Source organism: Lagenorhynchus albirostris, chromosome X, assembly GCF_949774975.1.
Source record: "Lagenorhynchus albirostris chromosome X, mLagAlb1.1, whole genome shotgun sequence".
NCBI classification, from domain to species: Eukaryota; Metazoa; Chordata; class Mammalia; order Artiodactyla; family Delphinidae; genus Lagenorhynchus; species Lagenorhynchus albirostris.
Window position 1 is genome coordinate 116538801 of NC_083116.1, and position 104187 is coordinate 116642987.

At 46.0% G+C, this 104187-nt stretch overlaps 1 protein-coding gene across 6 annotated transcripts; it reads left to right on the forward strand.

The window, feature by feature from the left end:
• Positions 1 to 1172: 1172 nt before the first annotated feature.
• On the forward strand, positions 1173 to 83101 carry PHKA2 (phosphorylase kinase regulatory subunit alpha 2). 6 transcript variants are annotated; one of them, XM_060137189.1, is made up of 34 exons: positions 1173 to 1834; positions 30516 to 30674; positions 33919 to 33966; positions 34899 to 35067; positions 37491 to 37573; positions 39857 to 39937; positions 41058 to 41156; positions 42947 to 43093; positions 44582 to 44635; positions 45260 to 45382; positions 49240 to 49335; positions 52996 to 53103; positions 55161 to 55239; positions 58133 to 58267; positions 58939 to 59048; positions 60217 to 60361; positions 60619 to 60697; positions 63699 to 63868; positions 64638 to 64811; positions 68690 to 68778; positions 69781 to 69914; positions 70150 to 70173; positions 70323 to 70479; positions 71642 to 71721; positions 71816 to 71993; positions 72094 to 72223; positions 72809 to 72910; positions 75455 to 75573; positions 76326 to 76355; positions 77587 to 77640; positions 79419 to 79589; positions 81109 to 81162; positions 81830 to 82030; positions 82485 to 83101. In XM_060137189.1, exons 1-34 carry the CDS (start codon positions 1757 to 1759, stop codon positions 82653 to 82655), a joined length of 3831 nt encoding a protein of 1276 aa, XP_059993172.1. In that variant the 5' UTR covers positions 1173 to 1756; the 3' UTR covers positions 82656 to 83101. The 6 variants fall into 6 exon arrangements, with proteins under 6 accessions (XP_059993172.1, XP_059993177.1, XP_059993174.1 ...); XM_060137194.1 differs by having other exon boundaries at positions 71915 to 71993; XM_060137191.1 differs by lacking the exon at positions 77587 to 77640.
• The last annotated feature ends 21086 nt before the right edge of the window (positions 83102 to 104187 follow it).

The window sequence follows — 104187 nt, forward strand, 5'->3', positions numbered from 1 at the left end:
AAAACAATATGAGCAGTACATTGTTGTCAAATGATGATGGAACCAGCTGTGATTCATGAAGTACTTTCCTATGAGCCAAGCATGGTGCTGAGTGTTTTATATTCGCCCTCTTGTTCAAAGCTACCCTAGGAGGTAGGTGCTATTATTATCCCCATTTTACAGATGAGAACATTGAATATCAAACAGCTAAAACATCCCAAAGCTCGCACCACTTGTAAATGGCAGAACTGGAATTTGAACTCAATTTGAACTGACTCCAAGACCTAAGTTCTTACTAAAGAAATTGTTATGGGAATTCAGAGAATGGGGAGGGCTAATAGAGAAGAGCCGAGCAGGCCCTTAAAGCAAAGACAAGCTTCAGATAGGCAAGGAGGAGGAGGCCTACTGGGTCAAGCATACAGTAAATGCATGGAGACTAGCAAAGGGTTTGAGTTAAGGATATTAGCTGAGCTGTCCTCTGGAATTAATATGGGACCAGATTTTGGTGGAAAATGAATAGTGGGCAGAAGATTGTAAACACTGTGGGTAATGATAGGCCACGAGAAACTGTAATGTCGAGTTTCAAGTTGCAGGTCTGGAGATGGACTGCAGGCCAGGCTCGGTGAGCTTCTGCCAGGTGACTAGTGGCGAGGCCGCAGGCGCGGGGGGCAGCTGGGGGACCCTGCTCTGCCCCAGTCGCCCCCTCTCCTCTTCCCCCCTGGGCCCCACTACTCTACTTCCGCTCGTGGGCGCAGACGCGCCAGGGGCAGAGCTACTATTATGGTCCGCGGAGGGGCGCCCAGGCAGCCGCAGTGGGCGGACCTATTTCTCCCACCTCTGGCGAGGTTGGCAGCCCATTCCGGGGCCCTCTCCACGGCCGCTTAGGAAGGCAGCCTTATCCCCCGCCCGGAGTCAGTCCTTTATCTCCGCAGCTGCGAGCTTTCTGCTCCGCGACGGCGGATCTAGGGGCGGTGCTAGAGGGCGGGGCCAGGGATGGGGTTGTAAGCTCATCTCAGGGCTGGGCGGGGCCGCCAGCGACAGAGCGTGTTAGGCGTGTTCTGGGCCTCAGGCCCGGCTCCACGGATTCGGCTCCGCGCCGGGGGCGGGCCCGGGGGCGGGCCCGGGGCGTCCAGATGCCCGCGACGGAAGGACGTATTTCAACAGACCCCGCTGAGGTCGACGGCCGGCAGGGAGATAAGGGGCTGAGAGAGGCAAACGTTCCCGCCCGGAGCCAAGTTCCCCGCTGCTCTCGGGGGCCACCTCGTTTTCCTTCCCCCACTGGCCGCGACTCGGAGGGTTCCGTTCCGCGGCGGGGGCGCGGCCGGGGACTGGGCTGTGAGTCTGCTCCGGCAGGCGGGTCGTGTAGAGTTCGCGGCCGGCCCCAAGGCCGTCTCACGACAGCCCGAAGACAAAAAAGGCTCGGCGGGGGCATCGTCGCCCCACGCCCGGAACCCAGTTCCCCACTTCTCCCGCGGGGCCGCGAGAGACTCGCGAGCGTCGGAAGCGCTACGGACCTGGTCAAGGCGGGGCAGCCGTAGCGCCAGCCCCTTTCTCCTCCTCCGCGCCTTTCAGCAGTAAGAAACTCTAGTTGGCTTGCTTTCCAATCATAGTTTGGTTCTATCGTTTAAAAAAGTCCCTACCTCGTAACGCCGGGCTCCATCTCGAGAACTGACCGAGGCTGTGAGTGCTTGGGAACCGGGCCCGCTCGGCGGCCGCAGCCCGGGCGTCCCACCGCCTTGTAGCAGGTCGGACGCCGAGGCCCCGGAGCAACGCGGAGATGAGGAGCAGGAGCAATTCCGGGGTCCGCTTAGACGGATACGCGCGGCTGGTGCAGCAGACAATCCTGTGTTACCAGGTAAGGAGGAACCACCCCGAACTGCCATCTCGAGGCACTTATTCTCCTACCCAGCCCCCTCTCGTGTGCTGAGACTTTGCAGTTAAGAGGAAATTTCCTCTTTAAATCCGGTCCTTGCTGGCCGATGGTTACTCCCCACCCCGTCCACTTTACGAGCCAGGGGACCTAAGGGCTGTGCGGCTACACTGCACAGGATTCTTTGACCGCTGTTTGGGATCGAAGATAGAAGGAGCCCCCTGGGTGCCCTGGGTACAAAACGCGTCTTTCTGCATTGACTCTGCTGCTTTTGGATGGAAGGAGGTGTGTGTATGTTGGACAGAGCACACTGAATGAGGATGGTGAGCTCTGGACTGCGAGGACAGTAGACGGGAGTGAAGAAACTCCTGAGGTGTGCATCCCACTCCGGGGTGTGTGGCGACTGCTGCTATTCTGCCCTTGAATTATCTTGTTGGAGACCCACCTGCGAGGGTCTTAGGGCTTACTCTGGTTGCCATTTTACAGATGAGAAAACTGCAGGCCAGAAAGGTTACTGCAGGTAGCAGGGTTAGACCCAGTGCAGGTCTTCTCCCAAGTTGGAGGGGATCTTCGAAGCTGCCCATGTAGTCTGAGGTATGGAATGTCTCCTGTTTTGTATTACCCGGCTAAAGTTATATCTGGGCCCATCATGTAAGACCACTGGACTATTTTTATTCCTAGTGAAGACAACAGCTATGTTGCTTGCCCTCCATCAACGGCAATTATTTATAGGAGCTCCACGTCAGAGAAGGAAGTGGCCTTCCAGGGTAGAGGCCTGGCCTTCAAGTTGGGAGCCGTGGTCACTCCCAAGCCACTGACCCTTTTCCCTATAGCCAATTTCACAGCCTTGTTTCTTCATTCAGCAGATATTTATTGTGTCCCTATTATGTGCAAGGCACTCTGTCAGGTGCTGGGCCTACAAAGAAGAATAAATACTTGTAGTGCAGTCAGATTTATGCGTAGGGAATAGGTCCAGAGTCCCTTGTCTGAAACTCCTGGGGTCAGATGTGGTTTGCAAGTCAGCAGTGTTTGGATTTTAGGAAGGTAATATACATATATATTCTCTAGTAACTGCAGTGAAGTCTAGGCAGCACCCTTAATCAAACACATTATTATTTTCCACGTTGGAATATGAAGATTCACACTGAGTAGGAGAAGTAAAGACTGAAAGTAGTCTCACATCAGGTCACCTTTTGCTACCAAACGAGCTTGCTGCAAAATTATGAAAACACTTTAAATTTTCAGAGCATATTGGCTTTTGAAATTGCACATGAAGGACTGTGGTTCTTATTTTGGGAGCTTAGCCCAGTTTGGGGAGCAGGGAGGAGTCCTGGAAGAGACGATGTTCAAGCTAAGAACTGAAGAAGAAGTAGGCAGGCAAGTGGGGGTGATTTTTTTTTTTTTTTTTTTGCCTTCCTCTTTGGAATATATTATAATTACTCCTACAAAGTGTTTTAAAAATCCAAGTTGAAAATCCTGGCCCTTCATTACTGTGATGGAAGGGGCTTTAAGGAGAACTGATCAAGCTTGGTTCTTGAGTCACACCTGGGTTTGAATCTCTAGCTCTTCCTTCAACTACAGGTGTAACCGTTTCCCAGCCTCTCTGAGACTATGCCCTTATCTGTAAAATGAGGATATAAACACCTGTGATTACTGCCCAGTATGTTGCCTGCCCCCCGCCCCAGTAGGCAGTTAGCAAATAGTTGAGTGCTGTTGATGGTGTTATGATTTTGATATAGGCCACACATATCCAGGCCACAAGTCCTCGCCTCACCACCCTGGCCCAGGATGCTCTTTTTCCTGAAGGCCTTGATACAGCTACTAATTGCTTTCTGGTCTTTGAACATAATTATGTCTCCTCATGGATTCCGTGAGATCCTTAAGCACAGAGACCTCATCAGTTTCATTCCTTTTGCATCAAGCAGTGGTCCAGGCACATGAAAAGTACCCTTAAGTCCTTGTTGATAAAATATGTTCTGCAGACTCTGAGCCATCCTAATGACCCAGCTATTGATCCAAGCTTACCTTCCCTCAGGAGCAAAAGAACTGTCTTCCCATTAAAGCAAATCTGCAGCATTGGACTTTCCTCTCCAACATTTTAATGATTAAAAAAAAGTTGTCTCAGCCTTTAGTTGTATTTATTTTGGGGGTAGTTCGTGAGAAGCCCTCATGTTTGCCCTGTTTTTCCCTTCCTGACTGCATAGTCAAGCTTTTCTGGTTAACCAGAGCACTCCAAGTACGGTTCTGTTGGAAAATCCCGTGAGTCTGCACATGCAGAATCACTCCTTCCCACTTTCCCCCACCTCGCACCCATCCCGCCGCAACAGCTAGTTTTCACAGTTGTAGAGCCCTAACCCATTTAGGGCCTGGTCATCTTTTCTGAGTGATCTTAGGCAGGTCACCTATCCACTGTGTAAGAATGAATGAGCAATTTTATGTTATGCATATTTTACCACAATAAAAAATGAATGAGCTGGACTCTGAATGAGTGGTTTCTAAAGTTTATACTATATTTCCCATCCCCTGTAGATAGGTGCAGATGTTTATGAGGCAGTTTTCATTGTCAACTGGTACAAGGCTGACCTCTTTCTGATTTGTTCGGTTTTTTTAAAGTATAGTTGATTTACCGTATTAGTTTCAGGTGTATAACTTGGTGATTCAATAGTTTTATAGGTTATATTCCATTGAAAGTTATTATAAAATAAGGGCTATATTTCCCCGTGCTGTACAAAATATCCTTGTAGCTTCTTGATTTTATACATAGTAGTTTGTACCTCTTAGTCCCCTACCCCTATCTTGTCCCTCCCCCCTTCCCTCTCCCCACTGGTAATCACTAATTTGTTCTCCATATCTGTGAGTCTGTTTCTGTTTTGTTATATTTGTTTGTTTGCTTTATTTTTTAGATTCCACATATAAGTGATAAAACACAGTATTTGTCTTTCTCTGTCTGACTTATTTCACTAAGCCTAATACCCTCTAGGTCCATCCATGTTGTTGCAAATTTCATTCTTTTTTATGGTCGAGTAGTATTCCATTGTATATATACACCACATCTTCTTTATCCATTCATCTGTTGATGGACATTTAGGTTGCTTCCATATCTTGGCTATTGTAAGTAATGCTGCTATGAACATTGGGGTGCATGTATCTTTTCAAATTAGTGTTTTTGTTTTCTTTGGATATATACCCAGGAGTGGAATTGCTGGATCATATGGTAGTTCTGATTTTAGGTTTTTGAGGTCCATACTCTTTTCTGTAGTGGCCGCACCAATTTACATTCCAACCAGCAGTGTGCTAGGGTTCCCTTTTCTCCACATCCTCACCAACATGTTATTTGTGGTCTTTTTGGTGATGGCCGTTCTGACAGGTGTGAGGTGGTATCTCATTGTGGTTTTGATTTGCATTTCTCTGATGATTAGTGATGTTGAGCTTTTTAAGTTGACATCAACTTACATTGATTTCACTTGTTAGAAATCAGTGTTAAATATACCAAACTCGTAATTATTCTTTTGTTAGAGGCAATACTTTGTTCAGATCAGCTAGCATATCAACTAATTCCTTTTCCTGTGTCTGTGAAAGAGAATTTTTTCCATTAGTCATTTGCCAAATGTACTTACTGCTAAATAATAAAGATTGACAAAACCAAAAGCCAGTTTTTTAAAAAGAGTAATAAAAAGGCAATCACAATAGATGTAAAATTTTAAATTAACCAGATAATGGAAATTAATTTTTAAAAAATTTTAAAGATATATGTCATTTATAAGAGACAAACCTAAAACAGAGGATACTGAAAGTTTGAAAGTAATTAGTGAGACAAGATATACTAGGCAAATGCTAACCAAAAATAAGTTGGAGTAATTATATTGATACTAACATCAGACAGATAAGCTTTTGAAATTTAAAAGAATTCTATTAGGGATTAAGAAATGTTATTACTAGATGATAAAAGGATAATTCACCAAAAAAAATAGAGCAGTTTTAAACCCACAGAATACTAACAACATAGCTTCAAAATTTATAAAGAAAAACTTGACTTAATTGTTAACAAATCCATAACCATAGTGGGAGTTTTTAAATACCCTTCTCTCAGATACTAATAAAGCAGAGAAATAATTAGGACATAGAAAATTTGAACACTTTCATAAGAAACAAACTTGATCAAGTATACATATGTAGAATTCTGTGCCCAACCAGTAGAAAATACTTATTTGTTTCAACCTTGCAAAGTATATTTTTCAAAAATTGATGACAAATTAGGGTATAAAGGAAACCTCAAAAAATACTGAAGAGTCAACTTTATGCATACCACATTTTTTGACCCAAATGCAAGAAAATTAGCAGAAAACAATGACTGCTAACGCCCCCCCCCCCCGCCAAATATGTTTGGAATCCTACTAAGCCCACTTCTAAATATATTTAAACAGATAATGGATATGTACGTCATGAGTATATACACACATATATATATATATGTACACATACGATGTCATGGATCTAAGAAGAAATTATAATGGAAATTATAAAATATTTAGAACTGAATAAAAACAAAGGCATTCCAAATACCAATTTATGGAATATAGCTAAAGTGGGATGTGAAGAGAAGTTTATATCCTGAAATGTATAAGAAAAGAAGAAAGATTTACAAATTAATGAACTCAAGTTGAGAAAAGGACAACAGAGTATACCCAAGGAAATAGATGAAAGGAAATAATAAAGACAAGACCAACAATTAATGTAATATAAAACAAATAATAAAGATTGACAAAATCAGAAGCTAGTTTTTTAAAAAGGCAAACTTCTGTCAGGGTTGATGGGGGGATGGGAAAAGGGACAAATAGACAATAGGAGAAAATGGAAAAATACTGTGAACAATTTTGGGCAGTAAATTTGAAAACATAAATGACAGTTTTCTAGATAAATGTTACCAGTGTTAAAGCAAGAAAATATTACATCCTAATTAGACTATAACCATTAAAGAAAATTGAATGAGTGAAGAAATTCCTAGTCCAAGATGAGTTTATAGACTAGGACCAAGGAACATTTAGAGGTTTATTTATTCATTCATCTTTGAAGGCTAAGGAATTTGGCTTTTATTCTGAGTGGGAAGGGAAGCCGTGAGAGGGCTTTGAGCAGATGAGTGGCATCATCTGAATGATGTTTGAAAAGAATCACTCCACCGGCTGCATGGAATATAAGGTGTCAAGATGCACAACAGGGCGACCAGTTAGGAAGCTTCTGCAATTGGAGCATGATGGCTCAGACAAGGGTAGTTGTAGTGGAGACAGATAGGAATGGTTGAGTTTGGGGAAAATTTCATAGGTAGAGACAAGTTTTACTGGTGGACTGAGTGTACGATGTATGGAAAAAAGTCAAGAATGACTCCAAGATTTTTGGCTTGAGTAACTGGTAGGATGGAATTGCCTTTTACTGAGATGGGGAAGATTGTGGAGGAGCAAGTTTCTGGGGGAAGATAAGGAGTTTTATTAATTTCGAGGTGACCATTAGACATCCAAGTGGAAATGGTAAATAGGCAGTTGAATATATGAGTCTAGAAGTCAGGGGAGAGGTTAGGGCTGGAGATGAAAATCTTGGAGCTGTTGGTACACATATATGTAATGAAAGATAATGAGACTGGATGAGATCACAGGAGTGAGTTAAACAGAGAAGAGATGACATTTAAAGAGGAGCTTTCCAAAAATGGAGAGCTCCGGAAGATGAGGAGGGAACACCAAGGGAGACTGAGAAGCAGCAGATGAGGAAGGGGGAAAACCGGCCAAGGGTGGTTGTCATCCTAGAAGCCAAGTGAGGAAAGTGATTCAAGGAGGAGTATCAGATGGGGGAAAGACTAATAATGGGTCAAAGACAAGTAGCAACAAGACTGAGAAGTGACCATTAGATTTAGCGGTGTGGAAGTTGTTGGTGATCTTGTCATGCAGTTTATGTGAGTATTAGAGGCAGAAATTGGTTGAGGGGAGCTCGAGAAGGGAAGAACAAGAGCTAAAGATTGCGTTGAAACGATTCTTTTGAAGTCTGCTGTAAAGGAGAGCAGTGGTTGGGTGGAGATGTGAGCTTGAGAGGGGTTTATTTGAGAAATTATATATCTGGTAGAAATGATCCAGTAGATAGGGAAAAACTGATAATGCAAGAGTGAGAGTGGGAATTACTGGAGCAGAGATAGTTTATCCATCAAAACAAGAGGGAAGGCAGGGTACGCGGGCTCAGTGTTCTCTTTTGATTGCTTCTGCTTTCTCAGTGAAACACAAGGCACCGTCATTAGCCGAGAGTGAAGTTGGAGAGGAGTTATCAGAGGTTTGAGGAGAGGGGAGAAGGTTTGAAATTGTCCTTTAGGAGAAGAAGGGAATGGATGGTCCAGGGATTTCTAGCATGATTGTTGGACAGCATTAAGGGTCATTAATTTCAAACAAGTTCAACCAGTATGGCTGTGTTTTTTTTCCAGCTGCGCAGGTGCACCCCCGGCGGTAGGCAAAGAGTCAGATTTAACCAGAGCTCGGGTTTTTGCGTGGTGACTACAATGGAGTGAGAGAGGGGCAAGAGATTAACAGATAACCCCTATCTTAAATAAACTGTTTCAGATAAAAGATAAAGAGGGATAACTACCAACTCCTTTTATGTGGCCAATATCCCAAGATACCATAGTCAAACGACGTAATGAGAAATATTATTTATGGAGGAAATTCACTTATAAATATTGATGCAAAAATATAAAGTAAATTATTAATAAAATGAAGCCAGCAATGTATTAAAAATACAGCATAATCAAGTAAAGTTTATCTCAGTAACACCAGGAAATTTTCTTTAAGAAAATCTATTAATATAACTTACCATATTAATAAAGGAAAAAAAGCCTTCAACTTTATCTGTAACATTTTATTTCTTTTTTAAAAAAGGAAGGAATTTGTACCGTTCCTTCATGGTGGAATGCTTTCATTTGTTGGATCTGAGTGATGGGTATTGGTTATATTGTTCTCTCTGCTTTCCTGTATGTTCGAGATTTTATTAAGTTGTAAAAATTAAGGCCGTATTAATAAACATAGTCTAGGAGTAACCCAGGAGTCAGCTTGGATTTCTTCTTTTCCCTCATGCCCCACCAAAAAGTGAGAGAATGTCCTAATGAATTAGATCACCAAAATCTCTCTGTGCTCCACCCACTTCTGTCCCTGTCCACTGCCCCCACCCGAGTCCAGGCCACCATCATCTCATGCCTGGACTGCCCCTCTAGCCTCCTGATTAGTTCCTTGCTTCCACTCTTGGCCCCTCCTCCCCAGCAGTAATCAACCTTACATCAGGCACCAGACTACACTGCTCTCCTGCCTACAACTTGCCATGGCTTTCGTCACTCCTAGAATAAAATGCAGAGTTCTATCAAACTTTGCAGTCCAGCTGCAGCCTAGCTCACCAGCTTCTCACGCACCATCAGTGGTGTGCTGGTAAATGCTTAACAGCTGGCTCAGCTGACTTGAAAACGTGACTTCTTTGTCAAGAGCCATACCAGGAGGGAGAAAATGAGAGAAAACCACCCCCAATCTCTCATGCCCAACAGCAAACTCTTGATCTTTCCCAACAAATCTGGGTACCACCACCCATTTGGAGCCCCAAGTCAGCAACCCAGGAGTCTTTTTGGTCCCTTCTTTCTTCCTTTCCCACCTGTATCTATTCCATCACCAAGCTCTGCTGATTCTATCTCCTGAACGTCTCTCGAATCCATCTGCTGCTTCTGCTCTGCTCTACCGTCACCGCCCTCCTTGTCTAAGCTGCCAGCCTTGCCAGTCTCTACCCCGGTACTAGCTTCCCAGCCTGTTTTCTCTCTGCAGCTACTCTCAGTCCCCTCCCGGTATTTCTCCTGACTGCAGCCAAAGTGGTCTTTTCCAAAGCAGGTATGCCCTCCTGCTGCACCCTCACTCTGGGTAACATCTTAACCTCTCTTCCACCCTGGCTCCACTGGGGGAGCCCTCCCTCCCCTCCCTCCTTGATGCCCTCACAGCATGACACACATCCCCTTTGCTGCACGTAACCGAGTTGGAATTTTACATCTATTTGTGTGACTTAAAATGAATGAATTCCCACTAGGCTATAAAGTCCGCTGCACAGGACCAAGGATTTCTTTTTAATTACCATTTTGTCCTTAGCACTTAGTGTCTGGCAGTTGTAGAGATTTTAAAAACAGTTGTTGATTGAATGAATAAATGAATGAAATAAAATGCTTAAACCACATAGTCTATGTGCTGTAGTATGTGCAGTTAACAAATGACCACTGCTCTTGTTATTATTATTCATCAGACCTCTACCATACAACCATCATTTGGGGGTTCTTAGAACCTAATTGTATGTCCATAAAAAGAGACTGGGCCAGAGTTGCTGCAACCTATCCGTTGTCCTTAGTTCAGTTTAATCTAGCAGGAATTTATTTAATAGTCAAGATGGGAATGAGAACAGTTGTGGACCAGGGCATACACAAGCATTCCCAGCAGCCCTGAGTCCAAAAAGGGCAGAAATGACATTTTTCGTCCATAGTCAGAAAGGGACTGTCTGACAGATGGTTGTCTGGTCTGTGTGTCGAAGATTCGAGAAAGAGAGCACTTGATAGATAACCTAGTATCAACCCCAGCCCTGCCTTCTGCCATCTCCCACTTCAGTTCTTTTTAGGTGCAGCCCGGAGGGGGGCTTTTGCTGTGCTCTTTTCAGGACAGCCTTTAAATATTTTAGTGCCAGATAAAAACATTAGAGTAATTCAATGAAAAAAGTCCTTGAATCTTCCATTTACAAATAAAGGACCATAATAGACCCGTACGAGGGAAATCTCTCCCAAGTTTCGCAGGGATCCAAAAGGTCGTGTAGATCACCTAATCTCCTTTTACAGTTGAAGAATTCCAGCCAAGGGAGTTGAGGGGACCTTTTTCAAGGTCATCCGTTTGGTGAGCTGACAGCCCCGTGATAAGTGCTCCGTCTTGTTGGAAACAGGCCAAAGAGTAGAGATAAATACTTTAGACATACCAGATTGCTGTGAAATAAAGTTATTCACTAATAGAGTGAAGTAAATATCACATCTGCCTCATAATAGGTAGGGAGAACATAATGTTCATAAAATACATTTAGAGAAGTGTTCCTTAATCAAATGGGTTACAGACCCATTTGAGAATTTGATGATGGGTAAATATCTTATCTTCTCCTGGGAAAAATGCTCACATAAAAGTTCCAGGAGTCTAAGGACCTCCAGCTCCCTGCCCCCACAAAGCCCATCTATGGACTCCCGGAGAGCCCAGAGGCAGAGTGACAGGTGTGATGCCACCATGCTCTGAACCCGAACCTGATGGAATAAAAGTCATTGAAAATATCGAATGGTGACATTTGCAATTTTCCTGTTCAGGTGAAAGGTTACTAGTGTGGCACCCAGTAATCCCTTGATACCTCGGACTTCAGGCGTGGCCAGGAGGATTCTGACAGCCCTACTGAGTTTGAATGTGTTCTGTAAGTTTCCACAACACCAGGCTAAGGACGGATACCTCAAGCTAAGGAATTGGCAAGAGAGTCAAAGAATTAAAATCTCCTAAAAGAGTGGTAAAGTCATTTGCACATTTGATTGTAGCTGAGGGGCCCAGAATGGTTTCTGTGAAGTTTGAAAGTTTTAAGATGAGCACTGGGATCTGGAACGAAGCTAGAACAAAGTTAAATGAAGTGGATGCGTGCAGCGCTTGGCCTCCGACCCAGTTTGTTTCCCTGTAAGCCATCACTCAGTCGTATGAGATGATACAGATGCGTCGGCCCAGGGCAGCTTGCAGCCTGTGCTTTATTTGTGAACCCAGAGGGGGAAATCTAATCGGCAGCAATTTAGAAAAAGACATCATTTGCAAGTGAAAATTGCACACCTGTGATCTCCTTAGGTAAAGCATGAGGCTGCTGCATGTTAGAGCTTAAATTTTCAACAGTATTCTCTGAAAGCTTGAGGTTTACATATCAAATTATGCAAAACCTATCTTTTTTTTTTTTTTTTTTTTGCGGTGCGCGGGCCTCTCACTGTTGTGGCCTCTCCCGTTGCGGAGCACAGGCTCCGGACGCGCAGGCTCAGTGGCCATGGCTCACGGGCCCAGCCGCTCCGCGGCACGTGGGATCTTCCCGGACCGGGGCATGAACCCGTGTCCCCTGCATCGGCAGGCGGACTCTCAACCACTGCGCCACCAGGGAAGCCCAAAAGCTATCTTTTAAACTAATGGAAAAGGGGCTTCCCTGGTGGCGCAGTGGTTAAGAATCCGCCTGCCAGTGCACGGGACACGGGTTCGAGCCCCGGTCCGGGAAGATCCACATGCCACGGAGCAGCTAAGCCCGTGAGCCACAAATACTGAGCCTGCGCTCTAGAGCCCGCAAGCCACAACTACTGAGGCCCGTGCGCCACAACTACTGAGCCTGCGCTCTAGAGCCCGCGATCCGCAACTACTGAAGCCCGTGTGCCTACAGCCTGTGCTCTGCAACAAGAGAAGCCACCGCAGTGAGAAGCCCACACATCGCAACAAAGAGTAGCCCCCGCTCGCCGCAACTAGAGAAAGCCCGCGTGCAGCAATGAAGACCCAATGCAGCTAAAAATAAGTAAATAAAATAAATCTATTAAAAAGTAAATAATAAACAATGGAAAAAAGAAGGGTTACTCACACAACCAGTAGTCTCAATTACAGATGCAGTCATTTTAAAACCAATGCTGCTGTCATTCCCACTTTAAAAAACCTCTCCCAAGTCCAAGGCATTGCCCTTCCCCATCTCCTTTAACATTTCAAACAGTTGCTAGAACAAAATTCCCATACAACAAATGAATTTAACCAGTTTTCGGAGTTTTTGTAATAGAAATTCTCACATTCTATTTTTTGCTTTACCAGCACAGGGGCGGTAGGGAACAGGGGGCTGGGGGAGTAATCATGTATTTTCAACATTTATCTTAGTTTCTTTTGGGCATTGCATTTGAATAATTGAACAGTATATTCCTCCCTTGGAACTGAGCAAGTTGGTGGGATGCACTAAGCGATTCTTAATCCAAAGGAAAGAGGTCTAAGGGTAGGAGTTAGCCGGAGGCCTCTGACCTCTGTCCCTTGGAGCATAGGAAAAGGAGCTTCAGGAAGGCTTCATGGAGGAGGGAGCATGTGAAGGAGAGGCGTTTGCTGGAGAGCATTACAGGCGGGGAGAAGAGTGTGTGCACAGGCCCAGAAGTGCGAGAGCAGAGCATGTGCAGGAAATACTAATTGGGGTTTTCTGGGGAGCTAAGGAGGGAGCGACGGGTGATGAGGCGGGATGTGAGAGGAAGAGCCAGCACATGATGAGCCTTGTATGGCTACCCAAGGGACTTCGGTTCTATCTTGTAGGGTCGGAGAATTCTGAGCAGGGCAGTGAAGGCTTGAGATTCTAGGTCTTTCAGTGACCTCCCTTTGTGGAGGATGGATTGGAAGGAAAGCAGTACTAGAGGTAGAGAGATCAGTAAGGAGCTATTCCGATTTTCTTTTGGGACGGAGGGAGGGGAAGAAGGAATCTATCCTCTCTGTGCCGTTTTCGGTGGGTAGATGACAGCATCCATCTGTGTGCCCTCCAGGTAGAAATTGAACTGCAAAATGTTAAATTAAGTAGTTTGGTGCTACCATCTAGCTTATGTATTTTACCTTAATATTGCCTCAATCTTAGATTTCTTTAATAGCATCAAACGTTTTTACGGTATCTAGTTCACTGTGGCCAGTTAATAGGCATTTGTAGTTGTATCTGTCAGGATTCTTTCAGATGTAACTGACACAAACCCACCTCAAATGGCCTTTAAGCACAAAAGAGAATTTATTGCTCAAATAACTGAAAATCCCAAGCGACTGGGCTAGGTTCAGGCATGGCTGGATTTAGGAGCTCAAATGACCAAGTATATCTCTTTGTATTACTTGGCCCTGTTTGACTCAGAGTGGGCTTTATTCTCTGGCAGGCTCATCTCAGGTGGTGGCAGAAGTGGTCCCTTGGCAGCTCCAGGTTATAGTCTTTCAGATTGGTGCCCTCTGTAGAAAGCAAGCTTTTCCTATAGTGCCCCTAGAGAAAGTCCTGACTGTGAATGGCTCTCAGTTGGTCCAGCTTGGGTCGTGTGCACATCCCTGAACTGTGCCTAGATTGGCCAGGCTGGGTCACACGTCCTTCCCTGCAGCTGGGGTTGTGGCCAGGGGTCAGGCAGTTATGGGATCAACCCTGCCTCCCCTCCCCAGAACCACTACTGAATCAGAGCAGGGGAAATTATAGACCATTACCAGAAAAGGGGGGAACAGTTACTGGATAGGCAGAGGCAACAGTGGTTTCCATTAGAATGGGGATGAAGTAAAGGGCCCGAGGGGTCCTGACCCATGGTCTCCAGTCTGCTTCGAACCCTCCTTTTTATACAAAAGGAAACCAAGGGCCAGAGAAGTTAAGTAATTCGCTCAAGATCACATAGCTAATAAGTGGCAGAGCAAATTTGAACCCAGGTGTATCTTACACAGTGTGGGGGCTGTGGCCTTAAACACTGCATTATGTTCCGTGCCTCCCTTGAGGAACGGCCTTCAGGGACCTTCTGCACAAATAATACCAGAGACTGAGCTCACATTACCTACAACCCTGTCCATTCTATTTGGAAAATTCTAAATATTAGGAAGCTCTTACGTTGAGTTGAAATCTGACTTGAGTTGAATAGCCAAAAAAATCAAATCCCTCTTTCAGAGGACAACCTTTCAGCAATTTGAAGATGCTAACTTGCTCTCCCTTAAACCTTCTCTAAACACCCTATTCTCCCTTCATGAGCTGTGGCTCTCAGCCTCTGCATAGCCCTGACCAACCTCTGGGTATGTTCCAGGTAGGGAACATCCCTTTTCAAACATGGTGTTTGGCAGTGACAGTATGCCAGGTGTGCTCTGCCAGGCTGGCAGTTCAGTGAGACACTCATTTCCCTTGTTCTGAAAACTCTACTTCCATTAACATAGCCCTGATTTTTTGGTATCCACTCACATGCTGTTCGTAGGTCGTTCGTTGTTAAAACTTGCAGGCAGTGTTGTATAGTTGAAATTTCTTGTACCTAAATACTGGGGCAAGATGTGGCTGGGTCAAAGGGTAGCTGCTGGGATGGGGGAGTGGGGGGGTGATTTGGAAAAAAGAGAAGAGGTTCTGTTTAAAGAGTTGTTGGGGCCCTGGGAGTGGGAGTGTATGTGTAAAGGGAGCCGAGTCATCTCAAATGTGTGGGAGTGATTGCTACTAAAATTAGTTAAGCAGACATTTATTGAACACGTAAGCCCAATAAATAAATTCTTGTTGAATTGTATCTAGTTTTGTTTCCACCTGTTTTCTAAGTCCTTAAGTGTTCTGCTGTTCTGGGTCAGCATCCACTTTGCAGCCCTTACCTGCCCCTCCTCTCACATGCACACGCCTTCTTAGGAGCAGTGGATGCCACCTTTTCAACATCGCTGCTCTCTTCTGTTGTTAATCCTCCCCATCCCCTGATTGCTCTCAGTATCATCTTGGTATTGCCACCAACCAAGAAGATTGTATAAGTGTTGTTTCTTGAGCGTATATGACGAAGACTTGAGCTTTTATTATCTTTATTTTTCAGGTTGATAATTTTAACATTGAATATATGTTTTTAAACTACATACCCACCACCCTAGGGAGCCATGTACACTGTCTTCTTCGGTCATCTTGTACCACTGTACCGTTACCCTCAGTGAAATTCACTGCCCTAACTTCTGCCTCCTTAAACTTCACCTCTGTCCTTTGAGTTTACTATTCTCCGTTTCACCCATCTCATCTCTGAATCTAGGGATAAGCCATTTCCTATGCTTGAAGCAGCTCCCCTGTTTTACCCACTTTTCTACTTATAAAGCAAAAATGAGGATTTACCACCTGTTTGAATCATTCCCAAGATTCATGCTTCTTCAGAGTTTCCTAAAGAAAGACTACAGTTCTATGAATTTTAAAACATGTATAGAGTCACGTAACCACCACCATAATCAAAATACAAAGCAGTTCCTTCGACTAAAAAATCTCCCTCCTGCTACCTCTTTATAGTCACACATCCCACCCAACCCTAATCTCTAGAAACCGCTGATTTGTTCTGTGTCACTATAGTTTTGTCTTTTCAAGATTGTCATGTAAGTGGAATCATATGGTATGTAACCTTTGAGAGTGGCTTCTTTCACTTAGTATAATGCCCCCGAGATTCATCCAAGCTGTCGTGTGTATCAGTAGTTTGTTCTTTTTCATTGCCGAGTAGTATTCATTATATGGACATATCACAGTGTGTTTATCCATTCACCCGTTGAAGGAAATTTGAGTTATTTACAGTTTCTGGCAGTTATGGATCGAGCTGCTTTAAACATGCATGTGGAGGTTTGCATTTCTCTAGGGTAAATACTTAGGAGCAGGTTTGCTGGGTCATAGGGTAAGTGTCTGTTTAACTTCATTAGAAATCGCCAAACTCTTTTCTAGAATGGCAGCACTATTTTGCATTCCCACCAACAGTGTATGAGGATTCAAGTGGCTCTGTGCCCCTGTTAACGCTTAGTATTGGCATTAGTTTTTCTATACTTTAAATTTTCATTTATTTACTTATTTATTGAAGTATACTTGATTTACAATGTTGTGTTTCTGGTGTACAGCAAAGTGACTCAGTTATATATATACATATTCTTTTTCATATTCTTTTCCATTATGGTTTATTACAGGATATTGAATATAGTTCCCTGTGCTATACAATAGGACCTTGTTGTTTATCTATTATATATATAGTAGTTTGTATCTGCTCATTCCAAACTCCTAATTTATCCCTCCCCACCTCCTTTTCCCTCTGGTAACCATAAGTTTATTTTCTATGTCTGTGAGTCTGTTTCTCTTTTGTAAATAAGTTCATTTGTATCATATTTTAGATTCCACATGCAAGTGATATATGGTATTTGTCTTTCTCTTCTGACTTACTTAGTATGATAATCTCTAAGTCCATCCATGTTGCTGCATATGGCATTATTTCATTCTTTTTTATGGGAGAGTAGTATTCCATTGTCTGTGTATACACACACACACACACACACACACACACACACAAACACACACACATATATATATATCACCCATCTTCTTTATCCATTCATCTGTTGATGGACATTTAGGTTGCTTCCATGTCTTGGCTATTGTAAGTAGTGCTGCTGTGAACATTGGGGTGAATGTATCTTTTCAAATTACAGTTTTCTCCAGATATCTGCCCAGGAGTGGGATTGCTGGATCACACGGTAGCTGTCTTTCTAGTTTTTTAAGGAACCTCCATACTGTTTTCCATAGTGGCTGTACCAGTTTACATTCCCACCAACAGTGTAGGACGGTTCCCTTTTCTCCATACCCTCTCTGGCATTTGTTATTTGTAGACTTTGATGATGGCCATTCTGACTGGTATGAGGTGATACCTCATTGTAGTTTTGATTTTTTTTTAAATTAATTTATTTTTGGCTGTGTTGGGTCTTCATTGCTGTGCTCAGGCGTTCTCTAGCTGCACTGAGTAGGAGCTACTCTTCGTGACAGTGTGTGAGCTTCTTGTTGCAGTGGGTTCTCTTGTTGCGAGCACAGGCTCTAGGAACGCAGGCTTCAGTAGTTGTGGCTCGTGGGCTGTAGAGCGCAGGCTCAGTTGTTGTGGCACACGGGCTTAGTTGCTCTGCGTCATGTGGGGTCTTCCCAGACCAGGGCTCAAACCTGTGTCCCCTGCATTGGCAGGCGGATTCTTAACCACTGTGCCACCAGGGAAGTCCCTAGTTTTGATTTTAATAATTAGCAATGTTGAGTATCTTTTCATGTGTCTGTTGGCTATCTGTATGTCTTCTTTGGAGAAATGCCTCTTTAGGTCTTCTGCCCATTTTTTGATTGGGTTGTTTGTTTTTTTGTTATTGAGTTGTATGAGCTGTTTGTATATTTTAGAAATTAAGCCCTTGTCAGTTGCATCATTTGCAAATATTTTCTCCCATTCCGTAGGTTGTCTTTTCATTTTGTTTATGGTTTCCTTTGCTGTGCAAAAGCTTGTAAGTTTGATTTGGTTCCATTTGTTATATTTGCTTTTATTTCTCTTGTCTTGGGAGACTGATCTAAGAAAACATTCTTACATTTATGTCAGAGAATGTTTTGCCTGTGTTCTCTTCTAGGATTTTTATGGTGTCATGTTTTATATTTAAGTCTTTAAGCCATTTTGAGTTTATTTTTGTGTATGGTGTGAGGGAGTGTTCTAACTTCATTGATTTATATGTGACTGTCCAGCTTGCCCAGCACCACTCGCTGACGAGATTGTCTTTTCTCCATTGTATATTCTTGCCTCCTTTGCCGAAGATTAATTGATCATAGGTGTGTGGATTTATTTCTGGGCTCTCTATTCTGTTTCATTGATCCATATGTCTGTTTTTGTGCCAGTACCATGTTGTTTTGATTACTGTAGCTTTGTAGTATAGTCTGAAATCAGGGTGGGTTATACCTCCAGCTTTGTTCTTTTTCCTCAGGCTTATTTTGGCAATTCTAGGTCTTTTATAGTTCCACATAAATTTTAGGATTATTTGTTCTAGTTCTGTGAAAAAGGTCATGGATAATTTGATAGTGATCGCATTTAATCTGTAGATTGCTTTGGGGAGTATGGCCATTTTAACAATATTCTTCCAATCCAGGAGCATGGGATACCTTTCCATTTCTTTGAATCATCTGTAATTTCCTTAATCAGTGTTTTATAGTTCTCAGCACATAAGTCTTTCACCTCCTCGGTCAGGTTTATTCCTAGATATTTTTTATTTTTATTATTATTTTGCGGTACGCGGGCCTCTCACTGCTGTGGCCTCTCCCGCTGCGGAGCACAGGCTCCGGATGCGCAGGCTCAGTGGCCATGGCCCACGGGCCCAGCCGCTCCACGGCATGTGGGATCCTCCTGGACCAGGGCACGAACCTGCGTCTTCTGCATCAGCAGGCGGACTCTAAACCACTGCGACACCAGGGAAGCCCCCTAGATATTTTTTTTATGTGATTTTAAAAGGGGTTGTTTTTTACTTTGCCTTTCTGATATTTCATTGTTTGTGTAAAGAAATGCAAAAGATTTCTGTTTGTTAATCTTGTATCCTGCTACCTTGCTGAATTCGTTTATTCTACTAGTTTTTGTGTGGAGTCTTAAGGGTTTTCTGTATATAGTATCATGTTATCTGCATATAATGACAGTTTTACCTCTTCCCTTCCAATTTGGATACCTTTTATTTCTTTTTCTTGTCTGACTGCTGTGGCTAGGACTTCCAATACTATGTTGAAGAGAAGTGAGAGTGGGCATCCTTCTCTTGTTCCAGATTTTAGTGGGAAGGCTTTCAGGTTTTCACCATTGAGTCTTATGTTGGCTGTGGGTTTGTCATTAAATAGCTTTTATTATGTTGAGATATGTTCCCTCTATACCCACTTCGGTAAGAGTTTTTAACATGAATAGATGTTGAATTTTATCAAATGCTTTTTTTGCATCTGTTGAAATGATCATGTGGTTTGGCAGTACTTTTTTATTTTAGCCATTTCAATCGGTAGGTAGTGCTATCTCACAGTGGTTTTAATTTGCATTTCCTTAATAGCTAATGATGTTGGCCTTTTTAAAAAATTTTTATTTATCTATTTTTGGCTGCGTTGGGTCTTCATTGCTGCACACGGGCTTTCTCTGTGGCGAGCAGGGGCTGCTCTTCATTGCAGTGCACGTGCTTCTTGTTGCAGTGGCTTCTCTTGTTGTGGAGCACGGGCTCTAGGCACGCGGGCTTCAGTAGTTGTGGTTCACAGGCCCTAGAGTGCGGGCTCAGTAGTTGTGGCGCACTGGCTTAGTTGCTCCATGGCATGTGGGATCTTCCTGGACTAGGGCTCGAACTCGTGTCCCCTGCATTGGCAGACAGATTCTTAACCAATGTGCCAACAGGGAAGCCCTTTTCAAGTTTTTTTTCAACCAATTTTTAAATAAGTTGTTTTCTTACTGTTGAGTTTTGAGAGTTCTTTCCATATGCTGGATACAATTCCCTTGTTGAACATGTGACTTGCAAATAGTTTCTCCCAGTCTATAGCTTGTCTTTTTATCTCTTAAGTGTCTTTCACAGAGAAAAAGGTTTTAATTTTGATAAAGTCCAGTTTATCGATTTTTCTTCTATGGATGGTGCTTTTGGTGTCATGGCTAATTTTGCCTAATTTTAAGTCATGAAGATTTTTCTATGTTTTCTTTCTTTTTAAAATTATTTTATTTATCTATATTTGGCTGCCTTGGGTCGTCGTTGCTGTGTGCAGGCTTTCTCTAGTTGTGGCGAGCGGGGGCTGCTCATTGTTGTGATGTGCGGGCTTCTCATTGCGGTGGCTTCTCTTTGTTGCAGAGCACAGGCTCTAGGCACGTGGCCTGCAGTAGTTGTGGCACGTGGGCTCAGTAGTTGTGGCTCGCGGGCCCTAGAGCACGGGCTCAGTAGTTGTGCCGCATGGGCTTAGTTGCTCTGTGGCATGTGGGATCTTCCCAGACCAGGGCTCAAACCTGTATCCCCTGCGTTGGCAGGCAGATTCTTAACAACTGCGCCACCAGGGAAGTCCCATCTTCTATGTTTTCTTACAGAAGTTTTATAGGTTTACATTTTACATTTAGATCTCTGATCCATTTTGAGTTAACGTTGTGTAAGATGTGGGATTTAGATTCAGATTCATTTTCTTGCATATGGATGTTCATTTGTTCCAATACCATTTATTAAAAAGACTGTTCTTTCTCCCTTTGTGTTTAGACCTTTGTCAAAGGTCAATTTGTCATATGTGTGTGGATCTACTTCTGGTCTCTATTCTTTTCTAGGCCCTATGTCTGTATCCCTTTTCCTCTTGTTAGGTGCACACACATTTAGGATTATTATATCTTCATAGGAACTGACCCTTTCATTATTATGTAACATCTCTCTGTATCCCTGGTCGTTTTCTTTGCTGTGAAGTCTACTTTGTCTGATGTTAATATCTCAATTCGTTTCCCCTCTTCTCCCTATGCTGAAGAGTAGGATTTCAGTTTATTACTTTAACAATTTTTTTATAAGCCCCAAAGCAAAAGGCAAGTAATTCATCACCATTTTAATCTCTGAGCACTTTAGATTCAGTAATGATTCGGCTGTGGAGGCGGCAGGTGGGGGTGTTTCCCAGCCCATCACAGCTAGCAGGTGACGTCACCATGACAGCATAGTTGTTCACAATTATTCATATAATAATTGTTCACATAGAGGGCAGACAGCAGAAGCAAGAAGAACTACAATTCTGCAGCCTGTGGAAGGAAAACCACATTCACGGAAAGATAGACAAAATGAAAAGGCAGAGGACTTTGTACCAATGAGGGAACAAGATAAACCCCAGAAAAACAACTAAATGAAGTGGTGATAGGCAACCTTCCAGAAAAAGAATTCAGAATAATGATAGTGAAGATGACCCAGGACCTTGGAAAAAGAATGGAGGTAAAGATGGAGAAGATGCAAGAAATGTTTAACAGAGACCTAGAAGAATTAAAGAACAAACAAACAGAGATGAACAGTACAGTAACTGAAATGAAAAATACACTAGAAGGAATCAATACCAGAATAACTGAGGCAGAAGAACGGATAAGTGACCTGGAAGACAAAATGGTGGAGTTCACTGCTGCGGAACAGAATAAAGAAAAAAGAATGAAAAGAAATGAAGACAGCCTAAGAGACCTCTGGGACAACATTAAATGCAACAACATTCGCATTAAAGGGGTCCCAGAAGGAGAAGAGACAGAGGAAGGATCCGAGAAAATATTTGAAGAGATTGTAGTCAAAAACTTCCCTAATATGGGAAAGGAAATAGCCACCCAAGTCCAGGAAGCACAGAGAGTCCCAGGCAGGATAAACCCAAGGGAAACACACCAAGACATATAGTAATCAAATAGACAAAAATTAAAGACAAAGAAAAATCATTGAAATCATAAGGGGAACACGACATAACATATAAGGGAACTCCTATAAGGTTAACAGCTGATTTCTCAGAAGAAACTCTACAAGCCAGAAGGGAGTAGCATTATATATTTAAAGTGATGAAAGGGAAGAACCTACAACCAAGATTACTCTACCCGGCAAGGACCTCATTCAGATTCGACAGAGAAATCAAAAGCTTTACGGACAAGCAAAAGCGAAGAGAATTCAGCACCACCAAACAAGCTCTACAACAAATGCTAAAGGAACTTCACTAAGTGGGAAACACAAGAGAATAATAGGGCCTACAAAAAGAAACCCATAACAATTAAGAAAATGGTTATAGGAACTTACATATCGATAATTACCTTAAACGTGAATGGATTAAATGCTCCAACCAAAAGACACATGCTCGCTGAATGGATACAAAAACAATATATATATGTATGTATATATATACATATATATAGTATATATAATATATATACACATATATATGTATATACAATATATATATGGTATATATATATTGTATATACATATATACATATATATGTGTATATATACCATATATATGTTGTCTACAAGAGACCCACTTCAGACCTAGGGACACACACAGACTGAAAGTGAGGGGATGGAAACAGATATTCCATGCAAATGGAAATCAAAAGAAAGCTGGAGTAGCTATACTCATATCAGACAAAATAGACTTTAAAATAAAGAATGCTACAAGAGACAAGGAAGGACACTACATCATGATCAAGGGATCAATCCAAGAAGAAGATATAACAATTATATATGCACCCAACATAGGAGCACCTCAATACATAAGGTAACTGCTAACACCTGTAAAACAGGAAATCGACAGTAACACAATAATGGTGGGGGACTTTAACACCTCACTTACACCAATGGACAGATCATCCAGACAGAAAATTAATAAGGAAACAGAAGCTTTTAATGACACAAGAGACCAGATAGATTTAATTGATATTTATAGGACATTCCATCCCAAAACAGCACGTTACACTTTCTTCTCAAGTGTGCACAGAACATTCTCCAGGATAGATCACATCTTGGGTCACAAATCAAGCCTCAGTAAATTTAAGAAAATTGAAATCATATCAAGTACCTTTTCTGACCACAATGCTATGAGATTAGAAATCAATTACAAGGAAAAAAGCCTAAATAACACAAACACATGGAGGCTAAACAATACATTACTAAATAAGCAAGAGATCACTGAAGAAATCAGAGGAAATCAAAAAATACCTACAGACAGATTACAACGAAAACACGACGATCCAAAACCTATGGCATGCAGCAAAAGCAGTTCTAAGAGGGAAGTTTATAGCAATACCAGCCTACCTCAAGAAACAAGAAAAGTCTCAAATAAACAATCTAACCTTCCACCTAAAGGAACTAGAGAAAGAAGAAGAAACAAAACCCAAAATTAGTAGAAGGAAAGATATCATAAAGATCAGAGCAGAAATAAATGAAATAGAAACAAAGGAAACGATAGCAAGGATCAATAAAACTAAAACCTGGTTCTTTGAGAAGATAAACAAAATTGATAAAACTTTAGCCAGACTCATCAAGACAAAGAAGGAGAGGACTCAACTCAATAAAATTAGAAAAGAAAAAGGAGAAGTTGCAGCGGACACCACAGAAACACAAAGCATCCTAAGAGACTACTACAAGCAACTCTATGCCAATAAAACGGACAACCTGGAAGAAATGGACAAATTCTTAGAAAGGTATAACCTTCCAAGGCTGAACCAGGAAGAAATAGAAAATATGAACAGACCAATCACAAGTAATGAAATTGAAACTGTGATTAAAAATCTTCCAACAAACAAAAGTCCAGGCCCAGATGGCTTCACAGGTGAATTCTCCCAAATATTTAGAGAAGAGCTAACACCTATCCTTCTCAAACTCTTCCAAAAAATTGCGAAGGAAGGAACACTCCCAGACTCCTTCTATGAGGCCACCGTCACCCTGATACCAAAACCAGACAAAGATACAACAAAAAAAGGAAATTACACACCAATATCACTGATGATTGTAGATGCAAAAATCCTCAACAAAATACTAGCAAACAGAATCCAACAACACATTAAAAGGATCATACACCATGGTCAAGTGGGATTTATCCCAGGGATACACAGATTCTTCAGTATATGCAAATCAATACATGTGATACACCATATTAACAAATTTATGAATAAAAACCATATGATCATCTTAATAGATGCAGAAAAAGCTTTTGAAAAAATTCAACACCCATGTATGATAGAAACTCTCCAGAAAGTGGACATAGAGAGAAACTACCTCAACATAAAAAGGGCATATACAACAAACCCACAGCAAACATCATTCTCAATGGTGAAAAACTGAAAGCATTTCCTCTAAGATCAGGAAGAAGACAAGGATGTCCACTCTCGCCACTCTTATTTAACATAGTTTTGGAAGTCCTAGCCATGGCAATCAGAGAAGAAAAAGAAATAAAAGGAATACAAATTGGAAAAGAAGAAGTAAAACTGTCACTGTTTGCAGATGACATGACACTATACATAGAGAGTCCTAAAACTACCACCAGAAAACTACTAGAGCTAATCAATGAATTTGGTAAAGTTGCAGAATACAAAATTTATTTATTTATTTATTATTATTTTTAAAAATTTATTTTTGGCCGCATTGGGTCTTCATTGCTGCACGTGGGCTTTCTCTAGCTGTGGCAAGAGGGGGCTACTCTTCATTGCGGTGTGTGAGCTTCTCATTATGGTGGCTTCTCTTGTTGTGGAGCATGGGCTCTAGGCACGCGGGCTTCAGTAGTTGTGGCTTGTGGGCTCTAGAGCACAGGCTCAGTAGTTGTAGTGCACGGGCTTAGCTGCTCCGTGGCATGTGGGATCTTACCAGACAAGGGTTCGAATCTGTGTCCCCTGCATTGGCAGGCGGATTCTTAACCACTGCGCCACCAGGGAAGCCCTGCAGGATACAAAGTTAATGCACAGAAATCTCTTGCATTCCTATACACTAACAACGAAAGATCAGAAAGAGAAATTAAGGAAACAGTCCCATTCACCATTGCAACAAAAAGAATAAAATACCTAGGAATACACCTACTTAAGGAGGTAAAAGACCTGTACACAGAAAATTGTAAGACACTGATGAAAGAAATCAAAGATGACACAAACAGATGGAGAACTATACCATGTTCTCGGATTGGAAGAATCAATATTGTGAAAACGACTATACTATCCAAAGCAGTCTACAGATTCAATGCAATCCCTATCAAATTACCAGTGGCATTTTTTACAGAACTAGAACAAAAAAGTTTTAAAATTTGTATGGAGACACAAAAGATCCTGAATAGCCAAAGCAGTCTTGAGGGAAAAAAACGGAGCTGGAGGAATCAGACTCCACGACTTCACACTGTACTACAAAGCTACAGTAACCAAGACAGGATGGGACTGGCACAGAAACAGAAACATAGATCAATGCAACAGGATAGAAAGCCCAGAGATAAACCCACGAACCTATGGTCAACTAATCTATGACAAAGGAGGCAAGGATACACAATGGAGAAAAGACTGTCTCTTCAACAAGTGGTGCTGGGAAAACTGGACAGCTACATGTAAAAGAATGAAATTATACCACTCCCTAACACCATACACAAAAAATAGACTCAAAGTAGATTAGAGACCTAAATGTAAGACCAGACACTTTAAAAGTCTTAGTTGAAAACATAGTAAGAACACTCTGTGACATAAATCATAGCAAGATCTTTTTTGATCCACCTCCTAGAGTAATGGAAATAAAAACAAAAATTAACAAATGGGACCTAATGAAACTTAAAAGCTTTTGAAAAGAAACCTACAAACAAGACAAAAAGACAACCCTCAGAATGGGAGAAAATATTTGCAAACAAGTCAACAGACAAAGGATTAATCTCCAAAATATATAAACAGCTCATGCAGCTCAATATTAAAAAAACAAACAACCCAATCAAGAAATGGGCAGAAGGCCTAAATAGACATTTCTCCAAAGAAGACATACAGATGGCCAAGAACCACGTGAAAAGCTGCTCAACATCACTAATTATTAGAGAAATGCCAATCAAAACTACAATGAGGTATCACCTCACACCAGTCAGAATGGCCATCATCAGAAAATCTACAAACGACAAATGCTGGAGAGGGTGTGGAGAAAGGGAACCCTCTTGCACTGTTGGTGGGAATGTAAATTGATACAGCCACTCTGGAGAACAGTATGGAGGTTCCTTAAAGAACTAAAAATAGAATTACCATATGATCCAACAGTCCCACTACTGGGCATGTACCCAGAGAAAACCATAATTCAAAAAGATACATGCACCGCACTGTTCATTGCAGCACTGTTTACAGTAGCCAGGTCATGGAAGCAACCTAAGTGTCCATGTACAGGTGAATGGGTAAAGAAGATGTGGCACATATGTACAGTGGAATATTACTCAGCCATAAAAAGAAACAAAATTGAGTTATTTGTAGTGAGGTGGATGGACCTAGAGTCTGTCATACAGAGTGAAGTCAGTCAGAAAGAAAAACAAATACCGTATGCTATCACATATATATGAAATCAAAAAAATGGTAATGAAGAACCTAGGGGCAGGACAAGAATAAAGATGCAGACGTAGCAAACGGACTTGAGGACACGGGGAGGGGGAAAGGTAAGCTGGGATGAAGTGAGAGAGTGGCATGGACATATATACACTACCAAATGTAGAATAGATAGCTAGTGGGAAGCAGCCGCATAGCACAGGGAGAGCAGCTCGGTGCTTGGTGACCACCTAGAGGGGTGGGATAGGGAAGGTCGGAGGGAGGGAGACGCAAAGGGGAGGAGATATGGGAATGTATGTATATGTGTAGCTGATTCATTTTGTTATACAGCAGAAACTAACACACCATTGTAAAGCAATTATACTCCAATAAAGATGTTAAAAAAAAGTACATATATACAATGGAATATTACTCAGCCATAAAATGGAATGAAATTAGGTCATTTGTAGAGCAATGGATGGATCTAGAGACTGGCATACAGAGTGAAGTAAGTCAGAAAGAGAAAAACAAATATTGTATATTAACGCATATATGTGGAACCTAGAAAAATGGTACAGATGAACCCGTTTGCAGGGCAGAAATAGAGACACAGATGTAGAGAAAAAATGTATGGACACCAAGGGGGGAAAATGGCAGGGGTGGTGGTGGTGGTGGGATGAATTGGGAGATTGGCATTGGCACGGATACACTAATATGTATAAAATAAACTGTATAAAAAAGTAAATAAAATAAAATTCAGCAATTCAAAAATAAAAAGTATTACTGAAGTGTCTAAGGCAGGTACAGATTTTGTGATGTTGGTCAGCTTTTAATATTCATAACTTGTGATTTCTTTCCTTGGTTTAAATAAATATAATTTTCATACCTAAAAAGTAATAGTAATAATAATTATTCACGTAATGGTTGTTCACAGTTATTTGCTTCTCACTCCTGGGAGAGGCTTCCACATCCTTACCCTGTGGAACTTAGGAATGGCCATGTGACTTGCTTTCAACAATGAGACGTGAGAGGAAGTGATATGTGTCAGTTCTAACCAGCAGCTGTAAGAGGCAGCTCATCGTTCACTGTCTGTCTTCTCCTCTGCCATGAGATGGGCAGTGTTGTGGGCATAAGGCTGTCCCAGTAGCCTGGTTCCTAGATGGAAGGTAACACAGAGCAGAACCACAGCTGAAAAGGGATGGACACAAGACATGGGCGAGAAATATAAGCCACCAAGATTTTAGTGTTGTTATGACAGTATAGGGGCCAAGCCCTGGGCCCAGTCCATTCTAAGCCTTAGGGTCCTACCCTTTTTTCCCATAAACAGGAGCCAGGAAAGGCACTTCCCCTAAATTAGAAATGAACAAATGTTGGAGAGGGGCCGACAAACGACTGGATTTAAAAGAGAAACTGCCCAGCTGTTGGCCCCTTGCCCTTGATGAAGCACGGTTTATGTTAGGCTCATCTGTTTTGGACCTCTTCTTCTACAGTTTAAGGATGTCATTGTCAGTTTCCCTACAGCAGGAGTGCTGAGTCCCAGTGCAGGTCTGTGCTACCTCCTCTAATACTGCATTGGGACACTACCGTTGACTCTTTGTAGCTCTCCTCGTAGCTGCCCCCTCCTCTTCCTATAAGGGCGCTAATCCCCTTCATGAGAGCTCTGCCCACATGACCTGATTATCTCTCAAAGGCCCCACTTTCAAATACTGTCACATTGGGAATTAGATTTCAACATATGAATTTTGGGGAGACACAGGCTTTCAGTTCATAATAGTAGGTATTCCTTTTGCTGAGTGCAGCAGCACTCTAATTTAACATGGCTTGTGTATGCAGTTTTGAATATGGGAATCCCCTGAAACACCCAGACTGCTTCTCTGTAGTGGAATGAGGCTGAGACAGTTTAGCTCTGGGTGGGGATGAACTAATCCACTTATAGTTAAACCCAAACTAAAGAACCAAAGAGGTGACTTTCAGTTAACAGTGACATTTCATAATCCAAACCACACTTGGCGCTGTGTAAGCAGTCACTGCTGTGTCATTGGAAGGCTGTTTGTCTCAGTGGACTCACGGTTGATGGGTACGCCAGGAAGGGGCTGAGTTCTTTCTGTGCACCTCCTGATGGTTTCCTGCCCTGAGTTTATCCAACAGGACCCAGAACAGATAAAGATGCTTATGCTATACCTTGTTGGTGCATAGTGATTTTTTAAAAAAGAACTCCAATAGTCCACTATTGGAATGACTCATACCGTCCCTCAGCCATTCCTAGACTTCACTTCTGGTTGACTTTAATATCATTGATCTGTAGTTGTTGGCTGTAGAACAGTGTCAATACACTGAATGCTGCTGCCCCTGAAGGCCCATCAGTTGCGTTTTAGATGTTTTTGAAGAGGGCATAGATTAAAGAGGAAGTCAAATATTTAATTCCTTAGGTGGGATCATCTGAAACTATGCCAATATTTTTTTTACCCAGTAACCTTGGCAGTATCACTTTGAAAGTACCCAGCAGCGTTTTTTAATGAGCCCTCTTGTAAATAATTTGGTACCCTTTTGAATAATAATTTAAGCTGGCAGGGTTCTGATTGCTATGATGTATTTTATTAGATACATATTTCTTTGCATAATTTCAGGAAAGTCAACAGAGGCTTTATCTTTATGTGACTCTTTTCCTATCTTATCCATTTTATTTCTAGGCACAGAGTTTATTAAGACTAGATTCTTAAAAAAGTAATAGCTTTATTGAGATATAATTTACTCACCATACAATTCATCTAGCATGTACAATTTAATGGGTTTTAGCATATTCATAGAGTTGTACATCATAACCACAGTCAAGTTTAGAACGTTTTCATCACCCCCAGAAAGGAAAAAACCTGTTAGCAGTCACTCACTCACTCACTCACTCACTCCCCATTTCCTCCCATCCCACTCCTACCCACAGCCCTAGACAACTACTAATCTACTTTCTATCTCTATAGATTTCCTATTCTGGACATTCTGTACAATTGGAATCATACAGTATGTAGACTTTTGTGACTGACTTCTTAGTGTAATGTTTTCAAGGTTCATCCATGCTGTAGCATGTATTAGTACTTCATTCCTTTTTATTGCTGAATAATATTTCATTGTTCGTATGGATCACATTTTGTTTATCCATTTATCAGTTGATGGACACTTGGGTTGTTTCCTCTTTTGGGCTACTATGAATAATGCTGTGATGAACATTTGTGTACACTTTTTGTGAAGGTCTGGCTTTTTAGTGACTCAGCTGCCCTTTTAAATACTGGTGATACCATAGCTACATAGGAACCCTGATGGCCACCCCCTTTTAAAAATAATTAATTAATTAATTTTTGGCTGCGTTGGGTCTTTGTTGCTTTGCTTGGGCTTTTCTCTAGTTGCGGCGAGCGGGGGCTACTCTTCGTTGCGGTGTGCAGGCTTCTCATTGCGGTGGCTTCTCTTGTTGTGGAGCACGGGCTCTAGGCGCGCAGCCTCAGTAGTTGTGGCTCGCGGGCTCTAGAGCGCATGCTCAGTATTTGTGGCGCACGGGCTTAGTTGCTCCGCAGCACGTGGGATCCTCCCAGACCAGGGATCGAACCCATGCCCCCTGCACTGGCAGGCGGATTCCCAACCACTGTGCCACCAGGGAAGCCCCTGATGGCCCCTTGCTCGGCACCTCCTTTTTAAGGTAGGTGGCTTCCCCGGTCACACAGAGCTAGAGTGGTAGAGTGGGGCCTCTTGCTCCCATGTTCAGTGCTTTACTAAATGGTGTGGAAACACAAAGGGAGAGGAAGATCTAATTGTGTAATGCACATTTGTAAAAGCCTTGAAGGCTTTTTCTGTTTGCTGTTTCTTCTGTTCGTTACTTACAACAGTATGGTCTGGTCTGAAAGCCAAAGAACAAGTACTCACAAGTTAGAAGATCCCTCAGAGATTTTTTTAGTCTAATATCCTCATTATACAGATGAGAAAACCAAAGTCTAGAAAAAGTGATGTCATTTCTCACCCAAGATCACACTGTTGGTGGCAGGGTCTCTTCACTTCTCATCCCGGCCCTCGTGCCCCGATTAGGGTGAGCGTTCATTGCCCAGGAGCTAGGTGAAAGGCCGTGCTGAATCGTTTTGTCTTCTCTGATAGAATCCCGTCACGGGGCTGCTGTCAGCCAGTCACGAGCAGAAGGACGCCTGGGTGCGGGATAACATCTACAGCATCCTGGCTGTGTGGGGCCTGGGCATGGCCTACCGCAAGAATGCTGACCGCGATGAGGACAAAGCCAAGGCCTACGAGTTGGAGCAGGTAAGGCTGACTGGCAGCCGTGGCTTGGCCGCTCAGCACCTTTTCCTTGAACTGAAAAGCCTACAAGGAGGTAGCTGTGTGTGCAAAACAGTCTGGTACAGGCTTCTCCTCCATTTCTGCTATAGTATATTTTGGGGAGGCACTTTGGTGGTCTCAGCCTCTCATGTGTCTCTCCTTTTGAGATTTTTCCCTCCATAAAAAAACAACAAAAAATCGCACTGAATAGACATCCAAATTTCTAACTAGCTACATTTCTCTCACACGTGCTCTGTCAATTTTATACATCCTTATATACAAGATGTCATTGTAAACTAATATGATAGTTTTTAAAGAGTCAGCACACCAGAACTACACATTCCAAAGTGTATACTCTTTGGAGTAATCATGTTGAAAGGATATTTATCCAAACATTATTGCCACTGCTTAAAACATGTTTGGAATTTCCTTTAAAAATGCCTTTCAGTTTGAGTCATTCTAAAGCAGTCTTTTTAATTTATAGTCACCCTTTAATTTTGAACCACATTGGTGGTGTCCAATTTTTGTGCCTGTGTTACCATACAGCACAATGAGGACCTTTTATTGTTTTCCAAAATTAGAAACCAGCATACCCACCAAAGCGAAGACTTGCCCATCACTAAGTATGTAAGAAAATAATCTGCCCCTGAGCACAGGAAGTATTTTCAGAGTGTTTTGAGTAATAGCATTGAAGTAAGGAGCATTGATGTATAGAAGTATAGATCTCTTGGCATGAGAGCGTTTGGGATTTGTCTTTGATTCATCATTTCTCATTGGCTGGCACAACCAGTGGATTGTCAGGTCCAGGGAGAGTTCTTACGGCCCAATTGGTGATTGTTTATAGCAACCAAAGTGGGCATGAGTGGCGGCAGCCTTGACAGCAGTAGGGAAGCTAAGAGAGGAAGCCTGTCTGTGTGAGCAAGGAAAGGACAGTCTGGATTTGACTAGGCATGCTGAGTATGAGGTAATGAAATCACCCAGTCTTGGAGGTAAGGCAAGAATGGGTAGTATTGAAAATGCACATAGGGACTTCCCTGGTGGCGCAGTGGTTAGGAATCCTCCTGCCAATGCAGGGGACACGGATTTGAGCCCTAGTCTGGGAAGAACCCACATGCCGCAGAGCAACTAAGCCCGTGTGCCACAACTACTGAGCCTGTGCGCTAGGGCCCGTGAGCCACAACTACTGAGCCTGCGTGCCACAACTACTGCAGCCCACGTGCCTAGAGCCTGTGCTCCGCAACAAGAGAAGCCACTGCATTGAGAAGCCTGCACATCACGACAATGAGTAGCCCCCGCTTGCCACAACTAGAGAAAGCCCACACACAGCAACGAAGACCCAATGCAGCCAACAAATAAAATAATTAATTTATTAATTAATTAATTTTAAAAAAGAAAATGCATACAGCAAGCACTGAATGCTCCTCTAAGAACTTGGCTATTACATAAGTGAATCATTCATTTAACAGTGTAATAATTTGACATTCATGTCCTCCAAACTTCCTATCCTCCTCTGACACAAAATCCAAGTAAACCCATGCCTGTCTATTCACACTCACATGCATGCGTGCGCATACACACACACACACACATACACACACACACACACACACACACACACACACACACACACACACACACACACACTACCTCTCCTCTAAGCAATTTCTGATCTGGGTTAGAGTAGACTAGATTTGCCTATCTGTGACTGACCATAGAGAGGCACAAATAGGCCACATTGTTTGATTTGTTGAGTGTGGTTAATAACTAAAGAAGACATCTCCCTTGATTATGGAAAATAACACAGGATCTTCCAATGATCCTCAACAGGGACACTATTGCATTTGGGGCTTAGGCAGTACAGTTGTTATTGTGTGAGACTGTCCCATGAGTTGCAGGACATATAGTGTCCTTAGTCCTTACTCACTAAATGGCTGTAGCTCCCACCCCCATCATGGTGACAATAAAAATGCCTCCACCCCACATTTCCAGATGCTCCCCCATCCCCAGGGATGGTAATGTCACCACCAGTTGGGAACCACTGTGCTTCTTCACAATGGAAAATAACTTTTCTTTATTTGAGGGGAAGTCGATTGGCAAATGTTTACGCTGCACACCATAGGAAATGTTAATTATAACTGTTAATTATATCTTTTAATTATGAGGTAATATTTTCTGCATCAAAAGAGTTTATGACATAAAGTGAGATTATACTCTAGACTCCTAGGATTTTAGAGATGGAAGAATCTGAAGGGTGATCCATTTCAGACTTTGGCAATTAACTTTCGTGGCCCTTCACTATGCCTTCCCCTGCAAACCATGTGCATTCTTTAAGAGAGGAGACGCTGAAGGCCCTGGGTGGGAACTTCTTTCAGCCAGGCTACTCTGACCTAAAAATATCCCATTCTCCAGCCACTTGTGAAGTAGTTATATAGAGTTTTTAATAGGACATATTAAGACCAGTCTTTCAGTGGGCCTGAATTGTGGAGCAAGTGGGAGGCAACACAATGTATTGACTAGGAGCTCAAACTCTGGAGTCAGAGGACCTGGGCCCTGTCCTTGCTCCCCATCCTGCCAGCGGAGAGACTTGAGCAATGTTGCTTCATCAGCCTCAGGTTCCTCATCTATAAAGTGGGGAAATAATAACACCCACCTCATAAGGGTGTTGCAAGAATTAGTGGGAATCCAGGTAAAGTGTTTTGTACAATACCAGGACAGAACGTCTGATTATCATAGTGATATTGATATTATTTATAATAATAATACATATTATTAAGAAACGTTGGCGGCTACTTGCATTTTGTAAGAACTTTACTCAGTGGTCCAGTAATGGTGTCACAAATGGCTATTTTGGCAAAGCATCATTATTTTGGGGCAGGCATGGTGGTGGACTTAATTCATCCTTAGTATAACAAAAATAAATTACTAAGAATTGTGATATAAAGCTCCAGGGTACTAGGCTTATAAAAATTGTCTTGCTAAAAGCAGGAGTCACTGGATTTCAGTGCCAGGAGGTACCATCTGGTCCAGCTCCTTTATCTGAGATAAGTCACTTTGTCAAGAATTTCTTTGTGATGCAGTGGATAGAAATAACCCAAACAATCAGAATGCATGTATATGCCTTCTCGGGGAAGGCTCCAGGCAGCACTGGCTTACCAGCCATGTGGTCAGGAGGTTGTTTTCATGGAGCAGGGAAGCTGGCCTTATTACTGATTCCATTTTATGTCCGTAGAACGTGGTGAAACTGATGCGGGGTCTTCTCCAGTGCATGATGAGACAGGTAAGTGGAAAACGACAGATGTATTTTTGGGTCATCTGAGTGGGCACTTCATATTCATGGTGACAACTAACACTCTTAAAGTGTTCTGAACTTTTCTTCTCAAGATGAAGAGAAATTGAAAATATTTTGCTTACTTTCTCCTTTTAAAATTATCTTCAATAATTTTATTATGCTATAGAACCAGAGTCAAAGAATACTTTCTCAGAATCTCTTTTCAAGAGTTAACTTGTGTAAAAGGAGAATGTGCCCTTTTTTTTTTTTTAACAGGGAAGAAAACGTTGTTTTTAAAAGCCACTCCTAGAAAGCCATGTACTGTTGTTTATTCTGTTGAGTTTATAAAAGGGTTTCTTTTGAGTTGAAATGCTTGAGTTTTTAAAACTTGACATTGATATTATTGATATTTTCAGTGAGGGGTAAATAAAACAATTTGTTGAGCATGTACTGTATACAGAACATCGTACTAGGATCTACACAGATCCCAAGACAAATATGATACAGTCCCGACCCTTAATCGGCACGTGCCTCATTAGTCTTCAAAGACGACATTGCTCTTTCCCTTTCAACATAAGGAAACAAGATTGGAAATTTAAAGAGGAAGAGGAGGTTCCTCTCCCTCCCCTCCTCCCTCCCTCTCATTGAGTTCCTACTGTGTGTCACAGCTCATGCTGGAGATATCAGACAAGGAAACCCTGCGGCTTGACCCCTCAGCCCTGCAGAACTTGTTAAAATGGCACTGGGCTCAGACATTTCTGGTGATGGGCAGGAAGAGTCCCCCGCACAGCCTCTCTGTGTGGTGCTCACTAGTGAACATCCATCCCCTGCCTTCCATCCCACTGGCTCCCAGAGGTAACAGATAAAAGGTCTAGATCCAAGAGATTGACCTTTGCCAGCCATGAACCCCTTAGCTGCGAGCAGCCGACTTGCTTTCTCAGGTGAATAAAGTGGAGAGGTTCAAGCACACTCAGAGTACCAAGGACAGCCTGCACGCCAAGTACGACACCGCCACCTGCAGCACCGTGGTGGGCGACGACCAGTGGGGCCACCTCCAGGTGGATGCCACCTCCCTCTTTCTCCTGTTTCTGGCCCAGATGACTGCCTCCGGTGAGCCAGGGCTGATTGACCTCATTGTACTGGGAGTGACCATCCAGAAGGGGGCGGGGAGGGGCAGGCATTGATCAGTATTCAAAATAAGCTATTTCTGTAAAGAAAAAGCATGCTTCTTTTTGCGTTGCATTATGTGCGCTACTCTGTGGCTCTGTTGACAGTCAGCCTCCTGAACCCTTGCAGAACGAGGGCTGTTGCACCAGCTCTGTCAGCATCTCACTGGTTGATCCCAAAGCTTCCTTGCTGTCTCTGTCGCCTAATTATTGGACCAACCTAGATCAGATCTACGTTCAGCAGTTCAAATATCTGCAGACGGTGTCATGCTCCATTTTAGAGTTTTCTTCTCCCGGAGTAGCAGGCCCTTCAGCTCTTCCTCTCACTACCCTGTCACCCTCTTTAGACACACCCTCGTTTATCCAAATTATAAACAAACAAAATAATTTCTAGAAGTCAGCAGTTTGCCCAGAGTTGTCTTTCAGTCCATAGCACCCATGCTGTGAGTGGGCCAAAAACTCCTGGGTGGTGAGCATCGTTCTCGTTGAAGCCCAAGCTGTTGGCTTTCATGGAGGCCTGGACACCAGGCCTCCCGAGCTCCAAGCTGCTGCCCCGCTCTGTGCACCAAATAGCCTCAAGTTAGGTCACTTAGCTGCTGTGTCTCAGAGTTCTTATCTCCAGTCCCCTAAATTCACGCTCCTGAGTTAGAGGCTTCCCATTTATTTCAGGCTGCAAATGTGAAACTCTAAAAATAGGAGAAGTCAGTAAATAATACTGTTATGGCTTCGTGAATAAACCAGGCACTTTAAAAAATATGTTTTGGTTATGAAAGTTAACGTGAGCTCACTGTAGATATTTTGGAAAATATAATGAAATACATAGAAAAAAAATCTCACTGCCAACTTTCATTCGAATGTGTCTCCTCCAAGTTTTTTTTCCTATGCATTTTAAAAACATATTTAAGGTCATACTATATGCATAAATATACTCTTTTTATTACATAGCATTATAACTTAACCATTTGCCCCTTGATATTACAAGCTGTTTATAAACATAATTTTAATGACTTTATCAGTGGATATTCCATAATTAGTTTGACTATTCCTTTATTCTTTTTTTTTTTGCTATTATAACTATGTTGCAGTACCAACTTTGACCCCCATCTCTATTTGCTTCCTTCCCTTAGTTAGATATCATTCAAAGGCTACTCATACTTATTGCTAAATTGTTTTCAGAGCAGTTTACTAGTTAAACTTCCCCCAGTGATGTTAAGGGTGCATATCTTACCATACCCATACCAGCTTCAAGAATTCATACTTTAAAAATACATGTTGGGGGCTTCCCTGGTGGCGCAGTGGTTAAGGATCCGCCTGCTGATGCAGGGGACACGGGTTCGAGCCCTGGTCCGGGAAGATCCCACATGCCGCAGAGCAACTAAGCCCGTGCGCCACAACTACTGAGCCTGCTCTCTAGGGCCCGCGAGCCACAGCAGCTGAGCCCATGTACCTAGAGCCCATGCTCCGCAGCAAGAGAAGCCACCGCAACGAGAAGCCCGTGCACCGCAACAAAGGGTAGCCCCCGCTCACTGCAACTAGAGAAAGCCCACATGCAGCAACAAAGATCCAGCTCAGCCATAAATAAATAAATTAATTAATTAAAAAAAATAAAAATACATGTTGGAACTCTGCTCAGTATTCTGTAATAACCTAAATGGGAAAAGAATTTGAAAAAGAATAGATAGGTGTATATGTATAACTGAATCACTTTGCTGTATACCTGAAACTAACACAACATTGTTAATCAACTATACTCCAATATAAAATAAAAATTTAAAAAATCCAACAGGAGAACCAAAAAAAAAATAAAACATGTATTTGTCATAACCAGTTATACATTCAAAGACCCAAGCAAAAAACCAGCTCTCCTGGTCACTGCCTGCTTTAACACGTTGATGTAGCCACCTGGGCAGATCCATGAGGTGAAAAGCCATCTCCTGTAGTTGAGGGCTCCACTTTCCCCATCTGCCATTGGGGAAAAGTACCCGCCCTTTGGCTCACTCAAAGATAAGACAGTGGTTGCTCTGGGCTAAAATGCTTGCTTTGTGGAATCTTCTCTGCACAAATGCAACACATACCCGAAAGCCCCACATCTTCTCTTTCGATCCTTTCTACTCCTAGGCACACACACAAAAGTGGAGCCATTCTTTCCTTCCTCCCTTCCCTCCCCCCATCCTTCCTTCCTTCCTTCCGAGATTAGACATTAACTGTTACAGTTTACTTCATACTTAATTTTTGATGCCCTAGTAAGAAAAATGAAAATGAGGGTAAAAGGATTTATTTCCTAGTGTCATATTTGTAATTTGTAATTGGCAGCTCTCTCTTCACAACGTAATTCCGTTAACTCCATTGTTTGTTTTTCTTTACTAGGCTTACGTATTATTTTCACTCTTGACGAGGTGGCCTTCATACAGAATCTTGTTTTTTATATAGAAGCTGCATATAAAGTCGCTGTAAGTGTCAAACCCAGTGTTTTTTTTTTCAGGTGTCCCAGTGTCAAAAATAATAAAAATCATACAGCTCTTTGAGGGCCAGGCTGTTTGGGGCTGACCAGAAGTTAGCAAGATTAGAGCTATAAGATTACGTCACCTCTGCACACAAAGTGCACGTTTCTGTCCAGGAGCTCAGTTGGGGGGCTTCTGTTTTTGGAATGTGCCATATGCTCTCTTTGAATCCATCATGCTTATTTTAAATAAGACTCTAAAATGTCCTGTGGCACGTCCACAGGCCAGCCTGAATCAGGATGAAGGGCAACACCGCAGGAGCTGCGGTGCCGTGGGGATCACCCCAGGCAGCCCACAGGTAGGAGGCTGGAGCCAGATGTGTGCCCTGGGCCAGGTGTGTGCGGGTGTAAATATGTAGAAACTCAGTTCCTCCAGGCTTTTGTCTGCTACAGAGAGTGGAGCCTGACACTTGTAGAGAACAGCTAAACTGCAAAGCTGAGCATAAGAGCAGTAAGGAAAGGGTAGAGTTTTTTTCTAAAAAGCCATTAAAGCAAGGATCAGCAAACTTTTTCTGTAAAGGGCCAGAGAGTAAATTTTTTCAGCTCTGCAGTCTCTGTTGCTGCTACTCAACTCTGCCATTGTACCACAAAAGCAGCCATAGGCAACTCGTGAACTCGTGAACGTGGCTGTGTCCCAAATAGACTTTATTTACAAAAAACAGGTGGCAAACTGTTTTGGTCCAAGGGCCGTAGTTTGCTGACCCCAGGTCTAAAGTGGCGATTCTCAACCACGGGCAGTCTTCCCCTCCCAGGGGACATTTGGCAATGTCTGGAGACGTTTTTGGCTGTCACTCTGGGGAGAGTGCTACTGACATCCAGTGGGTAGAGGCCAGCGATTCTGCTGAACATACTAAGTGCACAGGACAGCTCCACACGGCAGAGAATGATCAAGCTCCAAATGTCAGTGGTGCTGAGGTTGACAAACCCTGGTCTAAAGAAACTTGGGAAGTCTTTGTGGCAAGGGCAGGACTTTAGCTGGACCTTGGTGGATGAGTAGGGTTTGGATTGGCAGAAGGGAGGGAAAAGGGTGTGGGAGTAGCAGGAACAATAACAGGCAGGAACAGGCTGTGAGCATGGGAACAGCTTGGGGAAAGGGGTGCAGAGTGAAGGAGTATTCTTAGGGTGAAAGCTGAGTACTTAAGAATAGTAGAAAGTAAAGTCAGCTTGTGGACGTGCAGGAGGTGGGGCTGGATAATAGAGGTATGGCCATGCAGAGAGAGAGATTTGAACGTGATCCACTAGGGAATAAACAGGTCGTCATTTTAGACTCTTCTGCTGGAGAGTGAGCTGATCAAAGCAGTTTTTAAGGATGAGTCAGTCCCTTGGCTCCAAGGTTGGAGTGAGGACGGGTTGGAGCGGAAAGGCCCAGCTGTGAGGAGTCCTGAAGGGAAGGGGTCCTGGGGCTCAGCAACAAGGCCTGCTTGGCAGGGAAGAGTCTGAAGTCACTCTCGTGTGTCTAAGTCTAAAATTTCTCATTTTGAAAATGTTCATCTTTCTCTGTAATAATAAATGCCAGAATTTTGGCATTGGTCCTGTTCTTCTTGGGTTGCAGCCTTTCAGTAGTGCATATAGCATTATTTCAAAACGGTATCCAGTGCTTGGGTTTCTTCAGTGAAAATATCAACTATAAAAGTTAGGTATGCATGTATCAAGTCCTCTATGTGGACGGGCTGTTCTAAGCCAGTTCCTATTAATTTGTTTCAAAATACCAGGAAAGTCCAGTATTCTGAGCCTCAGTTTTGACTTTGGCTTCTGTTAGTTGCTGAGCATTTTTTTCCCAAGAGGTAATGTTAAAAGCAGGTATTAAATTATTTTAAATGGTTTGGTTGGCTTCACCTAGTTATAACCCATTTGTTAAAGTGTCTTTATTCCATCTTACAATTTAATACAAGTTCAAACGTATTAGATAAGTAAAGGGCAGCCTTTTATTTTAAGATAAAATGTTCTGGTCTCTACAAATCAAGAGTTTCTTACAAATTACTAACTTTAGAAATAAGAAAATTGAGAGTGTCTTTGTATGCATTTTTGTTCCACTTGAGTATTTACTTCCAAAAGTCTACCCAGAGGTCAAATGAACTGAAATCGAGAAAGAACGCAGCTCGAATATGTAAAGCCATGAATTTAGTAGCCTTCGAGAAGAGAGATTCATGTTTCTTCATGCCTGCAGTGACGTGAACGAATCATTTTTCCATAGCACTTTTCATATACCTCTTTTTCCCTTTTTCTCCCGCAGGATTATGGAATGTGGGAACGTGGAGATAAGACCAATCAGGGCATTCCAGAACTGAATGCAAGCTCTGTAGGAATGGCCAAGGTGACAGTCTCGTCCTGTTTGTTCTTCCTTCTGTGCGTCTGTAACTGCTTTGGTTTGGTTCTCATCGTTAGGGGTTTGGATTTGATCTGATAAGCATATTTTTCAAAAGTCAGCAAGTATGGAATTCAAGTGGCACATGTACCCCAGCCAACTGAAATTATAGGTAAAAAAATGTAGGTTTCTTACACCGAAATCTGCGTGTACCTGAAAATAAGTGCATTCCCTCCTTACTATCCATTGTTATCACCCACACATCTAAGCTCTTGCTGTTGTCGAAGAAGCTGGATGTGTGATGTCCAGTCTTCTTTTCTGGGTCATAAGGGGGGCTGAAGAATATGACCACTTTGTAGGACAGGGCTCACAAGTTTAAAAGTCTACAGGGTCAGGTCAGGCGAGTAATATAAACAAGTGAAGCCGGCCAGATAGAAAAATATCAGGGGGTATTGAGGACGCTGCAAACTTTCTCTGTAGGTATTCTAATTCAAAATCATTTAAAAAACTTCCTCAGGCCAAACAAAACATGCCTGTAGGGCAGATTCAGCCCGCTGGCCACCAGTTGACATGTCTTGCCCTAGACATTTAGCATACCTCCTCTCTCCCCTCTTCCTCAAGACTGAAGCATAATTTTAGACAGAATAAAGACTCCAGAACTAGAATTTTTAAAGCAACAATAAATTTGCCCTGTTAAGGTCAACTGACAGAAAACATACTTAATACTAAAAAAAGTTAATATTTTTGAGTGCCAAATATGCTAATGTTAGAAGTCAACCGCTAAAATAGGTGAAAGAAAAGCCGCCCATGAATTTAGCCCTCCACCCCTTACACACACAAAGCTGTGTTGTTAATGTTTCATTATTGGGTAGAATAGTAATTTCATTTTGGGAAATGGTTTTCTGTTTTCTCTTTCTTGTTCCTGCAGTGAGCAGCAAAACACAGGAAAGCTCTTATCCACTGAAAATAAGGATAGAACACGAGTATAAGACACTTTAGTGGATTTTAAAGATTTGTTTTACCACGTTTGGGAAAACGTATATGCTAGATTGCTTAATGAAAAAGGGGTGCCAGATGTGGGAGTGTATGTGTACTAGCAAGAACAAGTAATTCATACCTGTGCTTGTAGGCAGCCCTAGAGGCAATTGACGAACTGGACCTTTTTGGAGCCCATGGAGGTCGCAAGTCCGTGATCCACGTTCTGCCCGATGAGGTCGAACACTGCCAGGTAATGGCTCAAGGCTCTCACGTTCCAGAGAGTAGGGAAGGAGACTCATGAAGTGGAAGACTTGGGCTCCAGTTCAGATCCTCACCTTCCTAGCTTGATGGGACTTGGCTTCTTTGAGTTTCAGTTCCCTCATCCATAAAATGGGCATACTGGGACCTTCTCCTCCTGCTGCACAAGGTGGTCACAAGGATCAGAGTAAATCAACTTAGTTTGTCAGAGTACTTTGTAAACCAGAAAGTACTGTGCAAACATGAGACACAGTGATGATGTTGTATATGGAGTCAATAATCAAGGCAGCCTTGTTTCGTTGGAGGCAAAATCGGTTTTATGTTTTTTGAGCATGTAGGTGGTTTTCTCTCAGGTTTATTTCATGAGGTCCCCAAATTGGATGACTAGCAGGCAGGAGTTCACTTGGGGAGGGAGTGGGAATGGGCAGAATGGATGGTGGAGGAGAGATGATATGGGAGAAATGGCAAATTAGTAAAATCTCCCTGAAATATCCGTCAGAGAAAGGTGTGATTTGATGCAGATTAGGGGACTCCATTTAGCAGACAGTAGGTCACCAGTTGCTGACACATCAGCAAACTCTTATTTAGTGAGGGCTTACTGCATGCCAGGTACTGTGCTAGGGCTGTGGGAGTGAGATACATAAAAACCTGTAAGCAGAGCGCTTCCGGTGGGAGTGTGTGTTTCAGGCAGAGAGCCGAGGGAGAGTGACTAGTTAAAGAACTGGGCTTGGGGGTCATTTGGCTATAGAAAATGAAGCTTTGTTCTGAAGCTGAAGGGCTCCCCCCCATATTTAACTCCTTCTAGCTCTTTCCATTTCCCTCCATTATATAGTCCTTAATGGGGAGTCTGCTATTTCTTTGGGTGTGGTTTAATAAAGTCAAGCTGGTATGCATCTTAATAGATGTGTAGTCCCTAGTAGAGATTGCATGAGCTCTGTAGCCAGCTGGACCTGGGTTAGAATCCTAGCTCTGTCGCAGACTGGCTGCGTGCATTTAGGCATGAGTCTCTGTGTCTCAGAGTCCTCACGTGTGAATTGGACATAGTTCTCGAATTCCTTCTTCATATAGAAGATTTAATAAGCTTATGTTTGCAGGGGTCTAGTCCCATGTCTGTACATGTTAGATCTCAGTGTTAGCTCTCTTCCCTTCCCAAACTGTTCTTTATAATTTCACCTTCCTTTAGTTTACAGTACCGAATCCAACCACCTTATAATTGAGGCCATATTATAGTGCCACTAAGTAACCCATTCTTTCTAGGACTAAACTAATTCTGTTTTGACTAAACCATTTTGCCTGTTCATGTGGTCTTTTGAATTTGACTCCTTTAAGTAGTTCCTGGGTCACCCAGTCCAACTGGTCACATTCCACAGAAGCCAGACATTTCTTTGGCCTGGTCCCATATGTGTGTTCTTCTCTGTCTCTTATCTTCACAGCCAGGACACGCTAGCCTACTGACAAGGTAGTCCTTAGTCCCTTCCCTGCATGTCCTAAAGGCCCAGCGAAGTCAACAGAAGGCACGAAAGGAAGGGGGACAAACAGTTCTCAGCATGGGCTCCAGGCATACTACTGCTCTCCCCAGACCCCTTTTCTCCTGCAAGGAGCAGGAAGCATTGGCTGGGTAGGCGAGGTCGCCCAGCAGGGGCCATGTTGGAAGGAAAAAGCTCTGCTCAAAATTGGCACACTCATTCAAATGTTCCCTTGGGGTAGTGTCGTCGTTTCTAGATACTGTATGTAACTATTAGTGCTTCCGAGGTTAAAGCCACCTGTTTGTTTCTCGTTCAGTCTATTCTGTTCTCCATGCTGCCAAGAGCATCGACATCTAAAGAGATTGATGCTGGGCTTCTTTCCATTATTTCTTTCCCGGCCTTTGCAGTGGAAGATGTGAACCTTGTGAATGTGACCAAAAATGAAATTATTTCCAAGCTCCAGGTAAGCATTGGTCACACTGGTGCCCTTCTGCCCTGTGTTAAGTGCCCCTTTCAGACAGTGACGTGGAGCAGCTCACCCAGGCCTCGGTTCTCCATGAGATCAGTTGCTCAGTATCTAAGTCGACTCATGATCGAGGTTTCCAAAGCTGAGTCTGGATAAGTCTTGGAGTGACCAGTGCCTTGGTTCTCTTTCTAAGTAGCAGAGCTTCAATTCAAGCTGGCACCTTTAAACCCCAATTCGTATCACTCCCGTACTTCTAAGGCAGAGCTTCTTAACCCTTTAGAGATCCCAGACAGACTCTTTTAAGAATCTCTTGAAAGGTAAAGTCCCCGCCAGAAAAAAATGTACATGTCCCAATATCCTGAAACTTTACACACAATTCCTGGGGACTTGGAGATCCCAAAGTTAAATTGAGGTTAAAAAAAATCCCCGCTCCAGGGTGAAATGCAGCAACTATGACACATGACACCAAACTGAGAAGGTTACGCAGTACTCCAGCCAACTGAAGTTACCAGTAAAATGATTGAAGAATGTAAGTTTCCTAAACTGAAATCTGCATTTGATGATCCTACTTAGATTCGGTGAAAAATGCTTTTAGCCTTTGGAAACAAAGGGGTAAAGGGTCTCCAACCATATCCCCCAAAGAAGGCACTGTCTCAGTTAGGGGCCAGTGGAGAAAACAGAACCTCTTTAGTTTGTGGAAGTAGGCAGGGAATTAATGTAGGGAATGAAGCGTTTCAAGGGGAGCAGTTCAAGACCGGGCCTCCCAGGATGCCCCGAACACTACAGGGCTGGCCACTAGGAGCGTGCCTGCCTCCATGGCCAGTGCTAGAGCAGTGCCACTTACTTAAGAAATTGGGCAGTGGACACCCAAAACTGCGGTCCAGGGATTAGGGAGGCAGATTCAGAGAGCACTGCCACTGTCCTTCTTTCCTGACCCCCAAGAAGCTGGAGAGGAACACTGGAGCCTGCAGCAGGAAAACCAGCAGCGATGGCCCTAAGCCACAGGGAGCCCTGCCACCTCCCTCACCTACTTCTTGCCAGGTGCAGGCTTCTTTGCATCCGGAGCCTAACTGCGAGGAGTCTGGAATGTCCTGTGGCTTTCCAGTCTTTCCAGTAGAAGCAGTCCAGTCAATCCACGTATCTGCCTCGGTGGCTTCTCCAAGCAGTAAGGGCCCCTTTGCATCTTTGCACGATACAGCAAATCAGAATGAAAGGATGGTCATTCAGTGAACTATCGGTAATTAATCTCTCAGCCCTGACTGCCACTCTAATGGAAGGTTTTGGCATTCCCTTCCAAGCACTGATCAAACCTGAATTTACTTTGCTTATTACTTAAAAATAAGTTTTTGTACTGATAGCAAAGAGCATTTGGTACCCATTTTGTTACTAAAAGATTCATGGGAAAGGGGGTGAAGGGCTGACTTGAATCAAAGAGGCAAAGAAATTCTGTTTCATCAAATGCATCTTTTTTCTTTATCTTCTTAGGGGCGTTATGGATGCTGTCGCTTCCTTCGAGATGGTTATAAAACCCCAAGAGAGGTTGTATTTAAAGATTGTTTCTTCTGATTCCTTAACTGCTTCATATCTAAGTTGCCACTGTGGTGTTCTCCCTCTGTTGATTATAAAATTTACATGTTGGAATATAAAACTTACATGTTGGAATATTGGAAGCAAGTCTTAATTTTGGAGTCAGCAAGCTGGAGTTAGGCAATAGAATAGTAAGATCATCTGGAGGACAGCAAGCTGGTGGTTTAAAACCAGCTTTTAGACAAGGACAAACAGTTCTGTGGCTCACATGTTTTTTTAAAAGGCTACCTGTGGCCTCCTTGGGTTCCTTTGCCATAGTGACTGATATAATGATATCAATAAAACAGAGAGTCTGCCCAGCACTGTGAGAGGCAAATTGCTATTTATTTGTTATAGAGATATAGTAAGCTTTAAATAAAAAACTACCCAGGAGTGTTGTGTACATTTGATTTACTTTTCTGAAATGTTACCATGGAAAACTGCCAAAAATAGCATCTCCCCATTATAGCAGAATCCTAATTATGCCAGCCTCAAAGCTGCATTGAATCAGAAAGCAGGGGACACCCAGTGAGGTACAATGGTATTATGTATGTAATCTGACATTACCTTTTAGAGGGTTTACCTGTTTGGTTCCAGGACCCAAACCGATTGCATTATGACCCTGCTGAACTCAAGCTCTTTGAAAACATTGAATGTGAATGGCCTGTGTTCTGGACTTATTTCATAATAGATGGGGTCTTCAACGGTGATGCTGTTCAGGTGAGAAAATGCTGGGTGTTGTGTTGGTAATCAGCATTTTCATTCCACTGGTGTGCTGATTATTATTAGAACATAGGGTTATGCAGGAATTCAGGGCACTGTGTCAGTTATCTGTCACTGCTTAACAAACTTTCCTAAAACGTAGTGAATTAAAACAACAACTATTTTGTTTGCTTATAATTCTGCAATTTGGGCAAGGCTCAGCAGGGACAGGTTTTCTCTGCTTCACCTAGTGTCACCTGGGATGGTTCAGTGGGGCTGGAGGATCTATATCCGAGATGGCCTCCCTCACATGGTTGGCAGCTTGTTGGCCCAGACCTTGGTTCTCCACGTAGCTAGCTTGAGCTTCTTACAGTATTGCAGTCTCTGGACAGTTACGCTTTTTACATGGTGGTCATCTTCTCCCAGAATGCGAAAGCAGGAGCCGCCAAGCTTTCTTAAGGTTTAGGCCTGGAACTGGCAAAGTGTCACATCTGTTGCATTCTGTTGTTTAAGGGCTGTTGTTGCCAAACCAGGTTTGTTTTGCCAGAGAGCAGCAAGCAAGCCAAAACGCTGAGATGCCGAGGTTTGCAGCAAAAAGAGGGTTTATTCGCAAGGCAGCCATGCAAGGAGAAAGTCTCAGGGCTACCTGAGCGAAGGCAAGGGGCTTGGTGTATTTATGGGATAAAGAATAAAGCAGCAGGGCGGTCTGAGGCTGCGGAAAGGTGATTGGGAAAAGGTGCAGTAATTGTCATTCTGCCCAAGTGTAACTAGGCTACAGGGCTCTGCATGTTCCAAAATGGAGGTGCTTAGCATGCTCTGAGGGTGGAGTTTTCAGCCCTCTGATGCCAAAAGGTCAGCGGACACTTGGGCATGCCCAATTGGAGGGTCAGTGGTCCTAACCAGTCTTAACCAGCTCAGTTGGAACCAGACACAGCTGACTCCAAGTTCCTAGACAACAACTCGGGCAAACATCTTATTATTCAGGCAAAGTGCTGCTTGGAGGACTTGCAAGTCTTAAAAGGACTTTGATTAGTGAAGGCAGGTTACAGGTAAAATGGATTTGACTAATGATTACGCTTGGTTTCAGTCCCCCCTATCTTTTTTTTTTTTTTTTTTTTTTTTTGCGGTACGCGGGCCTTTCACTGTCGTGGCCTCTCCCGTTGCAGAGCACAGGCTCCGGACGCGCAGGCCCAGCGGCCGTGGCTCACGGGCCCAGCCGCTCCGCGGCGTGTGGGATCTTCCCGGACCGGGGCACGAGCCCGTGTCCCCTGCATCGGCAGGCGGACTCCCAACCACTGCGCCACCGGGGAAGCCCCCCTCATCTTTTGATCATTCCTCCATCTTAAGGGAAGAAGAGAGATTACCACTCTGGATACTTCCTGCCGATAAGGGGCATAGACCCACCTAGGGCTTGTGAAATGAAACTGTTTAGCACTCTTTTGAAAATATTTGCTTGTTCCCAGTTTCAAGTTAACATTTTGATCCCAATAAACAAACACCACCTATGTGCCAGCTGTCAAGGCATGCATAGGCCCAAGGTGGGTAAACCATAGACAGGTGTAGCCTGAGGGGCACATAGAATGCCGCATTGTTAAAACTTAGGCTCTTATTTTTAGGGATTTTATATAGGATAAGGCAGGGATCAAGTGTCTTACCTTTTTCCATATTGGAGTGTCTTGATCATTATCAGTTTGGCTGAAACAATTAGATATTAAATATGGAAGGGACACAGGCTGGGAAAAGTAAGTATGGTTTCTATAATATCCTGGCCATGTAGAACCTTGACAAGGGTAGATGCCAGGGTCATTTTGTTTTTTAATCTGAGGACACAAGGAGAGGACCAAATTTCGGCTTAGGATAAAACAGGTGACAGGAAATTCTCTGTTGATTAGCCTAACCCAATATGTTACATCTGAGGGCCTTTTATCGTAAGTCATTCAAGGGGAGGGCCCTCCATAAAGGCTGGAGGACTAGGAGGCGGGGGCCGTCGGGGGCCACCAAACAGTCTTCCACACACAGGTTTTGTTGTTGCTGCTGTTCTTTTCAGACCAGCAGTGCTTTTGCCATCCTTAAGGGTACTCTTAGATAATGTCTTAATTAATGTGTCAGCCTCCTAACTGGTCTCCCAGCCTCGCTTCCTGCTGTTTCTCCACACCATTGCCAGTGATCTTATTAAGAAAGAGACTATGCTACTGCTTTGCTTAGAAGCTTTGAATGGCTTCCTGACTGCTTTTGGGATGAGGTGCAAGCTCTTCACACGTTTTGTAGGATCCCATAAGATCGGGCCCTCGTTTTCACCAGTGTACCCCCAATTTCTTGTTACTTATTTCCTTTCTTGAGTTCTGTAATCCAAGCACATGGAAACTTTTTCAGTCCTTTGAGCAGGCCATGCTGTCTCTCCCCTTCTCTCAAATGCCCTTTCAACCCCCAACTTCCCCTCCCTCCTTCACGTGATTCGTTTTAAGTGTCTCTTCTTTCAGAAAGCCTAAAAGCTGGGTCAGGTGCCCCTTTTATATGCCCCACGGTTCTTACAACAGCTTGGCACCTGTAACAGTATTTCCCACTTAGTTGTCAAAGGACCCTGGTAGAGGTGGTCTCTCTCCAGTTCACTGGTGTATGCCCCACGCCTAGTACATAGTAAGTACTCAGTGAATATTTGTTAATGCAGCATTCATTTGTTCGAGACAGATTTCTTTAGCATTTGCTGCCGTGCATACTTTGGTGAGCAGAACAGACCTGTCCTCATGAAGTTTACGGGGCTGACAAACTCAAACACTTTGCTGTTTTTTTAATCTGTTCAGATCTCGTGTTCTGGGGTAGGATATGCAATCTAAGATTCGTTTTAGTTTTTGAAAGCTGCCTCTATTGAGGAATGCAGAGGTGTTTCAGAAGCGGCAGTAAATTTCAAATATTAATGTTCCCTCTTTGTTGATTCTCACTCTTATGCTTCAGTGATTATCTCGGTTCTTAACGTTTTCTGTCTTTTTATCCCAAGACTGAAAGATCTCAAAAAGATTGAGTTGGAATTTCAATTACGAACAAGCTTGAAAATTATCAGAAACAACAACAACAACAAAAAAGCTAAGGAGACAGAAAAGCCTGTTTAGTACCTTATTTTGTAGGTCTCACAGAATTTACTTCTCTCAGCCCCCTGTGCTGTCTCTTCCAGTTGCTGCCCAGTCACATTTTAAAGTGATGCACCCTGTCGTGCTTTGCTGTCCATAAATTTCAAACGAACAGAAAATGAGATCTGGAAGGCATTTGACTGGGCTCTCCAAAGATGAAATGTGTCAAATAGCTGGGTGGCTGTTAAGGGTTTTTTTCTCTCCATTTCCCTTTTCATGTATAGGGTTTTATTGCTGCCTTTTTAATTTAATAGAAATGTTTACATTAACAGCTTTTACTGAGTAGCACATCCTAAAAATTGGGGTATGTGGATCATAGTACCTACACTTCCTTTTCTTCACATCTTATTCGTTCAGCAAATATCTCGTGAGCAATAAATGTTTGAACGAGGGCTTCTTCAGTGGAAAACTACCAACAGGTGGAAATGGATGCACTGCCTAAGATCTGGCCTCCACTCCATAAAGCTTATAGTCTAGCTGGTGAGACAAAATTTAAATATGTGAGAAGTTAAGAGTGAAGTATTTAAATCACGAATTAAAGACAACACATAAAAGGCTAGTCGCATTTAGCTCCTCCTAACATTTGCTGTCAGCAAGAGTCCAGGTTCCTCCTGCAGTACTTGCTTGAGCTGAAGGTATTTGTGCATTTCTTAGCCTTGTGTCCTACTTCTGACCTGTTTGTTGCCAAGAGAGCTGTTTTTCTGTGTTGCACTGCTGTTTCCTACCGTGGGGGATGGGGCTATTTTCCAGGTCCAAGAATACCGAGAGGCCCTGGAGGGAATATTAATCAGAGGCAAGAATGGGATCCACCTGATGCCTGAACTCTACGCTGTCCCGCCTAACAAGGTAAGCAGGTGCTGCTTATCTAATACAAAGTGAGATGGTGCTTGGCATTTGGGTATTTTTCATTCCCCCTTCAGACCTAACACTTTTTCTCCAGGAGAAGTGGTTTCTAAACCTTCAGTAGTGTTCCTGTTTATCACAGGAGTTTCGGCTTTGGAGCCATGCTTGACCTGGCTGGTGCCCAAGGGAGGCGTTAGTTGAGGACCTTCAGAGGATACTTGTCCTTCTCCGAGCCCAAGGCCACACAGGCCCTAAAAAGCACAGAACACTATTAGGCACCATGTTCTCACACATTTCCATGGAAGAAGAAAGCAGACAGAATCTCCCTGGGAGAGGGGGAGAGGTGTATAGGCATACCTCGCTTTACTGCAACTTCGCAGATAACTGCGTTTTTTTTTTAAACAAATTGAAGTTTGTGGCAACCCTTAATTGAGTTCTTCCAATAGCATTTGCTCACTTCGTGTCTCTGTCACGTTTTGGTAATTCTTACAACGTTTCAGACTTTTTCATTATTACTATATTTGTTATGCTGACGTGTGATCAGTAATCTTTAATGTTACTACTGCTGAACTTGATGAAGGTTCAGATGATGGTTAGTATTTTTTAGCAACAAAATATGTTTAAATTAAGATACATACATTTCTTTTAGACAAAATGCTATTTCGCACTTAGTAGATTACAGTATAGTGTGAACATAACTTTTATATGCAGTGGGAAACCAAAAAATTTGCGTGACTCCCTTTATATTCATTTTATTGCAGTGGTCTGGACCCGAGGTGTGCCTGTATAGGGTAGCTGAGAAGCTCTTCCTTTGAGTCAAGCAGTTCCTGAGCTAGAGCTTGAGTAATCACTTAGAAACCATTCTATATCATGAAGAGGGAAACTGGCCAGTTCCAAGAAGATGCCCAAAGATCGTTTTTTCTATCCACTTTCCTAGCTTGGGTCATGATGGACCTATGTATCTTAATGGGAAGATTTCCCCATACATATCTCATGGTTAGCAGAAAAGAATTCTCGATTCAAGGCTATTTCTCTTTTGAATGTTCCTGTTGCTTCAGAGCTTCATTATTGCATTTTGGGGAGGAAGAGATGTCAGAGAGCAGTGCCCTTCCCCCGGTTGACAGGGCCTGCACTAGAGCGTAACCCTGCTGTCACACAGCAGCTTGGGCCTACGAGTTTGTGGTTGAATCAGGCCCACGAGCACATGGTCAGGGGACTGGCAAAGGCCAGTTCAGAGAGGCAGAGCTCAGACAGCACTGGGCTCTGCCTGGAACCAGACCCCAGGTTCAGGGCCTCCTCACAACCCTATGCTGCCTCCTAATGGGTGGTGCATTTCCAGGGGATGGACAGTCCCTCACTGTAGAGATCAGGCCATGGAGCCTGCAGGGGCTGTTTTCTTTCTAACTGTTAGAAACCTAGGTTTCCTGCAAACGTATTCATTTTACTATGTGTGATGTGTATGTGGTGGGGGGGGGGGGCTGACAGTGGGGGCTGGGTACTTACTTCCTAGCAACTGCGTGTTCAGGTTGCCCCTTTTCCAGTATTGAGGCACTTGACAAAACAAAGTTGGTAATGGGCCGTAATTTGGAACCTGAAAGCATAGCAAGGGAAAATAAATAGCTTCAGGGGTATTTTGCCTATTTTATGATAGAGAATAACCATCTATCCATGTTCTACTAAAAGGCATATTTCCTGACTGTAGTAACTGCTAGGTGTTATAAGCTCTCCTTTTCTTCCTGGTGAACAGTTCTGGCTACGTGTTGTAAAGGGTTACTCTGCAACTTTTCTCTTCTGATCTCTACACTGACCTTTGGGCTTGTACTTGTCATTTCAGTATCCTCCTTTATCCAGTGTGTTTACACATCAGCTAGGCACCGATTTTGAACATTCTTTTATTTTGAGCAGTTTGTATCTGTGCTGGTTCTGGATGACAGCTGGGAAGTTTCACCCATCACATCACAGTAACATGCAGAGACCACCACAGACAGGGCTGCCCCGACCCATATGGCACCTTTGTGCAAATTAGGAAAAGAGCCTCACCCTTGGAGTGGCCACAGCTCTGGGCCAAGGCGCCATCCAGCCTGACTTTCAGCGTCACTCACTTCCTCAGGTGGACAGGCTTTTGCAGGGCGCCACCACCCACGGGGCCTCCATTGGACAGCTCGAGACTAACGCAAGCGTACCCAGCAGACTTGCTTGGAGCAGCTGCTCTGGGCTGGGCAGCAGGCTAGGTACTGGGGTACAGAGGGGTCATGACGCTGGCTCTGCCTCTGCAAACTTGCAGGCTGGGGGGTTGGAGGAGCGAATCCATGGGATGGAGGGCAGACAGAGGACCGCCGGCGGCAAAGGCTTGGTGCATTGGAAGACCTGCAAGCCGATTGGAAGGACTGAGGTGGAGAGGGGGAGACACATACCTCCACGGGGAGGCAGGAGCCAGCAATGGGTGGGAGGAGGGCAGAGCCAAGCTGTCTTTTGACCCAGATATCTTGTTTACCTTCTGTTCTTTGCATCGACTATTTCCCATTCCAGATCTATGTAATCTTTCTTAACAGTACTTACATTTCAAAAAGTTTTAATGTACAATCTGACTGTAAAAGTAATTCTGCATACTGCAAAACATACAAGATTCTATAGAAAGAAAATATTTCTCCCGAATCTTACTTCCCAAATATAACCACAATGATGTTTTGGAGAATCTCCCTCCACGTATTATCCTATTTGATTACTGGTAACATTTAATTCTGTTCCGTTTATGAGCTTAAGTTTTTCTCCGTTTACTACAGAAAAATTTTTTAAATTTACTGCATGTATTAACAACATCACTGATTAATTCACAAGCAGAGAATGGCTCGTCTCATGATGATTTTCCCCTTTGGAGAAAGATGTGTTTCCTATTTCCTTCAATTGGCTTATGTTTTCTGGAGAAGAAAGTGGTCACTAACATTCCCCCAACCAACGAACGTTGTAATGACCCAAAACCCAAAGGTCAGCATGGAGTTTACAACAGAGAAAATTGCAGCCTTTTACAACACGTAGCCAGCACTGTCCATCAGAAAGAGAACTGTAGCTTATTTTGATGAGTCAAAAGCCCCCAATGGATTCAGCTTTTTGAGTCCCTGATGGAAAATTAGTGATCTAATAATACAGTTGTTTTTCCTCAATAAATAGCGCCACCTTCTGGTAATTTTCTTGCATCTGCACACTGAGTTTATGAACCCCTGAGGAGAGCAAGATAGAAACCTGACTCAGCATCCAGAACTACACTGCCATGGCTGTTGGCTGATGTTTTAGATCATTGTACCCAAAATGCAACCAAATATAAGTATGAGCTGTGACATTTCTTGTTGCCCAGAGCTGTGCTCAAAGACAGCAGGCCCAGTTTCCAGTGCCTATCTCTCTGCCTTTTGCCATCAGTGTGCTTGCGGGAAGAGCACTGGCTGGAACCAGGCCTGGGTTTGAGTTCCACCTCTGCTGCTTTTAGCCACGTGGCCCCCCACGCAAGGGCCTCAGCCTCCATGGCCTCCTTATCCCAGCTCTCGCATAGAATTGGTTTGGAGGATCAAATGAGTGGCATTTTGTAAATCCTCCGTGCGCTCCCCATGTAGTGACGTTGGCCATTTTCTCCTCTGACATTCTGACTTCGGGTTTTCCTCTCTTTGCCAGGTAGATGAAGAGTATAAGAATCCTCACACGGTGGACAGAGTTCCTCTGGGGAAGCTGCCCCATCTGTGGGGTCAGTCCTTGTACATCCTCAGCTCCCTGTTGGCAGAGGTAAGGGACTTGGGGGCTTCACAGACTGGAAGCCATCTGATTGGAAGTTCAGGGGACCCTGGAAGAACACAGGGGCTCTCTGCTCCATGTGGCTATGAATATCTTTGGCATCTTTTTTTTTTTAAGATTACATTTTTTAAATTTTTTTTTAAGATTTTTTTTTAACGTGGACCATTTTTAAAGTCTTTATTGAATTTGTTACAGTATTGCTTCTGTTTTTTTTTTTTTTATGTTTTGGTTTTTTGGCCGCGAGGCATGTGGGATCTTAGCTCCCCGACCGGGGATGGAACCCACACCCCCTGCACTGGAAGGTGAAGTCCCAGCCGCTGGACCGCCAGGGAAGTCACCCGTCTTTGGCATCTTCATGGCTTTCAGGTCAACTGGTTGGGGTTGACTCTGAGGCTTGAGACCTAGGCTTGTGTCCGTATTTATAGTAAACTGTTTTGGGCTTAGCTGCAAGCCAAGCACTCTCTGTCCCTCCCCCAGCGCCCCTTCCCACCAGCATTCCTGGTCTGTGGCTAGAACCTGGTTGAGTTGATGGTCGGTAGGAGGGCCGGAAACTTCTCAGCCAGGATCAGCACATGTATGAAAGATGCAGGGTTTGGGGGACTACTCCACACGGTCTTAGGTGCAGGAAGCAGGAGGACTCTGACGCTCCAGTGCTCTCTCCAGGAAGGGGCAGCGGGCTGGTTCTTCTGGAGTGGATTTTGTGTCGGCCGCTCCCTCAGCCAGTAGCACCGCCACACAGAAGGTCTGCTGCCTCTGACTCATTCCTCCTTGTTAAGCATTTTCTTGCCCCCAGGTTTAAGTTTTTAAAATACAAATGCTTTTGTGCCAGCTAAAAATGAATCCCCTCCCCAGTCCTAAGTGTGAGTGATTTTTATCGGATGGCTCATCTTTCCTGGGGGGATCCTGCCCAGCTGAGTGCTTTGGACCCCTGGGGAGGGGTGGGGGGAGGGGTGGGGTGGGGGGAGGGGTGGGGTGGGGGGGCAGGGGAGCCAGGGGAGCAATGGGTTGGATGTCACTGGAGTTCCTGGTGGGTGAAAGGAAGACCCAAGTGAAGCTATCACAGTGCAAGTGGCCCTTAGGTGCTGAGATGGAGCAGTTGCTTCATGGATATGATCATCTCCGCAGTTTCATGGACATGTTCTTGGGGGTGGAGACTGTGTCTTATACTTTTGTCTTTATGAGTAGGGAAGCACATATATCTCCTTTGGAAAGCCAGCCCTGCCTCTGACTAGCTCTTTAACCTCGGGCAGGTCTCTTAATCTCCCTGGGCCTCGGTTTCCTCATCTTTAGTATTATTATTTTTTAATGTTGTACAGCTTTATTTAAATATAGGGTTTTTTTTTCCACGTTTCCTCATCTTTAAAGTAAAGAGGTTGGGCTTTATCATCTTTGCAATATGGTGCAGCTCTGATTTCTGTATCAGTGACATGGGAAACAAACTTGCTTTTGTTTCCTCCTCTCAATGTAAAGGCCCTCATCTAGGCCCAGCATTAGGTCCAACTTCTCCTCAGAACTCCCAGAACACCTTGATCCCTTCTCTTAAGGTTCCCATCATTTATAGAAAATATGAGGAGATCCACATTCAAAGAGCACTCTGCCAGCAGGCAGGGGAGTTTTGTGTTTCAGGACAGTCAACTCTGGGCCAAGTCCTTACCCTAAGGACATTGCCTCGGTTTCCCCACCTGTAAGATGTGCGAATGGTAGTGCCTCCCTGTTAGGAGGCCTGTGTGACAGTGCAGGGCTCAGCACGGTACCTGGCGCGGGGTAAGGGCTCAGGAAGCATGAGTTACCCTTGTTCTTTTCACTCACACAAGTTTGGCGTCTCTGACTAGCCCTGGAGAGCTGGGTGCCAAAAACGCAATACGTTGATCAGTGCCATCTAAATAGTATACTGTAGTTCAGAGAAAATAAGCATTTGCCTTGAAAAATGATAAAGGAATGAAACACTGAAGATTTTGAGCCCCCAAATATTTTATTTTCAAACTTAGGTTTAAGGTGAAATTTCAGTTAATCAGTGTTTCATAGTGTTAATGCTCCTCTTTTCCTAGGGATTCCTTGCCACTGGTGAAATTGATCCCTTAAATAGAAGATTTTCCACTTCCGTCAAACCTGATGTCGTAGTACAAGGTTTGTGAGCATGTTTACTATTCATATTTAACTTTGTAAAACCAATGTTATTTTTAAAGCGAAGTGTTCTATGTAATTTTTAAAAATCTGCATGTGTATATATTTTAGCATGTATTAGTTCTGTGAAATGTTCTGTAACTCAGCTGCTTCCAATCACAGTTACTTTCTACAAAGCAGTTGTTTCTTGAATCTAACCTTGATTGCAACCGGGGCACAAGTGATTCATTGAGCATCATTTTTCATAACTGCTATTCTTTAAAAAGTGGAACGTGACCTTGTTGAAAACTCAAAACCCAAATGAGGGTTCACTCGTTCCTCCCTTGGAGGTCTGACTTCTTTCCAGAGCTGCAGGCCCATGTTTTCACCTCTCTCCACCCATCTCCCCTCCTCCCCAGCCGGCAACTCTTCCGCAGAAGTGCAAGGCCAGCCTGGGCTACTGCTGCGGCACTGGCTCTGACTAGCCATGTGACTTCACCTCTGTGTGCCTCGGGCTCTCCTGACCGGTGCTCTCTCACAGGGTGGTCTTGAGAGGAATTGAGATCCACAGGGAAAGCCCTCAGTGCAGGGCCAGGCCTAGAATGCTCCTTGCTGGCCGATTCCTCTCCCTACTTCCCCTCCTAGGAAGGACTCCCCAGGAGCTCACAAACCTCATAGAGTGACTTATATACCAGCTAAGTATCATAGCGTGTCGTGACTACGCCTTGTGTCCTCTAGAGGACACTGTACATTTCTTAAGGACAAGGGCCTTATCATTTTTGTAGCTTCTATGTTGATTGATACACACGCATTCAATACATTAAAAACAATTATTGAGCAAATGAAGGGCAACCCTCTCTGTGGCCATGGATGCATTTGGCTGTGCCTGTCCGTGATACAGCAGAGGTCGTGCAGGTCATCACCCAGTCGATACTGTGCCCCAGGCCCACCGAGAGACGCACCCAACCATCACAACATTGACGATCATGATTATCATCCCCCTCTTACACATGAGGCTAAGGGGTTAACTTAACTCAGGGACCCACGGCTGACAGCTGGAGGTGCAAACCCAGCTCTGACCTCCAGGTGGCGTGATCCAGCCTGACCCCAGTCTCTGCCCGTCACCAGAGCACATGCTGCTAAGTGACCCCTTAAGTCCACAAGGCCGCTCTTCCAGTTGCGGGCTGGGGTGCAGCGATGGATCCTGAGCACCACTTTTTTTTAAACGCAATAGAAGAAAACAGAGTAGAAAATATCAGAGGCTGTGGTCTGGAGGAAGGAGAAGTGCAGTTTCAGAAACTTCTCTGCGTGCATCTCTCTCAGATCACCAGGCTCACAGGTCTTGGTCAAGCCACTCGTCTGAAAGAGTCACTTCTACAGAGTGACCGCCTTGTGGCTCTGATACGTGGAGATCTCTGCACGGTGTTGTAATCTTCCAAAGAGACGGGTGTTAAGGGAAGCTGCTCGCCCAGTCCTGCATGGCTGTTGTTCCCGTGCTGCGGCCTGGGGGGTTAGCTTCCAGTTCCTGCTCAGCTACAGCTGGCCAGTCGAGCAGCAAGGCTTCCCCTCAGGGCCTTGCTGTGAAGCTCAGATGAGATCATGAATATTAAAATACTTTGAAACAGCATCATGTGCTATGTAAATATAAGGAGGTGACATTCAGGTCTCAGTGGCATTTATATGTATCATACGTTCAGGTGCCACCAGCCTGAGGGTACAGTGGTTGGGCTCAGGGAGCTACCTTAACAGTAACCGAGTCTTTCCTCTGGCCTGAGCACCGCCCCGAGCCCCTGCAGCTCCTGGCAGGCTCAGCTGCAGGTGGACACAGCACCAGCCGCTCTCTCTGTGGCCAGAACTCCCTTTCTCCAGTTCCCTCCCCAGGACTCCTTCCTTTTGCCAAAGCACTGTCCCTTCTCTCTTTTTTTTTTTTTTTTTTTTTTGCGGTACGCAGGCCTCTCTCACTGTTGTGGCCTCTCCCGTTGCGGAGCACAGACTCCGGACGCGCAGGCTCAGCGGCCATGGCTCACGGGCCCAGCCGCTCTGCGGCCTGTGGGGTCTTCCCGGACCGGGGCACGAACCCGTGTCCTCTGCATCGGCAGGCGGACTCTCAACCACTGTGCCACCAGGGAAGCCCTGTCCCTTCTCTTAAAAGCCAGCAGTACTGGTACAGCAGGTATGGGGGTGTCTGAGCCCACCTCCGGCCCCCACATCCCAGGCATCCCAGAGCCTTGCCTGCTAGAGAGCCAGATGCCCAGTCTCATTCACTGGAGATGGGGCTCAGGTCGGCCCACTGGGTGCGTGGCCCAGCTCTGGGGTGGCTCTTCCCTACTGTGGGGGCCCTGTGCTGTGTTTCCCAGTGGGCCAGGCTGCCCCACTACCACCAGCCCACTGGTAGGCCCACTTTTCCTTCTCTCCAGAGCATAAAATCTCCTCCCCCCTCCTCCTCCCTCCCCCTCGGTCAGAGCATCGCCTGCTGCACACACCACTGTATTGCTCTTCTGTCTTTGAGAGCAGAGGCACGGACTTCTTCTGGTATCCCCTTTGCAAAGCTGTTTCCACTCCTGACCCCATGTGAAAAGAACACAAGACAGGTTTCGAATAAATGCAGACCCACAGGGAAGCAAGACGTCATTTGAGATGGGTAATTCAGCTTGGGACCTGTTGAAGACCACTTCTAGAAGTCCCAGACTGTCTTGCACATTGAGGGCACTCGATAAATATGCACTGTGGGTGTTGAGGGGAGGCAAGGCCAGAGCGAACCAGGAAGAGCGACAGGACAAGCGCTCTCCCTTTCAAAAGCACCCAGCACGTGGAGAGCATGCTGTCACAGGCCAGAGAGGAGAGGAGACAGCAGCACACACCCGTGTGAGGGGACGAGGGCCGCCGTCTCATGCAGGTGCTATGTTCTTGTTCACAGTGACTGTTCTGGCAGAAAACAAGCACATTAAGGAGTTGCTGAGGAAACATGGGGTGAGCTTGCAGAGTATTGCCGACATTCATCCAATCCGAGTCCAGCCAGGCCGGATTCTTAGTCACATATATGCCAAGCTTGGTAGGTTTGGGGAAATAGCAGGGCATTTTTGGCGAGGGGGCATCTCGGTTCTAGGTTTGGGGTCTGGGGGAGACTGTGATATGTGTAAATTCAAAGGAATTGGGCAAAGCACTAAAGTAGGTGGTTTGACAGCTTCCATGTGAAGAGGAATGGCCACCAAGCACATTCCTCTCATGCCTGTTCAGGAGATGTCACCACAGGTAGCAGTGTGATTCATCAGCTCTGTTGTAAAATAAGGAGCCACCTTTGAAATTTCACAATTGGAACAGTCATTTGTGTCTTGGTGATGTTTCTGAATTTTATCTGTGGTCTAAGGAAATGCTCATTTACCCATTAAAATGGGAGATGGGTTCTCTTTTTCTAAAATCTGACTTTGTTTAGGATCATGGTTCAATACTAAATAAATAAAAAGTGAACATTAATAAAGTCCTTTTAATAATTTTATTCCATATAGATGTGGCACCGGGTGCTGTTCTTCTATATGCATGAAAAGAAGGGGGTGGGATTTGTTTTTAATTCATCCTTGTCCCAAAGAAGGATAACAGTATTGGAAAAACCAAACCCCAAAGTGAGTTGTTTAACATATAAATAAGCCCAGTCTTAGCCAGAATCACTTGGATTAGAGGTCACTGTATTTGCTCTAGCTCAAATTTCTCTTATTTTCTAAATAGGACGGAATAAGAATATGAAATTGAGTGGGCGACCGTATCGGCACATCGGAGTCCTTGGAACATCTAAACTATATGTGATTAGGAACCAAATCTTTACTTTCACACCCCAGGTGAGAAGAGCAGGCCAGTAACAAACCAACAAGCATCTGTTTATTAAGCTGTCTTTTCTGTCTGGGGAGGTACTTTGAATGTGGCAGAATGTGCATGCATGTATTCAAACAGAGACATAAGATGACACCCAGTACCTAATACAGTTCTTTACTCGTGGTAGGTGCTCAATAAATGCGGCTTGAATCGAATTGAGCGTGCCCTCACTTCCAGTATGAAATTCATACCACTTTACAAATTCGCTAGTGACATGCCACTTGACTCGCAGCCCTTGTGCCCTAATTGCAATAGTCCTTAACCCTTGCTTAGGCTGTTAGCAGGTCCTCTGTCAGCAGAATCCCACATGGGAAGTCTGATTTTTTAGGTCCCAACCCCCTTGACAGGATCCTGAATATACTGATTACGGAACCTTTCTTCAGAGTTTTTGTTTCCAAAGGAAACTAGTCCTGTGGAATGCAAACGAAGCGTTTTTCATCCATTTGGGCAGCTAGAAAGGCCAACTGAGGGATCACTTTGTCAACATGGGGCATAGCTGCCCAGCTGTCTGGGGACGTAGTTGGACTGTAGGGTCATGGGTCAGTAGCCTCAAGTTGCTCTTTTTCACCCAGCCTGTGCTGCTTGCTTAAATCTTGTGAGTTATTTCCCTTCGTAACAAATTTTAGACCAGAACTGAGCGTGCACTGGTCCAGAGGCCAGGACGACAGTGATTTTCATCAACATCAGGCAACAGTGCCTTTAGTTCACATTAACCAGGCCATGAATCAGGTAAACACAGTCTCCACGTCTCACCTGCTCTCAGTGGCCCCACTAGGAAAACATCACCGAGCCCAGCAGCCCTGGACAGTGTAGGAATTAAGGAGTTATTGATTTACCTTCAGGGACAGCGGTATTGGGGCAGGTCCTTAAATCCCCATCCAAGGAGCTGTAAATAGATCTCGTTGTGCAAGTTTCCCTTCTGCGCTAGCACTAACGTAGCTCTGGCTCCTGGGCAGGCGACAGATCGATTTGTCTGATCGCGAGGAGAGCCCCATTATGGGGGCGGACTACAGCCAGGGTTGAGCCTCTTCTCTGGAAACAAAATGCAAGGATTAGTGCTGCCGTGAATGACAGCTGGGGTTATGTCGAGGGAGATGAAGGACAGCCTTGAACCTGGCCTCTTCTGACTTGCAGTTCACTGACCAGCATCACTTCTACCTGGCCCTGGACAATGAGATGATTGTGGAGATGCTGAGGATCGAGCTAGCCTACCTGTGCACCTGCTGGCGGATGACGGGCAGACCCACGCTCACCTTCCCCATCACCCATACCATGCTCAGTAACTCCATGAACTTGATCTGCTTGACTCATGTCCCACTGGTGGTTTGGACCCTTTTCAAAATGTTTAAAATGCGTCCCATGGACAGAGCTAAGTACTGAAGGGGGTTCTTAGCAGTTAGATTTCTTAGGTCGGGAATCTTCTGCGCCATACATATTTTAATTAGATTTTGTTGATGAAAACGTTTCAGTGCATAACGAAACAAAGTATTCCCAGATTAAGTAAACTAATTGATCTTTTTTTTTTTTTTTTTTAAGCAAACGATGGCTCAGATATTCATTCTGCTGTTCTTTCTACAATTCGAAAACTAGAGGATGGATATTTTGGAGGAGCTAGGTAATTTGTGATTTTTTTAAAAAGCAAAAGTAGCGTTGACCTTTCTTAAAGTCTTTTGCTGCCCTTCTCCCATTTTTCGTATCTTGCCGAACATAGAAGCGTGGAGCTTTAGAGTAAAAAGGGAGTTAAAACATCTAATCCAGTCACCCATGTGAAACTGGAATCATCTCTAAGCATCAGTTGGTGGGTGTTTGTGAAGCTTTTATGGACGCCAGGAGGCCTGGGGCATAGAGAGATGAACATATCAAGTCTCTCCGAAGTGGCACTCTCGGAATGCATGTATGGGATGCTGTGTCTGTTTCTACTCAAAGGCTAGAAAACACCCAGGGCCTAGGATCTGGCCGGTGCTCAATAATCAAATCACTCCTGGAATTGACTTGAGTGTGCTAACGCCGTAAGAATAATTCACAGAACTTTACAAATTCCTTCGTGGCCCTCAGAGCAGAGCACCTGAATGGGCCTCCCTAGACCACTGTCCCCTCATCCTCCGTGGAACGACGCCCATTCCGATTTGCAGGCCCACAGTCCAACCAGTGCTCCCAGCTATTACAGTGAAGCACCTTGAGGGATAGGGGGCTCACCTCCCATGGAAACCCCCTTTTTTTTTTGTACCCCATGACTGTCACGAGGCAGAAGATTTCTCAGTAGCATCTATGCCCTGATCTCTGTGAATCTCCTGGAATATGCCAGAAGGGCCCCAGGATAACCTCACCACGCAGCTGGTCCGAGTAATGTGTGGCCTTTGCCGAGCTTGGGGAGGCTGCCGTTTGGGTCCTGATGGAGTGCCAGTTGCTAAAAGTGTTCGGGAGTTGAAGTCAGCCCTTCTTGTCACATCCTCCCACACCAGGGACCCTGCTGCCACAGTAATTTTTTTAAATTATAAAATACACATAAAAATTGCCATCTTAACCATTTTCAAGTGTACAGTTCGGTTGCGTTAAGTATGTTCACGCAGTTTGCAACCAATCTCTAGAACTCTTTTCATCTTGTAAAACTGAAACTCCCCCCACCCCTGCCCCTGGCAACTACAGTCTGCTTTCTGTCTCCAGGTGTCTCGTCTCAGTGGACTTATCCAGTATTTGTTTTTTTGTGTGACTGGCTTATTTCACTTAGGCTGATGTCCTCAGGGTTGAGTCACTGGATTTCTAAGCACTGGGTTTGGCACCTCTGCTCACCAAGCTCGCTGCGGGTTTTGCTGTAGACTCGAAGTGGCCCTCGCTCCAAGCTTCTCCTGGCCTCTCTCATGAGTGTCAGCGAGGCCATCCCCAGCATTCTGCTATCTAGCTCCCAGGGCTGGCGCCATAACTGCAGTTGGCATCTGCTTTCGTACATTTCATATCCAGCTTGGATAAGTTATCACCTGGCATATGGCGTCATAACCGAGAGACAATACTATACGCCCATAATTAACTGTTTTCCAAAATGAATTCTTTAACTGAAATCTAATCATTGTCAAAAGGATACCGTGTGCAGTTAGTTGAGCACTTGCAGTGTGTTCTTTGTGGCTTTGCACCTGTTGTCTCATGTTGTCTTCACTTTGTCGTGCAGGCTGTATTCCTATTTTATGGGCAAGGATCTGTAGGCTCAGAGAGCCAGGGGCACAAGATGAGTAGGTGCAGAAGCTCTGTGTGAATCCAGAAACGGGGCTGTAACCACCATACTGAGCTGGATGAGGGCTTACAGGAATCAGGAGGGCCTCCTGGTTACAGAGTATGGCAAACAATCCAGAGAACCATGGAAAGAAACAGGAATGCCTAGGCTCCATCAGCTGCCCTTCCTACTTAGTTCTTCATAATTAACGCTGAATGTCATTTTGTCTCTTTTTTAGGTCTGAGGGTATTTAAAAAACTGAACTCGCTCTACATGCCAGACTCCACCCTCTGCACCCACCTGGGGTCGCTTGCCATCAGAGGGTTTAGCCTTTCCGCCTTTGACCTGATTCCTTTCAACTTCATCAGAGAGGAACTGGTCCCTGGCTCCACCTCATCTCCTACTGTTTCCAACCGCAGGGCAAAACAATCCTTAGAACTGACCCCAGGGCTCTAGGGGGAAAGTTTTACTTGATTTAAGGGAAGGCTTTTCTCTCCCTCAGGCAATGTCTCTTGACAGTGTACTTGCCCGCGGAAGCTCAGGCACCTGTGAGTTCATCTGAGCTGCGTGCTTCTGTTTACTCTCCTCAAACTAAGCCATTTAAACACGTCATAATCTGATGCTGGTAGCTCTGAGGCATCCTACACTTTTCTGCCTCCAGATCTAACACTTTAAGAAGTACATAGTGCCCGCTTTCTTTCTGTACAGTGGACATCCCACTTGCCCCCCGAACCTGGGGATGAATCAGGTTCAGGGAGCAAGAACTCGGAGGCTGCTGCCTTTGTAGCAGAATCCCATACTGCCAAACCCAGCTCCCAGTTTTCGGTGGAACTTTTCCCAGCCTGATAATAGGGCCCCTCTGGGCCACTGTCTCTATCCGGGGATGGCCCGGCCATCACATTCTTTCTAGAGAGAACTTTGGCTCTGAGACGTGCCTCTCCCAACATTTCCCCTCCCCCTCCCCCGGGCCTTGTGTGGCTGAGTGATAGGGACTCATAAAAGGTAGCACGAGGGCACCCAAAGAATCGTTGCTTGTGGTTTTGTCCTGGTCCAGTTGTTTTAGGGCGAAAAATACCCGAGGGTTGGTTCTGTTTAAAAGTGGTTCGCTCAATATGTTTTGTAAAACTTTGGTTGGTTCAATAAAATAGATTTCTATTTGTGTTGGGTTTGGGGATAGGAAATCAGCATGATGCATTTTGGCTTTTAATATGCTGTGTGCTTCTACTTCATACTTGCTATTGAATTTTCATTTTCATTTCTTGGCTGACTGCTCGTATGGGGCAGTCTGCAGAGTGACGTGCTTACTGATTCTGGCAGAAGTGCCACCTGGTTATTGAAAAGTGTCTCGATGATTCATAGTGGAAGTTTGTCCACATCCACCTATATCTCTAACATAGTGTTTCCTTGGCAGAGTAAAATTAGGGAGTCTTTCGGAATTTCTCACCACCTCTTTCTACACGTATCTGACCTTCCTGGATCCAGACTGTGATGAGAGGTTGTTTGACGATACCAGTGAAGGGAGCTTCAGTCCTGATAGTGATTCAGATTTGGGAGGATATTTCGAAGACAACTATAATCAAGGTACGGCTTGGAATGCCTTTGCAGGTGTCCCTGAATTTATTTAAACCTTGGCATTGTGATAAAATTGCCCTAAAGCTCAAGCACAGAAAATGATTTGTAATTAACATGACAAAAGAGTCTTTGGAAACTTTCACGTATTAAAATGCCACTTTAATAAACCTAAACTGTGAAAGTGGGGCTTTTTTAAACCTAGAGGGACAAAGAGTTTCGGGAATGTGGACTTTTCACGAAATATAAAGAAAGAAACACACTGCTTGAATTTTCAAAGAAATGGTAGAATGATCTTGGTTTGACTGGATATAAGTGATGAAGTCCTTTGTGTATAACATTTCTCAAACTGAGGAAGGTTTTGGGTTGGAGTGACCTGTTTTTCACTTTTAGATAGTACTTGGGATTGCGGCTGGGGATTCCATAATGCTTAGCTCACTCATGACAAATTAAAACCAAAAGATCAGATGTTGGCTGCTGGCCCTCTCATTGTCTACATATTCAGCTCATCTTGGGATGATGTGATGTAAACACTGTTTGGACCTGTATTTTCTTTTTCTAGGATGAAGTTTTTCCAAACAATAACTTTATGAATACATGCATTATCTATGTAAATCTCTTTACTTTCCAGGGGTAGAGTGGAGGTCAAATATCTGTATCAAAATGTTGTCTTTCACTACATCTACTCAGCACTTCATGCTACACGTAATCACTATTATGCATTTAGGTTATTTCTGCAGCTTGTTTTCACTGGCTCTTTTTCTTACCTGTGTAATTATAGAAAGCCAGGATGAACTTGACCAGTATATCAACCACCTCCTGCAAAGCACATCCTCGAAGTGCTATCTGCCACCTCTTTGTAAGAAGACAGAGGACAGCCATGTTTTCAGTGCCATCTACTCCACTCGGGATATACTTTCCGTGATGGCAAAAGCAAAGGGTTTGGAAATTCCATGTACATTATTAACTCTTTTCTGCCTGTTAAAATAACTTCTTTTATCAAAGTAATGCATGAGCATAATGTAAAAGTCAAAGAATCCTAAACGACAACAAAATGCAGCTGTTTCCTGCCTCACCTCTCCCCTCCTCACTGCCCCCAGTCCTTCTACTTAGAGGCAACCACTTTCAACTCTTAGTTGTTTCTCCTGGTATTTACATATTTCTAAATAATGTGTCTGTAGTGCTGTCTTTGATGCATCGATTTTATTCAGTATCTGTTGACTTTTTCTTGTGCAGGTGAGGAATTCAGCTGTGTTAAATCACCACTCCTCTGCTTCACTTCCCCTAACCTATCCATGCAGTTGTATTAAGGTTTAGTTAAATCAGTATTCACTATTTCTGTCATTGTATGTATGCAAATATTATTCCCAACTCAGTATAATAATATACTACATTATCATTTTTCCTCTTCGTTTTTTCTAAAGTTAACAGTTGCCCTATCTTTTAGTTTGCTTCGCTTCCTTTCTACACCTTCCAATGGCCTCGCAATACAAATTTCCACAAGGTGAATCATGTATGAATCTCACGGTTCCACTGCTTTTCTTAGAGTCCAAAAGTTTCCTCCCATCTGGCTGATTGCACTCTAAGCCTCTTGCATACCTGGCATCCTGGGTCTTTTCTTTACGATAATCCTTGGAATCTCCTTTGCTTGTCTCTGCAGTTGGGTTCCCTGTTTCTTGATTCTGGCATGTTCCCCTTTCTCAATTTATTCCTTTGGTGGAATACATTCTAGAACAGTTGCAGTAGGTTTTAAGAAATGGTGCAATGGAAGAGGGCACAGTAATGACAGCCCTTAACTTGCTTGTTTCTGGAGTTCACTGCCCCTTTTGGCCTGGTCACCCTCCACGTCCAGGATGTAGATCTTATCCTGGGATGTTCCTTCATCATCATCTGGGAGACTTCCTTGTCTCCTTTGTTAGCTCTCCTGTTTTCTGTATCTCAACTTTTCCTCTTTCTTAGCTTACTATCTTATTTTGATGGAGGACATCCAGTAGTTTCCTAGGAAACAGTTCATGGTGGGTAAAATTGTTGAGACCTTTCAAGTCTGAAAATATCTACAAATTCTCCATTTGAGAGTTAGGCTGGGTATAGCATTCTAGATTGAAAATAAATTTTCCTTAAGAATTTTGAAAGCATCTCTTCATTGTCTTCTAGCTATCAGTGTTGCTTCTGAGAAATCGGAACCCATCCTGATTTCTTTTTTTTTTTTTTTGCGGTACACGGGCCTCTCACTGTTGTGGCCTCTCCCGTTGCGGAGCACAGGCTCCGGACGCGCAGGCTCAGCGGCCATGGCTCACAGGCCCAGCCGCTCCGCGGCATGTGGGATCTTCCCGGACCGGGGCACGAACCCGTGTCCCCTGCATCGGCAGGCGGACTCTCAACCACTGTGCCACCAGGGAAGCCCCATTCTGATTTTTGATCCTTGAAATATAAACTGTTATTCTCTTTCCAAGTTTGTAGGATTTTCTCTCAGGTTCTGAAATTTCAATGATGTGCTTTGTTCTGGGTGTATTTTCATCCACTGTGTTGGCTACTCAGTGGGCCTTCTCTATCTTGAAATTTATGTTTTTTAGTCCTGTAAAGTTTTTCTGAAAAATTCCTTGACTCATTTCCTTCCCTACATTTTCTCTGTCCTCTCTTTCTGGTACTTTATGATTCCAATGTTGACCTCCTGAAGAAGTCTTTATCGTTTCTCTCCTGTCTTCCATTTCTCTGTCTTTTGATCTGTTCTGAGGGCAATTGCTTCAACTTTTTGTTCCACCTGCTCAGTTGAGTTTTTCCACTTTTGCTGTCATGTTTTAAATCTTTGTTCTCTGAATTGTATCTGTTCTTGTTTCATGAATGCAATATAATTCTTATTACTCTAAGAATTAATGGCAGGGCTTTTTGTTTTTGTTTTTACATTTTCTTCTCCCTAAATGGTTTCCATTTCCCCCAAGTCAATTGTTCCTGTTTGTATTGGTTTCTATCTTCCAGAGTAGAGTCTTTCCTCCAGTGCTGGGTGTTCCTTGGTTAACTGCTCATGCATATAAGAATCTCCAAGCCTGTACCTGTAAATGGGGCCTGTTGGGTTTATGGGTGAAGGCAGGGCAGATTTCCCAGAGATGTTCTGCGATCTCCTTTGCAATCTCCTTTCTAACCTGTAAGGGTCTGATTGCCTCGAGCTATACAGTCATTTATTCCCCCAAGGAATGTACCCACACCTTCAGACGTGTGAGTCAGCATCCCCTCCAGAGACACACATACCACCCCTTTTTTACCCTCTTCAGAGAGACCTTCTAGCCTTCTATCAGGGTGAGCAAGGCAGTTGCCAAGCTGTGTGGAGTTGCACAAGGCATCTAGGGAGCTCACTGCCTCTCACACACCTTCTTCTCCATCTTCCTTCTTATGGTTACCCTCTCTGGACCCCCAAGTTCTAGAGGTCCATGGAGCAGCAAGCTCCTTAGACTTCTGAGGATTCTCTGTTAGAAATCTGACTGGTTCTTGGTTTTCCCCACTGCAGTCTTGGGTTTGGTTGCCTTGTGTCCACTAAATGTTTTCATCCTTCAGCTTTCCCACTTCCAAAATGTTACTATTGTCTTCTCTCCTGCTTCCCTATTCTTTAGGATTTGCCTTTTTAAAAATTATTATTTTTTGTAGTGTTAGTGGGGGTTTAAGAGAAACTAAAACTTACGTTTAATCCACTAGTGTTACCTGAAGGTCTATAAATGCCTTCTATTTATTTATTTTAAAATTTATTTATTTTTAATTTTTGGCTGTGTTGGGTCTTTGTTGCTGTGTACGTGCTTTCTCTAGTTGCGGCAAGCAGGGGCTACTCTTCATTGCGGTGCGTGGGCTTCTCATTGTGGTGGCTTCTCTTGTTGCAGAGCATGGGCTCTAGGCACGTGGGCTTCAGTAGTTGCAGCACGCAGGCTCAGTAGTTGTGGCTCGTGGGCCGTAGAGCGCAGGCTCAGTAGTTGTGGCGCACGGGCTTAGCTGCTCCGCGGCATGTGGGATCTTCCCGGACCAGGGCTTGAACCCATGTCCCCTGCATTGGCAGGTGGATTCTTAACCACTGTGCCACCAGGGAAGCCCTATAAATGCCTTTTAAATATACCTCATCTTTACCTGGAAAGCTTCCTATTTTCCCAAGGTGATATGACATACCCTGGCAGACAGAGATGGCTTAATGAATAAATACTGATAACATCTAAAGGTGGTTAAAAGGGGAATTCCCTGATGGTCCAGTGGTTAGGACTCGGTGCTTTCACTGCTGGGGCCCAGGTTCAGTCCCTGGTCAGGGAACTAATAAGATCCTGCAAGCTGCACAGCGCAGCCCCCAAAATTAATTAATTAATTAGGTGGTTAAAAAAACAGAAGCGCTAACACCCAGCAGTGGCAAAGTGAAACACACAGTGGACAGGAAGCTGGTACACCTCGATTATGAGAAGGCCAGTGACCTTGGGCAAATGACAAGGTCATTGGACAAACCTTGGACAAACCCTCTCTGGTTCTCAGTTTCCACATCTGAAAGAAAAAGAAGCTGGACTCAATCATTTCTAAGTCTCCTTCCAGTCCTAGATGCTATGTAGTCTTCCCTGAATTCTAAGAGAGAAAAGTGGAATTCAGCTCCTTAAAGCAAGATCTGTGTGTGTCCTGCTCATTTCTTATTTCCAGAGTTAGCACATGATGTGGCCACATGAAAAATTCTTTTTGAAATCAGTGAAACTAAGTAAGTAATCATTTCTTACTTGGTTTGTACTGAATAGGGAGTAGCCACCGTACCTCTTAAAAGAAGTATTTTATCCTTCCTCCTGCTCCGAAGAGCTTTCTCTTTATTCGTTTGTTTTCTAGTTGTTCCCATGGCTTTGCCAACTAAAGTCCTAAGTGCCCACCGTAAATCGCTGAATCTTGTTGATTGTCCTCAGCCACTCCTAAAAAAGGTAAAGTATTTAGAATCACTTTTTCAAAAAGTGTGATGTTCTTTGGTGCTGGTGTAGCCCCAAGAACTCTTTTAAATGGTTGAACTCAAAAGAGCACATTTCTTGGTATCCAGAACTTTCAGGATTAGAAGTTCTGGGTTTTGATGTGCACCCACTCACTTAGTTGTCTGGCTTCTGGTTTGTGTCAGTATGCACACTGAATTTGATGCAAACCTTTATATTTTGCGTGTAGGAGATGGCTACTGACATTCTGCCTACTCATCAGAATCTGTGTCACATTAGAGGAAACGAGCTAGCTCGCTGCCAGCCCCGTCCTAGCTGTGCCAGCCAGCCAAAGCCGGGCTACTTGTGGAGCGGGGCACAAAACCAGAAAAAGACTCCTCTGGAGAATAAAATCCCAGGGTGTTCCCCACTAGTTCCCATAATTTGTTATTTTATCCAAAGTTCCCTTTGATTTTATCAGAAAGATTCAGCGTCTGTTGGAGACTATTTTAACCTAACCACAATTTTAGGTTGTTTAAAACTCACATATTTTTTGTGTGTGTTTTGCCTTCAAAAAACATTTTATTGAAGTTTAACATATATAGAGAAAAGTATATAAAATATAAGTATAGAGCTCAATGAATTATCACTGAGCCAACAGACCCGTGTGCGTAACAAGCGCCCTTTGTGTCCCTCCCGGTCGCTTCCTCCCCCTCCACTCGAAAGGTAACTGCTAGCATGAATTCTAACACCAGGGGTTGGTTTTGCCTGTTTTTGACCTTTACATGAATAAAAGTTACACATATTTTAACCTGTTCAGTTCAGTCTCCTGCAAACATCCACTAACACAATGATTCACCGATCAGAAATATAAACAAAAAGCCCCAAAAGATACAATGAAAACCTGTAGCATAGCACAGCAGCAGAGTTCCAAGAGCGGGTTGGTGTGTCACTTCCTGGTCTTCTGGAAGTTGGCATGCTCAGCCCCCCTCCCCTGCTTTCTGGCTTTTGTATGGACAGGCCCCCGAAGATGACTTCCAGTTTCCCAGAGATGACCACGGCAACATAGACTGTGAGAAGCTGGCTGAGCAGCTGAAAGACTGTTCGAACCTACAGGACCAAGCGGACATTCTGTACATTCTGTATGTAATAAAGTAAGTGGGTGGTCTTCACTAGGTTGAGCTTTCTCTCTTCTCCTTGCTCTTTGTCCTAGGCTTCTTGGCCTTCCAACAAGCCACATCATGGTCATAGTCACCCAAGCTACCCAGACTCACCGTGAACAGACTCCCATCCCCTTCTCTACCTACTAGTGTTGCCCTCCCAAGATGAGAAGGCTGGGTGAGGCCAGGATCTCATCATTTCCTGATGTTAGGCTTCTGTTTCAAATAGACAGAAGACGACGCAGCCCTCTCGGTGAGACTCAAAGGCACTGGGAAGCCCCCAGGCACTTGGCAGAATGCGTGGTGATTCATTCCCCTCCCTGCCAAGTGAGCTCTATTGTAAGAGAATCTGGCCTTGAAACGTTCTGGGCCATACTTCTGGGGTTTTCCATGTCTTGACAGGGGTCCCAGCTGGGACACAAATCTCTCTGGACAGCACGGGGTCACTGTTCACAACCTCCTCAGTGAGCTCTATGGAAAAGCCGGCTTGAACCAGGAGTGGGGTCTGATCCGCTACATCTCTGGCCTACTCAAGAAGAAAGTGGAAGTCCTGGCTGAGGTCAGAACCACCGTGCCCGTGAAGGGTGTCTGTTTGTCTTCTCTAGCCCGGTGCCGTCTTCCTATTAGGAAAGCTGGAGGCAAGCACCTTCATTTGTAAAGGAAACACGTTGTTTAATATACAGACGGAGCTGGGCCTTCTGTCCTGACCTCCCACTGCTCTTGGAAGACAGGCAGAGGAAATGAAATTCGAGTTGATTAGTTTTGTTACTCCTTAGCTGCAGAAAAGGGTTTACCAAGAAATGAAATGAAAATGCTCTGTGGCCCTGCACCCTCTTAAACAGAGCTCTCTTATTTCTGCACATCTGTAATACAATCATCATCAGTATTTTAACCCCAAGGCCCTGCAAAATCCAGAACTGCTTTCTATGACATTCAGGTTCTTTTTTTTCCCCATTCATTCATTCATTTATTTATTTTATGGCTGCATTGGGTCTTCATTGCTGCACATGGGCTCCCTCCAGTTGCGGCGAGCGGGGGCTACTCTTCATTGTGGTGTGCGGGCTTCTCATTGCGGTGGCTTCTCTTGTTGCAGAGCATGGGCTCTAGGCACGCAGGCTTCAGTAGTTATGGCGCGTGGGCTCAGTAGGTGTGGCTCACGAGCTCTAGAGCGCAGGCTCAGTAGTTGTGGCGCATGGGCTTAGTTGCTCCGTGGCATGTGGGATCTTCCCGGCCCAGGGCTCGAACCCGTGTCCCCTGCATTGGCAGGCGGATTCTTAACCACTGTGCCACTAGGGAAGTCCCCAAGTTCACTGTTTTAGTAAGGTGATGGTATTTATTATATGTGAATAATGGGGAAACTGGCAACTTAGGACTATAATATGGTCATTAACTCTTAACATCAGTATTTTAGGACTCATAGCAACTCATCCTCCTTATGGAATATCAGGGAATCCAGTGTGTTTGCTACAGGGGGTGAGCATAAAATACCCACTAATAGGCCCTGCAGAGCCAGGCCTGGGACCACATTTTGGGGACAAAAAGATCACGGGGACCCAACTCTGGCTGGGTTGCTCAGTCTGGGGTCTGTGTATGAATTTTCAAATAAATAGCAGCATGGGTCATAAAGTTTGTAAAGGTAAATTTATGATCTTATTGGCAGTGATCCTTCCCCACCGGCTTTGCTAATCTTCCTCCCCCTCACCCTTTTCCTAAATGTGTAGGCCTGCACGGACCTGCTGTCGCACCAGAAGCAGCTCACGGTGGGCCTGCCGCCAGAACCCCGGGAGAAGACCATCTCTGCGTAAGTTTTCAACCTGGGGCCTCAGGTTTGGGGGCGGTACCTGGGGGGAAAACATCAGTGCTGTCCACCATTCAGGAAGAGAGTCTTTTTATAGACACTGTCACTCGAGCACTTCCAGCAGGAAAATGAGGATATTCCATAGAGGACTAGGAGGCATCTTTCGTGGTGTTTGTGTCCTGACGCTCCTTCCTAGGCCTCTTCCCCCCGAGGAGCTCACAGAACTCATCTACGAAGCCAGCGGGCAGGACATCAGCATCGCCGTGCTCACACAGGTCAGCTGGCCACGGAGGGGCAGGGCTGTCTCGGGGCAGCAGGGGCTTCTCCGCCACCAGCCGGTCTCTGAAGCCCTGTCTCCACGTCTGTCTGTGTCAGGAGATTGTGGTTTACCTGGCGATGTATGTCAGGGCACAGCCCAGCCTCTTCGTGGAGATGCTCAGACTCCGGATTGGACTCATCATTCAGGTGATGGCCACGGAGCTGGCGCGGAGCCTGAACTGTTCAGGTGCGATTCTCACGCGCGGCTCCCACAGCTCCTGCACCCACCCGCCCCTGGGGAGCCCTGCTCAAGTATTCTGGAACCAGGGCTTCTGAGCCTTTGGGTGGGCTCACGGCTTCACCAGATTCTCTCGTTTAGATGTAACTTCCGCCAAACCAACCAGCACGGGGTGTTGAATTTCATAGGTTAGGGAAAATGAGGTACTAGAATCTGCTGCTCTGCTCCTGACATCTGAGTTCCTCACTGTTTCTCCTTGTGGTAAGATGTCACCCCCCATTTCATAAAACCTCTGCTGGGAGAAATCCTACCAATTTAAATATGTAAATCAACTGCAAGGTGCATTCCAACATTGGGGGTTATTACAGTGAGAAAAATTATGCGTCTGAGTTAAGAAAATATACAACTTAAATAGCAGCATTTAGAATCACCAAGGATCGGTACCTTTCAGTCCTGAAGCAGTAGAGAGGTGATCCTGAGCAGGGAGACCTCCCACAGTACCCTTTGTCTCCACCACCACCCCACGCCCACGCCACTCTACCTTCCCCTGCCACCAGGCCTGTGTCGGGACACTTACACGATGTTTGTTTTTAGGAGAAGAAGCTTCTGAAAGTTTGATGAACCTCAGCCCTTTCGATATGAAAAATCTCCTACACCATATTTTAAGTGGAAAGGAGTTTGGTGTTGAAAGAAGCGGTAAGTAAATGCCCATCTTACTGAGGGGAGGGGGTCAGAGAGGGCTGGACTGACGTGTCCAGCGTGGCCTGGAACTGCTTCATTTCTATACAGATCAACACCAGTAATCGCGATTCGGGACATAGTGTTTGGGTAGCAGGTTCCTACTTCACTGAGATGGACAGAGTTCTAGGTTTAAGGTTGTGACTTGTAGGGCTTTGTGACCCCTCGTCGGCTGGCTGGGAGAGCTGCGGTCCCATGTGGGCGTGGTGCACACCCTGGCCTGCGGCCTCCCTCCTTCTGCAGTTGGTCCAGGCACTGTCACTTGTGCACAGGGGTTAGGAGCAGGTGAGGTGACCAAGGTGTCAGCATGCAAGGGCTGTCTTTTCCCAGCACCTGAGGGCCCCACCTTTAGTGTGGGTTGGTTTTCAGTTAGACCCCCATCACCCTTCATGGGCCCAGATAAAAGCCCTCTGCAGCCTCACAGCACCTTCTTGCTGAGTGAGTTTGCCTCGTCCCCTTCTTGCTCTCTCTCACTTTTTATCTGTACCGGAACCCTGTTTGCAGTGCTAGGAAATATAATCGCCCAAGTCCTGGTGGAATTCTGTTCTCAAATGCTCCCTAATTATAATTGAAGCAATTATCATTTACCCTCCTCATAATAAGGTGAAATGATTTGCAGACACATTTGTGAATTTGTTTCATCAAGCCAAAGAAATGCAGTGTGGGCTGTCATTCTTTTTATTTAATAAGGACATTGGGTACTTCGGATCTTTTCTTTAGAGTGGGCACCAGCAGGCAACCAAACCGGCATCGTGCGATCAGGTGTGTTTTGGTGGGTTTTCTCCTTTCCTGAGGAATGGTCAAGATCCTTTTCCAAAAGTAATTTTCAGTTCTTTCAAATGCACAGTCCTTGAAATGTAAATATGTAAGATTAATATTTAATGTGTTCTGCTCATCTGCTCAAAATAATATATGTGGTTTGACACAGATAATTACTAAAAATTGTTATTAAACAGAGTAATGTCACTTGAAACCATAAATATGTCTAATTGCAAGCAAGGCCAGAAGAGGTCCTGTCTTTTTGCGTACAGCATCATTTGTTAATTGTCCTTTGTAATTGTTCAATTTTTATAAATCAGGAAACTCAAATAGTCTTAGAATTTTTATTACATCCTGAGATGTCGGAGATGAGTATTTTCAGCTAATGCCCACTCTATACAGGCCCCACTGTAGCTTCCCAGACCCCTTTGGGTTCCATTTTCCACTCTCCCAGTGTCCCTCCTCCCTCTCTGGCTAATCGTCGTGTCTCCTTTGTGGGTCCTCCCTCTGTGCTGTCCTTTGGCTCCTTATTTGTCTCTACTCCTCTGGGCAGTGCCCTACTCCCATGGCTTCGGGGGTGGGGTGGGTGGGAAGGCAGGGCACGCAGAGGATGCTGCCCGAGGAAATGACCTTAGAGTCGGGCCTTCAGAAGGAGAGGACGCACCTGGCAGAGGGGAGCAGGCAGGCCAGGAGGGAGCCGCCTGTGCAATGCCCAGTGCTGAGTGGCTGGCCTGGAGGGGACAGCTAAGAGCGGCGGGTGGGCTCAAGTCGGTAGGGCTTTGTGTGCCCCTGTGAGGCTTTAACCTGAAGAAGGATTCGAGGTGGACAGTGACATGGTCACACGTGCCTTTAAGAATGATCGTTGTGAGCACACCGTGGAGAACCGGTTAGTGGGGGCAGGGCGGGCAGCAGAGTGGAGCCAGGTGACGGATCCTCCCTGCCCCTTCTGTGTGTCTTCGCCACCTCCAGCCTTTGGTCGGCTTGTTCTCCCAGGACTTCCCTCTCCGGCCCCAAGGCTGGACCTTAATTAGGTGGTCTCAGTTTTCTGCAAGGAAGGGGGTGCATTTGGAGAAGTAAAAAATTATTTTAAAAAACATATCCAAATCATTGAAGGGTTTCCTGGCCACTCAGTGTTGTCTGCATGCTGCTTAAGTGATGTTCACTCTGTCACTCATCCACTCAAACACATATTGAGCCTGTGCTGTGTAGCAGGCGCTGCCCCAGGTGCTGGAAACAGAGCGCTGGCCAGGGCAGACACGGCCACCTCTAATGGAGTGCATGGTCGAGTGGGAGAGAGAGACGCGGATAAAAATAAGCACATGCGGGTTTCCCTGGTGGCGCAGTGGTTAAGAATCCACCTGCCAATGCAGGGGACACGGGTTCGAGCCCTGGCCCAGGAAGATCCCACATGCCGCAGAGAAACTAAGCCCGTGCGCCACAACTACTGAGCCTGCGCTCTAGACCCCGTGAGCCACAGCTTCTGAAGGCTGCGCGCCTAGAGCCCGTGCTCTGCAACAAGAGAAGCCACTGCAATGAGAAGCCTGTGCACCGCAACGAAGAGTAGAGTAGCCCCCGCTCACCACAACCAGAGAAAAGCCCACGCGCAACAACAAAGACCCAACGCAGCCAAAAACAAAATAAATAAAATAAAATAATTAATTAAAAAAATAAGCACATGCATGCATTCCTCTCAGGGTGGACAGAATATCGTTTCTAAGAACGATGTGTGTGTTTCCTCTCCAGTGCGGCCTATCCATTCCTCCACATCCAGCCCTGCCATCTCCATCCATGAGGTGGGACATACTGGAGTCACCAAAACCGAGAGGAGTGGCATCAACAGGCTGAGGAGTGAGATGAAACAGGTAAGAAGAGCTCTCGGCGCCAGGAAAGAAGTGGTTTTCCTATCTGGGCTCAAGTCAGAAAGTGATAGAAACCCAAGGCATGCAGGGTACAGCCTGCTCTGTAAAGGACGTGCCATCCCTTCTGTCCTGGAATCTGAACACACCCTGTGCCCAGACATCCCAGAGCCACTCACGTGCACCCACCACATGCTCATCCTTAACGTTAAGGTGTTATGCGAGCATTCTGGAAAATACCCTTCCCCGTGTTTGCCTGTTGCCCGAGAACTAGTCATTCAAATGGATCACAGCCATTTAAAAAGTAGAGTCGCGCAAAAGGTAACTGAATCATCTCTCCATCAAATGTGTCCTTCAGGTGAAACAGAGACACCTTTATTTTCCACCATCCACAGGTGTCTCTTTTGTGCTCACCTTTATTTAATTCACAGTAAGTTCCTTCTCAACTGATCCCACAGGACTGCAAGTCAACAGCCTTTCAGTCCTAATGTGCCGGTTACTGTGGTAGGACTTGACAGTGATCTACAGTAGGAAATAGTTTCTTTCCTTCTGACTGTGACCTGCAGTGAGAGACACACTCGGATTTTCTTCTCCATTTCAAATGATGACTCAGTAGATTGAGTCTGTGAGGCACTGAGGGTCACACCCTGCAGCTGGGGCAACACTTCCTTGGACAATCTAGAGGGTGATAGAAGTAGTAAGGCGTCCTTGATTTGAAACTGGTTTTTGTTTATCTTCTGATGTATTTTTACTTTCAGATGACTAGGCGATTTAGTGCTGATGAACAGGTGAAACATCTTTGTCTTGTTTCCTCCTTTACTGTGCTTCATGTTCTTTCTGGCTTGAATGGGGAAAGCAAGGCTGTGAGTACAGAGAGTCTGAGTGGGTGGAGAACGGTTCTGCCCGTCCAACATGCTTGGGTGGAGGGGGCTCTGCAGGCTGTGGGAGGCAGCCCTGGGGACAGGCAGAGCACTGGACTTGAAAGCAGGAGAAATGACCTTGCCCTGCGCCTTTAAACAAATCCATGTATCAAACTTGGATTTTACAGGAGGCTATGTGAAAGGGATGGTCCCGGGTTCTGCCTCGGCAGGAGTTTCTGTTCAAAAAAAGGGAAGAAATAGGGACAAATAGATTGTGGTCATTGATTATAGCAGCAGAGAGAATACTGCTACTTCCTGTCCCTAGATTGCCTGGGGGAATTTAACCCTGGAAGGAAAAGAAAATGTAAGGATACTGTTCTTTTATGTCACCCTTGTGACATACTTCCTCCGCCTCCTCCATCCAGAAGATCAGAGCCTCTTTCCTAATGATTTAATGTCTCTGTGAGAGAGCTCAGAGGAGTCACATACTGACACGCGGATTCTCTGTGTTGTCCCAGGGAAAAACGTCCATGCTGTCTCATTCGAATTTATGCTCTTTCCAAGTAAGGAACAGATTTTCCAAACATCTTCCTTTGCCCACCACTAGGTGGCACTGTCTCTCTTGTTACCTACATCCCGATGGCCGCTGACTGTGGCTGAATATGGGTGGTTCCTTCCGTCTCCATTTAGTGCCGTCCTTACATATTACGGGGACAAAATGATCACCTTTTTTCTTTGATGGGTTTAGATTCAGTTAGCCAGTACAAGTTTTGTATTTGGCCACTTATATCAAAGAAGTATATTATCCTCTTTCCAAAATTAACATAAAAGATTAGCATTTCATGGCTGGGAGTTTGGAAAATAAGTCGTGGGCTAACTTGATGAGGCACCCTCCACATCTGACTAGATATGGGAACACTCCACACTCAGAGAAAGCATTTCCCGGGACCTCTATTGCGCGAGCCCAGAGCTCTGCCCGCTGCTCTGCCCGCTGCTCTGCAGGCCATCTGCCTGGGGGGGTGAGTGAGAACTTGTGGCCACCCGCATCCTCTGCCTCTTCCTTCCTTGGCTGTTTCTGAGGCTGTTCTATGTTCCTTCTCTCTGCGTGCATCCTTTGGTGTCATTGCACATGACTGAGTGGACTCTCTTTGTTTTGTAGCTCTTTTCTGTGAGCCAGGCCCCATCCGGCAGCGCACACTCCTCCAAGTCTGTGGTAAACAGTGTGTCCCAGCCATTGTCCCCTTCGCCACCTCCTTCTCGTTTATGGTGTCTGAATCCTCTCGTTGCCCTTCTCGTGCTCCCACCACCTCCCTCACTTCCGAAGATGTGAACAGGTTTAAGTGTTTCCACTTGACTATGATTATGAGTAGAGGCTAGAAAGAAAGCCGAGAACCTGTGGAACTGAGCTCTGTTTTTCCATCTTGAGCTCTCTGCTTATGCTCCTCGGTGGGGTATGACTGAGGAGCACTTTTCGCACCAATTCCCAGGAGCTTCTGGAACTTTCGAGGCAGTGGTTATGTGCCTTTCCGTTGAGTCACGGGAGTGAACCACTGCCAGCACGTGCTGATTGGCACTTTGTACGCAGAATGCCCCCCCGCTTGGCTTGAGGCCGCAGCTGAGATGGAAGGCTAGGAAGTGTTCTCATTGCAGAGGCGAGTCTGAATCCTCCTTGCGAAACTAGAGGCAGAAAACCAGCTGAGTCATTGATGAGCGTGGCTGTAATTACTTTTATTTGTATCTAATTGTTGCCGTATTTAAATGGCAGTAATGAGCCCAATGGAATAACCCAGCCTAACAGCCTTTTCAAAATAACATCCGATGAAGTCTCAATGCGCTCCAAGAAGACTCCTGCCCTGCTGGCCTGCTTGACATTGGGATTGCATTTTAAACCTTTAAATTTGACGTTGCACACTGAGAAACGAAAGTGCCAGGTAGTCCAGAACAGAGATAATGTGTAAGGATGAAGGTTATCCCTTCCCCGACCCAGAGGCCAAGGGGTGAGAATCCATCCACGGGAAGAAAGCAGGTGTGAGCTTTGCCGCAGGGAGGCCACCGCTGAGGGAACCGCTTTCAGGCCTGGTCTCAGGCCCCACTGGGAGCCTCTCAGAGCTGCCTCCGCAGTCGTGGGCGGGCCTGTGGCTCCCGAGGCAGAAGCAAAACTGCTGGCCCTGCCCCAGCGCTTCCCTCGTGGAGGCCGGAATAAATCCAGCCTCGGGGAGGAGGTGGGAAGGAGGTGATACCCCTCCTGCCTCAGCAAAGGCTCCTGGCTCGGAGGTGGTCATCGCCCCAAATTAGGATAAAGTGCCGTGCTGAGAACAGGCAAAGTAGAAAGCGATTGAAAAGGAAGGTGGAAATACCATAGCCCCTGAGGCCCCGCCACAAACGTGGGCTCCAGCCTTCCCTCCTTCCAGGGCTCCAGAGCCTTGCCCTGCGCTGTGTTGTGTCCTCGCGGCAGCTGCACTGCAGGGGAGTGGCCACCACTCTCCGCGGCGCCACAGGAGGAAAGTGGCCACTGTGGCGTTGGTCTCCGTGGGCTGCGGCACCCGAGGAGTCACCTCCTCCAGGTCCGAGACCTCCCCGAGCCCTCCAGCAGCAGTGCCTGCCGACCCCACGGCCGGGCGTGCTCCCAGGGTTTCCCGCATCTGCACTCGGGGCGCGCACCCGTGCCCCACTGCTCAGATGAGGCTGAGCGTGCTCGCGGCAAGTTAGAGACTGGAGCAGCCGATGTGGAGTCGGGATTTGCAGCCCCCCCCCGAGCCCAGCCCCTGACCTGCTCGGCCTCTCCGTTGGGTCAGGGGCTTCTTATGCTGTACTTCCTCTTGGGGGCTGGGAAGAGTGCACGGAAGGAGCTTAGTAAACGAACCGGAGCAGGAAGGAGTGAATCCAGCTGGTGGTGTTGACTGGTTTACGGAGCCGCCCTCTCGGTGACCAGCACTGCCAGGGGGTGCCGGCTGTGAGGCTTCTGAAGGCCGCACCTTTTCTGTCTTGCAGAGGTCCAGCACCCCATCCTCACCCACGGGCACGTCATCGTCAGACTCAGGTGGGCATCACATCGGCTGGGGGGAGCAGCAGGGCCAGTGGCTGCGCAGGAGAAGGCTGGACGGGGCCATCAACAGAGTCCCCGTGGGATTTTACCAGAAGGTGTGGCAGATCCTTCAGAAGGTGAGCTTGGCCACTGTGCTGCATTCCATAGGCACTGGTGCTGAGGCGTGCTGGCAGCTACAGGTAGCAGGCGGCTGCAGAACAGGCGCATAAGCCCCAACCTTAGGTAGCTCACGGCCCAGAGCAGGGTTTCTCCCCCCTCGGCACCATTGACATTTGGGGCTGGGTAATTCTCACTTCCGGGGCTGCCCTGTGCATTGTGGGATGTTAAGCGACATCCCTGGTCTCTACCCGCTAGATGCTGGTAGCACCCCCCCCCCAGTGTGACAACCAAAATGTCCCCAGACATTGCCGAGTGTCCTCCGGGAGGCAAATTGCCACTGGTTGAGAAACACTGGCTGGAAACCCAACAAGATAGATAAGGTGGCAGCCCAGGTTGTGGGGGGCCACCTTTGACGTAATTTAGGAACGCAGAAAAGTCGGAAGGTAGGCAAGAACCAGAGAAGGCAGGGAAAGCTCTGGATGAAACGCCGCAACCGGCTGACCCAGAACAGCCGCAGGAGGCACGCCCCTTGGCCCCTGCCCCCGCCTCCTGCCTCGCTCCCTCATCAGCCTCAGAGCGTCCCGGTGTCTCCCTGGGCCCCACCAGAGGGACTCTCTGCCTCCATTAGAAGCTTCTGTGCAAACCAAGAACCACAGGCAGGACCGAGTTTTTCCCTAAACTATTTTTGTTAGCTCATTTCACAGTAGAAGAGGCGAGGAGAGAAGAGGCATCCCTAAGACCCCGTACTGCAGCCCCTTTCGGCTGCGTTATGTCCCCTGTGAGGTCCTCCTCGTGGAGCTGGGCATGGAGAGGTCAGAGGGGTCCCTGTCCTCACAGCTGAACTCCGGTCCCCACGTGGGGGCAGGGCCCGAAGAGGCCTCTCGTCAGGAGGAAGGAGCGTTTGCTGCCGCTGCATCCTCAGCCCACCTGGGACAGAGGCGGTGCAGCTGCTGTCTCCAGGGCACAGGGAGTCAGGAGGCAGCCTGTGAGCCCAGAACTGTTCCTGGGGCCGGGCTTCCACCGGCTTCATACCAAGATGCTTTTATTATGAAAAGGCAGCATTTTGTATTGAGCCAGCGCTGGTTATTTATATACACGGGTGTGCGTGTGCGTGCATGTGCTCTAGTCTTTTGTGATTGGTGCTTATTATAGAAATCTCAAAAATAGATGCCTGCAAAGGCATAGAAGTATCACTTGGCCAGCAGGAAACATGCACATCTCCCTTTATCTGGCACCAAAGGGGGCCTCTCAGCCGCCAGGGCCGGGTTGCCAAGTGAAACTCGGAGCTCCCACAGAGGAGGACCCGGCAGCTCCCTGGGGCGTTGTTCGGGTGAGATCTGAACGATGCCTGCTGGTTCCATCGAAAAACACAGCCTGTGGGCAGTGAGAACAAGCCCTCTAAAAATAACTCCGACAGTCTGGCGTGTGCCCGTCCTCGTGCTGGCTTCCAGGGCAGAGCGACTTGAGCGTGTGCGCGCCGTTTTTAATCACGTTCTGGAATCTGACTGAAATGTGAAATGCGTGTTCTGCCTCCAGTGTCACGGTCTGTCCATCGACGGTTATGTGCTCCCATCCTCGACGACGCGAGAGGTAGGATGGGAAAAACCCAAACGCCGTGAGTTTTCGCTAAGTGCTTTATTTCTTGGACTCTGACCACTCGCCCTTCTTTCAAGCTTGTTACATACAGGGCATTTGTAGATCCGATCTTTCTAGACACTTAACCCTCAAGTTTTGCAAAGGTTTTTTTCCCCACATTTGTTGCATCATCTTTTCTCTTTCCCCTCAGAAAGAGTATGTCTGGACTGTCGACATCTTTAGATTTGTTTCTGAAAACTCTCTTAAGAGAAGAGCAAAGTTGCTCGCCATGCTTATGGGACCCACGGCAGAGAACAGTCATCTTCCCTGGTTTCTTTCCCCCATTCATTCTTTTAAAAAATTGATCTTTTAGTTTTTACACCACCCAAGGCACCATGCTGTGCACCACAAGGAATAATGAAGAAAGAGAAATAAGAAACGGCCCTGCCCCTGGAAGTCGCAGTCCAGCGGGATAGGTGACTAATGCTAGGACCAGGCTGACTGATGCCCAGGGCAGAGCTCTCAGCTTCCTGCCCCAGAGGATTCCTGTGGGCAGAATTAGCAAAGTGGCCGGAGAGGAGGCAGCGTTTACGCTGAGCCACTGGGTGCTGTGGGCAGCGTGGGTGACAGGACTGTGTCTGTGCTCGCTTCACTCGTGACCCCCTGCTGGTCCCTTTGGCAGATGACCCCACAGGAGATCAAGTTTGCTGTCCACGTTGAGTCGGTGCTGAACCGAGTGCCGCAGCCTGAGTACCGGCAGCTGCTGGTGGAGGCCATCATGGTGCTGACGCTGCTCTCGGACACGGAGATGAACAGCATTGGGGGCATCATCCATGTGGACCAGATCGTGCACACGGCCAACCAGCTGTTCCTGCAGGACCAGGTGGGTGTGCCCGGAGCCAAGGTGGGGACGCGGCAGTGCAGCCCGCTTGGCTGGCATTTATCTCTGTCGAGGCTGGAGATCCTGTGACCAACAGGAAATATTCTTGAACAAAGATAATGTCATCACAGATGGTGGGAAAATGTCAACCATTTGGTTTGAAAATGGCACAGTGGCCACTGGGAGATCTAAGACCTTTGGAGATGGACAGGCCCATTTCAGCATAGGTTCTAGTGCCAGCACCAGCCTCGCGACATGTCTGGCCCCAAGTAAACCAGCCACTTAGCCTGCACCAAAGTCGAGCTAGAAGAAGCCGTCCTCCCATCCTAGAATCAGTGATGTGCTGCCAACTCGGGCGGGTGGGGACACGGTGCCCAGAGCAGAGGCCATCTGTCCCCCCGTTAGGCCGGTAGCGCCAGCTCTGCTCACGTGTTGCCTCTGCCCTTTCCTGCTGCAGATGTCGATCGGTGCCACGGACACGCTGGAGAAGGACCAAGCCACGGGCATTTGCCACTTCTTTTACGACAGTGCTCCCAGCGGGGCTTATGGGACAATGACCTACCTAACGAAGGCGGTGGCTTCTCACCTGCAGGAACTGCTGCCCAATTCAGGCTGCCACATGCAGTAGGGCCTCGGCGCTCTGAGCCCAAGATCCCCTGTGCTGTCACAAAAGCATTTCCCATCAGCAGCCCTGGCAGGGAGGAGGTGGCAGTAACACACCTGCAAGCGGTATACGTCCAAGCCGCAGAATCCTGTGCCCGCCCCCGAGGAGCGCCCTGGGATCATCTTCCTACGTTCATTTTGCTGGGAAGTTTGTCACAGCATCTGGTCTCCTGGAGTCTGAGGAGGTATCGGAAGTTGGTCTCCTCTTGTGAGTGCCGAGTGAAGTGAGAAGGCAGCTTAAACTGGCTTTCGCAGAGTTGCCGAACAGGCTCAATGAGCTAGCGATACATCTTCCAGATGAAAAGATCCTTCCAGCAGCTGCGGACCTTGACCAGGGGCACATCTTAACGGTACAGTCTGTCTGTGGGTCAAAATGTGTAGCAAATAGAACAACTCATTGTGCAGAGGTTTGGTTGTCTCGTGCCTTGCTTTCCTCCTTGGCTTGTTGCTGTCTTACTGGCAGCTACCTTTGCGTGACGGTTCTCCTTCACCAACATTTAGAAAATTGCTCCCACTTGACTTTGGCTCATGGTCTTCAAGGATTTTATCTTGGCCACCCGTGAGTTAGGGATTTCTCCTGCCTTATGAAAATATCCCACATCATCTTCCAGAATCTAACCAAAAAGAAGCAAGGCAGAGGAGAAGCCAACCCTTCTTCTAGCTGGGCCAACTGTTGCTTTGGGGCTGGCATGGGCAGCGAGTCCCTCTGGAAGGCCTGTGCCCCCGCCCCCGTCGTGGGGTGACGGCCGGCAGGGAGCGGCACGTCCACCGTGTTCTGGGGGAGCCACGTGCTGAGTCTGCAGCACCAGACGCCACAGAAGTGCGTGCCGTGCTCCCTCTTCAATGCTTCCCTCTGCGGCAGGGCCAGGCTGGGGCCTCAAGCCCTTCTCACAGCAGCACTTTTGCCTTAAGGCTCTCAGGTGGGGTGTAGCTGGAGGCCTTGCTTGCAGAGGCGTGAGGACAAATCCTGATGGGGCAGGGCCTCGCCAGTCTTTCCTTGCCAAGGTCCTGATGGATGGAGTTTCTCTCCAGGTGTCTTACGGGGATGGGGGGTGGGCATGACACACAACAGGGAAAACCGTTTCTGTGGATAATGGACTCTGAAGGACAGTCACCTGGTGGCCTCGTGGTGCGCTCTGGCTGGTTGAGGGTGACGGCTTAGATTGGTGATGACTCTGCCTCTGAAATGGAAACTTGGCCATTGGATCTTTGCGTGGAAGTTTGCGTGAAGGTGGAGAAAGCCGATGCTCAGGCTGCTTTGAGAGGACAGCAAGGTGCCCAGTGCCCCCCAGAGTCAGGATGCGGCACTGACCAGTATTCTTGAAGCAGAGGAAAGGCAGGGAGGGTTCCTGCTAAAGAGCCTCGCTTCAGTCCAAGCCAAACACTTCGTAGTTGCCCCTGGGGGAGAGAGTCTGGAACACGAGTCTCGGCTCACTTACCCGCTCGGTGGTGCACAGGCGCTGTCTACACGGGACATCAGTGCCTTGGCTTCATATTTGTTTGAAACCATAATATTTTCCTTGCTGAGGTACAGAGTAGTTACATAAAGAAAAGTGCCCAGGGGCTTCCCTGGTGGCGCAGTGGTTGAGAGTCCGCCTGCCGATGCAGGGGACACGGGTTTGTGCCCCGGTCCGGGAAGATCCCACGTGCCGCGGAGCGGCTGGGCCCGTGAGCCATGGCCGCTGAGCCTGCGGGTCCGGAGCCGGTGCTCCGCAACGGGAGAGGCCACAGCAGTGAGAGGCCCGTGTACCGCTAAAGAAAAAAAAAGAACAGTGCCCAAAATCTCTCTCAATTTCTGCTCCAGTGGACTCCCACATCCCCTCCCCTTCCTATTACTGTCGGTATGTCAAACCTTTCTCCTCAGATTACTAGATGGTTCCTTCTGTCATTCATCGGCACGTGTGAGATGCTCTGTCTGTGACTCGGTGCTCAAGGCCCTCAGCCTGCGCAGGAAAGCCAGTGTGAACAGATGACCAGGCTTTAGCGTGGTGGGGGGGGGGTGTGAGGGAGCTGGACGAGGGCTGGGCTGGGAAGGTAGGGACGGCCCAGAGCCCTGCCATCAGCATGGCAGATCCCGGAGACAGTGTGGGTGGCCTGGCGCCATGCCCCGAGCCCCCCGCAGTGCCCGGAGCCTTTCTGTTTGTGCCCCGTCTTCCCTTGGAAGCCAGTTTGCTCTCATTTGCCTCGGCGGGTCCAGGGGGGTCACAGCCACCCACGTTTCATAGTCGCGTTTTCATGGCCTTTATTTCTGGTGTCTTTAAGACATGCTTGACATAAACAAGACTCATGTCATTCACCAGATAGACTCCCTGGTGGATCATTTCAAACACAGATAATGTAAGAAAGGTACAAGCCGCTAAAGGCCCGGTTGCTTCTTGGGCAAAGGCTCGAGAAGAGTTACAGCCCTCCAGAATGAGCCAGGTGCTAATTTAGAACGATCACCTGCCTGTGGATGACGCGCAAAGTCGCAGATGCTGTGTTTGGGCTCACCAACCGAGACGCGGGCGGCCAGGAGAAGAGCCATAATAAGCAATTCAACTGAGCCTTCGATTCACTCTTTTGAAACCTCTTTGAAATGAAATCCTGAAATAGTACCACATTTCCACAGGCACCAAGCTGTCAGCTTCAAAGAAGAACAGCCTTCTGAGGCTTGATCCCTTTCACGAGCAGCTGAGGCCCACACCACCAAGAAGAGGAACAGATGTTCGAGGGGGATGGGAGAGGCGTGTCCTGCCACCATCCTGGCCTCTGCGGATGGGCCCAGGTTTCCATACCAGGAGCCCCTGGCACCTTGGGGCTGGGCAGCAACGAAGACCCCACAGAGCCAAAAATAATAAATAAATACATGCATACATTTTATAGGAAAAAAGAAGAACTTGAATGTTATAGAAAGCAGTTCTGGATTTTGCAGGGCCTTGGGGTTAAAATACTGATGATGATTGTATGGCAGATGTGCAGAAATAAGAGAGCTCTGTTTAAGAGGGTGCCGGGCCACAGAGCATTTTCATTTCATTTCTTGGTAAACCCTTTTCTGCAGCTAAGGAGTAACAAAACTAATCAACTTGAATTCCAGTCACAGGAAGCCAGATATGCCCAGTAGCAACCCAGGCTGGGCTGGGGGAGCCGGGAGGCTGTCCGGTCAAGCCAGCATCTCCCCAGTGGACATCAGTCCGGAGGTCAGAGCCTCTGCAACTCCCCTGAGGTGCGGCGAATAAAAGGAGAGATCGTTACGCAATAGCTGCCTGGATAGAGAGGATATAAATGCTCCTTATGTAAAAAAAGAAAGAAAAAAGACCAGAAGATCAGGAGGCAAGAGAAACAAGTTCGTCAGTTGATGGATGCCATTTATTTCTGGACAAGAAGACAGGTGGCTCGGCCTCCCTTGATGTAAATTACAGCAGAGCATCTCTCAGTTCTGTTGACTTGCGCGGGAGTCTGGCAAATCGCTTTTGTCTTCCCTGCTTCCTTGTCAAAAGGTACAAAAGCCTCCCACCCCCTCCCTTGGCGCCATCATCTTTCAAGGTGACTCTTATGCTTTTGAAGTCCCTACCATCTGTTCTGTACAGCTCTGCACTTCGCATGTTCCCAGAATGCCTTCTGTTCTCCCGGACTTGGCCACTGATAACTCTGCTTGTGAGGGGAAGGTAAAGACACACTGCCACCTTCTTAGAGCCCAGTGTGCCCTTGTTCCCTCAAAGCCATTTAGGAGAAGCCGTATCCTTAAGTTACCAAGAGAACTCTCTGAGGAACAAGACCCCTGAAACCGCAAGAGAGACTAATTCTCAAACCCAATGCACACAGTGTTTGATAGTTTGGGAGAGGGAAAAATTCCATCAGAAAACAACTGTGTATGTTTTTAAGGAACATATGTGCAATTTTGGCAAAAATGCCTTCTTAGAAGGACTGGCATCGTAACCATTGAACTCTGAAGTCACGTGATTCCTCCCTCTGTCTTGTTGCAGTATGTCAGCTATTCTGAAAAATGAATTGCTCAAGAAGGCACTTACTGGGGGCCTATTACAGTATTACCCAGGCGTCACTCTGCCCACAGAATACGGACCAGCGTGGCGGGATGAAGAAACGCCTGTCGTTTAAGAACACCTCTAAGGAGGCACGTTGTCCAGCGTCCCATGGAAGCATTCCTAGCACCGCTCCACCAGGACAGCCATGCGTCGGCCCTCAATCCTGAGTGTTTTTGACCTGTCTCAGCGGGGTGGCCACCAGATGCCTCCAGCTGGTGGGCTAAGGGTGTGGCCCCGAGCTACTTCTGAAATGGGCACGGGGCAATGGTTACGCCTTCCAGTTTTCCTTTTTGAAAGACCTTTCCAGATACAAGCCCAGGATAGACTTGCCAAGGAGAATTCATAGTCACTGGCTCTACTCTCTCACGGCCTCTGTGTCACCCTTCACCACTGTGTTAGTTGCAAATTACAGACAGCAACTCTAGCTGGGTAGGAAACACGTTTCTTAAAGGATATTGGATAAGTCACATGATCACTAGACTTGGCGACTCCCCAGCCAAGAACAAGGCCCCAGGTCACCGGGCTCACGCCCTGGAGCTTACACCACAGATGCCCCCAACGCTGACCAATGTCACGAGGACCACCGCCTCCTCTCTTTCAGAAACTATTTTAAATGTAGAGGCTGCCACTTGTCAACAGAGTAGGTTTCATACAGTCACTAGCCGTCAAGTCAGACTCCGGCAGGTGTGTTCCATCAGCTGGGGCGGGGCTGTCAGCTGAGAGGGAAGTTGGAAAAGCCAGCATCTGAGACTTCCTCCTCCTCGAGTGGCGGCGGGGCCGGCTTCATAACATGGGGGACCACCCCCCCAGACCCAGGAAGGGCGTTCCGATGCTGAGCATCTAAAACTAAGCGTCCACTACAGCCAGGACCCTTGGCTTGTATTCCTCTGTCCAGAGACGCAGGACATGTGCTCTCCTGGGGTCTGCCCTTTGGCGAGGCTTGGTCAGTGGGAGTGAAGAGGGTGTGCACAGCAGGCGGCCAGTGCCCCCTCTGGGCTCAAGCTGGACCAATCACAGCTTCTCTCTGCCTGTAGAAATGTTTCTAAGTCATAGGGGCTGGGTCGCTGCTGCTACCCGGACTGCACAGCAGACCACCTCCTGCCACTCAGCTTCCAAGGAGCTGTTGCAAAGCTACCGGCATACCAGCCCATCCCTGGTAGCCTTTTCCTGGACCCTCTGAGTGACAGCCCATCTGGGACAAGACGCAAATGATTGTCTCATCTTTCCTTCTAAGTCTTTAGCCAGCTGGGGGATTTAAAAATAAAGAGTTGGAACTGATTCGAAGTGTAAGCCTGTGTCCTGACAGTGTGAATAAATTCCCCCAGCTGTCACCGAGGTTCCATCCCTGAATTCTCACAAGCGTCCGAGCCACTGTCTCCTGAGCTCCAGAGAGCCCAGCCGCGGAGGCGAGTCGGCCTCTGGCGCTCCCCTCCCTCCCTCCCTCCCTCCGTGGCAGCTCCCCCGAAGTGCTCTCCCCCTCATTAACCACAGAGCTCCATCTGGAGTGAAAAACGGCCCAGCAGGCGCCGAGGCGGTCTCTGTGCCGGAGATGAAGCCGGGCTGGGCGGCCCCGGCGGTGCAGAGCACTGGAGCCTGAGTTGACCTTGCAGCCCGAGTCTCCAGAAAGGTCTCTGGGCTTTTCATCCCCTAAAGCAGCGAGCTGACATGTGCTACGGTGATCACACACACACGCTTCTGTTCCCAGGTCCCCTGAGACCAGAGATGGCTTTTGTGCCGTCAGCACACATTTCTGCGGCTGGCGCTGTGCTCAGCAGGCTGGGACACAGCAGCGCACGCCTACTAAAGGCAAGAGACAAAATCAGCAGGTCAACCGTGGGAGGGGGATCAAATCAAGAGCCCAGAGCAAAGGGTCCACTCTGAGCACGGGGCCAGTGGGGAATCTGCAGAGTAAACTCACCAGCCCTCCACCAGGGCCACTCTGTTTTCTCGACAATGACGACACAGGAAGAAGAAAGGGCAGCCCCAAACCCTCCCCTGGGTGCGATGGGCCTCCCTCCCCGAGCAGGTCACGGATGAGTAAGATACCCACCTGCAAAACGTTCTGGGTGACGGGGCAGGAGCTTCTCAAGAATGTACTGGACCTCGGCCTATAGCTGTCCGAACCCAGCGCGGGGGAGGGGGGTGGGGGGTGGGGTGCAGGGGAGGGCACGGGGCCAAGCCCATCTCCCTGTCTCCATGTAACTCGGCCAAGAGGGCTGAGAAGCCAACCCCCAAGTCCTCCTTCCTCTCCTGGCCCAGATCGTAAACGAATGAGCAATTAGATACATAATGTGTTGGGATGACAAGAGGCTGGACAAGATTAAAGCAGACAAAGAGGGCAGGGAGGCCTGGGGGCAGCGGGGACTGTCATATGGGATGAGTAGACAAGACCCCTGATAAGGCAGGATTTGATCAGAGACCTGGAGGAAGTGAGGGCCTGAACTTAGGGGAAACTAGGGGAAAATGAGCCAGATCGAGGGAACAACCAGTGCAAAGGCCCCGAGGCAGGAATGCACCTAACATGTCTTTGGAACAGGAAGGAGGCCAGAGGGTGCAGACTGCTACCATCAAGGGGAGGAGTGTAGACCTTGGCTTTTGTCCCAAATCACTGGGGGGTTTGGGACAGAGGAATGCCAACCCTTCCAGAGATCGGCTCCACAGGGACGCAGGGGCAGAGGAGAGAAGGGTTCATTTCGCAGCAGGTTTGGAGAGACTGTGTCTCTGGGAGGGTGAGACGAAAGGGGCAAGTGCCCAAGGTGATTTAACTTCCTTCCACCCCACTTGAGAAGCAGACAAGCTCCTCCTGGAGCTGGAAAATGGAGGTGATCGAATGACTGAATGACAGAGGAAAACTATTCCTGTTCCCTTCCTCAACCCTCCTCTCCCTCTCAGGCCTAAAACCCCGTGTCGTCCTTAGATCATTTTCAAGCAAACATACACACGCGTGCGCCCAGCCATCGGCCGGCCACCGCCTGCCACACTTCCTGTGCCGGGGCTACAAGTCCTGTGCAGAGCAAGGGGCCGCAAAGGGAACAGTGGCTGCACTTGGTCCCCAGGGCTCCGCCCAGGCTTGCAGTCTCCTGCTGTCCCCACCCCTGAAGAAGTTTCTCCCCGTCCCCAACCCAGGGGACATCAGACCTCTTTCTCTGCCATCCACAAGAACCCAGCTGCCTTTCAAGTCGGGCCTCAGAAAGCACGAGGAAGAATGGGGTGGCTGAGGCCTTCTAGGCTCTAAAGGCTTCACATTCTGCAAGCCATTCAAAGGCTGCTTCCTCTGCACTTTAAATAGCTGCGCTGTGCTGAGTTTTAAATTTGACACATTTCTTTTTCTGAAGCTAAAAAAGGCACAATGGAGAAAGCAAGCAAGCAAGAAATGTAGTGAGTCATCGGGAGGAAGAGAGCTGCTCCCGCTTGGAGGCCGTGGTCAGGGGAATGGTGGTGGGAATAGGTGAGGCCAACAGGATTGGCTCTGAGTCCTCTCGGGAATAGGCGAGACTCTGGCGGGTCTTAACAGCTGGTAAGCCCCAGGTATGTTGGAAAGATAGAGGAAGGCGGCAGACATTTAAACTGAACATCTGGTCGAGTAGCACATCCCTCAGACATTGGAAAAGAACACACTTTCACCCCCGTACATTTTCTTAGTTAGATGACCATTCTTAGCACCAGGATTTTACAGATGGGGAAACGGAGGCTCAAAAGGCTTGTGAATTTCATAAATTCTCCTGCGTTAGATCAGGACTAAAGCCTGTGTTTCAAGACTCCATGTTTACCTAGATCTGGGCAAAGAATATTGCATTTCATTTACAAATTTACCTCAGAAGACAGCCTCTCATTTTCTTGGATTACACAAGACTTGGACGGCAGATACGGAGACAGCTATTGCAGGGGATGCATTCCAGCCTACTTAAGAACCAGACGCGCCGTACAGGCAGGCGCCAGGCCTCGGGTGGGCACAGAGCTCGGGGCTAGACTAACAGTGCTCCGAGCGTGGCCCTCAGCCGGCCCCTAGGTGGCCCTTAGCTCCCCAGCTAAAGCCGGGAGGCCATGTCCTGCTCCACTTTCTCTAAGGGTCCATTTCAATTTAGAAGAAATGTGGTTAGTGCTTTGGAAACTGCAAAGCTCTTAACCAGAGTGTCTGTTTTAATGTGGACCCTGCCACCCTAGAGACCTTGACCAGATGGTGAGCCTCTGACAAAATTGGAAGCAAGGCAGAGGCAGCGGTTGCCTTAAGGCATCGAACCTGGCTTTGACCGCTTCCGGGGCCCCCAGCCCTTTCTCCCCCAGGCACTCTGGGGTCAGCCGGGCAAGCAGTCAGATCCCCACATTGCTGCTGGGAGCTGGGCACCCTTGGATTGTACATAGTCTCTAGGTGCCTCAGTTTTCTCCTCTGTGAGATGGGATGGGGATTATATAAACCGTCCTCACTGGAGGTTCCAGAGATTAACAGGATACTGTGTGTAATAATAATCATAATGTATATATACTAATGTCATGATAATGCGTGTAAGCCACTGGCACGTGGCAAAGGCTAAGTAGACAGCGGCTGTAGTCACCTTCCCCCACGGCGCCGCCCACCTAGGTCTGCAGACTCCAATCCCCATGGGAGGCAGCCCAGGTGCTTTTGAATGTGGGCTGTGGATCCAGACAGGCTGCTTTTTAGCTGCATACCCGTGGACAGCAAGTCCTTCCTCTGAGCCGCGTTTCCTCGTTTGTCAAGAGGGGATAATCAGAAATCTCCATTTAAGGATTTGGAGGACGATTAAAAATTAGATAATGGGAGTAAAAAATTGTTTAAAAGAAGGTCCATCAGTACTGCAACCTGGCAAAGCTTGGGTTAAGCCCAATTCAGGTGTTAGTTACACTCTAGAGAGGCCAAGGTCACTGCCCTCTTCTCCGCCCTGAGCAGGGCTCTCTGCTGTGGACCAAGGACAAAGCAGGGCAGACAGAGGCAGGGGATGGCACTTTGGGGAGAAGGAGCAAAGAGTTTCAAAGCCCTATCTTCATCTTCAACCTCTGAATTCCTTCTTCCTCTTGGAACTTGTCACCAAGGGCCTGGCGTGACAAGAGAGGGCTGGAGCCTCCTCCCTTCCTTGGGAGAAGTATTGCTGCTCTCGGAGAAGAGAGCATCTGGGATGGGCGCAGGCCAGGCAGCAGCTGAGGGGCAGAGCCAGGGAGCCAGCAGGACATGGCGTTGCTTTGCTGAGACCACAAGAGCTGCCTTGCTTGGGAATGGTTCAGAGCACCGCCCCTGAGCTGGTGCCTGCCTGCCTGGGGTCCAACTCCGCTGTGAAGTGGGGCCTGTGATAGCACCTCCATCTCATATGATTGCTACAAGGATTAAATGTATTAATTCTTAAGGTGCTTGGATATCACTTGGTACCGCAGTAAGTGCTAAGTAAATGTTTGTTTGAATTTTTTTGAAAAAATTAGATAGAATAAAACTCCTGGAACCTAGCAAACATTCAATGAATTCCTGTTTAAAAACAGCCCCCAAATGCCTTCTCTCCCCGACTGTCCTCACTCCAGCCAGTCTTCTGTTTCCTCTGAGAGACTCATGTTGCTGAAGTATTAGAGGAAAGAAACCTTGATGGTCATTGGCCATTCCCAGCCTTTTCAGGGGTGTTTGCCTTTCATAAGTCATGTTTTAGCCTCAGTGAAAGCAATAACTTGTGGAATCTCAGCCTCTGAGCTAGACAGTATGATGGGGAGCTAAAGGGGAAAGGAGATGGGACAGTAAAAGGCCCTCAACACCCTCCCGTCATGTTTTTTGCTTAAGTATGGGATGGCACTGCCCGAGGCCATGGCGGGGGGGGGGGCGGGGGGCACACGTGCTCTGAAGACCTGTCTCTTCCCAGAACTCTAAAAGGCAGGATGATACTAGTGGATAGATTCTTCAGTCATCTCTCAGGATACTTTCAGCTGTACATCATAGGCTACCCAGCTATCAGTGGCTTAAACAATAAAGATAATCATCATCTCATTTAACAAGGAGTCTGGAGCCAGGAGGTTGCAGGGTTGGTTCAGTGGCTCAGTAATGTCATGAATGATCCATACACTTCCCATCTTCCTTCTCTATCATCCTTAGAATGTGTTGTTTCCTTCTCTCATGGTTGCAAGACAGCTGCCACAGCACCAAGCATCACACACTTAAAAGACAACCAGAAAGGGAGGGGCAGGGCTTTCTTCTTGAGTCTCTCTCTCTCCCTCTTTCTCCCTCAACCCATTCCAGGCAGGGAAATCTTCCCCAGAAACACTCTAATAGATTTTCCCATAATTCTGATTGGCCAGAACTGAGTCACATGCCTGTTTTAGACTAATCATTGGCAAAGACAATAAGGATTAACAGGAGAGCTTTAGAGCTACCATAGTTTTGAATATACAACTATTTGTGGCCCTGGGGGAAGGAGCCACCTTCTGAGACATCACCTGTCAAATACCTGACACAAAGTTGGGGTCCTATTAACAAGGAAGGGGCGGGGTGGCTGCTGGATGGGCAACCTGGAGCTTATCCTGAACACTTAGCCCCCTGGGTCATTGTCTTGGCCTCTTTCATGTTTCTTGAAATTTCCTGTGCCTTGTCCAGGGCCCTTTGCAGCTGTAGGAAAGGTGTTGCTCACTAAATACTTCGGGCGCTTCTACTTGTTGCCATAACTGTAACCACCTCCCCCTGCCTTCCGACCTTCCTACATGGTGGATTAAAGCAGAGAAACATAGACAAGATGAGACAAGCCACAATGTAGGTGAAGGTGTTAGAAAAAAGCTACAAGAGAATCATGATTAAATGTTCCAGACTCACCAGTTAAAAGACAAATGTCAGCAAATTAGGTTAATATGGAGAGATATGTACTGCTTATAAGCATACAGACATGAAAGGTTGAAAGGAAAAGGATGAAAGAGGACATGTCAGGCAAATGTTAACCAAAAGAGAGCTGGTATCACTGTGTTCATGTCAGGTAAAATAGACTTCAGGACAGAAAGCAGTATTAAGGATGAAAAAGGTGACTATGTGATGATAAAAAAGCAAATTCACCAAGAAGAGATTTCCATTTTAAACATATATGTACCCAACAAAATAACTCCAAAATATATGAAGGAACCATTGATAGAACTACAAGAAGAAACCAATGAATCCATCTTCCTAGTGAGAGATTTCAACATATATCTTGACTACTAACAAGTTAGGCAGAACAAAATATCATCAAGGACGTAGAAGACCTGAATGACACAATTAACCTTGATCGAATGGACAGATAGACAAGTCAATGCAACATTTTGAGAATACACTCTGGGTTCTCCATGCACACGTGTAACAGTAAAATTTTGATTATATACTAAGCCATAAAGAAAAAAATTTTTTTACAAAGAGCAAAGCTGGAGGAATCACACTCCCTGACTTAAGACTATACTCAAAACTACAGTCATCAAAACAGTATGATACTGGCACAAAAACGGACACATAGGTCAATGGAACAGAATAGAAAGCCCAGAAATAAACCTACACACCTATAGTCGATTAATCCAGGACAAAGGAGGCAAGAATATACAGTGCAGAAAAGACAGTCTCTTCAAAAAGTGGTGTTGGGAAAACTGGACAGCATCATGTAAAAGAAAGAAATTCGAACATTTTCTCACACCATGTACAAAAATGCACTCAAAGTGTATTAAAGACCTAAATGTAAGACCAGAAACCATAAAACTCCTAGAAGAAAACAGAGAACACTCTGACATAAATTGTTTCAGTATCTTTTTGGATCTGTCTCCTAAGGCAAAAGAAACAAAAGCAAAAACAAATAAATGGGACCTAATTAAACTTAAAAGCTTTTGCACAGCAAGTGAAACCATCAACAAAATAAGACAACCTACTGAATGAGAGAAAACATTTGCAAATGATATGACCAGTAAGAGGTTAATATCCAAAATATATAAACAGCTCATACAACTGAATATCAGAAAAACAACCCAATCAAAAAATGGGCAGAAGGTCTGAATAGACATTTTTCCAAGGAAGACATACAGGTGGCCAAAAGGCACATGAAAAGATGCTCAGCATCCCTCATCATCAGAGAAATAGAAATTAAAACCACAATGAGATATCACTTCACACCTGTGAGAATGGCTATCATCAAAAAGAACACAAATACAGGGAACTCTACTCAATACTCTGTAATAAACTATATGGGAAAAGAATCTGAAAAAGAATAGATATATGTATATGTATAACTGAATCACTTTGCCATATACCTGAAACTAACACAACATCATAAATCAACTATACTCCAATATAAAATTTAAAAAAAACACACAAATAACAAATGTTGGTGAGGATATGGAGAAAAGGGACCCCTGGTACACTGTTGATGGACAGGTTAAGTTGGTGCAGCCACTGTGGAAAACAGTATAGATGTTCCTCAAAATAACTAAAAATAGAACCACCCTATGATCCTGGTCATGTGGTCCCCACCCCATCCCATGCCCCATCCCACTCCTGGGTATATATCCAAAGAAAATGAAACATTAATTCAAAAAGATACATGTACCCCAACGTTCACAGAAGCATTATTTACAATTGCCAAGATATGGAAGCAACTTAAGTGTCCGTCAACAGATGAATGGATAAGAAGGTGTGGTATATGTATACACAATGGAATACTTCTCAGCCATAAAAAGAATGAAATTCTGCCGTTTGCAACAACATGGATGGACATAGAGCGCATTATGCTCAGTGAAATAAGTCAGACAGAAACAAATACTCTGTTATCACTTATATATGGAATCTAAAAAATAAAATGTATATTAAAAAAAAACCAAACAGACTCACAACTATAGAGAAGAAATTAGTGGTTACTAGTGGGGAGAGGGAAGGGGGAGGGACAGATGGGGTAAGGAATTAAGAGGCACCAACTACTACATATAAAAATAAATAAGCTACAGGGATATATTGTACAGCACAGGAAATATAGCCAATATTTTATAATAACTATAAATGGACTATATTCTATAAAAGTATTGAATCACTATGTTGCACACCTGAAACTAATATAATATTGTAAATCAAGTATACTTCAATAAAGAAAGAAATAAGCAGACCACAATCCTTGACCTTTAAAAATGTAAATAACCCCGAGACATTTACAATGTTTTAAAAATTGCTAAGTAACTCACAGGCTAAAGAGGAATTCACATGAAACTTTTTAAAATCTCCAGAGGTGAATGAAAATGAAACTGGTGCATATCAAATCTTGTGACATACAGAAAAAACAATGCTTTGAGCGAAATTTATAACCTTAAATACTTGTATTAGAAAAGTTGACAACCTCAAGATTGATGAGCTAGGTTTCCACTTTAAGAAATTAGAGAAGGAACAACAAAGATAATAAAATAAGCACAGATCATTGAAATAGATAACAAAGATACAAAAGAGATCAACAAAGCCTAAGGTGACCTTTTTAGGAAAAGTAACAAAATAGGTAAACCTTCATCAAGTTTGCTCAAGAAAACAGAAGAAACAAAAAGTATTATGAATGAAAAGGGGGACATGACTACAGAAGAACTAGATGTTAATAAAAAGATAATAAAAGAGGGCTTCCCTGGTGGCGCAGTGGTTGAGAGTCCGCCTGCCGATGCAGGGGACACGGGTTCGTGCCCTGGTCCGGGAGGATCCCACATGCCGCAGAGCGGCTGGGCCCATAAGCCATGGCCGCTGAGCCAGCATGTCCGGAGCCTGTGCTCCGCAACGAGAGAGGCCACGACAGTGAGAGGCCCACATAACGCAAAAAAAAAAAAAAAAAAAAAAAAAAGATAATAAAAGAATACTAGCAAATTCAACAATATGGCAGCAATTTTCAAAGTGAGACAAGAAGTGTCGGTGATGCTTGTGGCACACTATTCACGACAGCAAATGCCTGCAAGGGCTTCACCTGTCTGCGGGCGGGAATATCTTCACCTGGCCAGATTTTCTGAGGGATTCAGAAAGAATGGAGCACTGTGAGATGCAACAACATGGATGAATCTTAGCAATATAGCAGGATGATCAAAAAGATTACAAACAGCATGACACCCTTCTTATAAAATTAAACACACACACACATTGTAGGAACATATACAGATGCATATGGAACCACAGAAAAGCAAGGGAGAGAAGAACAAGGCACATAGCCTTCTTTAACAAGATTCTGTTGGCTGGTGAGACAGGCATGAGATGGGGTAAGGACCATGTGACCAGGCTGAAGTTAGTGTCAGGGTTCTGACTTTTGTTTGGGGTGGTGGGTTTGCATGTGCTTATTGTTAAAAGTAGCAAGCTAAGGATTTCCCTGGTGGCGCAGTGGTTAAGAATGCGCCTGCCAATGCAGGGGACACGGGTTCGAGCCCTCGTCCGGGAAGATCCCACATGCCGTGGAGCACTAAGCCCGTGCACCACAACTACTGAGCCTGCGTGCCACAACTACTGAATCCTGCGTGCCTAGAGCCCGTGCTCCACAACAAGAGAAGCCACCACAATGAGAGGCCCGCACACCGCAACGAAGAGTAGCCCCCGCTCGCCGCAACTAGACAAAGCCTGTGCACAGCAACGAAGACCCAAGGCAGCCAAAAATAAATAAATTTATTTTAAAAATGAAAAAAATTAAAATAGCGAGCTAAATAACTAAATAAATAGGAGCAGGCCATGCTGGACCAGTGATGAAGAGTAGGTTGAGTGGAGAAGAGAAAGAGGCAGAGAAACTATTCAGTTGGCAATCGTCATCATTATTCTTCCCCACAATCTAGGGGACAGACAGAGCTAACACAGCTGAGCGGGGGTCTTCGCCTGGGCCACTGCTGTGGGTCTGCTTCTTAGCTTCCCCCAGCTCAGCCCCGGCAGCTGACACCTCTCGTGCCATGTGGAGGAGACAGGGAGACAGGGAAAGTGAGCCGCTGTAGGGTGGAACTTAGAACAGCTGAGGTCAGCTCTTCATTCTGACAGGAACCAGCAACCGTTGAGGATTACGTCTTGACCCTCCCTGATACAAAACTAACCAAAGAGGAGAGGACTGCTGAGATGGCACGGTTAGCCTGAAGGCAAAAGGACCAGGTGACAGGCCACAGAGACCTTGGAAACATCATTCAGGTGTCTCTCAAACTCAAGGGCCACTGGCTGCTGCAGGTGCCTGAGGGTGGCGGGTTATGACCTCCTAGAGAGGGTCTCCATCAACCTAGGGCAATTCAGGGGAAAGTAGTGCAGCTGTGAGTACTTAGTGATGGAGGGGGAGGGCTGCACCGCTGAGCGGGATGTGGGCGGCCACTGCAGCTTGCCTCTGCCTCGTGTGCCAAGCGCTCAGCTGCATTCTCTTTCACCTGTGCCATCGTGGCCGCACTTACTCTCATTCTGCAGGAGAAACAGAAGCTCCAAATACTCAAGTCATTTTTCCCCCAGCGTTTCAGAGCCCCTTCTGCTCCTGGCAGAAGGACAGACGGGCAGAAGTTGTGTGACTTCAAAGGCCAGGTAGGGTTGCTAAAGTCAGCAAATAAAAGCACAGAATGGCCAGTTAAATTTGAACTCCATGTAAACAGAGTCAATTTTTAGTTCACGCATGTCCCGGCTAATATCTGGGACATGCTTATACTAAAAAACTGTTTGTCATCTGGAATTCAAATTTAACTGGGTGCCCTGTATTTTGTCTGGCAACCCTGAAGCCCGCGGTATCAGGCCGCCCTCTGCCACCATTGGTGACTCAAGAAACAGAGGCCAGGTGGTGTGAATTACGCAGAATGCCAGGCAGTGGAGGCAAATGCACCATGTGCAGCTGAAATGCACACTAATGCTTTCCCGCTTTGCAGGGGAGGGGAGCTACTGGTTTTGTCTGCGATCAAGGATGTAACTGTGGGCTCATCGCCACATGTGTGAAGCGATCCCCTTCCAACGCAGAAGCTCCGGTGCCCGCACGAGCCAGCCGGGAGGCAGCCTCGGTTTCCCTCCACCTCGGCGCGAGGGAGCCCTGACTAAATGCTGTTTCTCCCCCTCCATCCATCACTCCAGACACTCCCGCTCCGATGCTCGTGCATCTCAACTCCAGCCTCTGCACAAAGGGGAAGCCCGAGACGCAGACACCGCACAAAGCTTTGCGGGCTTGGTGGAGGAGGCGCCCTCCTTGCCCACGTCCCCTAGAGAGCCGCCCGCAGCGCCTGATGTAACCAATGGCACCCGCGGCAAACCATTTCCAGTGCCCTCTGCCACTCCCCCCCAGAGGCATTTCAGCTTGTGGAGCACCACGTTAGGGAGGGATGGGGTGTGCTCCGGAGGCTCACCGAGGCAGCCGCGAAGCAAGGCTAAAATTAAATCAGACTGAACATATTGTTCGCGGAAACCTTAGCAGAGCATGAGTCATGGTGGTGAAGTGCATCACACAGCCTCAGAATTCCCATTTATATTAGGTTTATTTGGGGTCTTTATGCTTTGGCTCAGGATCCCTTGCTCCTCTCCCCTCCCCCGCCCCGCACTGATTCTCCCTCTTTGGGGGAAAGCCTCAAGCCTATGGTGGCTAAGGGTCCAGCTGGGCAGCCAGGAAGCAGAGCAGGGTGGGCGCCTGGCGGGTACCAAGGGAATCAGCTCACCAGCGCCAGAGGTGGATGCCCCGGGGCCACCAGGAAAGAAAAGGTGGGGAAATCTGGCCATTTCGACGAATGCTAGCATCTCAATTTTTTTTTTTTAAGTGAAATTCAGTGAGAGGCAAGAGGTTGAAACTCCAGGTTAAAATGAACTTGCCAGGTTCTTGTGCAGTTTTTGGTTAACTCAGCCTCCAGACAGCGCAGCCCAGTGAGCACACACACGCTCACTGCCTCACAGCCGTCTCCACAGACCACTTACCAGCTGCATGACCTGGGGCAACTGGCTTCATCCCTCTGTGTCCATGAAATAGGAGTGATGATAATAATATTTACCTCTAGGGTGGCTGCGACGATTACTGAGTTAATATGCGTGAAGTACTTAGCACTTGGCTCAGAGGAAATGCTAACGTGTGAGCTTTCATCACCATCACCGCCACCACGCCCCCCAGCAGCGGACCCTCGGTGGCACTGCCGGGCACTGGGGGAGCAGGGCCACACGTGCTTTACAGACAGCCACAGGCCAGAGACCTGGCAGAGGTAGGATTCACAGGCTGTGGGAGCCACAGGGCCTTCCCCTGCAACCTGTCCGGTCAAGTTGGTTGCAGGTGGGGAAATGCATGTCACGCACGTTAGCAACCCAGTGCGGCAGAGTCATCTTCTGACTCCCCATCCAGTGCTCTTCCATGTGTTCCCTGAGGGGCCCTGCTGCACTGACACAACTGGAGAGGGAAGCAGGTTTCACACCTTGGGAGACTTGCAGTGCAAGCAGGTGAAGAGGGACCACCTGCCACTTTGAGCCACACCAGGCTGTGTAGGCAGAGTCCCCACAACCACGAGGCAACCACCCTCATCACTCAGCACACGTTCAGGCTACAGCAAGTTCCAACACTGTCACCTCATTTGGACCCTCACACCAAACGCAGGGGGCTAGTGGCGGGGGGAGCGGGTGCCCCGCTCTGACTGTGGATTCCCTGGGAGCTTTTGAATGAAGAGCTATTTCATCTACTCAGACCCAACATGTAAGTGGCCTCAGGGATCCCCAACTTTTTCCAATGGGGGTCTTTTTACTATCACCCCATGTTCCCTCTGCTTTGAAAGATTTTATCTACCATGCTGCAAGTAATAAGTTAATTTTTTCTTCTGTAATTTATTAATTGGAGACCAACATAATGGCCAAATGAAGTTTCTGTGCAAGGGATAAATGCTGTGCCCAAGATGAGGAGCTGGGATTCCTGCCAAAAGCAAAGAAACGTGACATTTTTATTGGCCCAAGATGACTTATCAGAGCTCCATGAACAGTCTCTGGAAGGCTTTATAAAATGACAACATCTCATGGACTCCTGTTAAGATGACTGCCCTCCCAAGAGGTCCAGAGACCCCAGGAGGAGAGCTGTGTGCTCTGATCCCAGCATGGCAGTCTAAGCCCCCCAGGATAATGGCTGGGTAAGGACCCAAGGAGGCAGCAGTGTGGAAGAGGAAGGGACCTAATTGCTGATGCTGGGAACAGGGCCTCGAGCCTATGCCCAAGGCAGAGACTACCCACTCTGATAACTTGGGGCCCTCTTCCCTTGGTGACAGCCCCAAAAGCCATAGGGGCCCCCAGAATGGCACCTTTCTAGACCTCTAGACACAGAGCCCAAAGCTCTGCCCCTGTCCTAAGATGCTCAGAGTCTAAGGGAGTGCCTCTCTAGTGGTAAAGGCTCATTCTAGAAGGGCAGGAAATCCAGGGCCTTCCTAAGGGTCCTCCTGGAGTACACAGCCAACAGGCCTGCAGTTCTAGCCATACCAAGCCTGTGGAGCCACGCTTCCCACCTGAGATGCTCAGTTCCCGCTCATTAGACATGAACATACCTCACAGATGTACCCCAAGAGAGAGGGACAGACCCTGACCCTAAGCTGACTTGAGCATGAGCCATGTTTATTTAGTTACAAATTCTTGGCTTTGTTCTAAATCTCTGGTATTGTGGAAAGACCACTTGGATTAGAGTCAAAGGGACATCATTTTGATTTTCAATTCCATGAATCTATCTCTGCTCCTTTGTCACTTCAAACTCTGTGAAAGGCTTAAAAATAAAACAAAACCTATACAACTTCAGGTTCCATTAGAAGTCGATTTACTCATAGTAGGTATCAATAAGAAGGAAAATGTTTGTTTGCTTGTTTTTGCGGTGCGCGGGCCTCTCACTGTTGTGGCCTCTCCCGTTGTGGAGCACAGGCTCTGGACGCGCAGGCCCAGCGGCCATGGCTCACGGGCCCAGCCGCTCCGCGGCATGTGGGATCCTCCCGGACCGGGGCACGAACCCGTGTCCCCTGCATCAGCAGGCGGACTATCAACCATTGCGCCACCAGGGAAGCCCAATAAGGGGGAAAATGTAATGAATGGCAACTTAAACTAGAAAAAATGAATAAAACAACAATTTAATAAATAAACACAGAGCAAGATGAGTAAAGTTAAATTGAGTCTATCGGTCAATTCAGCAAAATTGATTAAACTGAATTCACCCAATAAAATACAAAGACTGCCAAAGTTAAAAATAAAAATCCAGGGGCTTCCCTGGTGGCACAGTGGTTGGGGGTCCACCTGCCGATGCAGGGGACACGGGTTCATGCCCCGGTCCGGGAGGATCCCACATGCCGTGGAGCGGCTGGGCCCGTGAGCCATGGCCGCTGAGCCTGCGCATCCAGAGCCTGTGCTCCACAACGGGAGAGGCCACAAGAGTGAGAGGCCCACGCACCGCAAATAATAATAATAATAATAAAATAAAATAAAAATCCAGGTGTATGCTGCTTAGAGGAAAAACAAACTGACAAAGATCGAAAATAAGATGCCAAAAAGATATCAGAAAAAATGCCAACAAGAAGAAAGCAGGCTTTCCACCGTCCTTTTACCTCCCTGCTCGCCAGCCCCATGCACTTAAAAAGAAGGTCATTGGAGCACACAGTGGAAAAGTGCCTATCTACAACCCAAGGACCCAAGGCTGCGCCGTGCACTTGAGGGATCTCAGTTCCCCAACCAAGAACTCAATCTGGGTCACAGGACTGAAAGCCCGGAATCCTAACCACTAGGCCACCAGGGAACTCCCACTAAATTTCTTGTCTTGAAAGCTCTTAAATTTTAGTAACAATTTCCATGAGTAAGAGAGTAATAAATCACGAGATTGGTTCAAGATGGCAGAGTAGACGGACGTGCTCTCACTCCCTCTTGAGAGAACACCAGAATCACAACTAACTGCTGAACAATCATCGACAGGAAGACACTGGAACTCACCGAAAAAGATACCCCACATCCAAAGACAAAGGAAAAGCCACAATGAGACAGTATGAGGGGAGCTATCACAATAAAATCAAATCCCATAACTGCTGGGTGGGTGACTCACAAACTGGAGAACATTTATACCACAGAAGTCCACCCACTGGAGTGAAGGTTCTGAGCCCCACGTCAGACTTCACAATCAGCAGCTCTGGCAACGGGAGGAGGAATTCCTAGAGAATCAGACTTGGAAGGCTAGCGGGATTTGATTGCAGGACTTCGACAGGACTGGGGGAAACAGAGACCCCATTCTTGGAAGGCACACACAAAGTAGTGTGCGCATCGGGACCCAAGGGAAGGAGCAGTGACCCCATAGGAGACTGAACCAGACCTACCTGCTAGTGTTGGAGGGTCTCCTGCAGAGGTGTGGGGTGGCTGTGTCTCACCCTGAGAACAAGGACACTGGCAGCAGGAGTACTGGGAAGTACTCCTTGGAGTGAGCCCTCTAAGAGTCCACCCTTAACCCTACCAAAGAGCCGGGGTAGGCTCCAGTGTTGGGTCGCCTCAGGCCAAACAACCAACAGGGAGGGAAACCAGCCCCACCCATCAGCAGACAGGCGGATTAAAGTTTTACTGAGCTCTACCCACCAAAGCAACAGCCAGCTCTACCCATCACCAGTCCCTCCCACCAGGAAACCTGCACAAGCCTCTTAGATAGCCTCACCTACCAGAGGGCAGACAGCAAAAGCAAGGAGAACTACAATCCTGCAGCCTGTGGAACAAAAACCACGTTCACAGAAAGATAGACAAGATGAAAAGGCAGAGAGCTATGTACCAGATGAAGGAACAAGATAAAACCCCAGAAAAACAACTAAATGAAGTGGAGATAGGCAACCTTCCAGAAAAAGAATTCAGAATAATGATAGTGAAGATGATCCAGGACCTCGGGAAAAAAATGGAGGCAAAGAGTGAGAAGATGCAAGAAATGTTTAACAAAGACCTAGAAGTATTACAGAACAAACAAACAGAGATGAACGATACAGTAACTGAAATGAAAACTACACTAAAAGGAATCAATAGCAGAATAACTGAGGCAGAAGAACGGATAAGTGACCTGGAAGACAGAATGGTGGAATTCACTGCTGAGGAACAGAATAAAGAAAACAGAATGAAAAGAAATGAGGACAGCCTAAGAGACCTCTGGGACAACATTAAATGCAACAACATTCGCATTATAGGGGTCCCAGAAGGAGAAGAGAGAGAGAAAGGACCAGAAAAAATATCTGAAGAGATTATAGTCAAAAACTTCCCTAACATGGGAAAGGAAATAGCCACCCAAGTCCAGGAAGCGCAGAGAGTCCCATACAGGATAAACCTAAGGAGAAACATGCCGAGACACATAGTAATCAAACTGGCAAAAATTAAAGACAAAGAAAAATGACTGAAAGCAGCAAGGGAAAAACGACAAATAACATACAAGGGAACTCCCATAAGGTTAACAGCTGATTTCTCAGCAGAAACTCTACAAGCCAGAAGGGAGTGGCATGATATACTTAAAGTGATGATAGGGAAGAACCTACAACCAAGATTACTCTACCCAGCAAGGATCCCATTCCGATTTGATGGAGAAATCAAAAGCTTTA

What these genes read in the sequence shown, in the direction of transcription:
- PHKA2 (XM_060137189.1), top strand. Translation starts at nt 1,757, where the DNA reads ATGAGGAGCAGGAGCAATTCCGGGGTCCGCTTAGACGGATACGCGCGG. An exon ending in AAATTATTTCCAAGCTCCAG is followed by an intron (nt 43,094 to 44,581) that starts GTAAGCATTGGT and finishes TTATCTTCTTAG; the next exon opens with GGGCGTTATGGATGCTGTCG. An exon ending in GCATCGCCGTGCTCACACAG is followed by an intron (nt 71,994 to 72,093) that starts GTCAGCTGGCCA and finishes TGTCTGTGTCAG; the next exon opens with GAGATTGTGGTTTACCTGGC.